The 144,179-nt window shown below is 40.1% G+C and overlaps 3 protein-coding genes, 1 long non-coding RNA gene, 1 other non-coding gene and 1 pseudogene across 9 annotated transcripts; 3 read left to right on the forward strand and 3 right to left on the reverse strand.

The window, feature by feature from the left end:
• Positions 1-17,628: 17,628 nt before the first annotated feature.
• Positions 17,629-17,733, reverse strand: LOC143853649 (U6 spliceosomal RNA). Its single transcript, XR_013237259.1, has one exon. It is a non-coding gene; the product is annotated as a U6 spliceosomal RNA (small nuclear RNA).
• A 12,720-nt stretch (positions 17,734-30,453) lies between these two features.
• On the forward strand, positions 30,454-40,671 carry SDP1 (Patatin-like phospholipase family protein). Of its 3 annotated transcripts, none has more exons than XM_077363349.1 (4): positions 30,454-30,579; positions 31,145-33,069; positions 33,407-33,550; positions 33,694-35,046. In XM_077363349.1, the coding sequence occupies exons 2-4, from the start codon at positions 31,651-31,653 to the stop codon at positions 34,741-34,743; spliced, it is 2,613 nt and encodes an 870-aa protein (XP_077219464.1). In that variant the 5' UTR covers positions 30,454-30,579; positions 31,145-31,650; the 3' UTR covers positions 34,744-35,046. The 3 variants fall into 3 exon arrangements, with proteins under 3 accessions (XP_077219464.1, XP_077219465.1, XP_077219463.1); XM_077363350.1 differs by lacking the exon at positions 30,454-30,579 and adding an exon at positions 40,156-40,671 and having other exon boundaries at positions 30,847-33,069; positions 33,694-34,576; XM_077363348.1 differs by lacking the exon at positions 30,454-30,579 and having other exon boundaries at positions 30,851-33,069.
• On the forward strand, positions 36,746-40,103 carry LOC143853540 (triacylglycerol lipase SDP1-like; annotated as a pseudogene). The gene is made up of 2 exons (XR_013237163.1): positions 36,746-39,118; positions 39,262-40,103. The product of XR_013237163.1 is annotated as a triacylglycerol lipase SDP1-like (transcript).
• Positions 40,672-65,287: 24,616 nt separating the features above from the next.
• Positions 65,288-93,936, reverse strand: HY2 (phytochromobilin:ferredoxin oxidoreductase, chloroplast / phytochromobilin synthase (HY2)). The gene is made up of 8 exons (XM_077363161.1): positions 93,591-93,936; positions 87,893-88,012; positions 75,619-75,713; positions 74,664-74,757; positions 74,424-74,555; positions 73,882-73,986; positions 65,889-65,939; positions 65,288-65,788 (listed from the first exon to the last, which is right to left on the reverse strand). Exons 1-8 carry the CDS (start codon positions 93,681-93,683, stop codon positions 65,603-65,605), a joined length of 876 nt encoding a protein of 291 aa, XP_077219276.1. The 5' UTR covers positions 93,684-93,936; the 3' UTR covers positions 65,288-65,602.
• Positions 93,937-94,530: 594 nt separating this feature from the next.
• Positions 94,531-96,784, forward strand: LOC143852807 (uncharacterized). 2 transcript variants are annotated; one of them, XR_013236865.1, is made up of 3 exons: positions 94,531-95,431; positions 96,136-96,322; positions 96,498-96,784. It is a non-coding gene; the product is annotated as an uncharacterized LOC143852807 (long non-coding RNA). The 2 variants fall into 2 exon arrangements; XR_013236864.1 differs by lacking the exon at positions 96,498-96,784 and having other exon boundaries at positions 96,136-96,469.
• Positions 96,785-108,934: 12,150 nt separating this feature from the next.
• ABA2 (NAD(P)-binding Rossmann-fold superfamily protein) lies at positions 108,935-113,708 on the reverse strand. Its single transcript, XM_077363114.1, has 2 exons — positions 113,501-113,708; positions 108,935-109,941 (listed from the first exon to the last, which is right to left on the reverse strand). Exons 1-2 carry the CDS (start codon positions 113,560-113,562, stop codon positions 109,140-109,142), a joined length of 864 nt encoding a protein of 287 aa, XP_077219229.1. The 5' UTR covers positions 113,563-113,708; the 3' UTR covers positions 108,935-109,139.
• Positions 113,709-144,179: the final 30,471 nt, after the last annotated feature.

The raw sequence follows: 144,179 nt of genomic DNA on the forward strand, positions 1-144,179 counted from the left end.
TCAAAAATCAAGAGAGAAGAAATAATCCTCTAGATATTGTATAAATAGTCTCTCCTCAAAATATGACCGTTTGGGGGTGTAGATAACAAAAATCAAATTTTAAATCAAAACCCAACGGCTCTTTTTTGAGCTGTCGCAAGGTTCTCGGAGTTCCGAGAATCATTCTCGGAGTTCCGAGAATTTTCGGAGTTCCGAGAAATATTCTCGGAGTTCCGAGACAACGGCCAGAAGAAATAAAATTTCTACTGGACCATTTCTCGGAGTTCCGAGAAATTTTCTCGGAGTTCCGAGAAAATGTCCAGACGCTACTGGACCTTTTCTCGGAGTTCCGAGCTCGGAGCTCCGAGAAAAATCTCGGAGTTCCGAGAAGCCTAAAAATCTGCAGTTTTTTATTTTTATTGCTTGTTTGATTTTTAGCTTTTGGAACTCAACTCTTATGATTATTTTGGAATGTTTATGAGGGTCCCAACATGTTGGTCCACCACATAACCATTCACTAATCCATTTTAAGTTCTTAAGTGTTCTTTGAAAAAACAATTTGAAAACACTTTGAAAACGTTTTGCCTTGACTTGAAAATCTAAAGAGAAAGGATGTACAATGATACCTATGTAGCTTTCAACTTCTCTTTAGTCTTGGTCTTCAATTGATCTTCCATCTTGTGTATGCTTGCTTGAGAGATGAGGTGAGCTTCACTTAGCTCCTTTGACTCTTGTATGGGATATCTCCAAGCATGACCATGTTGTGTGTTGGTTTCTTCAATGATCAATCCTATCTCAAACACAACACTTCAAAGCAAATTTATTAGTATTCAAAAACACAATCAATTATGTTTAGAATCATCAAAACAAGATAGGAGAGTAGACCCTTGGGCTTACAGTACCCTTATTTATCATTGCAAGGGCAATGATAGGGATACTTGGAGCCTACCTTTGTATTTAGGAGACTTGCCCAGTCTCACTAGCACCCATTTTTGGCAGCATTATTAGAGTCTTTGATTTATTTTCTCTCATTTGTGGTAGCATTATTAGAGTCTTTGATTTATTTTCTCTCATTTGTGGCAGCATTATTAGAGAGTCTTTGACTTATTAGCACCCCCTCTTAGAGTTGTTAGACATCTTTGGACCTATTTGCACCCCCTCTTTTAGAGTTACTTGTTTAGGAGTTTATCCTTAGTGTTGTAGTCACTCCCCTTTGTTGGAGACTATCTCAGTCATATTATAGCTTTGCTTACTTGGGTTCTTTTCATTTTTACCTTGGGACACTAGTTTACTCATTTTGTGATCACTTCACTTTTACTGAGTTTATTTGATTTCAGGGTTTCTCCTATAGCCCTAGTGTGTTGTTTGGCATGTTCCCTTTTTAAGGGTTAAAACATTTAAAAAATCTAAAAACACTTGAAAACTTTAAAATCCAAAAACATCAAAAATTTGAAATTTAAAAACATTGAAATTTTTTTCTAAAAGAACGAAAACATTTGAAAACATTTTGAAAACTAAAAAAAAACATTAAAAGTTGAAATTCAAACATTTTAAAAATCTAAAAAAAATCAGAAATTTGAAACTCAAAAATATTTTAAAACATTTAAAACACCAAAAATATTGAAACATGTTTAAAAGAAAAAAAACATTTGAAAACTTTAAAAAATTCAAAAGCATTTGAAAATTCAAAAAGTTTTCTGAGTGTAGTTAGGAAAGTTTGTTTCCGAAATACGTTGACTTGATCGTCTTCTACGAGGTAAGTAAGCAGCTTGGGATTCTTGTCCCAAGTCCAGTCAAATTTTATAAATAAACTGTTTAACCCTTTTAAAAATACAAAAATCTTTCATACAAAATATTTTTTGAAAAGATTTTCCTCTAAAGTTAGGAGTTTGTCCTACATAGAGTGTTTTGGTTATTGTGTATTTGTGTTAGAGTTAGGAGTTTGTCCTAGCTAGGAACGCCTTCGTCCGGTCAGTTGGCGATCCACATCGCCGACTGATGACTAGAATAAGATGCGTTAGATAGACCATTGTTTTTCTTAAGACACGCAACCTAGTTACACACAGGATATATGAACCACCTGCATTAGTTTAGGGTTAACTTGCATTTCTTTAGGGCATATAGGGTGTCTTAAAATCTACAATCCAATTGAATTTAAATAAACGTTCAAAAAGCTTTAAAAACCAGTTTGGTCTTTTAGGTCGAGTCTAGTTTAGTGGTCTAGATGTTTTAGGCATCATAGTTTAGAATAGGCGCGAAGAACTACGTTGCCTTGATTCTCGTGGAGGCGGGGATACGTAGGCGGCTTTGGATGAACATCAGACCATCCAAAGAATCGGGCAAAAAAGTTTAGAGTTTCAGGGCTTGTTATTAGTGTTTTAGGGTTTGTGCTTATTGTTATCATTATTTCTAGCTTATGGCTACAATTTTGTGTTTTTATTTCAAATTGTAGTCATCTCTTCATTTATTTACTTACATGCTTAACTGTAGCTATCACATGTTTAGATGTAACCCTTTATTGCTTACTCGTATACTATTTTCTGCTCATATGCTTAGCTGTAGTCTTTATTATTATTTATTATCATTTTGCTATCATTTACTGACTTTTGTTCCTTGCGCAGGTACATTGTGTTTAGTTTATATATATATATATATATATATATATATATATATATATATGCATGTGCTTGTTTATTGCTTTACTAGATGTGTTGGTTAGGATTAGATGGATGCTTAGAGATAGGTAACATGATTATCTGTTATCGGATTAGCCTTAGTCTTCTCTGCCTCTTTGAGAGACAGCGGATTCTATTATTCGTTTTAATAATAGATGATACTGGTACTAGTTCTTTTTAGGTATGGTTGATAGATGTGATGTATGGAGAAAGGTAGGAGGGTTATCTGATATTATATTAGCCCTAGCTTTCCCCGCCTCTTTTAGAGATGGAGAATTCTAGTGTTTTCTCTTATATCTGGTGACACTGATATCAATTCTCTGAGGACTTGGATGTTTATTTTCTTTTGCCCATCCCCGAGGTCTTGCATGTTTAGGTAGGCATCTTCTCGGGGATATTTGTTACCATTTCACATGATTTTCGCCCAAAATTCTTCAAAGTTAATAAATAAATGGCATAAGAGACCGAGTGCTTGCACTTGGCCGGATGGGGTGCTCTTCGGACCTTCCTCATTCGTAATCGGGCACGGACCCATATATATTTCTAGTTATCCATTGCACAGAGGATTTGTTTTATGGGTTCCAGGACTGACTTTCCTGGATGATGACTCTGAGTTATTTTGTAGGTACGTCTTGGTTTCGAGCCCTGGCTCCGGATCAAGAGGTATGTCATTTATACCGTCACCCGTGTTATGCTATAAGGGTGGCACCGTTTTGAGAGTTCCTTGGTAGAGCTCTCCTTCACATGTGGAGATCCAAATGACCGACAGGGGACTCCCCCCTCGCCGTCTCCTCAGGATCGGGGTCCAAACATCCCTACTTTGATGGATACACCCATCTCTTTATTCCAATAACTTAATTTTATAAGCTTGTAAAACTCCTACTCCTACTCAATGATAGACGTTTAAAGGCAAGAAAGTGGTGTATTTTTAGAGGCGTAAATACCATCAACCCCAAAAATTTTGGAGATGTAGACAACATATACAATTCAATGATAAAATAAAAAAAGCATGGATCAAAGCATCAATCAAGATATAGAGCCCGAAATTGGATTATAAAATAGAAAAAAAAATTACACACTGTTAAAATTATCTTATAAAATAAAAACAAAAAAATAATTAGTACTTTATTTACTTCCCGTCTAGTAGTGGCAACCAACCTTTCGTACAAAGTAAAATTTTCACTGTTTCAGAATTTAATGAGGCACGTGTATCCTATCCAATTCTGTTTTTTTAGCAAAGGATGACAAAGTATAACGCTATCTAACAAACCTCTTGAAATCTCCAAAATCCAAGCTTGGATGAGTAGAAGCTTCAACTTAAGAATCTAAACCAGATGAACGTTCAACTTGATCTCCAACCCCACAACCAAAAGAAGCTTCAAGTGAAGAGTCCTAATATTCTGAATAAAGTTTAAGAAGGAAATTATGGACTCTATTTTGTATACTTTAAGGTAACTACTATAGATTTTCTTATAAAAATATTCAACAATATGCATCTTATATCGAGGATCAAGAATAATTACAATTGTTAGCACCAAACTACATTCCTCCCAATATTTATCAAACTTATCTTGCGTAAAAAATGTCATCCTGTGAATGTAGTCAACATCACTCGATTGCCACTCCTTCAATATCAAACGAATTTTGGACACCTCAATGAAGTAAAAGTTGGTAGTTGGATACTTAGTACCACAAAGTCTTTTATTTACTTCATAAAAGAGTTTCAAACATTCACAGATTTTCTTTCCCATTCCTCATTCATCCTCAGTAGGTAGGAGCTTATACTCATTATCTAAGTCAGCCAGAAGTTCAAATGTCTCTTCGAGCTCCAAAACATCTCGTAGCATCTCATATGTAGAGCTCCATATTGTCTCAACATCCAAACCCACACGTTTTTTGTAGTTAACTGAGTTTGACTCAATGCAAGAGAAAATATTTTATCTCTGTACGGAGAATGATTTATATACTTGATATATTTTCGAATTCAGTCAATTAACCCATGAATGATCTACATCCCCTTCTTCACAATTAAATTTACGATATTGGCCGAACATCGAATATAGAACATGTCACCATTGTGGGCAAGAAACCCCTTACCAACCATGATCTAATACCATCCAACACCCCTGTATTCACTCTAGCATTATCCACTACAATGCTAAATAACTTCTTATCCATGTTCCATTCCAAAATTTGATTCTTCAACCAATCACACAATCACTCACCACGATGCGGATATTCAACAACATGAAAAGAAATTAATTTTTTGTGCAACTTTCATTCTTCATCAATATAGTGACAAGTGACACAAAAATACCCATGATTTTGATGTTCAGCTGTCCATCCATCAGTAGTGAGACTAACTCTGGAGGATATTTCTTCAATTTCTTTATAAATCCTTGCCTTCTCATCATTATAAACACCCACCAAATCAGTTTTAACCGTGTTTCTTGAACAAAATTAAAGAAAATTCATGTTTTGCAATCATCTTAGCATATAAAGCCCTCTCAACTGTTAGGTCAAATTTATGTATTGCTAATTTGGGAGGTGGGTCATCACTCTTACTAGTCTTTCTAAGATAATATTGGGTAAGGTCATTCGTTCGCTTCCTTTTAGGACACACATCGAGATGATTCTTCAAATGAGTTATTCCTTTTATACTTAACCCATCAAATTTTTCTTATAATGTGTGCAAGTGGCAACAATAACTCCATCACCCTTTACATGCCTAATCATTTCTGTCTGTACAACTGATTTAATCTTTCAACGCTTTGGTTCATTTTCAGGATTGGGATCGAAATCATCAATGGCAGGTGGAGGAACACTCCCACTAGGGGCATCGGAAGTTGTACCATGTACCATGATTAAAAGGTATGGTATTGGTACCCACTGAACTAGGTATCATAGCATCAACACTACTAGACATAGGATTAGCCAAATTCTGAAGTTCAAACATTGTTGTTGGTTGTAACCTAACAAATCAAGGGCTAAATAAAGAATAAAAAATGCAACTATTTAAAATAATTCTTAGAAACTCCTTGGTTCAAAACAATTCTAGAGGTTCATACATTTAAAATGATTCACAGAAACCCCTTAGTATGGGTACTGCCATGTCTTGGTAAGTACAACCCTTTTGTCCTCTCTTCTTAGAATCAACTAATCAATGTAAAAATGAGGTAGGCTAAGTGGGTACAATTAACAAAACATAGTAGTGCAAATATCAACCATCAACACTACTCTGTTTTAACAATCGCACAACACTTTTATCATTCCTTCCTCTAACGCATTACTAAAACCATTTTAATTCCTTCAAGAAACTACTCAAAATGGGAAAGAAAACCTAATTCAATGCACTGGTTAGATTGGAAAAGGCTTTAGATATTAGCACCTTTTTTGCTTTGATAATTACATCAGATTTGCTTTGCCTTTTATTATAGGATAGAAAAACTAAACCCATCAAAGACCGTTATAGGTATTTAAAAAATGACAGAAAACATGCAGATTTGATGTAATTATTTAAACTTAAGGGTGCCTATATCTGAAGTTTAAGAGAGCCAGAGATTTACCTGAGTAACTGATGAAAGCAAAGCTTAGAATAATTTGAAACTAACTCCTTGTGGATTGTGTGTGTAGTGTCCGAATCAAAGGCAATCTTCAAGCTATAAATTCTATGGGAATAGAATCCACCTAAGAAAATAGACCTATCTCGTCTCTTCTTCTTCTTGAACTATGAGAGATGAGGATCAGATTCTCCCTCCTTTGCCCTTTTCTTTTGCACCCCTCTCTCCTTCTTCTTCTTCCAAAGTCCAAACCCTAGAAACCAAGACCCCTTTTCTTTTCTTTTTTCTTTTTTTTCCTCCTTTGAATCACATCTTAAGATGAGTTCTTAACTACACCCTAAAACCCAAAAATGAAAGACCCCATTCATGTGCTTCTAAATCTCAGAATTCGAGAGAGATGTGGTAATGAAGATGAAGAAGAGATGGCTTGCGGCTGTGGTTCGGGTTGGGCAGTGGCTAAATGGTGGAGGTTAGAGTAGGTCTAATGCAGTGGCTGCAGAAGCGTCTTCGGATTCGTCGCAAGGTAATCGGATTTCCGAAGGAAATGCTCGATTCTTAATTTTCACCACGAGCGAGGGGACGCAAGGGTTAAAATCAAGGAAGAATCGTTGGGATAGGGTTCTTGCATTCAACAAGAAAAGTGAATATTTAGAAAAAAAGATTAGTACACTAATCGACAATTTCCCAAATCCTAATGAAGAACAAGGCATAAAAGAGAAGAGAAAATATCTCTCTAATTTCTCTCCAAATAACAAACTCAAGCCAAAAAACCTCCTTACAAATGAGAAGAAATGGCCTTATATAGGCAGCCCATACATGGTAAAATTCCAAAACACCCCTACTTATGCCAAAATGACTAAAGAATATAAGAAAAGTGCAAAATAACCAAACTACTCCTACATGCTAGAAATGAAGGAAATAGGCTATTCCTAGCCTAGTGAGCAATCTAGGGCTGATGTGAAGTGTCTAGGGGATGCTCCTGCATCATTCTCCCCTTCTTGAAAGAACTTGTCCTCGAGTTCCCCATCAGCCTCATCGTCGTAGTAGTCCGCCTGGGTCAAATATGTAAATGACCCACTCTCGAAGTAAGAGTAGAAATCCATCATTGTCACCCACGATAAAAATCAGCAACACAGTGCATCTCAAAAAATGCAGCAAAATGGAGCAATAGAAATCTAGCCCAATCCGATTATGTGCTGAAAATGAGAGAAGTATAGCGGCCCACCATTGCAACTAGCAATTTGCACATCAAAGATCTCATTTACAGGCAATACCATCTCAATATGAACAATGTCTACTAATGTCTCTTCTGTGACTACAGAGTCACATGCAAAATCTATATCCCCATATGTCTCATCTACATCGACAATCACTATGCTTCTGGTGTGGACCCCGATCTGAGGACGAGTGCGGCGAGGGACGCGAGGTCCCCCTGCAATTCTCAAAGATCTCCACAACGTGAATGAGAGCTCTACCAAGGAACTCTCGAAACTGTTGCCACCCTCACAGCATAGCATGAGTGGCGATATAAAAGAAAGAGATACATCCTGATCCAGAGCCAGGACTCGAAACCAAGATATATCTAAAAATAACTCAGAGTCGTCATCCATGGATACGCCATGGGAACCAAAACAAATGCTCTGTTTGCAATGGATAACCAAAGATACAAAAGGTCCGTGCCTGATGACGAATGGAGAAGGTCCGAAGAGCACCCCCAATTCGCCCGAGTGCGAACACTTGGTCTCTTATGCCATTTATTTATTAACTTCGAAGAATTTTTGGGCAAAATCATGTGAAATGGGAACAAAATATCCCCGAAAAGACGTCTACCTAATCATGCATGACCAGGAGATAAAATAATAAGCACACACAAAATAAAATAAAAGATGTGTCACCTAATGACAACTAGGTTATGAGTGTTATGCCTAATAGGTGTCTAAGTTCTGATGGGCAAACACATGCATGCTACAGCTGAAGGTATAAGTCTGTACAGGAAAGGAAATCTAAAATTAACAGTTAATCATGAATAGTAAATGAAATAAGGAATAAACAAAATGACAGGCAAATAACAGAATAATAAAATATAAAAAAACATACGGCGTGCACATAGCGCCTATCTACAATGGGGCGAATACATAGCGCCTAATATAAAATCCTAACACATCTCATCTAGAAAGCAGTAAATGACAGATAGCAATTGCAATAATAAAAACCTATGGCGTGCACATAACGCCTATCTACAATGGGGCGAATACATAGCGCCTAATATAAAAAACCTAACACATCTCATCTAGAAAGCAGTAAATGACAAATAGCAATTGTAGTAATAAAAACCTATGGTGTGCACATAGCGCCTATCTACAATGGGGCGAATACATATCGCCTAATATAAAATCCTAACATATCTCATCTAGAAAGCAGTAAATGACAGATAGCAATTGCAGTAACAAAAACCTATGGCGTTCACATAGCGCCTATCTATAATGGGGCGAATACATAGCGCCTAATATAAAATCCTAACACATCCCATCTAGAAAGCAGTAAATGACAGATAGCAATTGCAGTAATAAAAACCTATGGCGTGCACATAGCGCCTATCTACAATGGAGCGAATACATAGCGCCTAATATAAAATCCTAACACATCCCATCTAGAAAGCAGTAAATGACAGATAGAAAATGCAGTAATAAAAACCTATGGCGTGCACATAGCACCTATCTACAATGGGACGAATACATAGCGCCTAATATAAAATCCTAACACATCCCATCTAGAAAGCAGTAAATGACAGATAGAAAATGCAGTAATACCGTAAAGTGTTACAGCTAAGAAGATAAACCGCGCAATGAGCAAACGTCAGTAGATGATAGTAAAAAGATAATAATCAATAACCTAATAACGATAGAGAACTACAGCTAAGCAGGTAAGAACTATAGCTAAGCAACTAGGTAAAACACATAAACAGGTAAATGTTACAGCTAAGTATGTAAGTAAGCAAGGAAATGCACACACGCTGTCATGATCCTACACGAAAATCATCAACAAAATCAAACATAAGCCCTAAAGTGCCATCAACAAAACCTAAGACTCTAATGCTTCAGCCCGAGTCTTTAGATGATCTGATATTCATTCAAAGAAGCCTACGTATCCCCGCCTCCACGAGAATCAAGGCAACGTAGTTCTTCGCACTTATTCTAAACTATGATGCCTAAAACACCTAGCCTCTATCTTAGACTAAATCCAAAAGACCGAACTAATTCTTAAAGCTTCTTGTGCGATTATTTAAATTCCAATGGATTGTAGATTTTAGGACACCCTATATGCCCTAACTAAATGCAGGTTAGCCCTAAGCTAATGCAGGTGGTTCCTACAACCTATGTGTAATTAGGCTGTGTATCCTAAGGAAAACAATGGGATCAATAGCGCATCCTAAACCTAGTCATCAGTCGGCGATGTGAATCGCCAACTGACCGGACGGAGGCGTAACAAACCCCTAACTCTAACACAAACACAAACAAACCACACAACACATCAAAGACTAACTCCTAACTCTAAGACTCTCTATCTAGGACAAACTCCTAACTCTAGAGGAAGATCTTTTTGAAAATAAGGTTTTAAGGTTTTTGAAGGAGGTTTAAAATATTATTTATAAAAAAAAGTTTGGCTGGACTTGGGATAAAGATCCCAAGCTGCACTACGTACCTCGTGGAAAATGATCAAGCCAACGTAGTTCAAAAACGAACTCTCCTAATACGCTATAAAACTCAACACTTTAGATTTTTTAAAGGTTTTTGATATTTTCAAATGCTTTTGATGTGTTTTTTATATTTTTGGTGTTTAAAAGTGTGTTAACACCCTTTTGGCTAAAGGGGATCCGATAGAAGAGCCTCTATACCCACCATATCACGGTAGGGTATTAAAGAGGGAAACGGGATCCCTAAAGCCTTGGGGGAAATAAGACAAACGAGGGAACTAAAATTCCGATACGAGAAAAACAATCTCAAGGAGATGACCAAAAGCTGACGAGGCTTAGCCAGTCTCCGAAAGAGACGAGTTCTAACCTGCGAGGGAAAACCCTAAATAAACAAGAGATGAAAAACCTCTAAACCAAAGGGTAAACTTCTAAACAAAAGGGGACAGATAAAAAACTCTACAAGAAGATCTACTAAACGATCAGTCACTTAGGAACGGTCCTAACTGGCTAAACCTCTAAGAGGAGAGAATCCCTTAACCTGCGAAAACTCTAAGGCAGGAAGGGAAGAGATTGGCTCAAGAAACGTTCCATCGTCGCCTAAGCCCGACAAAGTGTTCCCAAAATCGAGAGAATCCCGAAAGTCGAAAAGGATCCCAAGGAACGCGCAAAGAATGATCTCGAAAGTGAAGGAACTCCTAAAACCTATAAAAAGTAATGATCTCGAAGAAGGAGAAACCTCTAAGCCCTGAAGAAAATGATGAGATAGGAAAATGGACACGAAGGGCAAAGGGGTGGCTCAAGAAACATTCCGTCATCGCCCGAACCCTACGGAAAGCTACTGAAGGCCACCTCATACTTCAATGAAGATTTTAACAACAAGAGAAAGGCTCAAAACTTGATGCGAATATCAAACACCATGACAGCCTCGAATTCTAATGAAAATCCTAAAAGCATCCGACGAAAATCTGTAAAAGAGCAATACGCCATTCTAGGATAACTTGCACTACTGCCCCACAAGACATATATGATTTCATGAAGATAGAGGAGAGGAACAATCCACAGGGTGCCAAGATATCAGCTTGATAAAACCAAAGATATTTCAGAAGCAAGACATAACATCAGGCAATTTATGCCCTTGCACCCACAACATGAGGCAAAGAAATCATTTAATCACTATTATCCATTCAGCATACATTACCCTCCAATAAAGAAATAAGAGAACAAGAATGTAACTCAACAAAGAAACTGCCAACATGTACTGGGGAGTGCCAAATTTAAGAAATCTGCAGATGCTCCAGAATCCAAGAGAACAAGCAAATCGGTTATCCATCTAGTAACACTCACAGCATGGGGTCTTCTGTGAAATCAGATGATACTTGTACCCTCGACACGGAGTAAAGTGATCATCTGATTTCCTACATCAATTAAGCATACATGTCTCCACAATCCATTCATCACGGGAAATTAAACATCATATTGCATTTAGAAATCAAATTAATAACAAACCTATGACTCAGTGCCATAATCAGAAACAAGGCAAATATCCACATGAATTTAAGCAATACCAAGGGGTGTAGATGTTCCCTGTCATTCGACCATGAGATTCTGAGATGAAATGAATTTCCAGCAAAACTCCTAATAAACCATGTATTCAAGTAACAAGCCCTCTTTCAAAGCAAATAAAAGAAACCAAATAGCCCAGCCATCTCAATCGTATCTCAAGTAATTTAAATCACCATTTCCCTAAAAATATCAAGATGATTAATCACGCTAATTCCACCAATTACAGACCACTGGCTTCTCATGAAAATATTTTCTAGAAAATATTATAGACAATGGCAATTGAACCTAATTTTCTAGCAAGAGAAATTATACTAGCAATCACACACACTTATATATATCAGAGCCAAAGGATGCCAAACAAGAGGAATTGAAGGAGTTATGACTAACCAATGAAGGGCTGGAATAATAAAAAAAACTAAGAGGCATTTTTACCTCTTTAAGATCTTCTCCTTACAGTAATTGAGCAGGCCAATGAAGTAGTTGTTCTTTTCCCCCTTCTAACATCGCAAAACACAGTAGAAATGAAATTCCAGCGATCGGATTCGGGCGAAATGGACGGAATCAATGGATCTTGCTGGGGAAAAAGAGTTGGGGTGGAAGGAGACGGTGGAAATGAAATGAGTATGAAGGTGGGTTGTAGAAACGATTGTGGAAATATTGGGCTCAGATCTGCAGAGGGAAGGATGGCCGGATTTGGATCTTGGGAGGCCGAAGTTAGAGCTCCAACAATGGCCGATTCCCTCTTTTTCTTTCTTTGCTTTCTCTGTTTTCTCCCTCTCTCTGTTAGGAGCGAAAAATGAGGTTCTCCTTCTCAAAAACCCTAACCGATTGGGTTTTGGATTTAGGGTCTTACGGATCGGAGATGGGGTTTCTCGGAAAAAAATGTAGAAAATGAGGTGGGTTTTGGTAGTGATGAGGGGAGAAATGAAAGGTGAAGAAATGGGTAGAAGAAGATGGAGATTGAGGCTGAGATGGTAGTCGGCCGGATTTGGGTGAGATGCCCGGAGAAAATGGCTGTGAAGGTGGCGAAAATGGTTGGTGGTGGTGGAAATGGGTTTTGGGGTGAAGAAATAGTCGGTGGTGGAGGTGGCTGATGGGAAGTAGAGGTGGTTTTGGACGAAGAAATAGGTGGAAATGACATGGGTTTGGGTGGAAAGGATGTTGGGTTCATGTGGTGGTTGATTTGAAGGGTGCTGATGGTGGGGTTTGAGAAAGGGGTGGTGGTGTTGGCTGGCGGCGAGGTGGAGATGGAGGTGGCGGATTGGGCGGAAATGGAAGGGGGTTTTAGTGGAAAAGGGATTCGGATCTGGGTAGAGGTGGGTTTTAATGGTGGTGGATCTCAAAAGGGGTTTGATGGTGGTTGGGAGTGAAAATGGGTTAGAGGTGGCTGGCCGGAGGAGGAGCGACCGGAGGTGGTGGCTAGGTTTGGATGGTAATGGAGGTGGGTTTGCTGGATTCCGGCAAGGACGGCCGGAGAAGATGATGAAGGTGGGTGTTAGAAAAAGGGGGTTTGGTGGAGAAGGAATGGCAGAGATGGCCTACCGAAACAGGGGTTGCTGGTGATGGTAAAGTGGAGAGGAAGATGAGGGTGGAGATGGTCACATGGAATGAGGGAGAAGGCCAGCGGTTCTCTCTTCTCTGCAATCCCTTGCGGCTGTGAAAACGAGCCTCTCCCCAAACCCTAACTCGCTGGGTATTTAAAAGGGGAAAAAGAAATTCACACCCCCCTATTCATTACCTGGACAGCCCCCCTCTCCCTTGTGTATTTATTTTTTCTCTTATTCTACAAAGGGGTGGCCCAAGTAGAAAAGGGTAATGATATATTCGCACGCTCTACTTTCCATGGACAGCCCCCTCTGGTGCAATTTTCCATTCTTGCTTACTGTATAGAGGGTGTCCCAGGTAAGAGTAGGGGTGGGATAAATGATTTCTTTTTGATATGATGTTGTCACAGCCATGCTTAGATAAGCGCGCCAACTGATCTTGCCTATTTGGTTCTAAAAGGCTTGTGAGAGCTTCTTAGGAAATGTAATGACCTTTGAAAGACAAGATGGGTTGGTGAAAATGTCATTTAGAGTTTAACGGTACAAATGGAGGAGGGCTAATGCTAAAAACTCAGGGATATTTTGTGATCTTTTGGAAACTTCAGCAACATGGGTATGGGGATCGAGGCTCACGATTCCAGGGTTCAAATATTGATTTCAGGACTCGAAATTCAGGAATTTTATTCGATTTCGAGGTTCTTAATCAATTTTGGGATTTTTTTTTGGGGGAGGGGGGGTCAAAATGGGGTGTCTACATCTGGCTCTATACTTGTGATCTCTGTAATAGGCTCTGAGTTGCTCCCAATATCGGCCATATTATCACAAACAATACACCCATCACCATCTGTGTCCGGCTCGAGAATAACAATCTCCTCTACTGCATCCTCACACTCTGATTGTCGGTCATCATCAATCTGATCTTTATCTTCTGGTACTTACAACGGCTGAGTTTGCTTAGGGCAGTCTTCCATGAAATGGCCTAAATCACCAATCTCGTAGCAACTAATAGGCGGGATAGTAATGGTAGAAGGGCTAGAAAATAGCCTAGCTGGCCGTGGAGGTGGCGGAATAGGCCTAGAGTACTCATACTCACGACGTACATATGTAACTTGCTTAAACCTGTGTCGCTTATACTTGTGCCTCTCACCTTCTTGCAACTCTAGCATATCTTTGAATTTCTTATTCATTCATTGGAATGCAACTAACAATTCATCTTGTATCTTTCTCTGCCCTTCCATAAACTGTGCAAGTTACTAGTTGTAGTTTAACCTTCATGAAGCCATATTGAAGTTCCCAAATCTGACAAAAGAGAGTAAGCTTTCAAACAGCCAGTAGATTGAATACAAAACACAATTTTCATGCAAGGGAGTTCCACCCAAATTTGAGTGAAAGAGCAGTTACTAGACAACAGATTCTGTGACTAGTTCCTCTGATGGTGATGAAGCGATTAAGCTCTACTGTTGATGATGGTTTTCTTCAATTTCAGCATAAGCAAGTCTGTAGTATGGGACAAGCGCTGCCTCTTCAATACAATTGCATAGTTAAACCAGTAAGAGGTCTAAAGCAATATTAAACTGTTAAAATGCAGAGAACTATCCTACATGCAAAAACCCTGATGCAGCGCTTGTTAAAACAGTAATTTGTTACCGCAAATCTAATTCCATTGAGAACAAAGCTAAAATAAGCTTGGAGGTTTCTATCAGTATGACTGGAGCTGCAATTACTAGTTCCACAACAAAATAGACTACTCAAATCACTGTGTTGGGTAAACCCAGCTTCCTCTCAAATATATTCTGAGTATACCCTCCAATCATTGAACAATTATCAATGCCTTGTGTGAGGAACCTCAAGGGATAAAATCCCAAGATAACAGACAGCATGCACATCCACAAGGTCAGATTGGGGCAATGGGTAATTGAGGTAAGTATGTCTTTATATGTCTGAGCTAGATCACAAATAGCAACCACTTGAAGATCTTGGAAATCTTGGCATGAAAGACTACAAGCATATTATATTAAATGCATTAGTAAGGTAAATCTATAGAAGAGCTTCTCACCCTTTCCATGTGAAAATCAGACCAAGGCTACCTTTTAGTTCAAAAGCAACTTCATGAATAGGGAATTATGGAGCTACAACATTCCATTTCAGAATGATACTCAAAGGTGCCATTGAATAATGATCCAAGTAACCTTTCTGTTCGTTGGAGTGGTTAATCAATTTCTAAACTCACGATCGAGACTTTGGGATAGGAATCAGACCGGATGTTGTCCTTTCACACAAATTTAGTCAAACACTAAGCATGCAAAATTTGTAACTACTGCCTCTCCTCTTTCACGTTGACCACTTGGCTAACACATTAAGCCCAATAGGATACAAGCTCGTGGGTTAGTCATTTTTACAAACAGAAGGAAGCGTAGTGAAAGTGTCACTTGGTGAATACATGCAAGGATCAGAACCGTGACAACAACCATTAGATAATAGAGGAGTAAGGAGGTTGTGCAAACAATTCCACAATTTAATAGGTTTAATGGCTACTACAAAATTCTGAGACTTAATCACACGAACAACCCTGCTGCCTTTGGGTCCACGTTCTCAATCAAACTGAACTTGATCGGCTATTCTTCTACTTTAGGATGGATGATTTCTACAAGAATTCTCCAATACATTGACATGCAAACATAAATAATGGGGTAGAACCATCAGATCATAAGTCTTGCTTTAGTTCTTAGGCCTGGAGTTTGCTCACAGATCAAAGTGCTTTCACAAGCAGAGATCTTGGCAGCCCTCTTTGTTGAATTCACTCAGTTTGCAAGGAATTACTCGTACAAATCGAGAGTAAATGAAGAGTAGTCGATTTACCTACAAGAATGAGGTAATCAGGGAAATTCCAGCACCACTGTTCATGAAAATATCGTTCTCTCATACAGCTTTGCAAAACCAAATAACTACAGGATGGATCTAATCGGCTGCAATTCTTGTTATTTCTTGCGGCCCTAGGTCCGATCTCTCATTTTTCTTCAGGATTTGTCTCTTGCATATGCATACACAAATAAACTAGGATTCACGAGGCCTCCTTAAAAATCAAGCAATTTGCAACTATTTCAAACCCTTGGAAAGCCGGATTTGTACATTTCAGTCGGTATGTTTTTTTTGCCCGTGGATTGCAAGAATTAAGAAATTCTAGCCAACCGGCTCTGATACCACTTTTTATGCAGAGGCTGTGGAAGCGTCTTCGGATTCGTCGCAAGGTAATCGGATTTCCGAAGGAAACGCTCGATTCTTAATTTTCACCACGAGCGAGGGGACGCAAGGGTTAAAATCAAGGAAGAATCGTCGGGATAGGTTCTTGCATTCAACAAGAAAATGGAAGATTTGGAAAAAATATTTCCCAAATCCTAAGGAAGAACAAGGGATAAAAGAGAAGAGAAAATCTCTCTCTAATTTCTCTCCAAATAACAAACTCAAGCCAAAAAACCTCCTTACAAATGAGAAGAAATGGCCTTCTATAGGCAGCCCATACATGATAAAATTCCAAAAACACCCCTACTTATGCCAAAATGACTAAAGAGGACAAGAAAAGTGCAAAATAACCAAACTACCCCTACATGCTAGAAATGAAGGAAATAGGCTATTCCTAGACTAGTGAGCAATCTAGGGCTGATGTGAAGTGTCTAGGGGATGCTCCTGCATCAAGGTCGAAGATAGTGTTTGCAATGGTGAGTAGAGCCAATGGTGATGGCGGTGCTGGTGGTGTTGGGGGTGATGGTAGTGGGGATGGTAGAAATTAGAAAGTAGTTGGGGTGGAGGTAGAAGGCAAAGGTGGTAGACATTGGTTTGAGAAACCCTAGTAAAGCTCCTCTTTTGCTAATCCTTTTTTCACATGACCAAAGCCCTTTTCAAGTTCGAGAAACCCTAGCATGCTTTGCACTCATCTAATGGGCCATCTACTTAGTTGCCCTCATTCTAAGGGCTATGATCATTTCTTCTTAGGAATCTTCTAGAAATCCTAAAAAATACACCTTTTTCGTGGTTGTGGGCCTTGTGTCATGTATGTGTTTTTGTGTTTTACTCAAATATGTTGATTTAATGGAATTGTTTTGGTCCCTCATGTGTGATGTAGATAGTTTTGCGAGATTTTATATGGTGTAACCATGTAAGCCCTTATAGTCCGGTATTTCTCTAAATGTGTTGTAAGGACGGCACCATAGGATTATCCAAACCGTCCATTTGATGGGCCATAACATAAATAGGTGTTGCCCAAAAAATTATGTGCATATGATTATTTCAACCCTCACATCTATATAGGTTTCCATAATATGCATTTCCTTTATAGATCAAAGGGCTATGATCATCCTTTGGAAATAATGTTTAGGGCACAACTTATTTACACTGTGGTCCATCAAATGGACGGTTTGATGATACAATTTTTCCTGTCATGCCCCCAAACTGAGGGCATGACATGCGTCACGTACTTGCAAAATAAAATCTCACAGGCATGCCAGGCTTTCTTATGGAACATTCATATAACACCAAGGATCCATTCACAATTTACTGGCGCAGTATTTAAAGCAACTAAAACTTCTAGAGCTTTATAGATAAATAACTACCAAAATTCTAATTTAGACCATTTCTCGATTTGTGCATGTCATCCTTGCCATGCTAATCTTCTTTGTATCCTTTCAATTTTATCAGATGTCTCCGAACCTTATGGTGTAGGCCGTATAGTACTTTTAGAAAAATACAGTATTTTTGCTAGGGAAGTGATATATTCACCCTTTTTTTACTTGGGGCAGCCCCCTCTAGTCTCGACTGTACTCATGACTACTCTTTTACACTAGAGGGGGTTGTCCTGACTTTAAAAAAAGGAGCGAATATATCATTTCCTTTTCTTCTATGAAAATCATAAATTGGGTCCAAAATCAAATGCGTTAATTTCTATTCTTAACCTAGGTAGCCACCCATAATGTAATTTCCATCAAAGTATTGTTGTAGTTTCAATGTCGATGATCAGATTGAGATCCGCGTGGAGAATCTGAGGATCGACAAACTTTTACTTCATTGTAAGCTTTTTTCTTTAGTTTAGATCAGCACTATTAATTTGCCTTTTCCTACAATGGCCATGATTGACCCCTTTTTTATGGCAAAAAATGTAAATATAATTATATTTGAGGATTTATTTGTTATTTCACTTCTTTGATGATATTTTTAATAATAAATATTAAAAATTATTTTAAAAATAATAAAACGAATCGGATATCGAATTCGAATATGAATTTGGATATACTGATACGGATGCGGATATTCGGGATAAACAGATGTACTTCTCGGATTCGGATGTTAAACGGATCGGGTGTACCGTTTATGAGATTTGCATCCGCAAAGAGCCGGATATCTCATAAACGGATTCGGATAATATCTGCTTGAAACGGATTCGGATAATATTCGCTTTAAACGGATTCGATACGGACGGTAATCGAATTTTTGAACATCCATTTATGAAAATTTGCCAATGGGGGACATCAAAATACGAGAATTGCCCACAGGGGAAACACTTTTGAAACATTGTTAAAGAAGGTTGATAACCCCCTTTTGAGAGTTTCATAACCACATTTAGAGGGTTGATAACCCCCTTTTGGAGACTTGATAACCCCCATTTCGTCTCTCCCTAACAATTTTCAAAGGTGTGCCCCCTGAATTCTCGTATTTTGATGTCCCCCATTGGCAATTTTTCCAACCATCTACACCCCTAGCGGCAACAAACTGGAAATGTAAATTGCATTAAAGGTAAAATTGCAAATGCCAAACAAGATACTTGGTAGGGCTGCAACTCGAGCCGGGTTTTACCCGACCCGCATCGACCCGACCCGAAAATAGCCTGGGTTGGGTTCAGGTTTTATGGGTTTCGGGTCGAGCCGAGTTGAGCATTCAAAAGCCCGCATGAATCTCGGGTCGAGCCGGGTTTGAAGGGGCCCGACCCGACCCGAGTTACATAAGTTATAGTATGTACATTTTTTTTCTATTGTTAGTTAAAAGTTAAAAGTGAAAACCCACGCACCCACTGTTATTGTATGTGAGTGTAATTTCTGCTTCTATGAGTTGAGTTGATTCAAGTGTTTGATTCAGCATTGTTTGATTGTAATTACAACATTGTTTGATTACAGCATTGTTTGATTCAAGTGTAATGTGAGTGTAATTTCTGCTTCTATGAGTTGAGTTGCTTTGCCAAACAAGAATTTTCCTTAAACAATTGCGTCAACGTGATAAAATCCGACCCGACCCGAGATTTATCATGGGTAGGGCCGGGTTTGGGAGTCATGGGTTTTCCGGAAAAAAAACCCGACCCGACCCGACCCGACCCGAGATATTTCTCGGGTAGGGTTGGGTTCTCCACAACCCGACCCGCCCGACCCGAGTTGCAGCCCTAATACTTGGGGTGCTTTAACCGCCGGTTAATGACAAAAGCAAATAGAAATGTGTGAGGGAATGTAAATTGACTACAAATGTTAACCCCGGGATTGTGAAATGGTATAAGGTAGAAAAATGCATTAATACAATCGTTAGATCGAGTGTTGATGGAAGGATATTGATCTTAGTGAGTGGCCCTAGTATTAGTAGACTTTCTTGGGAAATACTTCACGACATTAACTCAGCCTCTTTGTACATTGTAGGGCAGTTTCCAAAGTAGTGGTCTCATATGTTATGTTGGAGTTGGGGTGCTGCCCACTCACAGGGTAGCTCATCATTCAGAAGCATCGCTTACATGTCCTTACGATTAATTAACTCAATACTTCTCTTAATTGTGGGATCAGCCCTACACCCTACATGTGGTTCAGCCCCAACCTTCAAATAGTTGCCACCTCTAAAAGGATACCTTTTTCATCATGCTCGATCAACGATCTAGAATCATCCTATAATGGCAAAACCAAAGGCAACAACTTGCAACGTTTGATGGCCTAACTTTATTCATGGACACTATCGTTACACGTGGCAGTAATCCACCATTCAAAAAGTTTTCTTTTTTTATTTTGGTGGGCCAGCAATTAAGATGCACCATAACATTCCCACAATTTTAAAATACCTTGAGTATGGGTGGAAATATTAATTTTAGGGTCACAATTAATACTCCAACTACCTCGCTAGGCCCTTTTCACATGCATTTTTCCTCTTCTAGAAGTTGGTGACGCCATGATTGAATTTCTTAATAAACGTGCCCAGACTAAGCCTTTAATTGTACATTTAATAGTATCCCACCGACGGTCACCGTCCAAATCAATCCTGACGGATTAATTTAATGAAGATATAGATTCCGTGGACAACCACCGTCCGATTAATCTATTAATTTTTTGTTACTACCTAAGAATATCCATAATGTTTAGCAATCAAGAAAGATTTCCCCTGAATCTACTTTCTTGGAAAAGGACTTTTCCAAACTCCATAATGCCTTCTTAAAGCCCTTTTGAACAACCCCAATATTAATATGCCTTCTATTAAGGTCCTAAGGCCTTCTTTGGTATATTGCAAGAAATACATTTTCCGATGGAATTTTATTTTTTTTTGGGATTTTTTCTTTCCACGATTTAGAGGGAAATGATATGATTATGTTTAATTAAGAAGGATACCATCATAAATTGAAGGTCCCTCTAAGTAAAAATTGAGCAAGATTGGCTCATGTTATCCTTTTTTCGTGTAAAGAAGTAGAAAACTTTAGAAATGTTTTTCCTTTCCAGACTTTTCCCAATAATTCCTGCAATTCAAATAGGGCCTTGGGTAAAATTTATTTCAGCTAAAATCTTCAAGGATAAATTTTTGGAAAGTTTTAACCGAAATAATTTCAACCTAGAAAGAGATGCGGAACCTTTTAAAAAATATTTTCATGATTGCCAAACATTTCATAAGCAAAGTTGATGAATCAACGGCTAGGATCACCCCATCAAAATGGGTTAGCAATCAATAGACCCAATCAAATCAAGAAATTCAAATTCAAATTAGTTAATCATTAAAAAGGGAAATTTGGGTCTTTTAACTATGATTTGGAAATTTACTAGGCGATGACATTGATTTGAAAATTTAACCATTAAAAAGGGTAATTTGGCCATTTTAACTTTGGCTTTATTTTCAGATTTGAGCTCTCTTTTGAAAATGTTTTCCATTTTCATGATACCAATGGTGATTGTGTTCTTAGCTGGATTAATAATTAAATCTAAGTCTCTCGGGAACCCGGGCAACAACCAATAAAATTATAAATGACATGTGAAAGTCAAGCCTAACTGTTTCATTTCGTGCCCCTTAAAACTTCAAAATAGAAGCCTCATAAGCTAAAAGACTTCCCTTAGAGTTGGATACATCATTTTCAATTCAGATAGTTGCTTTCACTTACCTATTTGTGCTTCATACTGCAATTTTCTTTTGGCTCCGTTCAATTGTGTTACTGGAGTGGGAAAGGAAAAGAAATAAGGTGGCAAATGGTGACAAATGAAAGGGAAATTATGGAAAGGTGTAATAACCTTTCTCAATAATTGCCAACAACGATCAAATTTCAAATGAGACAATTCATTGAAAGTGGAAATCAATGTACGAATTATTGGGTTTCTATTTGTTAGGCCAAAAATTGGTATTAGATACGGCAGTGACGTAAGGGCTGAGATGGAGGAGCCGAAATGAAGGAGCTGAGTCCTGCGGAACTGAAGTGAGGGAACTGAGTCCTGCACAAGAGCAAACGAAGTCAGAAGACCAACCCAGAGTCGTTACTCCGGACAGGCCCTTCGACACTCAAGTCAGTATGAGCAGGAGTGCAGAGCGAGTTTTCAAGAGTTGGTTGAGAAGTTATTACCCTCAATCTGAGCTCTGGAAGGCCTTTTATAGGGAGAAACCTGGGGTGGTTGGATTACCTACCCCAGGACAGGTGTCGACCTGTTATAGGTTTAAGTTTACACCTACTCTTAGGTTATTACCAGACTACCCCTGGGCTGACGCTGGATTTGTGGTGGGCCATCCCAGGGCCACGTGTCGACAGCTAACTGGCTGCTGTTTTTTATACCCCATCAGTTGCCCCCAGTTCTCCAAGTCATTGTAGTGACTTGGGGAAGTGTGGTGAGTTATATTCCTGAACGGGTGGAGTCTCTCCGGAAAATCTGTCTGTCCGGCCTGGGAATCAGTCAGGAAAATCTGTCTGTCCGGCCAAGGAATCAGTCCGGAAATTTTGTCTGTCCGGCCTGGGAATCAGTCCGGAAAATCTGTCTGTCCGACCTGGAAATCAGTTCGGAAAATCTGTCTGTCCAGCCTGGGAATCAGTCCGGAAAATCTGTCTGTCCGGCCTGGAAATCAGTTCGGAAAATTTGTTTGTCCGGCCTGGGAATCAGTCCGGAAAATCTGTCTGTCCGGCCTGGAAATTAGTCCGGAAATTCTGTCCATCCGGCCTGGAAATCAGTCCGGAAATTCTGTCCGTCCGGCCTGAAAATCAGTCCTGAAATTCTGTCTACCCGGCTTGGAAATAAGTCCGGAAATTCTATCTGTCCGGCCTGGAAATAAGTCCGGAAATTCTGTGTGTCCGGCCTGGAAATCAGTCCGGGAATTCTGTCTGTCCTGCCTAGAAATCAGTCCGAAAATTCTGTTTGTCCGGCTTCGAAATCAGTCCGGAAATTCTGTCCGGCCCGGAAATTCTGTTCGGCCAAGCCGTCTGTCCGGCCCGGAAAATCTGTTCGGCCAAGCCATCTGTCCTGCCCGGAAAATCTGTTCGGCCAAGCCATCTATCCGGCTTGGGGAATCTGTTCGGAAAATCTGTTCGGCTAAGCCGTCTGTCCGGCCTGGGAAATCTGATTTTTGTCGTCTAGTGGACGCGTCATATTCTGTCCGGCTTCGGCCTGACTGATTTTTGTCATCTAGCGGACGCGTCATATTCTGTCCGGCCAGGAAAATCTGTCCGGCCTGGGGAATCTGATTTTTGTCATCTAGTGGACGTGTCATATTCTGTCTGGCTTGGGCCGGACTGATTTTTGTCATCTAGCGGACGCGTCATATTCTGTCCGGCTAAGCCGTCTGTCCGACCCGAAAAATCTGTTCGGCTAAGCCGTCAGTCCGGCCTGGGGAATCTGTCCGGAAATCTGTTCGGCTAAGCCGTTAGTCCGGCCTGAGAAATCTGAGTTTTGTCGTGTAGTGGATGCGTCATATTCTGTCTGGCTTGGGCCGGATTGATTTTTGTCATCTAGCGGACGCGTCATATTCTGTCCGACCAAGCCGTCTGTCCAGCCCGGAAAATCTGTTTGGCAAAGCCGTCTGTCCGGCCCGCAAAATCTGTTCTGCCAAGCCGTCTGTCCGGCCAAGCCATCTGTCCGGCCCGGAAAATCTGTTCTGCCAAGCCATCTGTCCGGCCTGGGGAATCTGTCCGGCTAAGCCGTCTGTCCGACCTAGGAAATCTGAGTTTTGTCGTGTAGTGGACGCGTCATATTCTGTTCGGCTTGGGCCGGACTGATTTTTGTCATCTAGCGGACGCGTTATATTCTGTCAGGCCCGGAAAATCTGTTCGGCCAAGCCGTCTGTTCGGCTCGGAAAATCTGTTCGGCCAAGCCGTCTGTCCGGCCCGAAAAATCTGTTTGGCTAAGCCGTCTGTCCGGCCTTGAAAATCTGTTCGGCCAAGCCATCTGTCCGGCTCGAAAAATCTATGCGGAAAATCTGTCCGTCTCGGAAAATCTGTTCGGCCAAGCCGTCTGTCCGGCCCGAAAAATCTGTTCCGCCAAGCCGTCTATCCGGCCTGGGGAATCTGATTTTTGTCGTCTAAGGGACGCGTCATATTCTGTCCGGCTTGGGTCGGACTGATTTTTGTCATCTAGCGGACGCGTCATATTCTGTCCGGCTTGGGCCGGACTGATTTTTGTCATCTAGCGGACGCGTCATATTCTGTCCAGCTTGGGCTAGACTGATTTTTGTCATCTAGCGAATCAAGCTATATCCTGGTCGGCTTGAGATGACCAGATTTTTGTCCTGTAGCGCATTGCGCTATATCCTGGTCGACTGGGGCCGGACTGAATTTTGTCTTTTAGCGAATCAAGCTATATCCTGGTCGACTTGAGATGACCAGATTTTTGTCCTGTAGCGCATTGCGCTATATCCTGGTCAGCTTGAGATGACCAGAATTTTTTCCTGTAGCGCATTGCGTTATATCATGGTCGGCTTGAGATGACCTGAATTTTGTCTTGTAGCGAATCAAGCCTAGTCCTGGTCGGCTTCAGATAACCAGATTTTTGTCCTGTAGCGCATTGCGCTATATCCTGGTCGGCTTGAGGAACGGATGAACTGGAAACTGATTCAGGTCAGCCATTTCAGGTCGTCCATATGAGGTCGGCTGAAAAACAGATGAGCTACAACTTACCCTTCTTCAGGTTAAGTTTTACCCACGTGTTATATCTAGTCTGGCTGGAGATGTTCTGAACGGCTTAGGATGACCAAGTTTTATTGAACTTGGGTTTTTGCAAGGGTTTGGTTTTCTGCCTGGGCCCGTTCGTGACTAGGAGTGCGCTTCCGGTCTTTGTGGAGACGAGCCGAGGAGAACCAAGCAGCGAGTACCCAAGTTTTAGTGAACTGGGTTTCTGAGACGGTTTGGTTTTTCTGCGCAGGCCCATTCCCGACCAGGAGTGCGCTCCCGGTCTTTGTGGAGACGAGCCGGGGCGAACCAAGCAGCGAGTACCCAAGTTTTAGTGAACTGGGTTTCTGAGATGGTTTGGTTTTTCTGCGCGGGCCCGTTCCCGACCAGGAGTGTGCTCCCGGTCTTTGTGGAGACGAGCCGGGGCAAACCAAGCAGCGAGAACCCAAGTTTTAGTGAACTGGGTTTCTGAGATGGTTTGGTTTTTCTGCTCGGGCCCGTTCCCGACCAGGAGTGTGCTCCCGGTCTTTGTGGAGACGAGCCGGGGTGAACCAAGCAGCGAGTACCCAAGTTTTAGTGAACTGGGTTTCTGAGATGGTTTGGGTTTTCTGCGCGGGCCCGTTCTCGACCAGGAGTGTGCTCCCGGTCTTTGTGGAGACGAGCCGGGGCGAACCAAGCAGCGAGTACCCAAGTTTTAATGAACTAGGTTTCTGGGATGGTTTGGTTTTTCTGCGCGGGACCGTTCCCGACCAGGAGTGTGCTCCCGGTCTTTGTGGAGACGAGCAGGGGCGAACCAAGCAGCGAGTACCCAAGTTTTAGTGAACTGGGTTTCTGAGATGGTTTGGTTTTTCTGCGCGGGCCCGTTCCCGACCAGGAGTGCGCTCCCGGTCTTTGTGGAGACGAGCCGGGGCGAACCAAGCAGCGAGTACTCAAGTTTTAGTGAACTGGGTTTCTGATATGATTTGGTTTTTCTGCGCGGGCCCGTTCCCGACCAGGAGTGTGCTCCCGGTCTTTGTGGAGACGAGCCGGGGCCAACCGAGCAGCGGCATGATCTGAGGAACTCAGAACTTTGCAAAGAAGCAGTAGCCTTTTTTCATTATCCACACAAGCGTAAATACAATGGCATCCACTTTTGTGTTGGCCGGCAGGCTATTGATAGTATTTTCTGAGGTCTTCGACGGGTTCAGTCACCTGGGCTTCGTCTCTCAGATCAAGTAGCTTAATCGGCAATGATTTCAATGCATCTTTGCCTTTTGAGTGCCATGGCATAGCACTCCCTGGATTGTGGTTGGTCTCCCCGGACTTCTCCCACGCCGTTTGGCGTTATGAATTTCATTTTCTGGTGATACGCTGAAGCGACTGCGCGGATTAAGTTCTGGCCGGGTCATCCCAAGATAGCGTTATAGGCCGAAGTGGCCCTCACTACTAGGAAGTTGACCATCGCGAAGGCTTGACAGGGCGGCTCTCCGACGAGGACTGGGAGTTCAATCTGTCCTTCCACTTTCACGACCTCCCCTGAGAAACCGAACAGATCGGAGTTTGCCGGCCTCAAACGGTCGTCACCTATCATCATTTTCTAGAAAGCATGATAGTACAGGATATCTGCCGAACTCCCATTGTCGACAAGGATTTTCTTCACTTCCCAGTTCACGACGAGCATAGTTAGGACCAGGGCGTCGTCGTGTGGCAGTTTCAAGTTGTCGAGATACGCATCTGAAAAGGAGATCTCATTCTCCGTCTTCATCTTTTTGCTGCATGTGTGCATGGCGTTGACTTGGCGTGCGTATGCTTTTCGAGCAGCAGATGATGTGCCCACAGCGGCCTGTCCGCCCATAATCGTGCTGATGACCCCCTTTGGCTGGGACCAGCGTGCCTCTGGTCGTGGACTGGATGGCGGGGGAGATTGATCCCGTGCAGGGGGCGGCTGTGTCCGTCGAGGGCTCCGGCCCTGGGGACTCTTCTCTCTGCGCTCTCTTCTGTGGCCATCACTTATGACATACTTTTTCAAGTATCCCCGGCCAATCAGCAGCTCGATTTCTTCCTTGAGCTGCTAGCACTCGTCTGTGTCATGCCCGTGGTCCCTGTAGAACCGACAGTACTTCGACTTGTCTCTCTTATTTTAATAGGCCACCTTACGAACTCTTCTCCCTCGGTTGCGGCCAGTATGCTTCTCCTAGAGGTGTTGAGGGGGGTGTAATTCTCTTCGCTCCTCTGCGGGGATCTTTCTCTTCTCGGGGCTTTATCATCCCTACACTGCTTGGTAGGGTTCTTGTCCTCAGAGGTTCTCCTCTAATTGGAGTCCAGGGCCGCCAGTGTCTCTTCCACTGCTATATATATTCTTCTGCTCCGGCCATTAGATCTGCCAGTGAGTACGGGTTTTGGCGAGCCACTAACTGGCGAAAATCATTAGATCTAGCGCATGCAAGGAGCGCGTTCATGGCGGCTGAGGGATCCAGATTCGGCACTTGGAGTGCCTCCATATTGAAACGGCTGACGAACACCTTTAGAGGCTCGTTGTCCTCCTGCCGCAAGGCCATCAAGGATGCCGTTGTTTTCCTTGGCCTCCGGCTGCTCATGAAGTGGCGGACCAGATTGTCCCCAAAGTCTTCAAAATTGCTGATGGAGTTCGGTTTGATCCTTGAGTACCAGTCCCGGGTCGCGCCAGTCAGTGTGGTCGGGAATGCTCTGCAGAGGAAGCCATCGGACGCGCCGTGGAGGAGCATCATCGTTCTGAACGTTTCCAAATGGTCCACAGGGTCAGTGGTCCCGTCATATTGCGGGACGGTTGGCATTTTAAACCCCCTGGGCGCCAGAGCATTCATAACATCGTCGGTGAACGGCGTTCTGCTTGAGAACGCCCTCTCAGCAGGCCGGCTCTTGTCTTTTGCCAGCTCTTTTATACGGTGGTCTATTTCTTCTATCCTTCGTAGCATTGGATCAGCTCTACGGTCTGGTCGGTCCAGTGACCTGTTTCTCTCTACCGATTGGCTCGCCGCGGAGCCGGACTGACTTTCCGGACTCCTACGATGAGGCCGGAATTTTTTCTACGGCGCGCGGTCTTCCTGGGCTCGATGCTTTCGTGCAGAGCGGGACCGCGACCTCCGGCGGTGGTGAGGCTCTGTATGGGCATGCCTGGCTCTGGAGTGTTGGACTTGTCTCGTGGAGTGGTGAGTCCGGTCTTCACCGTGGCGCGCTGACTCTCCCCTGTGGGCGTTTGACCTTTCCTGTACAGGTCGTGGAGCTTCTGGAGGATGTTGGGGAGGCGCTTGGATTAGCTGTTGGTATTGACCGATAAGGGCCGTCATCTGTTGAAAGAGAGCTTGAATTTGATCCGGAGTGGGTGCGGGATTGAGGTGTTCTGAACGAGCTGGGCTATGTTCTGCTGTAGCAGAAGTAGCCACCACCTGTGAGGCGATTCGTTCGCTCCGGGTCCTCCGAGGTAGCATGGCTCGGGTAATTCGTGCAGTTGGTACCCTAGCATTCCTCCGTCCTGCCATTTTGTATAGGGGATTCGAACAACTTTTAGTTCGCGGTCCCACGGATGGCGTCAATCTGTTAGGCCAAAAATTGGTAACAGATACGGCAGTGACATAAGGGCTGAGCTGGAGGACCCGAGGAGCCGAAATGAAGGAGCTGAGTCCTGCGGAACCGAAGTGAAGGAACTGAGTCCTGTACAAGAGCAAACGAGGTCAGAAGACCAACCCGGAGTCGTTACTCCGGACAGGCCCTTCGACACTCAAGTCAGTATGAGCAGGAGTGCAGAGCGAGTTTTCAAGAGTTGGTTGAGAAGTTATTACCCTCGATCTGAGCTCTGGAAGGCCTTTTATAGGGAGAAACCTGGGGTGGTTGGATTACCTACCCCAGGACAGGTGTCGACCTGTTATAGGTTTAAGTTTACCTACTCTTAGGTAATTACCAGACTACCCCTGGGCTGACGTTGGATTTGTGGTGGACCATCCCGGGGCCACGTGTCGACAGCTAACTGGCTGCTGTTTTTTATACCCCATCACTATTAATGGTAAGACGTATGAAGTAACTGGATTGAAGAGAATGCTAATATAAAATTACCATGTAAACCCATATTAGGGAGTGAATATAAGTCTATAATTGGCAATTGGTGTACTTCAATTAAGATAGAAGTAATGCTAGGGAAACCCATTTTATAACAAGCTAGGAGCAAATCAGTTTTTGCCACGGCATCATGAGAGACCAGCAACAGCTTAACTTAGAGGCGAAAGTCATTTTCTACTAAGATATGGATGGATTAGTGTCGGCCAATTAACATTAGGATAAGGTGAAAAGAAAGTACAAGAAATTACGCAATGTGAAACTGATATTTACACCCTTCTTTTGATAAATTCACCTCATTTCTTCTATTTTTGTTAATGTGAGCAAAGTTTTAAATTTTGGTTTCGGTACCAATTTCAGACCCCACCGAAATCCGAAATTTCAGACCAAATTTCCGAAATTTTGTAACAATTTTTTTTAAAAAAAATAAAATGACATAAAATCGAAATTTCAGACCGAAATTCCGGTCCAAAATTTGGTAAATGGCGAAATATGAAATTTCGGAAAATTTTGGTTTCGGTCCCACAAAAATTTTAAACCATGAATGTGAGGGCCTCATAATAATAAGTTACATAAGGAAATGAAAATAAAAAAACAGAGTAGCATTTGTCAAAATGTAAATATCATCTGATGCGGTCCCGGAAACCGGGATGAATCTCGTTGTTTGATAGCAGAAGCAAAAAGAAAAATTAAAAAGGAACCCTTCGATCACCATTGTAACGAATAAAATACTTCGATCGCCGTCGAAGGGGATGATATTTACTTCGATCCCATTGAAATCAAGTTTCTCAGAGTGAAATTGAAAAATACTCCTATAGGAGCTAACCCTAGCATCCAAAATGTTCTCAAAGCGAACTAAAGGCCTAAGAAACTAAACTCAACCATCCAAAAAATATAAATTAAATAAAGGGAAATGTTATCATCACTCCAGTATTTTGATGTTCGCACTCCTCACTTTATTAAAAAGTACGGTACAGCCCACACTATAGGATGATCCAAACCATCCATTAGATGGGCCACAACATAAATGGGTTGTGCCCCAAAATCATTTCCATAAGGTGATCCTAACCTCCCGATCTATAAAGGGACAAAATATTAGAGGATTGATCCTAATCCTCTATAGATAGAGTGTTAGGATCAACCTATGTAAATGATTTTTGGGGCACAACCTATTAGGCTGTGGCTCATCTAATGGACACTTTGGATCATCCTATGGTGTGGGTCATACCGTACTTTTTAATACAGTGAGGAGTGCAATCATCAAAATACGGGAGTGCTGATAACATTTCCCTAAATAAAACCTAAACACTTAGACTAAAATAAGCCTAAAATAGAAAATCCGGTAATAGGTCTATAACATATCCCTAAATTGCCTGTAACTTCCTCAAATCATATCCAAATCGCATGATAATCGAAAACCTTGCTAATGATACCATTTTGCCAAACGTAAATATCATCTCTCTATAGGTGATCAATGGTGCGGGGTTGCATTTTTCTTATTATGTACTTTAACTAGTAATGGCTAACACTTTTGGTGTACGTAGATTTTCTAAAACCGTAATTGTTGATACTCTGACATTTGGATACAAGGATTTTATAATCTAGGATTGTAAATTCTTGGATTTTACAAGCTAAGTGATTGGATTTTATAAGCTAAAGCCATGGCCTATAAATTACATTGCTGATGCAGAGCTTGCTGATTCAAGTTTGAGCTCTAAAATGAAAGGAGTCCCAAAGGCCCCTCAATGTAGATAGAGGAAAGGTAACAACTGGATGACCCCCGCCCATGGAGGGTACATTTTAGCTTGAAAATCCAGAGTTTTACAATCCTTTAATCCATGCATACAATCGGCTTTAGGGTTTAAAATGCCATAAACAAGAAACTTAAAATAGAGGGACTCCAATTATTGTAATAAAGAGTGCACAATAGAGGGACCCACCCTTTTTCTGAATATAGATAGTCTATTTGCCAATTTGGCGAGAAGATAGCCAATGTGTCAAATGCATGCTCTCTCTTTCCCGCTCTCTACCCTTATCTTTTTCTCAACAGTCAATGTATTTCCCTAAATCCAGAGAATTTGGGTCACAAAGATGGTGCTACTGCTGAATATCGGCGTCGAGAAAGTCTCTAAAATTTCTGGTACAATTGAATTTCCCCTCTATGACAAATCTATATTCTATAAGGCTGCTGATATTGGCACTACAATGTTTTTATAATTTCACTGGACCATCTTATCTTTTATCATTTAACCAGTTCTCCAAGGCCAAAAACCTGTCAGAAGATGACAAGGTAAGTTAGTGCAATTATCAAAACATGGTAGTGCCAGTATCCGTTACATCTATATTTTTTTGTTTCTGTTTATAGACCCGAGCTTGTCTTTTAGCGGACATACTGTCCCTTATCCTTTGCCATTTGCTGATTAGGATAGACGTCACCCTTTCAAATTCAGTTATCTCTCTATACCAACATCAAACCCACAAGCTTCAACTGAAACCCTAACCCTATTCTTCTATTTAATCATTCTCTATTACCTTTCTTCCCTCAATTTTGGTTTTTCCTTTTCTGAGGTCTGTTTTGCGTATTGGGTTTCCTACATCCTATTTTTTTCATTGGAATTGTTGAAAGGTTATGCGAATTTGAATTTGGACTGAAAACCCTAGCTAGATTTGGGGCAAAAACCTGAATTTTTTTTTTTTTTTTTCAGCTTTGGGGGAGGTTCTCTGATATCAAGGTTTGATTTTCTTCTTTTTTCTTTCATACTAAGCAATACCCATTTCTTAAATTAGCTGGACAACCCATTTTTTTCATGATGTTGTGAGATTTTATAGGCTTTAGGATTTGGGCTAAATTTCTGTATTGGATTTGGTGCAAGTAATTCTTTGGCTCTTCTTCACTTCTATTTCCTGAACTTTGGTGAAATTTGGGTTGGGGAGAAAACTCATTTTCTCTTCAAATTTGTAGAGGTATTATGTGAAATCAAGGTTCTAGGTCAAAACCCTAACCCTTTTTTGTGTTTTGACAAAATTTGTCCCTATCTTTTCCATAATCATTGAGAGGCTATTTGAATTCCCTTTCGTGGAGACAACCCATTTCCTGATTGAGGAGAAATCGATTCTCGTAGTGTTTAAATTGTAGTATTCCTCTATATATTTGTTCAGATATCTTGTAAGTTAGATCTAGGGCATAAAATTATCCCAGGCTTGTGAAGAAATGGATATTAGTAACGAAGCTAGTATCGATTCATTCCTGATTGGTCCTTCCACTATTGTGGGGCGGACGATTGCATTTAGGGTCTTATTTTGCAAGTCAATGGAGCATGTTAGGCATCAGATGTTGCATTTTCTGTGGAATTTGCTTTGTAGATCTAGGGACTACTTGATCCCATTCATTTCCTGGTTTCATCCAAGGAACCCACAAGGGATTCTAGCGATGGTAACATTGATAGCTTTCCTTTTGAAGCGATACACGAATGTGAGATTGAGGGCAGAGTCTGCCTATAGGAGGAAATTCTGGAGAAATATGATGAGGAGTGCCGTGACTTTTGAGGAGTGGTCTCATGCTGCTAAGATGCTCGATAAAGAGACTCCAAAAATGCACGAATCGGACCTTTATGATGAAGAATTAGTGAGGAATAAGCTCCAAGAGCTTAGGCACCGGCGCCAGGAAGGATCGTTGAGAGATATAGTCTTTTGTATGCGTGCTGATCTAGTTAGAAATTTGGGTAACATGTGCAACCCCGAGCTTCACAAGGGGAGGCTTCAAGTGCCCAAGCTTATAAAGGAATACATAAATGAAGTTTCGACCCAACTGAGAATGGTCTGCGATTCCGATTCCGAGGAGTTGCTTTTGGAAGAGAAACTTGTGTTTATGCACGAAACGAGGCATGCTTTTGGGAGGACGGCATTGCTGCTGAGTGGAGGTGCATCAATGGGGGCTTTTCACGTGGGTGTGGTGAAGACATTAGTAGAAAACAAGCTTCTGCCTCGGATAATTGCGGGTTCTAGCGTTGGTTCCATTATGTGTTCGGTAGTCGCCACGAGGTCCTGGCCTGAGCTTGAGAGTTTTTTTGAGGACAATTGGCATTCTTTGCAGTTTTTTGATCAGATGGGTGGGATTTTTGCCGTGGTTAAGAGGATTGTGACACAAGGGGCTGTTCATGAGATTGGGCAATTGCAGAGATTGTTGAGGAATCTCATTAGTAATTTGACATTTCAAGAGGCATATGACATGACGGGTCGGGTTCTTGGTATCACAGTTTGCTCCCCAAGGAAGCACGAACCTCCTAGATGCCTTAACTACTTGACATCGCCGCACGTTGTTATATGGAGCGCGGTCACTGCGTCTTGTGCTTTTCCTGGCCTATTCGAGGCTCAGGAGCTGATGGCTAAGGATAGAAGCGGAAAGATTGTTCCTTTTCTTGCACCTTTTCAGGTGGGTCCTGAGGAGGTGTCTGGTAGTTCGGTGCGCAGGTGGAGGGATGGTAGTTTGGAGAGTGATTTGCCCATGATGCAGCTCAAGGAGTTATTCAATGTCAATCATTTCATCGTTAGTCAGGCAAATCCTCATATAGCACCATTCTTGAGGTTGAAGGAGCTCGTTAGAGCTTATGGAGGAAACTTCGCTGCAAAGGTATGGTATTTAATTGGCTTAAGCTTTGATTTTCATGCTTTTATCATTTCTTCTGCTCCAGTTTGTCTTGTGAGATATATTCTGAGCTTTAGAAAAGTTACATTTTGTGTTAATTATCATTTTGGATATATGCCAGTCCTTGTCCTAATGTCTATAAATTCTAATGCCATGTTTAGCCATCTGTTCCCATAATCCTGTGTCTATGGAACATAATTTCTAGGATGTTTGGGTTTTAGCGCTTCCTTTTTTTTTTTGACATTTTTTTCTGAATGGCGCTTCCTTTTTTAAACATTTTTTTAACACTATGGATATGCTTGATGACTTTTAAATTCTGCAGCTTGCTCATCTTATGGAGATGGAGGTCAAACATAGATGCAATCAGATATTGGAACTCGGTTTTCCTATGGGGGGGCTTGCCAAACTGTTTGCTCAAGAATGGGAAGGTGATGTCACTGTTGTTATGCCTGCTACTCTGGCTCAGGTAGATCCCAAATCACTTTTGGTTCTATTGTATACAAACTTCTGAATTTTATATTGTCTGGCTTGGTATATTTAGGTTGATTGGAAATAATCTTTTAAGTAGGTTGACAATTTTTTTTCTTCATTTGTCTTTTCTATTGTCAGTATTCGAAGATTATACAGAATCCATCTCACGTGGAGCTTCAAAAGGCTGCAAATCAGGGTAGACGATGCACTTGGGAAAAGCTATCTGCCATAAAAGCCAACTGTGGTATCGAACTTTCCTTGGACGAGTGTGTTGCTCTTCTCAACCACATGCGTAGGCTCAAAAGGAGTGCCGAGAGGGCTGCGGCTTCACACGGACTGGCTAGCACTGTTAGGTTCAGTGCTTCTAGAAGGATCCCTTCGTGGAACTGCATTGCACGAGAAAACTCTTCAGGGTCACTTGAAGAAGATGTTACAGATATTGCAGCTTCATTTCATCAAGCAGGTGGTGGGCCACCCCCCCGTAATTTGCGGTTATACCGTAATTTACACGACGAAAGTGATAGTGAGTCGGAAAGTGTAGACCTTAATTCGTGGACTAGGTCAGGTGGCCCTTTAATGAGGACAACATCAGCAAACAAGTTTATTCATTTTGTTCAGAATTTAGATGTTGATACAGAGTTGAACAAGACATGGGCTAGGGAAGAAGTCTTGCAACATGTAAATGCAGATGAGATCGAAGTTTTAACAGTTCCTTCCAACTCTGTTGTGATTCAAATGGTTGGTAAGGAACCTTATTATAACAACTCAAGGGTAACAACCCCAGATAGAAGTTCAGAAAACACAGACTCTGAGTCACGGGATATTGATCATAAAGTTCCTGTGACAGCATCTAGCATTATGGTCTCTGAAGGTGATCTTTTGCAAGCCGAAAGGATTCATAATGGGATTGTTTTCAATGTTGTGAAGAAGGAAGATCTAACGATGTCTAATAGGGTTTCTGAGTCTGAGCAATACCATGGTTCTTCTCATTGTCCAGTCGCGGAGTGTGTGCAAGTTGAATGTCTTGGGAAGGAAATGGAAATTTACAATGCCAGTTCCTCTTCTGATTGTGGTGATGATGATGTGCCCATCTTGAATTGCTTTGAAGAGACAGCTTCCCATTGTAATACCCTAGATCATTCTGTATCAGATGATAGTAATGGTGATGGTGTCATAAGTGAAAGCTGAAAACATCTATCGAGTGATGGGGTTGATCTGAGTACTTATTGACACAAGAATGTAGTTAGAGTACCCCTCAATAAAAATACCAAAGTTAGCATAGGTCATACTATTACCAGAGACTACTTCAAATTCTCGATACTGCACACCAACAGAATGGCATGGAGAAGCTCAGCTGTGATGTTTATGTTGACACTTGTAAAGTTTCCAATTCTAAAGTGAATTTCCCCCATGCAATGGGTACTTCATGGTTGTATTAATGTCATTGTCACATTCATATTAATTACTTCAAAACTGCCTTTCTGAATTAAAGTTTCTTCATGTAACTTACGGGATTGGCTTACAGATTCTCTTCTCTTGGTATGTGTACATTTGTGATGGAGGCATTCTTGTATATGTTGTCATGATAAAGCTTTCAAGATATGCTATTACCGCATTGTTTTGTATTTCATAACTCATTTATCTATTTCTTCAAGCATGCTTCTTGTTAGGAAAGCAACAATCTTGCACATTGCAAGACCTTGGAAACTTTATATCGGGGAATGCTCTTTTCTTTAATACCAAGCCATATTTTCATACTTAAGTCTATTTTCCCATCTCTGTGTTCTAGCAGTTTCGGAATTATATAAGGGTGCCTTACTCCATTTCACTTACTGAAGTTAAAAATGTTTCATATGTTTATCACACTCCTAGCTTACACATGTTTTTGGGGTAACACGGGGATTGGTAGATTATCATGTGCTCCCTTGCATAAATATTGAAGGTAAAGCAACATAGAGGTTGAAACAAATATGATGAACTAGTACAAATTCTCAGCAACCCTCCCATGGTGGTATGCTGGCATCAAGAAGCATAACCTTAGTATTTCTGTTTCTTTCTATTAGTAAGACGGATTTCGTGTTTCTATGACATTGCACAGGAGAAATTTACTGAATCCACACTGTAACTTGCTGCATGTATAATTTGTCTTTGTAGCATCTTGTTGTAGTTGGATTCATTCTTTCCATTTAATACATTGTGAATGCATTTTTCGTTTCCATGTATAAGTAGTCTATAGAACACTTTAGGGTAAGCTCTAAAGTGATCTTGTGCACCCACATCTTTTCTGGTTTTTAAGATACCATTATTCTTCACTTGTAGAACTTAAATCATCTTCGAAGCCTGGTGGTTGTTGCTACCTATAGTGCTCTTGAATATCCTACTTGCTAAAAGCATCTTGAAATGAGGTGTCAGTTCATGTTCTATTCCTGGCGTAAGAATGGAAACGGTAATAGGTCTTTCTAGTTTATGTTTGGATGCATGTGATGCCTTCATATATCAGAAAATAGAAGAGTTGGTTCTAGCCGGCTTTGAGGGGCAGTCTTTTAAAACTAAAGAGGATGAGAAGTACTTGCTTTATGTGAGCATTCATTTCTGTTACCTCTTTGCTTTTATGTAGTCATTTCAGCTGGCTAGACACTTCTATTTGGCTCTTCCTTTCTGAGTAGAACGTTGTTAGCAGCACACAAAGAGTTATTAATGCTTAAGTATTCCTGTTTTCTTGTCCAGTTCCAAAGCATAATAACTGATGCCCAGAGATCGGATTAAGCAATTAGGTGGTTAAGAAAATCATTTTGCACTCCCAATATGCTCTAGTTCTCTGGATGGTAAGTCACATAAAAATATCTGTGATTAGTTCGCTTTCTAGTTTGCTATGACCTGCTTGAATTTCATCTGTTCTTAATTTTTTATTTTTATTTTTTTTTTGAATTTGGGACCTTTTGAAAATGTTGCAGCACAACTTGTTACCCTACGCTACCCTCCTTAAAACTGATGGTGTGTAGGCTCGAGATTTCATTATTGGGCTCTCTGATAACATAGGGCTTGAGAGCATTTGGATGCAAGAATTGTGTCTGCATCTGTTGCAGCGCACACACTTACTTATTTAGGCATTTCTGTTAAAAACCAAAGTTGTAGATAGTTGTTCCATTGGACAAGAATATGCAGGCCCTTGAAAGGTGAGGGCATCAATATGGGATGGGGAAATCAACATATCTGGGAAACCGGTAGTGGAAGCAAACTTGAAACGAGAGTGAATGAGAGTACGAGAGTTCTTCGGACAACGGGAGCCCTCACCAGGACTTATGATTCTTGGAAACTCCATATGTGAAGGGACTTGCAGATGTGGATATAGGATAGGAAGCTTAAAAGATGTCTATCTAGATATCCTTGCAGCGGGCTACTCTGTACTTGAAGCCCTCCAATCGCTAGAAATCCATCGCGATTGCTGCAGAAAAAGCCTAATCCTTCTTGGTAACGACAAAAGTTTAAGTAATTCTCCCAGGTCCTCGCCAAGAAGTTTCCGAGGGTATGACTACGGATCGGGAAATGAAGAGAAGTTCAGGCAGGAACCTCAATGGAGTCGACAACCACAGTACAAAAGAAACCGTTGGAGAGGCTCTGGACTGCAGATTTATCCTCAAGCTGAGGATTGGAAGTGCACAGCTTGCAGATATTATAACTCTGGCAGACAAAATTACTGTAGAAAATGCCAACGGAATTAAGAAGAAGAAATTGGAGGAGTAGAAACAATCCGAGAATCTAGGAGGATGGAGGAAAATAACTCAGAAAGTACCTGTGAAAGGAACTATCCGGAAATAGTAATTTCCGGAAAAGAGGTCGAGGAACACATGTGACTCCTTAAGAACTGCCTGATGGGGATCATGAAGGATAATACATGGCAGCTTGTGAAGCTGTGGCATTGGGCTAGAAGAGCATGTAATCTCCCTCAGCTTCCAAAACCTCATGTAATCAGTCAATTGGAAGTTCAATTGGAAGTTCTATTCACATTCCAATCAGAGAAACAAGCGGTAGTGGTACTTAGACGAGGAGGCGAGGCATTGGGAGGGGATATTGAATCCCTCCAAACATGGAACCCAGCCATGCACAATGGAGCTAAAACTATGTACTTAAGATTTCATGACATTCCATTACATGCGTGGACCCTATCTATGGTTGAAGCTCTGGGTAAGTTTTTTGGGCAGGTTCTGCAAGTCCAATTATCAAGGAGCCATGAACACTGCATGGCCTATGCTTTTGCCTAGGTGCTCTCAGCACAATGGAGGTTTTTATCACCTTTTATTAAAATGAGACTGAAGAATAAAATCTTCTTAATTTCTATGACAGTCATATCCATTGAGGACAACATTAATGGAGAGAACCTTAATGACCAACTGTAGTTGGGGCATGCAGCGAATGCACAAGAAGTGGAAGACCATAATTGTGAGATGCCCGAGGAAAAAATGGCCGCCGATAAGGATAAAAAAGGGAAAAAAAAGGATTTCGCAACCGGAGAGGTTTGGATTGGTGGATATTGATTTCAAATTTGAAAATAGAGAAGATGGACCGTTGGATATTGATTTCAAATTTGAAACTAGCGAAGATGAGGCAGAAACATCGCTGGCAGGCATGTTGTGGCCTAGGCAGGCGATGGCCAATGAATGTCGACTACCTGCAAAGACGTCTAATGGAGAATTTAATGCAGGGACAAATATCAACAATAGGTTTTTAGCCAGAAGGAAGGATGCGAAGAAAAAGATTATAGAAAATATAATAATCGCAAAGTCCCGGGGAAAGATAGCGTCTCCCAGTGCAAGACTCAAGATAATCACCATAAAGATTTTCGGGCAGCTGGGAAAAGACCTTTTTTTAATCGCGTAACACATGGCGGTCATGACAGGCCCACGATGAGGCATATGAAAAGCTTTCGTATCAAAAGCGCCTCGTACATGCGGCACGCATGTGGGCGTGATAAATACTCAAAGTATTTATTGGCTGCAGATAAAGAGAGGAATACCTCTATATATAAACAAAAGGAGGGAAGGAGAAGGGAGAGGCTTGAAGGTATAGAAAAAATAGAGAGACTCGCCTCTGCTATTCTTCACCTTTTACACAACTATAAGATGGCAATGGACTCTTCATCCTCCGACAGTGTGATCAGGGAAAGAGACTTTAAAAGAAAAAATAAGGTGGATACGGAAGAAGAGACGAGAGGTGTGAGCTGAAAAAACCAAGAAGAATGGGAGGAAAGGAAAGATGAAAAAGGAAAGGTCACCAGCAAGAGGGGAAATAGCATAGGCTTATTTAGACCTTCAGTGGAAATTTTATTGGAGGCGGCAAAGGGTAAAGAGGGCGAAATAGAAGCCCCTGACATGCAAAAGAAATATAACAGGTATATGTGTTCCAATGCACCATCTTCCTTTCTTCAGAAAGCAGCGAGATGGAAGTCAAACATAGATACAATCAGATATTGGAACTCGGTTTTCCCTTGGGGGGGCTTGCCAAACTGTTTGCTCAAGAATGGGAAGGTGATGTCACTGTTGTTATGCCCGCTACGCTGGCTCAGGTAGATCCTAAATCACTTTTGGTTCCATTATATACAAACTTCTAAATTTTATATTTTCTAGCTTGGTATATTTAGGTTGATCGGAAATAATCTTCAAGGTAGGTTGACAACTTTTCTTTTTCCTTCGTCTTTTCTATTGTCAGTGTTCGAAGATTATCCAGAATCCATCTCATCTGGAACTTCAAAAGGCTGCAAATCAGGGTAGGCGATGCACTTGGGAAAAGCTGTCTGCCATAAAAGCCAACTGTGGTGTCGAACTTTCCTTGGACGAGTGTGTTGCCCTTCTCAACCACATGCGCAGTCTCAATAGGAGTGCCGAGAGGGCCTCGGCTTCACAACATGGACTAGCTAGCACTGTCAGGTTCAGTGCTTCTAGAAGGATCCCTTCATGGAATTGCATTGCACGAGAAAACTCATCAGGGTCACTTGAAGAAGATGTTACAGATATTGCAGCTTCATTTCATCAAGCAGGTGGTCCCATGGGTGGGCCACCCGGCCGAAGTTTGCGGTTATACCGTAATTTACACGATGGTAGTGATAGTGAGTTGGAAAGTGTGGACCTTAATTCTTGGAAGTTGGACTAGGTCAGGTGGCCCTTTAATGAGGACAACATCGGCAAACAAGTTTATTCATTTTGTTCAGAATCTGGATGTTGATACAAAGTTGAACAAAACATGGGCTAGGGAAGAAGTCCTACAACATGCAAATGCGGATGAGATCGAAGTTTTAACAGTTCCTTCCAACTCTATTTTGATTCAAATGGTTGGGAAGGAACCTTATTATAACAATTCAAGGGTAACAACCCCAGATGGAAGTTCAGAAAACATACTCTGAGTCACGGGACATTGGTCATAAAGTTCCTGTGACAGCATCTAGCATTATGGTTTCTGAAAATTATCTTTTGCAAGCCGAAAGGATTCATAATGGGATTGTTTTCAATGTTGTGAAGAAGGAAGATCTAACGATGTCTAATAGGGTTTCTGAGTCTGAACAATATCATGGTGGTTCTCCTTGTCCAGTCGCTGAGTGCGTGCAAGTTGAATGTCTTGGGAAGGAAATGGAAACCTACAATGCCAGTTCCTCCTCTGATTGTGGTGATGATGATGGGCCCATCTTGAATTGCTTTGATGAGACAGCTTCCCATTGTAATAACCTAGATCATTCTGTGGCAGATGATAGTAATGGTGATGGTGCCATAAGTGAAAGCTGAAAACCTCTATTGTGTGAGGGTTTGATCTGAGTGCTTATTGAAACAAGAATGCAGTAAGAGTACCCTTCAATAAAAATACAAAAGTTAGCATAGGTCATACTTCAAATTCTCGACACTGCACACCCACAGAATGGCATGGAGCAGCTCAGCTGTGATGTTTAGTTTCACACTGTAAAGTTTCCAATTCTAAATTCTATACGTGGGAGCAGTTTGTTTTGGCATCAGCTTCCTGAAGTGAATTTCCCCCGTGCTATGTGTACTTCATGGTTGTATTAATATCACTGCCACATTCATATGAATTACTTAAAAAAATGCTTGTCTGGATTAAAGCTTCTTCCTGTAACATACGGGATTGGCTTACAGATCCACTTCTCATGGTATGTGTACATGTGTGATGGAGGCATTCTCTCTCTTTTTTGCATGATAAAGCTTTCAAGATATGCTATTTCCACATTGTTTTGTGTTTCATAACTCATTTATTTATGTCTTCAAGCATGCTTTTCATTAGGAAAGCAACAATCTTACACATTGCATGACCTTGGAAACTTTATATTAGGGAATGCTTTCTCTACAACCAAGCCATATTTTCTTACCGAGTTCTATTTTTCTATCTCTGTGTTCTAGCTGTTTTGGAATTATAAGGGTGCCTCACTGCATTTCACTTTTCAGTACTGTAGTTAAAAATGTTTTATATGTATATCATGCTCCTTGCTTACACATGTTTTAGAGGGTAACGTGGGGATTGGTAGACGATCAAGTGCTTCCTTGCATAAATATTGAAGATAAAGCAACATAATAGAGGTTCGGACAAATACGAAGAACTACTTCAAATTCTCAGCAATCACCATGGTGGCATGCTGGCATCAAGAAGCAGAACCTTAGTATTTCTGTCCATTAGTAGGATAAATTTCGCCTTTCTATGACATTGCACTGGAGAATTTTACTGAATCCACATTGTTAACTCGTGGCATGTATAATTTGTCTTTGTAGTAGCTTTGTTGTGCCTGGATTCATTCTTTCCATTTAATACACACATCTGAATTGTAGCAGTGTTGCTCTACTATGTATAATTATTATTATTATTATTATGTTTTTTTTTTTTTTTTGAATAGGTAAGCTGGGATTGAACCTCCGACCTCAAGGTTGAAAACCAGAGCCTTAATCAATTGAGCTAGAGGCTCAACCCCTGTAGTAGTATGTATTAGTTGCGTATGCATTTTCCGTTTCCATGTAGAAGTCGTCTATAGAACACTTTTGAGTAAGCTCTAAAGTGATCTTGTGCATCCACATCTGTTGCGGTATTGAAGATACCATTATATCTTTCAAGCATGTTGGTTGGTGCTATCTATAGTGCTTTTGAATGTCCTTCTTGCTAAAAGCATCTTGAAATGAGATGTCAGTTCATGTTCTATTCCTGGCGTAAGAATGGAAATGGTAATAGGCCATCTACTGTAAGAATGGAAATGGTAATAGGCCATCTATTTTATGTTTGGCTGCATGTGATGCCTTCATTTATCATAAAGTAGAAGAGTTGGTTCTAGCTTCTTTTGAAGCATCGTCTGTTAAAGCCATAGTTTTAAAACTCCCCTGAATCATCGTGAACTCCCTTGAGTTGAGTTTCTTTTGCCGTGGCCGTGTTCCGCATTTTGCCCTACAGAGTTAAAAACTCCTTTGACTTTCCCGACCATGTCAACTGAGTACTCAGCTGCGTCAACTGAGTACTTGACCTCATCGTACCGAGTCAACTAGGATTTTCGCGTTCCGTGCCGCATCCGTGTTGTTAAACACTGGTTAAAACTAAGGTGGACAAGAGGAGTAGTCGCTTTATGTGGGCATTCACTTCGGTAACCTCTTGCTTTTATGTAATCATTTCAGTTGGCTGGATACTTCTATTTAGCTCAAACGTTTTAAGGAGTAGAATGTTTTTAGTAGCACAGGAAGCGTTGGTAATGCTGAAGAGTTCCTGTTTTCTTGTGCAGTTCTAAAGCATAGTAAATGATGCTCAGAGATCGGATTCGCAGTTTGGTGGTTAAGAAAATCATGTTTCCCTCTCATTGTGCTCTACTTCTTTCTCTGGATCTTAACTCACATATAAATTTAAGTTACGTATTGGTGTTTAGTTGAATGCAATTACTTGTTTTAGGTGGAAAGAAAAGACTTGGTAGTTGCAATTTCATCTTAGTATTGTATAGTTAATTTGTTTAAACTGTTCAGTCATTGATACAATTACTGAATTACTTCTCTTTTGAAATGTTCAGTCATTTCATTTGGAAATCAGCTCCGTCAGATATACAAAATTTCTGGTGCGAAGGTCTCCACTGAGACAGCAATGCATATGATGCCTTTTACCGTGCGTCAGTTCTTTCTTCTGAACTCTTGCAGCAAGTATTATAATCATCCATTTCTTTGACACTGAATTTTATTGGGCGTCATAATTGCTACTTCGCTTGCTACTTCGCTATGACCTGCTTGAACTTCACCTGTTCTTAAATTTTTTCATTTTAAGTTTTGGGAGTTGGGACCTTTTGAAAATGTTGCAGCACAGTTGTTACCCTACCCCACCTTCGTTATGTTAAAATTAACGGTGCGTAGGCTTGATATTTCATTGTTGGGCTAGCCGCTAGCCCTAAACCCCAAGCCCTAAACCCCAAACCCCAAACCCTAACATAGGGCTCGAGAACATTTGGATGCAAGAATTGTGCCTGTATTTATTGCAGTACACACGCCTTCTTTAGTATTCAGACATTTCTGTTGCACACCAAAGTTGTAGGTAGTTGTTCCATTGGACTAGATTATGCAGGGCCCTTTGAAAGGTGAGGGCATCGCTATGGGATGGGGACATCAACGTATCTGGGAAAGGTATTATATGTGTTTCATTTTGTATTGACAGCAAGGTATAGATGCATTTTCAGCGAAGAACTAGTTTGGATGTTATTACAAATGTGCATTCTGATTATGCCTCAACAAATATATAAGATCGGATGTAAGACTACGTTGGTTACAGAGCGATAGAACAGCGAGAATGGGTTTCGGAGCTGAAATTGATGTTGATTTTTTCATAAATCGCAATAATTGTGGGATTTTCTTCTACTTTTCCCAATAATTATAATGTATCTTTCTTGAATATCCATGCCTTTATTTGGATGGAGTTGGGGAGATTCAAATAGCTTTTGAAGTGCTTTTTTCTACCTTCAATTCATTGATCTTTACATATTCTTTTGCTTACTTCATGTGCTTCAATGCTTTTTAGTTGGGTTTCCTTGGCGTCTTCTCTATTAACATCGATTGATTTTCTTGTGATGCATTAGTTTTTTGGGCATTGTGAAGAGCTTTGATGGGCTCCATTTTTTTTCTAGATTTTTGCATTTATTTATGACAATTTTGATGGGCTCTGCAGATAAACATTTTGGATTTTAGTCATTTGGACTTTGGAGATTGTGTTGAATGTAATATCTCTATAATCTTTGACTAAACAAACTTTAGGTGTTAAACCTTGTTCTGTAAACATAGAGATTGATGGTTTGGACTTAAAAATGGAGTAAGAAAAAAAAGAAGAGATAATCAAAACATTTCACTGAATATTTTGAATGAAATTCTCAACAATCAGTCCTAATATTTTTAGAGAATGGTTGATACAAAAGTTATATGTTCTACAAAGGATGAGATGAACATTTGAGAATTATAAATTCAGAGACATAACAACTTGCCTGCTTATGCTCCTAGCAGCTTAACCTGTTGTTAGTTCCCATGTATTCTTATGGTCGTGAGAACCAAAGTGAATATCCATTGGTGAATTACGAGCCTGTTTTGAGTGTGTATCTTGCTTGTGCATTGTATTTTTTGCCGGATCAGGTGAGAAGTTGTTGATGCAGATTTTTTTTTTTTTTTTTTTAAATTAACAATTTCAATATACACCAGAAAATGTACAATAAGGACCAGTAGTCCAAAATAAACCCATAAAGGGACATCCCAGGTAAATAAAATCACCCCAGATCCATATTATGGGAGAGATTACAGATCCACTATACTATCATCCCGGGTTACTATCATTCATATTATGGTTCTTATTGGGCGTACAATCTGCATCCCAGGTAAGTTGTTGATGCAGATTGTACGCCCAATAAGAACCATATTTGCTCATTAGGACTTTTAGGGATTTATTTCCATTTTATTTAGTTTCTAGGTTTTTTATTTCCGTGGTATCTATTTTTGCTTCAATTTGGGAGAAGGGGATAGGGTTTTGAGGTTTGAAAAGGGGGGTAAAAGGGTAAGGGTTTGTAGGGACTGGTTTAGGATAAAAGCGAGGCTCGGTTAGAGCTAGGGTTAGGGTGAAGATGAGATAGTGGGGGCTGGTTTTAGTGGGTTTTGAATTTGCAAGGGGCTGAGTTTCTCGATTAAGCAAGGTTGTGCGTTTTAGAGGTTGAAGACAACCGAGTTGACTCACCAGTCAACTCGGTAGCAAGGAGAAAAACTACGATTTCAACTGTTTTTTTGTAGATTTTCGGGGCAACACCAACGGGAATCTTCGAACCTTTTGCTCTGATACCACCATTTTGATGTAGGCTGGGAAGAGAAAATAAGAGGAAGAAGAGAGAAAGGAGGAGATGAAGAGAACTGAGAGAGAGAGAGAGAGAGAGAGAGAGAGAGAGAGAGAGAGTGTAAATCCCTGGCATGTGCCTGTGTTTTACTTTTGTTCTGCATTTTACTAAATCTGGTTTTAAAAATGCTTGTACAGATTCACATTATTGAACTGGATGGTTGTTTGAATCTGGTTTCAAAGAACTTCTAATCTCGTTGAAACAAATACTTGTACAGTTTCACATTATTGAATTGGATAGTGGGTTGAATCTAGTTTCAAAGAACTGACATTTTTTTCAGGTACTTTTGTTTTCTGCACTGTTATTTTGTTCTTCATTTGCTGAATGTGATGCTAAATGGCCATATGGATCTGTGTCCTGAATTGGGTCATTCGTTTTCTCTGTTTCATTGCATGCTTATGTTCCTTTGCTGAATCTGGGTTACAATGGTTTTCATGAATCGGGTGTATAAGGGTTCTCTGTTTTTTGTTCATAATTGGGTGAATCTGCTGCTTTAATAGTACAGGAGTTTCTTTTCTTTTGGGGTTAAGCCTCTAGCTCAAATGGTCAAGGCTTTGTTCTTCAACCTTGAGGTCGGAGGAAGTTTCTTTTCTTTTATTGCACCGGGGTGTCTTATCATCTCCATTTTCTTTCTATCTTCTTGATGTTCATTTCTCTGATTTCTTGTTCTTTGAATCTGAATCTTAGTCGATAGTACTCAAATCAGATTTGTTTTTCTCTGTTTCTTAGGGGCTGTTTGGATACGCAGATTTTAGAATCCGGGATTTCTTCAAAATTGTAGCGAAGAGAAGAGAAGAAGCGGACCAGCCATCGTTTTTCACTCATTTTTGACTTATCGGCCTTCTTTCCATCAGCAAGAGAGTAGCAGATCCTCCCATATTTCAAGGTTTTAGAAATCTCAGGATGGAGGAGTGATTTTTAAAACCTGAATTTCTAACTTAAAATTCAAGAAACGCTGCCAAGACAGCATACAACAGCTTGATCATGAACCCTCTTTTACACTGTTTTCAAACTAAAAACCTGGCTTCTAAAATCCGTGTATCCAAACGGCCAGTTATTGTTTTTATTAATCTTTGCCGAACTTGGTCACTGAAGTTTAACGAGCTGGGTGAGGCTGACTCTGTCTATGACTGAGAAACTGGCTGAGAGGTTTTGCCAAGTTTTCTTGTGGGGTTTCTTATGGGAGGATGCTCTTACCCTGGCTTCTGTTCCCTATAAACAATCTATTTGTTGGTTCTATATAATTAGTCACACCACACAATGCTGGTCAGGCGTGGTGTTGAACGAGAGATATTGGTGAAGGTAATGACTGAGGGACAAACAAAAGAAGTGTTGACACAAACAAAAGAATTAAGTGCACAAGTGCCAGTCTAATTTAAACTTTTACAATTATCTTGTCTAGTGTGATTCTTTGACACAAACAAAAGAACAAATGCAGAAGCACCATTATCTGATTTAAACTTGTACAAAAAGCTTGGCTAGTTTTTCTGCTTTTTAATAGAAAAACTGGCCATAGTAGTTTCAATCCTTGTGTTTCTGATTATTGATCATTGTGGACTGAAGATGTTTTATTATCAGGAATATGGTCTATGATGACTGGTTTTCTGTTGGTTTGTTGCCAAATTAGGTACAATTGTCTGATTGGCTTATCTGTAGCTTTTAGTCAGTGCAATGTTATTAAACTGCTCACAATTTAGAGGTTGGGTGTGTGGGGAGCATGAAAAGCCTTGAAAATATGGAAAAATAAAATCCCAGTTTTAGTGTATTTTTTTCACAGTTCCCAAGGATTCTCTTGCCCTCTCAACTACCGTTCTATCAGCTCTCTCCCTCTTGCTCTACCCATCCTTCATAGGTCCCCTACGTAAGGATTATATTGCCCCCAATTTCTATGAAATATAAGATGCTCATTGAATGATAAGAAACTAATATTCACTTCTACGACTCCAGATATTTATGGAATCTTTTTATGTTCTGTTCAAGATGAAAAAGAAGATATCAATAAACTTCTATGAAATGGTTTCACAGGATTCAACCAATTGTCTCGATCATAGAATATCATTGAGAAAAATGAATCAGTGTTATCAAAGGATTTCCTGCGATCTCGGATTGTTACGAACCCGAACGGTTTGTAATGTCATTGATCTTCTTAGAGGGAAGATCAGCCTCTTGATCCACTTCGAGGGAAGGATCGGTCATCCTTTGTGCAAAAGACATAATTTTTAAGATGCTTTCTTCCTTGATGAAATAGAAGATTACAATTTATTTATAAGCCATAGATCCTATTCAACTTTCCTACTTAATAAGAATCCTACCCAAATTTACTTCCTAATTAAACAATAGCTTTATATTCTAAGAGTAGCCAATATACTAAGAGTTATATCAAATCTCCATATCCTACTAAATATAAATACGTACTAAAAATATTACTAGCAGCCACATTAATATTAAAAGCCAATTTAGATATTGCTAAATCCTAATTTACTCAACTCTAAGTGGGACCCATCTATCTAGTCACATATCATTCCATCCCTCTTGGAACCAACCTTGTCCTAAAGGTTAAAAATTAAGCGTTGGCTCGTTGGTGAAAGATTTGCGCAAAACTGTTCAAAATTCTTCCATCTTCTTTTTCTTTTCCTTCTAGCTCTCTTTCTTCTCTTCGTCTTGCGATTGGTCATCAAGTGCTGAGGAAGCTCCATTTTCAAATTAATCTGATCGTGTTTTTCATCAAAGCTCCATCATCGTGCTTGTTTGGAACAATTGGGATTTTGACGCACGAATAATCGCGGATGAGGATCTTCTTGATGGCGTGCAGGATGAGGATCTTTTTGATGGCGTGCAGGATGAGACGAATGCCGGATTTTTGGGTGACGACTTTGTCGAGATTAACAACGCTTCTTTTTTTCTATTTGCTTTCTTTCTCCTTCCTTCTTTTTCTATTTCGCCGTCTCTTTTTCATTGTGTATCATCACATTGATTTTTTTAAAGCCTTCTACTAATTGTTGTTGCCCTTCCATCATCTTCAAAACCGGTGCTTTAATCTCCTGCAGATCTTCACCTATGGATTTCCAAAGCTCCAAAGACACGGCCATGACGAAGGATCGACCGCTCTTATACCAATTGTTACGAACCCGAACGGTTCGTAACGTGATTGATCTTCTTAGAGGGAAGATCAGCCTCTTGATCCACTTCGAGGGAAGGATCGGTCCTTCTTTATGCAAAATGCACACAATTTTTAAGATATTTTCTTCCTTGATGAAATAGAAGATTACAATTTATTTATAAGCCATAGATCCTATTCAACTTTCCTACTTAATAAGAATCCTACCCAAATCTACTTCCTAATTAAATAATAGCTTTCTATTCTAAGAGTAGTCAATATACTAAGAGTTATATCAAAATTTCATATCCTACTAAATATAAGTACTAAAAATATTACTAGCAGCCACATTAATATTAAAAGCCAATTTAGATATTGCTAAATCCTAATTTATTCAACTCTAAGTGGGACCCATCTATCTAGTCACGTATCACGGACCTATGAATGGGGATATTCCCGATACTCGTAAAGAAAAATAGGAAGTGACTTGGACAAAAAGATAAGTGGCTTGGACAAAAAGAAACGAAGCCTCACAAATATTCCATGGAATAACTTTTCATGGTCACCAAACATGCCCTTAAGGATATCTTCGTAAATTAAAGGTACCTGGAAATAAGACTTGAAAAGCTATTTTTTTCCCATGGTATTTAAACAACTACAATGTGAGGAATGCTAAACTCAGGGGCGCCCTTGCAAAAAAGAGCTGAAAGGGCGCTCCCATTGGCTGCATATGGCCAAAGTGCATTTAATAATCTTTGACTTGCAGAGATTATAAATGCACTTTGGCCATGTGCAGCCCATGGGGGTGCCCTTCTTGAGTTTAGAATACCTCTTAAAAAGTATTAAATTTTGGAAAAGTTATATTTTTCAAACTTTTAAGTGCAGTGTCTTTTTCGACCAGTGTATAGTATATCTGCCCGGCATTAGTGAACAATAGAGTTGCAAGGTCAGAGAATTCCAGCAATCCAAGCAAGGGCTAAAGAAGTTTTCAGTGGGAAATCTATCCAATAAAAAATACAACACGGATTGTTTTTTTCCAAGGGATTTTTATAAAAAAATTTACTTGGAAAAACTTTTACCTAATAAAGAGGTTTACCAAACCTGAATAAATTAGTTTTAGGACATGGAAATGTTCCATGTTTGGTAATAGTGAAAAAAAAATTTCTCTGGAATATTAGTTTAGCAAACCCCAATAGCATGGGTTGATTTTTTAAGGTTTTTTTTATGGAGAAAATTTACATGAAAAACTTTTACCTAAAAAAAGTGGTTCACCTCACCTTAATAATTTAATGGAAAAATTGTTAGGAAAATGCAAAGTTTTCATTATATTGTGAAGTAAGGGTAGAGTTGGAGAAATTGTAAAAGAGGGATTGGCAGGTACGATCAGACATTGAAATAGACGAAAATACCCCTCTTTAGTTTTTACTTTCGTTACTTTTTAACTTTTAACCCATTATTTTTAACTTTTAACTTTCCTTACTTTCTCTCTTCCCAAACGAGGTTTTCATCTCGACGGACAAACTCGCCGTCGACCTCGTCTCGTACGTCGCTCCCGAAGCCCGTTCTACTCGCCGGAAGCACGACACCCTTTATTTTTCACCGTTTCTCACTTCTACCATTCTCTCTTCCCAAACGAGGGTTTCATCTCGCCGGAGAAACTCGTCATCGACCTCGTACGTCGCTCCCGAAGCCCGTTATACTCGCCGGAAGCACGACATACTCGGCGGAAACCACCCCCTCTCGTAGGAAATCAGTTTCCTCCCCTATACGAAGGTAATTTTCAAAGATTTCATCTAGGGTTTTATTTATTTTGGGTTTTTTTCTTGAGGGGTTGGATCTCACACACTTCCAACAATGTCTGTTGCTCTCTGAACCTCTTTTAAGTGCCTCTTGACTAGTGTGTGAAACGGATTTGCATTAGTATGTATTTTTTAAGGCTTTGAAATGCTTTCGAAGGGGTTTCATTTGGATGGTTTTGGAATTTTTAGGGTTTCAATGGGCTGGAACCATTAATTGTTAGGAACAAAATATTTTGATATAGGGTTTCTAGGTTTTCAATGGTTAGGCTTTGATTTTTGGTTTGAAAGGGTTTCATTTAGGGCTTTAAATGGTTTCAATGATCTCATTTAGGGTTTCAATGGGTTTGAATGGTTTAGGGTTTGCTGTAGGGTTTTTCAATGCTTTAATTTAGGGTTTCAGTGGTTTGAATGGGTTAATTTAGGGTTTGGTTTTCAATGGTTTCAATGGTTTCAAAGGGTTTCATTTAGGGTTTCAATAGTTTTATTTAGGATTTGAAACAGCATTTTGGGATTGAAAGGGTTTCATGTAGGGTTTCATTATTTTCATTTAGGGTTTCAAAGTATTTCAATGGTTTAGGGTTTAATTTAGGGTTTATTTAGGATTTCAATAGTTCTCAATGGTTTGAGTTAGGGTTTTAGTTGGGGTTTCAATTCTTTTATTTAGGGTTTCAATGGTTGCAATGGTTTAAGAGGTTTCAGTTAGGATTTCAATGGGTTTCAATGGTTTCAAAAGGTTTCATTTAGGTTTTCAATGGTTTCGGCATATTTCATGTTGGATTTCACTCTAGTTCATAGGGTTTCATTTAAGGTTTCAAAAGGTTTCAATGGTTTATGGTTGCATTTATGGTTTCATTTAGTGTTTTATATAGGGTTTTAATGGATTTAATGGTTTAAATGATTCATTTAGGGTTTCAATGGTTGCATTGGGTTGTTAGGGTTTGAAAGGGTTTTATTTAGGGCTTAGGAAATTGAAACCAGTATTCCATGAAAGTTGGATCCATGGAACCAAATATTAGAAAGTTGGAAGCAGTATTCGATGGATCCTCTATCTAGTAATATTGCTTCCAACTGTCTAATTTAAGGTTCCCTGGATCCTCTAATCAGTAATCTTTTCCAACAGTCTAATATGTGGTTCCAACTGTCGAAATTGTTGTTCCAAAGGGTTTCATTTGACTTGGTATTTCAACATTTTTCATTTTCGGTGTGAAAGAGTTTCATTCAATGTGTTGAAGGCTTTCACTTGGGGTTTCAATGGTTTTGAGTGGTTTCAATGGTATGAATGGATCCTCTCTGCGATAAATACTAATTCCAATTTCGTAATATGTGATTCCAAATGTTGTTTTAGTGGTTCCGAGGATCTTGTGATAGTGGTTCGAAGTGGTTCGGAGTCTGTAAAGAGTGGTTTTGTTTGAAGTCTGTAAATGTTTTTAAATTCAAGTATCTATATAGTGTTCCATGTGTGTAATAGTAATTAAATGTGGTTTGAAGTGTGTTATACGGCATCGTAGTTTTGTGAATGGAATAATAGTGTGTTTGAAGTTTCTTTTCGTTCAAGTATCTTGTCCTGGTTTCTGCAGAGAAGAAGTGGAAGTGGTTCCCTTTTTCGTATTTGCAACCCCCTAAAAACCTAAGCCAAAACCCCATATAGAGATCATGCTGCGCACGAAGAACGCGAAGAAGACTGCCACTGTGCCCGAAGGCTCTTCCAGCCGCAAACGGAATGGGAAGGCTGTCCGTGAGCCCTCCCCTCCCACACCTCCCTCCGAGGAAGCCGAATATATGGGCGAAGGAGAGGAGGATGTCGAGGTCGGCTCCGTAAAGGCGGCATCCTCCGTCCGTCGTATAGAAAGGAAGGGCATATTGCGAGGTAGGAAAATCGTCTTTGAAGATCTTGCCGCATATGATGTTCGATCCCTTTTTGTGGCCTTTGGATGGGTCAATTTTCTCACAGTACACTACGATTCATACCCGACTCTTGTCAAACAATTCTATGCCAATTATAGAGTCGACGAAGATTATAAGTTCTTCCACTCCACAGTCAATAATAAAACCTTTCGCATGACCATGGAGAAGTTTTGTGAAGTCGCCTCTCTTCCCACCACAAGCGACGAGATTTTCTTCTGGCTCGGTACCATGGATGACTTTGATCGTTATATGGTTGATCCTGCCACTGCTTATGGGGACCTTGGTTGCAGACCCCCACCTAATGACGGGTCAACCAACGTCTCCTACAATTCCCTTAGCCGTAGGTGCAAAGTCCTACACGAGATTCTGATCAGCAATATCACGCCTCGCGGAGGTAATAATGACATGGTCCGGCCTTTTGAGGCGTTTATTATTTATCGACTTCTACAGGGCCAGCCCCTTCACCTTGGCTATATCATACTTAGCTTCATGGAGGACACGAGGACAAAGGCCTTGGCTAGTCTACCATTTGGGATGCTTTTGACACGTATCTTCCAACATGAAGCTGATCCAAGGTAGCGAAGAACGCGTTCGTCCTTCTAGTCCAATGAATCGTACAACTATAAAGGCAATGTGACTTGATGAGCAGAGGCCCGCTCCACCACCTCGTCCGCAGGCTCAACGTGTATCGGCAGAGGAGCTCGTTGCACATCGTCAGTACTTTGATGAGAAGTTTACTGCGCTTTCTCAGCTCCTTGCATCTCATCATGAGGACCATGTCGCGACACAGCAGGCTGTGAGCGCCCTACGCACCGAGGTCTCCACCCTCCGGCAGGAGTATGGGACATCATTCACCTCCCTCATTGAGCAGGTTTCTTCACTCAGCGAGTTGGTCCGTCGCCTGCTGCCCCCAGATCATTAGGTTGTTGCTGCCGATGAGAGCTGTACATGATCCCTATGCAATTATTTACTTTTTGGTTTAGTGTTTCTGGCATGTATATGGATGGTATGTTATTATGGTTGTTATGAAGTGATATGTTACTATGGTTGATATTATGGATGGATGGATGGTATGTTATATTTGGGTTTGATATGTTAATATGGATGGATGGATGGATGATATGTTATTATGGTTGTTCTATTTCTCTGTCTTGGATGGATGGTATGTTTCAATGGTTGTTATGAATAGCAATGGTCCTACTAATCCAATGAATGGTACAACTCTAAAGTGAGTTGGGGATATTTATGAGGCCTTTATGGATAATTTTGATTCTCTTTACCTGTGCATGAGACTAACACTGTGTTTCAAGTAGTTGTCACTGCTTTCTACAGATTGTGTTTAACTTAAGGATACAAAGGTTCCCATTTCCTTCGTTGCGGCTTCGTCATGGTGATTAACTTCTCCATTTCCATTTGCATCTCCTTAAGTTTCTACCTCAACTGTTTCCTAATAGCTTTTTTTGCAGGCCAAATATGTCTTATCTAGATGCTGTCCTTCCCGCTTCCCGCTTCCCAGAGTCCTTCAAAACGTTTCGGTTACATGATGCGAATAAGAATTTGATAAATGAGACCCCATTCAGAGATTTGCTACTACACAAGAACCTCGAGGATGTCGAGTTGCGCAAGAGGATTTTGACGACATTGGTGAGAAAGTGGGATCCGAAGCGGAACGCATTTAGATTGGGGAGCATTGTAGTTCCTTTTCTAGTTAGTGATGTAGCCAAAATATTAGGCTTAACTATGAGAGGGGAGAGGGTGCAACTAGATTGGGATAGCATCACAACGGTGGATGGTTGGAGGTTTGGGCTTCCAACAGCCACCTTCAAAGAGGTCGTAAATGTTATTCATGCGGAAATGGATTCAAATGAAGAAGAGTCGATAAAGTCGACAGTGAAACATATGATCTTGTTATTCTGCAGTACTATCGTGTTCGCACAGAGGGATCACAAGGCATGTTCTTGCCTGTTCCCTTATATTGATTTGGGGACTATAGGAGATGTTGCGTGGGCTGATCTCGTTCATGAATTCTTGGTCCTGTCCTTAAATTCACATGCTGCACTTGGTGGGAAGGGGCATATATTGGGTTGCTCTATCATTTTACAGGTAATTTTCCATTCATGCCTTATAGTTACTTGTTTCTAAATTATACGAGTGCGTAAATAATGTAACGTGATTTCAGGTATGGCTATTTGAGCATACCACGTTCTAGGTACCTGATTACCCTGATGCTTATCCACGTCTATTTAAGTGGATCGGTGAGGATACGAAGAAGACGGAGCATAGAAAGTTGATTGACCGTGTTGGTGATGGGATGGTAAAACCAACAGAGGTGAGAGATTAATGTTAATTGGTCGCTGTATGTATGTCTTGCGTGTTATTTTCTTACATTCGTATTTGTAATAAAAAAATATGACATTTATTTCAGGTGGTTCTGATGGTTCAAACTATGGCGAGAGAGGAAGCCCTACTGCTCACCCAGGTTGAGGACAACGTTGTTGGTGTTGTAGAGGATTCAGTGGGGGATTCGATTGGGGCAATTGTGCCTACAGTGGGGGATGCGATTGGGCCAATTGTGGCATGTAAGGGGAGAGAACGAAGAAGGAGAGGGATCAAAGTAAGAGAGGGACTTCTGAAAGAAGTAGAGGAATCCGCATCTCATAGTTCTTTGTTGGAGAGGATAGTGAAAGTTGAACGTGAAGTGAGGGAGCTAAAAAGTCAGTTGAATCAGTTGAAAGGGACAGATTCATTGAAGAAGAAAGGTGTACAGTTATCGGGTGAGGAGGAGAAGGTAGTGAAGGATAAAAAGAAAGATGCTCGAACAAAGAAGAAGCAAAAAAATGAAGATGAACAAATGGATAAAACATGACATATTGAAAAGAAAGATGAGGACGTTGGGATAGGGAGTGATAAGGGACGTTGGGAGGGTGGATTAGTAGAAGATCCGAAGACGATGGATATTGTAGAGTTTGGGTATGATGTTGGGAAAGATGTGGTTGTTGATCCAATAGACGAGATCTATATTAATAGTCAAATTACAGAGGATGACCGGGAGGCTGCAGCTAATATAGTTGCTATCTGCCTTGACACTCCCGAAATGAAGAGTAAACAATGGAGCATTGAAAACAATGTAAAGCAACGTCGAAGGCGAACAAGACCTAGTAGAGCAATGAGATCACCATATTACATAGGCCAGCGGAAATTCAAGGATGCTCTTGCCAAAGTCACCGGGCCTGCAGCGACTAAGGTGGATGCATTGGCAGCGTTACAACCTTGGTAAACTCCTTATAACTTAGATTGTGTTGGAAAGCTCGTTTAATTTTTTGGAACTCTATCTTGTCCGATTAAATTCATAGATAGGTTGTTTCAGTAGAATGATCTGAGCTAAGGTCCATAGAGGGAGATGACTTTTTACTCGATTTGCAGTGACAAAGTCATTCAAAGTGATGGGTACTACATGTGTAAAGAAGACTTGCTTCTACTAAGCGATCGTAGAGGGTGGTTATCATCTCCGGTAAGATTTTATGTTATTTGTTAGATATGGTTCATTGAGTAACGTAAAGAGTGAGCGCACATTTCTTATTAAGTTCCTTCTCGTTGACCAATGGTCTGTTTTGTAGATCGTTAATGTATATACCGACTACTTGAACTTGCGGGACGAATGTTTGCGAAAAGAACAAAAGGGAGCATGCATTTGCCTTACTTCCCATCTAGCTGTGAGATTAAAGTGACTTACATTACAAGTAATGATTTCTGTATTTGAAGCTGCCGGCAATTCTAACATTTGTTTTCGTGGTTGCAGCAACTTATAATAACCGATAGATGTGAAAATCCCGAAGCATGTTCCCGATTCGTAAAGCGTCTAGAGAATATTTCAGTTAAAGAGCTAAGAAAAGTACTCATTCCAATCAACATAGATTTGGTTCATTGGGTTCTTCTACTCTTGGATATGGGTCAGTGTACCTTCGCTCTTTACGACTCTCTAGTCGCTCGCACGGATCCTAGAAGGGTGCAACCCCTTGTGAGTACTACCCTAAACTTGTTTCGTAAGCCAAATATTAATTTGTGCTGACTACTGGCATAACGTACTGAATTATTGATTTGTAGGTTGATTACCTTGTTCAATGGTTCAAAATGGTGAAAGACATTGATATAAGTGCATTCCCCATTGATGAAGTCGTTGTTCGGCCCATACAAAATAACGGGTGATGTAACTTCCAATTACTTGAGTTAGAGAAACTTACGTAAATGATTAATTCTTATTGTTGCATATTCTTCATGTTTTGCAGCTACGATTGTGGGCTGTTCGTTTTGAAAGAGATGGAATACCTCAGCCGTGACGCTAGTTTGGATTTCACCCAGAAAGATATTACGGCTATGCGAACTTCTCTATTTTCTGAAATGTTAAATGGGGTGTATGGGAAAGTATCCATTTAACTTTTGGGAGGAAGTGATGCTGTAACTTTGTAATGCAGTTGTTGTTTTGTTTCGTGGGCATGATTTGTAATGTAATTGTCGTTTCAGTTATTTTGTGCTTGATACATAGCGATGCATATCGATGTCTGCAGGTTTAATTTCTGAGTTATGTAATAGAAATGGCTGGAAAAATTATATATAACCAACATTATATAACACATTTTACACAGTATTAACAAGAACACATTTTGTGGGGAAACAAATGAATTGTTTACCAAGACTTGGTAATTGAGAAACACCTAAATAGCCTCCTCATTCTGACCTTCTATGCAAAAAGCTTAAAATCACAGTCGAATCATATGGTGTACCCCCGAGCCGCCAATTGAATCTTCGGAGTTCCGAAACGGATTTCTGAACTTCTCATTCCGACTCCCGAATGATGCCCATAGGGGAACCCCCGAATATTGACAAGGACGAACCCAAAACCTAGGCATCCTTCGGGAGTCCGAGCGAATCGGATTTCCGAAGGTTTCATTCGGACTCCCGAATGAACCCCAGGGGGACCCAAACCTACTGGACATCTTTCGGGAGTCCGATTGAACATTCAGAATTCCGATTCGGAAGTTCGAAGATTCATTCGGACTCCCGAAGGATGGCCACTAGTTCTGGGTTCCAACTGGCCATCCTTCGGGAGTCCGAATGATGCTTCAGACTTCCGAATCGGACTCCCAAATGATCCCCAGGGGGGAACCCAAAACTACTGGACATCCTTCGGGAGTCCGATTGAACCTTCGGAATTCCGATTCAGAAGTCCGAAGATTCATTCGGACTCCCGAAGGATGGCCAGTTGGAACCAAAAAGAACTAGCCATCCTTCGGGAGTCCAAATGACCCTTCGGACTCCCGATGGATGGCTTGTAGGAACCCAAAACTAATGGTTCGGACTCCCGATGATGCCCAGATTGAACTAAAAATTACTTTAATGCAATCGGGAGTCCGAATGAACCTTTGGAATTCCGAAGCGGGAGTCTGAATCGCCTTTCGGATTCCCGATGATGCCCAGATTGGATGCCAATTCTACTCGCATTAATTCGGGAGTCCGAATTAATCGTCGGACTTCCGGATAAGACTTCCGAAGGTTCTTTCGGACTCCCAAATAAACCTAGATTGGAGACCAACTCTATACACAGAGAGAGAAATAGAGAGAGAGGATAGAGAGATAGAGAGAGAGAGAGTTAGAGAGAGAGAGGTCAACATAAACATGGCAATAACGAAACAAAGTGTTCAAACAGTTGTTCCAATATGAACAGGGTGTATCCAATAGCAATTAAAATTGTGGTTCGAAACAAAATTGTTCAACCAGCTGTTCCAAAATTGTGGTTCCAAAAAATGTACAGTTCCGGACAACTAGTAGGTACAACAACGTTTAATTTTTACAATTTTCGTGTGAGTAAGTATCATGTGTAGCAACAAGGTTCCCAAAATCATTGCCACTTTGTATAGAAAAACCAACAACTCCATCCCTAAGTAAAGAAAGGAGGTGCGAAGGACACTCCGGACCTACAAGAGAAAGTTGCTACAATCAATAAAATGATGGGTTTAATATGAAAATCATATCGAGTGCGTAATAATGAAACATACCTGTTCTGTGTAGGTGCGGATGGACCGATGCAAGTCATATTTAACTGACGATTTACGAGGGGAGGATTTTTACACGTTCTTTTGTTATGTCCAGGTTCTCCACATGATTTGCAGTTGTGATGTTGTCCAAATTGCAGCCCTCTCTCTATTTGTACTTTTTTGGGTCGTCCGGGCTGTCGTCTTACTTGCGGTGGCAATAGTATTAGCAAATCATAGGATGGCTCGGGCCATTGTGTTCGATCTAAAGTTGGATGAATCACCTCCTCATACGTACTCCGATATGTTGAAGCCAAAAACCAATCCTGGCAGTACTTATATCGGTCAAGCTTATTTAATCCCATAGCTGCTATAGCATGCCCACACAGCAATCCCATCGTTTGGAAAAGACCACACGTACATGTTTTCTTCTTTAAATCCACACTATCCGTATGAGTGGATGAGAGCACTTCATATTCATTCCAACTACACGTGCGGGGTAGCAACTTACTGCCAAACGAACATGATCTGTCCAACCACTTTTCTGCTCTATGAGTTAAATGCTTTTTCCATGTAGCCCCAGCTTTCCGGGGAAATTGGAAGAAGTCTTGTACTTTTCATCTAGTGTGGTCGACTAGAGCAGCAATCGGCAACTCCCTTGCGCCCTTCAATACGTTGTTGAAGCACTCTGCTGCATTAGTGGTGAGCACATTCCACCTAGCCCCTTTAAAATGTACATTAGCCCAATTTTCTTTAGGAATCTCAGATATCCATTTCTCTGCTTTTTCATTCTTTGCTTTTATAAGTTCCATCGCCTCCTTATGGTCACTCTCCCTTAAGGCATATGCCGCTCTCGAAAATAGTTTACAAAGTTTTTGACTCTTAAAGGTCTTCAACAGATTGGCATTGAGGTGACGAATACAGTAGCTATGGTATGATCCCGGTAATGCTTCAGCAACAGCTCTAACCAGACCCTTCATCCGATCGGAGGAAATCGTAAATTCATTGTTGTTTTTGTCTACTGGCATCACCCTCTGGCGGAGTAAAAGAAGAAGCCATAGCCAACTGTCAAAGTTCTCGTTCTCAACCACAGCAAAAGCTAACGGAAATAATCCACCGTCACCATCTAGAGTTGTCGCAGCCAATAAGATTCCTTTATATTTCCCTCGCAAATGTGTCCCATCAATTAGTATCAGAGGTCTAACTGTTCGACTGAACGCACGGATGCTGGGGCCGAATGACTAAAATAAACGACCAAATGTGTCATCTCCACTACCCCATAGCTGCCGGGTTTGGTATACACGCATAATGGTGCCAGGATTACATCTCTCCATCTCCTAAGCATATGCAGGAAGGATGCGGTAAGAGCCTCCGCATTTCCACACATAATTTCGTGTATAATGACCTTCGCATTGAAAGCCTTCGTATAGCTTAAGGTTATACTCCACTTATCCTGACGTATGCTCTTATCAAACTAGGTGTCACGTCTCCTGGACGGGGAAATAACCCTAGGCAGGTTTCAGCTGCCCAAAATGCTGTGGCAAGAGGATAATCATTACCACTCATCATACTTGAGCATGTATGCTCTGGCACAAACCTGTTCACTCTAACAGAATCCAGGTAATTTGTCCCACTGATTCTGAAAGGACAACTTCCATTCTTGCATCTAACAGCATACTTTGTAGGTTTTGAGTCTACTGGGACGAATACAAAACGCCTATCAATTGCATACTCTCTAACTTTGTTCTTAAATACTTTAAAATTCAGGAAGATTCCCCCCACCTTCAACTCCTCAAGTCCTATTCTCCCCCCATTTAATTCATCCACAACCATTTCATCTACTTCCATCGGCTCCCTTGTATACGTATTACCGAACGGGTCGCCGATAATGTTATGTACACCATCCTGGTCTCCGATAATGTTATGTACACTATCCTGATCATCTACACCATCCTGCTCTACACCTTGGCTGTCATCGTCCTCATCAAAGTCCTCATTACCATCCTCGCAAATGGCATCATTAACATGCATATCACTATGAAAATCCCTACTGAACCGTGCATCGTGCCTGTATGGTAAGGACTAGGTTAGAATGAAATTCAATAAGACAAAAATATAACCTCCCAACTAAATATAATTTCTATAATTTATTACATGGAAGTGGTCTTATGTTCAGTTGTATCTTCCTCTGTCTCATTAAAAATTGGATCATCATAATCTGCATCCAAGTGTACTGAATATCTGCCAACCCGATCAACATTAGAGTAACAATAATGGAATGATAAATTCATCAATGGAATCACAATTTCATACACGGATAGTACCTATTGTTGGTATGTCCTTCGCCATGTCGTATTCGTTTGCTGGGAGCTTCAGCTGGAATAGGTGTTGCTGACACAGCACGAACGGAATTATTTTTGGGACTCAAAGCAGGTTCGATTGGAGTAGAAGCTTCATAATGTTCATTTATATCAACTACATTTCTGAGCAATGAAAATTTGCACATGAGATAATATTCTAATGGAATGAGAATTTAAAGAATGCCAAAGTCCAGCTGAGTTAATATTTTACCTCTTCATGGGGATGGGTGCAGATATAATTTCTCTAACTCTGTACTCTTTAGTTATGTACAGGCTGATAGAATTAAAGAGGCTATTCTCAAAAACCATCATCACTATACCTAGCTCATCATCATTTCGAATGTCGTATAACACGATTTGATATGGATCCATGACATATCGACATTTTATAGATAATGACACGCTGATTCCTGTGGTCCCAATCCTATAGTGAATTAGAGACTGAAATTCCAAAAAATTTATATGACGATTCACAGTTAAACACATTTTCGTCCCGCCAATATATTGGAATGATACTTCATCCTTCAAGTACCCATCAACGTGTAACATAAAAAAAGCCATTTTTTCCATCATTTTTGCACACCCTGTTTCGATAAGAACCATTATTAGTACACTTATGATCACTTTTGGACCAAAACATAACTATTACACTTTTGGAACCACATTTTATAAGTCGAAACCACTAGGGAACCACATTTTCTACCGCGGAACCATTACGGAACCACATTTTATAGCTCGAAACCATTAGGGAACCACAATTTTCACCCCGGAAACACTACGGAACCACAATTTCCACCCAGAAACCACTACGGAACCACATTTTCAACACCGGAACCATTAGGGAACCACATTTTATACCTCGGAACCGCTACGGAACCACATTTTTTTATCCCGGAACCACTAGGGAACCACATTTTATAAGTCCAAACCACTACGGAACCACATTTTCTACCAAGGAACCATTAGGGAACCACATTTTATATCTCGGAACCATTAGGGAACCACAATTTTGACATCGGAACCACTACGGAACCACATTTTCAACCACGGAATCACTACGGAATAAAATTTTATACTCCGGAACCATTAGGGAACCACATTTTATACCTCGGAACCACTACGGAACCACTACGGAACCACATTTTCAACACCGGAACCATTAGGGAACCACATTTTATACATCGGAACCGCTACGGAACCACATTTTTTATCCCAGAACCACTAGGGAACCACATTTTATAAGTCCAAACCACTATGGAACCACATTTTCAACCAAGGAACCATTAGGGAACCACATTTTATATCTCGGAACCATTAGGGAACCACAATTTTGTCATCGAAACCACTACGGAACCACATTTTCAACTACGGAATCTCTACGGAATAAAATTTTACACTCCGGAACCATTAGGGAACCACATTTTATACCTCGGAACCACTACGGAACCACATTCTATACACCGGAACCACTCGGGAACAACATTCTATACCTCGGAACCACTACGGAACCACATTTTCTACCCCGGAACCAGTAGGGAACCACATTTTATAAGTCGAAACCAGTAGGGAACCACATTTTATAAGTCCAAACCACTACGGAACCACATTTTCTTCCAAGGAACCATTAGGGAACCACATTTTATATCTCGGAACCATTAGGGAACCAAAATTTTGACCCCGGAACCACTAGGGAACTACATTTTCTACCACGGAACCACTACGGAATAAAATATTATACTCCGGAACCATTAGGGAACCACATTTAATACCTCGGAACCACTACCGAACCACATTATATACACTGGAACCAGTCAGGAACAACGTTCTATACCTCGGAACCACTAGGGAACCACATTTTATACCCCGGAACCACTAGGAAACCACATTTTATACCTCGGAATCACTAGGGAACCAAATTTTCTACCCCGGAACCACTAGGGAACCACATTTTATAGCTTGAAACTACTACGGAACCACATTTTATAAATCCAAACCACTACGGAACCACATTTTCTTCCAAGGAACCATTAGGGAACCACATTTTATATCTCGGAACCATTAGGGAACCAAAATTTTCACCCCGGTACCACTAGGGAACCACATTTTTTACCGCTGAATCAATACGGAACACAATTTTATACCGCGGAAGAACTAGGGAACCACATTTTATACCTCGGAACCACTACGGAACCACATTCTATACACCGGAACAACTTGGGAACAACATTCTATACCTCGGAACCACTAGGGAACCACATTTTATACCTCGGAACCACTAGGGAACCATATTTTCTAGCCCGGAACCACTAGGGGAACCACATTTTCTACCGCGGAACCATTATGGAACCACATTTTATAGCTTGAAACCATTAGGGAACCACAATTTTCACCCCGAAACCACTACGATACCACAATTTCCACCCCGAAACCACTACGGAATAAAATTTTATACTCCGGAACCAGTAGGGAACCACATTTTATACCTCGGAACCACTACGGAACCACATTCTATACACCGGAACCACTCGGGAACAACATTCTATACCTCGGAACCACTAGGGAACTACATTTTATAAGTCGGAACCATTAGGGAACCACATTTTATACCTTGGAACCACTACGGAACAATATTTTCTACCCCGAAACCACTAGGGAACCCATTTTATAAGTCAAAACCACTAGGGAAACACATTTTATACCCCGGAACCATTACAGAACCATATTTTATACCCCGGAACCACTGCGGAACCACATTTTATACCTCAGAACCACTAGGGAACCACATTTATAGCTCGGAACCACTAGGGAACCACAATTTCCACCCCGAAACCACTAGGGAACCACATTTTCAACCCCGGAACCATTAGGAACCACATTTCATACCTCGGAACCACTAGGGAACCACATTTTATACCCCAGAACTACTAGGGAACCACATTTTATACCTCGGAACCACTAGGGAACCACATTTTCTAGCCCGGAACCACTAGGGAACCACATTTTATAAGCCGAAACTACTACGGAACCACATTTTCTACCGCGGAACCATTACAGAACCACATTTTATAGCTCGAAACCATTAGAGAACCACATTTTTCACCCCGGAACCACTAGGGAACCACATTTTCTGCCATGGAACCACTAGGGAATCACATTTTATACCTCGGAACCACTAGGGAACCATATTTTCTAGCCCGGAACCACTAGGGAACCACATTTTATAAGCCGAAACCACTACGGAACCACATTTTCTACCGCGGAACCATTACGGAACCATATTTTATAGCTCGAAACCATTACGGAACCACATTTTTCACCCCGGAACCACTAGGGAACCACATTTTCTGCCACGGAACCACTAAGGAACCACATTTTATACCTCGGACCACTATGGAACCACATTTTATACCTCGGAACCACTACGGAACCACCATTTATACCCCGGAACCACTATGGAACCACATCTTCAGCGGTAAAAAATGTCTCCGAACCACTAAATTGTGTTTTCAAGGCCTAAGTAATGGTTCCAATAGGTTTTAAACACCAATGATACGTCTATTATGATAACTTTTAAAACCACTAAAATACTGTAATAATATACCAAACACTAGTTCGACTCTTGGAACTACAATTTTGAGTCTTGGAACCACTATGTAACCTCTCAAAACCACTAAATTGTGGTTCCAAGGCCTACGTAATGGTTCCAATATGTTCCAAACACTAATGATACAGTCATGATCCCTTTCACAACCAATAAAGTAGTATTACAATATACCAACCACTTGGGAACCATAATTTACAGTAATGAAACCACTATTTAACCTCCGAGGAACCACTAAATTGTGGTTCCGAAGCCTAACTATTGGTTCCAAGAGTCCAAGTATACATACGAATCCAATCAGGCTTCTCTCTATACACACACACACACACAGAGAGAGAGAGAGAGAGAGAGAGAGAGAGAGAGCGACAGAGAGAGTTACAGAGAGAGAGGTCAAGATAAACATGGTAATATCCAAACAAATAAGCTGGTAGACCATGAAAACATGAAAACAACGCACAAATAACATGAAAAACATGAAAACTCAAGAAATCATGAAAACATGAAAAGAATATATAAACCCTATTCAAGTAGAGGAGAATGGCCATACTTGGAGCTATGTTTATCAACCAAGAAGAAACAAGTAATGGTGTTTTATTTCCAAAAGACTATTGCTGTTATTCACGTTGGATGAGCTACCAAGGTATCCAACAATGGTAGTTTTTCACGTTGGAAGTTGGTTGGGGAAGAAGAAAGAAAAAGAGAAGGTGGTAGGTGAAATAGCATAGGGAAACGAGCTTCTAAAATTGGTGGGAAAAAACCAAGGGGTATATTTGTCCTAAAGGCCTATTTTCGTACCCTGACAGCCCCTTTTTTATAATTTTGAAAAGACTACCCTTACTTCACAATATAATGAAAACTTTGCATTTTTGTAACAATTTTCCCTAATTTAATTTTAGGCCATGTTCCTTGTATCATGAGAATTTTTTCTCATGAATATTAGTTTTCCAAGCGGTGAGCATTCTACTTTCTTGGTCTGCAAGGAATTTTTCAAGTAATAGGCTTACGAGTTTTTTCCCAATTCATCTTCCCAAATTAATAGGAAAGGGAAAGTAAACAGGATATTGCTTCTACAAGGAGTGGCCCATGGAAGAAAAGGGAGTGAATATATATTTTCTCTATTTTTTCTAGAAATTTGCATTCTCCTTTCTTTTAAGCTCCATTTCTTTCGATGTAAAATGGGTATAAAAACAAAAATTTCACCCATTTTTACACTTAAAAATGAGCATAAAATTTGGTTTACGTCTATTTTTACATCGAAATAAACGCAGGGCAAGGATGGTGAGACCTCTTGAGTAAAAAATGGACACCCTCTTAATTTGTTATAGGACACCCTCTTATTTTGTCCTTACAAGGACTGTAGCCTGCCCTCTCTTTTAATATTAAAAAATGATAAACATCTAAATTTAATTTTTAGGAACATAAATATTCTCCCTATTGATTCACGAATATTTTTAAATGGGAGATAGTATCCTATTCCCTTCTTTTGGTATTGTAACTCCTCTCTTTGGCTGTTGATATCATTTTGGAAATGGTAATGAAAAAAGTGTACATAAAAACAAGTCCAAGTATAAAAAGGGCAATGATATCATCATGCACATATAAAAACTACTAGGAGGTAGAGATTATCTTCCTTTTTGTTTTGAGTCATAAAAATTCAGAACTGATCTAAGACACTATTACAATAATTCATCTAGGAAAACACATACATAGTTACCAAATTCAGATATAAGGAACAATATACACTACTAGGGAATAGAACAACATACAAGGAAAAGAAAACCAAATATCTAAATATCTAACCTGTTCTATAGACATTGAGATTAGAAAGAACACTAATAATCTAATACAGATTATAATACACTACTTGGGAAAATGATAAGATCAGTCATCTAAGAGTATTACCAATGTATTCTCCACTTGCATTCCATGGGCGAGTTCCAAAAGATTTCCCCATGATACTGCGGTTCTTGTTGATCGTTCCATCCTCACAACGATATTCGGGGAAGTAATCCAAAAATGTTTTGCTTCCAAGAGAGTGAACACCATTGAAGAGGAAGCTCTTTAGTAAATCCTAGAAATGACAAGACAAAGGAATGAAAGAAATGGAAAGAAAGTACAATGTGGCAATCATCGAAAGTTCCCATTAAAGCCTAATTATTCAAGGATCATACCTTAGCATGACTCTCTCCAATCAACTTCTTCAGAAGCGGATGACCAGGATCCTGAGTAAAACCAATCACATAGCCTGACGGGCAGGATTTAAAATGTACTCAAGTAATAAAAACAGTATTACAAGTGGATGAATACTAAATAAGGCAAGGAGCTGAACCCAAGTCAGAGATTGAGCAGAAAATAAAGAAAAGAAAAACATCTACACATAAAAGAATCTCATTGATTTGTTTTAATGACTTTCCTTGTGAGTCAAGGATACCCCCTGGGGCAAAACAAATGACCATAACTAAATGCTGCAATAATCTTACATCCAACACAATAGGGCTACAATACGAAGAATCATCTGTAGCTGTACAAAGTACATTCACAGGTTTTACCCACAAATGATGATGAAATTGGATGTAGGTAATGATTAGCCTTCCACATTCACTGGTTGTAAGAACTAAGAAGTGTTCATGATTATGTTTCTCTTTAAAAACACTTAAGATGAACCCAAAAATCAAGCAGAACATACAGAAGAGGAAGAAGATGACGTCTGAAAAAGTTCCCTTCATTCATCCATATGAAAATTATATTTGCAATCTTTTATTCAACTTTTGATCAAATGATGATATGATATGAGGTCGTTTGTAAATATTACTGTTAGAATAAGCTTATGTAGCCTGAGGGCATTATAGTCTTTTCATATTATATATATATATATATATATATATATATATATATATGTGTGTGTGTGTGTGTGTGTGTGTGTGTGTGTTAGGGCAAATACGTAACACATAACTTTTCATTCTCTAATCTCTATGTTAACATGGTATCAGGGCCCTGGGGTTCTTCGATGCCGTAGGGAACACCGTCGCTGCCGCCACCGCCACCTCCACCTTCCTTTCTGTGCCGTCCCCTCCCAGCCCTATTCCCCCTCCCCTCTTCTTCCTGCCGCCTACTCTCCCAGTCCTCACATTTGCACTCTTTTATTTAACTTTTGATCAAATGATGGTATGATATGAGGTCGTTTGTAAATATTACTGTTAGAATAAGCTTATGTAGCCTAAGGGCATTATAGTCTATTCATATTCTTTTCATTATATATATATATATATATGTGTGTGTGTGTGTGTGTGTGTGTGTGTGTGTGTGTGTGTGTTAGGGCAAATACCTAACACATAACTTTTCATTCTCTAATCTCTCAGTTAACATGGTATCAGAGCCCTAGGGTTCTTCGATGCCGTAGGGAACACCGCAGCCGCCGCCGCTGCCACCACCTTCCTTTCTGTGCTGTCCCCTCCCAGCCCTGTTCTTCCTCTCAGTCTTGATTTGCCCCCCCCCCCCCCCCCCCCACTCCGGCACCCCGCGGAAATTTTTCTGGCCGGAAATATTTTTCCTGGAATTTTGATTTGCACCTGGGAATTTTGATTTTACCAGCCCTGTTCTTCCTCTCAGTCCTGATTTGCGCCCCCCACCCCCCCAACCAATTCCTGGGTTCCAGGTAAGCCTCCACCGATTTTTTTTTCTAGATCTGTGATCTGCTCCCCCCCCCCCCCCCCCCCCCAACGTTTTTTTCCCCACGCAAGGGGATTTCCTTCCTTTCCTACCGGCCCTCATAACTTTGATTTATGCCTGATGACTTGAGCTTTGTCTCTATGGTTCGTTGTAGTTCCACAAGTATGGGGCTTCGTGCTTGTTCTTTCGGAGTCCTTCCTCGGTTGGATGTTTGTGGTTTTTCCCTCTGATTGTTTGTCTTCGTGGTGATTTGCTTGCCTATATTTGGCTACCCTTTCTTTGGGTGTCTGTGATTGTTGTGGTGTGTGTTGTTCGGTCTGCTTCACCGACATCTTTTTTTTTTTAGTTCTGGTGATAATTATGGCCTTGCCATCAGCTTTTTCCACCGGTTCAATTTCGTTCCCGGTGACCTCTATGACATCCATTAAGTTGGACGATGCTAATTACCCTGCCTGGAGTCGTTCTGTTTCTCTCTATCTGCGAGGTCAGGGCAAGTTACGTTTCATCACTACGGATCCTCCGAATTCGAAAGATGCTGGGTATGATAAGTGGAGTCAGGAGGATGCCCAGCTCCAGTCTCTTCTCTTTTAGAGTATGGAACCAAAGATTGCGAGCCACATGTTCTAACCCAATCAAAGGTGGAGGGGAGTCCATGTTTCTGCCCATTTTTTCCCTCCACAAATGGCAGGGTTAGGATGATCCTATAGGACTGATTTTTGGTACACACCCTATCCATGGAAGGGCCTTCCAAATGAATGCTTTGGATCCCCCCAAAATTGTGGGGCCACATGTGTTTGTGAGCTCCTGCTCAGATAAGCTTATCTAAGCAGCTTGTCACGGCCTTGGACCCTACCAAGCCAACCGTGCCGGCACTTAGCACTTTTCACCCCCTTGGTGATGCTAAGTCAGCCTATCAAGAGGAAGTAGGCACCGAAGTAGATGAGAGAGAATACAAGAGAAAATAGAGAAGTTGTATTGCACTAGAAGAGAGAGCTTACAAGTCTGCTTAGATGGTTTGGCCAAATGAGGCCTCATCTATTTATAGGCTTCCACCTCCTCAATGGACCGTGGAGATCAAATCTAATTAAAAGTGGGGATCGATCCTCTAGAATGTTCCCACCTCCTTTCCTTAGACATTTACAAGGAAGTTTCTAGATATGTACAAGTCTAGGAAACTCTAGGAAATTCTAGAAATCCTAGAGAACTCTTGGAAGTTCTAGAGTATTCCAGGGTCTTCTTTTAAATATCCTTTGTTTTGTAAATGGTCTATTTAATTTAGGGAGTTACACTCTCCCCCACTTATCCTAGCGACGTCATTGTCGCTTCCTTGTAGCGCCGTAGGTGGTCTTCGAATTGCCAAAGATCTTCTTGTGCTTCCTAGCTGGCCTCGCTCTCTAGCAGTCCCTTCCATCTGATCAGGTACTGTGTGGTAGGTGGTACCCCTCTTCTTCTCACAACTCGGTCTGCTAGCACCTCCTCAATCTCTTTGTCAAAAGACTTGGTCATAATCAGGGGTGCCCTCTTGGAGTTTCTCCTGTTTGGGTCTTCCTCGTCTTCATGGTAAGGCTTCAACACGCTGGCATGGAAGACCGGATGGATCTTCAAACTGGGAGGTAGGTCAAGTTTGTATGAAACCTAGCCTACCTTGCTCACAACTGGAAAAGGTCCTTCTACCTTTGTATCAACCCTTTGTGAACTTTCCTGAAGGCCTTGAACTGTTGAGGAAGAAGCTTGACCATCATCATGTCACCAACCCTGTACTCAGCTGGTCGCCTCTTCTCGTCCGCCCACTTCTTCATCCTCTTTCTAGCCTTATCAAGGTAGGAGCGTGTGATATCCGCTTGCTCTTTCCAAGACTTGGCGATATGATATGCTCCTGGGCTCACCCCTTTACAGGTAGTGGCGATCGTATGTGGTGTGAGCGGTTGTTGCCCGTGACAACTTCAAAGGGACTCGGACCCGTGGACTCACTCCTTTATAGGTTGTAGGAGAACTGCGCCACATCAAGGAATTTAGCCCAATCCCGTTGGTTGGCACTCACAAAGTACCTCAAGTAGCACTCTAACAAGGCATTCACCCTCTCGGTTTGCCCATCGGTTTGTGGGTGAAAACTTTCAGAGAAATGAAGCTCCGAACCAAGGAGTTTAAACAACTCCCTCCACCATTTTCTTGTGAAACGAGGGTCCCTATCACTAATGATTGTTCGCGGCAACCCCCAATACTTCACCACATTCTTGAAGAATAGCCTAGCTGCCTCCTCAGCTGTCCAATCTGTAGGGGGCGGTATGAATGTCGCATACTTAGAATATCTGTCTACCACCACTACCACTAAGATAGAACCAAACCCCTCAGACTTTGGAAGAGCCGAGATGAAGTCCATAGAGACGCTTTCCCAATGCAGCTCCGGTATTGGCAATGGCTCCAACAAGCCCCCAGGTTGCCGATTCTCCACTTTGTCTTGTTGGCAAACAAGACAAGTCTTGACATAGAGCTCCACTTCATCTTGCATCTGTGGCTAATAATAGGCTGCCTTACGTTGTTCCATTTAGGAACATAGATCCTTCTTCCCTTGGTGTAGAGAAGACCGTCCTCCACCCAAAATCGCTTGCTATTGCCCTCTTTAACGATCTCCATCAACTGCTTAGCCATAGGATCATGCTCCAAGCCTTCCTTGATTTGATTAATGGCATCACCCTTGGCTTTGCTGATAGCAGCCAACTCCGCATTGCGACTTAGCGCGTCCGCCAAGACATTTGGTTTCCCCGGCTTATACTGAAACTCGTAATCAAATTCCACCAAGAAATCTTGCCATCTAGCTTGCTTTGGTGTCAACTTTTTCTATGACTGAAAGTAGTTGGTGGCTACATTATCCGTTTTGATCACGAAGTGAGGCCCAGCAAATAGTGTCGCCAAGTTCGAAGGCAATGTACCACGGCTGTCATCTCTTTTTTCTGCACCGTGTATCGCCGCTCCGTGTCATTCAACTTGCGGCTCTCATAAGCAATAGGATGCCCTTCTTGCATTAGCACCCCGCCAATGGCAAAGTCCGAAGCATTCGTGTGTAACTCGAACTTCTTCGAATAGTCTGGGAGAGCTAGGACAGGTTCTTCCATTACCGCTGTCTTTAGATCTTCAAAGGCATCCTGGCACCTCTTGGACCATTCCCACGCCTTATTTTTCTTCAGAAGGTCCGTGAGTGGGGCAACTCTTGTGGAGTAGCCCTTGATAAACCGCCGATAGTAGTTCACCAACCCAAGGAAAGATCGTAGCTCAGGGACTTTAGTTGGTGGCTCCCATTCTTTGATTGCTTGTACCTTCCCTTCATCCATCATAAGGGTCCCTGCGTTGATGACATGTCCAAGGAAGTGTACCTCTTCCCTAGCAAATGAACACTTCTCCTTCTTGACGTATAGTTCGTTCTCCCTCAATACCTTGAACACAGTCTTGAGGTGTTCAACATGCTCTTCAAGTGTGTTGCTATAGATGACGATGTCGTCAAGATACACCACCACGAACCGATCAAGAAAAGGATGGAAGATCTCGTTCATGAGTGTGCAGAATGTGGCAGGAGTGTTGGTTAAGCCAAAAGGCATCACCAACCACTCAAAATATCCATATCTTGTCACGCAAGTGGTCTTGGGCCCATCGCCTTCGGCAATCCTCACTTGATAGTAGCCCGATCTTAGATCCACCTTTGTGAAGTACTTGGCTTTACCAAGCCTGTCAAACAAGTCAGCTATTAAAGGAATAGGATACTTGTTTTTATAGTTACCTTATTTAGCGCCCGGTAGTCGATGCATAATCTTAAGGATCCGTCATGCTGCTTCTGGAAAAGAATCGGGGCCCCATAAGGTGCCTTAGAAGGCCTGATCTGCCCTGCATCAAGTAAATCCTTGCGTTGTCTCCGTAGCTCCTCCAATTCTTGCAGTGCCATCCGGTAAGGTGTCATGGCTGGTGGCTTAGCTCCTGGCTCCAGCTCGATCTCGTGGTCCACTTCCCTCCTAGGTGGTAACCATTTGGGAAGTTCTGGTGGCATGATGTCCTTGTTCTCTTCAAGAACATCTTTGATTCTTTGGGGAAGGTCCTGACTCCCCTCATCGATAGGGTCATCTACCTTTAATGCTGCTAAGTAGGTGTCTTCCCCTCTTCTCAACCCTTTCTTTAGTTGCATGGCAGACAATGTCTTGGTGGCCTTGGGTGTAGACAAAGCAGGAACCATGCATGGAGACCCCTTCTCCAAGATGCACATAGTGTCATAGCATTGCATAGGAACCGCAGTCACCTTTCGTAAGAACTCCATACCAAGAACCACCTTGAAATCATCCATTGGTGACACAGAGAAATCCACCATCCCTTTCCACGTGCCAAGGCATAACTCTATCCCATGAGCTATACTGGCAAGGTGTCTAGCATTGGCGTTGACAATCTTAAGCCAACCTCCTCCAGTAGAGATCTTCAAGCCAACCCTCTTGGCTTGTTCAGGAGTAATTAAGTTGTGTGTTGCTCCCGTGTCAATCATGACTTGGGCTTGCCTCCCATTGACTGATGCTTCCACATACACAAGCCCCTTGTTTCCCATTCTCAGGGGTTTGGCCTTTTAAGGCATTTAGAAGTCGTAAGGAACCCCCCTGGCCTCTAGGCTTCTTTCAGGAGTAATAAAGTTGTGTGTTGCTCCCGTGTCAATCATGACTTGGGCTTGCCTCCCATTGACCGATGCTTCCACATACACAAGCCCCTTGTTTCCCATTGTCTGGGGTTTGGCCTTTAAGGCATTTAGAAGTCGTAAGGAACCCCCCTGGCCTGTAGCTTGGTCTTGGCTTGTCTGGGCCTCTTGCTCTTTGACAATTGAAGCTAAAGACCCAAGCTTCGGGCATTCCTTCATGAAATGTGCCCTTTTGTACACAAAGGGCTAACTTTGGGTGTAAAGGCCTTCTTCTTTTCCTCGTAATCCTTCCTTGAGGTGAACTTGTTATTACCACCCTTAGGTACTCCCGCACCTTTAGCAGTATTATTCTTAGGATTCTTGGGTTTGAAGGACTCACCTCTTTGGTACTCCGTGAGAGATTCTGCTACAGCAATGGCTTCATCAACATCCTTCATGCCACGCCGTTGTAGCTCTTGCTTAGCCCAATTTTGGAGTCCATCGATGAAGTAGAAGAGATCATCAGCGGGTAAGTTAGGAATTTGACGCATGAGCGTCGTGAATTTCTTCACATAGTCGCTGATAGTGGTCTTGTGTTTGAGCTCTCGTAGCTTCTTCCTTGCCTCGTAGACCACATTCTTTGGGAAGAACTGCCTCTTCAACTCTTTCTTGAAGTCCTCCCAAGTTCTTATGGTACACAACTCTTTGTCCATGTCCGCGTACTTTCTACACCACCATAGGATAGCATTATCGGTCAGGAAGAGGGAAGCAGTACATACCTTGGCTTGCTCATCTTTGATGTTCAAGCCTTCAAAGTATCTCTCCATTTGCCATAGGAAGTTCACCTCTTTGGCGTCCCTCACGCCCTTGAACTCCTTTGGCTTGGGCACGTCAGCCCTTGGAATGTCCTTTGTCCCACTGGTATTGCCAATGACCATTGTTCGCCCCTTCTCCTCAATGAATGCCTTAAGGGAGTCAAGTTGAGCCTGCATTGCGCTGATGACATCCATGACCCTCCTCTCCAAGCTATTCATGCGCTCAGATCGCTCCTCCTTGGCATTAAGAGAAGACTCAAGGTCGTCCTTTTACCTGGTCAAGCTGGCCTAATGCGTGAGACTCCAACATCTCGATGTTGTGCTCGACCTTCTCAAGGCGTGGTAGCATTCCCCCTAGTGTGTCCTCCATGATGCTTACCCTTCCCTCCAAGGTAGCAAACTCCTCGCCCCTTGCCTTACTAGAGGCGCGAGTAATTGTGCTCGACCTTCTTGCCGCCCTGTTGAGTTGGGTTGGGGTCCCTACCCCTTGTGGCCTCATCATGGTGTAATTGTGAATATGTTAGGTCCTATAGAATCAATATGTAACATAACCCAAACAACATAACTACCTACACTATCTATAGTGGCTTGCTCAGATAAGCTATCTGAGCGATACCTCAGAAACATTTTCCCTTATATATATATATATATATATATATATATATATATATATATATATATATAAAAGAAAATAAAGAGAACTAAAAAGTTTCAATACTCTAAACAAAGCCTAACACTTATGGACTAAAATACCCTCTAATGACTTAAAACTCCCTCCCCACTTAGAATTCCCGTAATACATGTGTGTGGCCTATTTAAAACACTCAGAACTCGAATAAAAAAAAAACTTTAAGTGATTTTGATGCGAAAAGATCGTGATATCCCTCTATAACTTAAGGGACTTAAAAAGGACACCTAAACAAACTTAAAAATTAAAATATGAGACCTAGGATGGTCCCCATCATATATGGAGGTGAACGGATGGTTTGATGAAGATGAGGGATATTGAAAGGATGGAAGAAAAAACAACTAATGAACCTTTTCTGCTCTCCAAGTCAAATATTTATGCTGTGCTTCACAATTACAAAGAATTCTAGATGCATTTGTCTCTGCTGCTGCTTGGTCCATCAATTCAAGCCATGCCTGTCACGAGCAATAAACTAGTTAAAACCCAAAGAATTTGAAGTATATTCAGTTGACATGTAAAACAAATTTACGATAATCATATTATGTTAAGATATCTCGCATAAATAACCTCAACAACTTGATTTGGGAAATATAAATTTCTGAACTTGAAAATATATTTTAACTAGTAAGATCCATTATGTATTATTGCATAACATACTACAGGAAAAAGTCACAATGAAAAGTCTCTTCATTATAGCGTGTCTACACTAATAAATTTAAAAATGTTGCCAACAAAATGTTAATCAACACAGGGCAAGTTAATTTCGTCTTCCACAATGGATCCTACACTTTTTGTACTGAGGTTTGCTGCCAGATATTATTTTTAAGTAACACAAGCCTTATAACATATATGGATTTCAAGGAACAATTCCAAAAGGTTTAGAAGTTTATACCTTAAAGTAATCCATGAATGCAGAATACAAAACATCATGTTTGTATTGGCTGGAAGCAAACTTGGTCCATATCACTATGGGTGAGAAAAATCTCAAAGATTCACTTGTTATCTTGTCTCCCCATGGTAAAAGCTGCATAAAATCTGTGTTAAATGTCCATTCCTAAACCACATTTATAAAATATACAAAAGGTACACAGGCGTGGCATACACACAATGTGGTAGTTCTAACATTTCTTACCTCAGCATACTTTTGGCCAAGAGGCACTAAGCTTTTGTAGTACTTCTCCCTGTATTCCTTTCCAATGATGACATCATGCAAAGGATTGAGATCCCTAGAAATGATGAATCAATGTGGTTAGGTATTGTCTGTTGGACAACATTATTTGGTCATGTCCAGCGTAAATTGGTCCGTATCAGGCAAGCTCGGCTCATTGACAGACGTACTATGATTCCAGACCCTAGGTTACTTGGAAGCAGAAAATTTTCTGACAAAATGAACATGGCAGTTTTGGTAAAAATTAGACTGGTGAAACCAGCATTTTCTCCAACAATAATGACCTTTTATGAAATGTAAAATTAAGACTGAATTGCTAGTTTCATATTGCAAGAAAATAACAGGGGGGGGGGGGGGGAGGGACGGGGGATGAAAAGGGAAAGGGATATTATACTTTAATTTGAAAATATGAAAAAGGAGCATCATACTTTAGTGGTCAGGAATTCAGGATAATGTCAAATTTTGCTAAGCATCCATCAATTGAATCAACTAATGTCAAATTTTCAAGGATGTTTCTATCATCGTGAAACGATCAGGGTGTTTACAGATGCTCATTGGAAAATAGGGAGATCATAGATATCATTCAGATATGCATCACTAGGAGCTACAAAGGAATGCAGCAATTCAAAATGTGCCTTTCTGACTTTCAATGGAAGAAGAATAAAACAACAAAGAACAATCAAAGAGTCAAACTTATTTATCTCTACCCAATACCTTGCATGGCAACTATTAAAGGTTCTAAGTGTTAAATGAGAATTAAAGACAACAAAATATCTCTGGAGGTTCATTGAGTTGAATTTGCTAACTAAAATGAGGTAGCTGTTCAAAGACTTGGTCAAGCCAGTCAAAAGGAAAATCAGCAACTTGTACAAAAGCAAATAATTCTTGAGAAAATTGGCTCTACAAGTCAGTAACTCACAAGACAACTATATTCGTGGTAGCACCAGTAAAGAAGTTTGCACAAAATATTGGTAGATCGAATTCTGGTTCAGGGAATGCAGCAAAATCCAAAACCTGCAGAAGGAAGGTAGGGAAGAGATAATTCAGATAGAAGAAACCTACACTTAAGATCGAACTTTCTTGGGTACCAATTATATAGAAAATAACCTGCTCTAACACCAATTAGAGTGCCGCAAAAATAAAATAGCTATCACAATTTTCAAGTTAAATTCATCCCTGAAAGGAAACCAAGCACATATCTCAATAAAAGACAGGATATAGAGCAGTATATGATGTTATTTCAAAGAGAAACAAATTAATGCGGGTGCTTAAGAGGGAAGAAGAAGAAAAATAGAAATCAAGAACATAACAAGAGAAGAAGAAGAAAATGGGAGCAATGCTCAACCTAATTGATATTCCATCAATTACATAAGTTTATCAACATCAAAAATCCCCTCTCAAGATAGTTTCTAACTCTTTAAATAAAAGAAAACCAAAGCAAATTCGTTGAAGCTCCTCCACTAGCTAGCTTAGGGACTAACATAACATTAATTGCATAGGAACTCACTAACTTTGATTGTTTTGGGAACCCACAGACACAGTTCACAAAAACTGCCATAACTTTCTACCCTCTTGTCCAATTTTCAAGCACAAATACTTGTTGGAAAGATCTCAAAGAGACCTACAACTTTGTAGTCTACCACTTTCCATAATTCTAGCATTTAGAGGTCCAAAAAAAGAGATTCAAAAACGGGCCAGCAACATTACTACAGGATTGCACCTTGGAACTCCACCAAAAACACCTAGGCTTGACATGGCTGCCATGTTGGCACTACATCATCATCTCCGGGTGAGAAAGAACTCGCCCACGAGTTCTCATCAAGCTCTCCATGATAACTTGTCAAGTCTTTGACATTGAAAGTTGGATGAGTATTGATATTTGGAGGGAGCTCAATCTTGTATGCGTTGTTGTTGATTTTCTTGAGAATTTGACATGGACCAATCTTCTTCTCCTTGAGCTTGTTATAGGATCCGGCTGGAAATCGTTCCTTCTTCAAATAAACCCACACAAGATGGCCTTCATTGAAGATTTTGATTCGGCGATGAGTATTGGCCGCTTGCTTGTACTTCTCGGTATTTTCTTCAAGATTCTTCTCCACTTCTTCATGAATCTATGTCATGGTAGTAGCAAAATCTTTCGCCTTCTTGTTGGACAACGATGGATCGGGAATGGGTGCAAGATTAAGATAGTGTTTTTGAGTTTTTCCATAAATCACTTCAAATGGGCTCTTACCGGTAGAACGATTCACAACATAATTATAAGAAAACTCCGCTTGAGGGAGCACCATATCCCATTGCTTGGGCCTCTTTGCCCCCAAACTCCTAAGCAAGTTTCCCAAAGTTCGATTCACCACCTCGGTTTGTCCATCGGTTTGAGGGTGATAGGTGCTACTATAGAGCAAAAGAGTACCGATTCTTTTCCATAAGCATCTCTAAAAATGACTAAGGAATTTAGTATCCCTATCCGAAACAATGGACTTCGGAACACCATGATGCTTAACTACCTCATTGAAATAAAGATTAGCAACATAAGAAGCATCCATAGTCTTCTTGCAAGGAATGAAATTGACCATTTTAGAGAAGCGATCAACAACTACGAAGATGGAATCATTACCTCTTTGAGTTCTCGGCAAGCCAACCACAAAATCCATACTAACATCTTCCCATGGAGCATTAGGAAGTGGAAGTGGAGTGTAGGTACCGGTGTTTTGAGTTTGTCCCTTACATGTTTGGCATATTCGGCATCTCTTCACATAACGCATCACATCTCGGTAAATGGTCGGCCAAAAATACTTTTCTTTCACTAGCAAAATAGTTTTGTCTCTTCCAAAATGTTCTCCCAAACCTCCCGAATGTAGTTCTTTTATAACATACTCTCTAAGGGAGCATTTTGGAATGCATCAGCGACTCCCCTTAAAGAGAAAATCATCTTGAAGAAGATAATCTGCATGCTTCCCTTCTTTGCAAAGCTTCCAAATTTCACCAAAGTCTTCATCATTTGCATACGTGTCTCTAATGGTATCAAACCCTTCAAGTTGCATACTCACGGAATTAAGAAGAGCCACTCTTCTACTAAGAGCATCCGCCGCTTGATTGCACTTTCCGCTCTTATGCTTTAAGCCTTTAACACAAAAGTATATTTTTGTAAGAAAGAAACCCACTTTGCATGTCTTTGATTTAGGCTTCCTTGATTGTTGATGTGCTTGAGAGCTTCATGATCGGAATTCAAAACAAACTCCCTTTGAACAAGATACGATCGCCAATGCCGAAGTGCTTGAACAATGGCATAAAATTCCACATCATAGGTAGAGTACTTCTTCTTTGCTTCATTGAGTTTTTCACTAAAGAAGGCAATGGGATGACCTTCTTGGCTAAGTACTCCGCCAATGCCAACATGAGAGGCATCACAATCAACCTCGAACATCGTCTCAAAGTCCGGCAAAGCAAGCACAGGAGCACTAGACAACTTGCCCTTTATAAGTTGAAAACTCTTTTCGGCTTCCATAGTCCACCTGAACCCATCTTTCTTCATGCAATCTGTCAAGGGGGCTGATATAGTGCTGAAATTTCTTATGAATCGGCGATAAAATGAGGCCAATCCATGGAAACTCCTCACTTCTTGCAAGCTCTTTGGAGTAGACCATTCTTGGACAACTTTGATCTTCTCATCATCCACTCTAATCCCTGTTGAAGTCAAAACAAAGCCTAGGAAAGCTAGGCTAGTTGTCATGAAAGAACACTTTTTGAGGTTTACATAGAGTTTTTCACCTCTCAAAGTGGTTAGAATAACCTTCAAATGTTCTACATGCTCACTTTTATCATGACTATAAATAAGAATGTCATCAAAATAAACAACAACAAACTTTCCAATGAAAGGGCGAATGACTTGATTCATTACCCGCATGAAGGTACTTGGAGCATTGGAGCGACTAAATGGCATAACAAGCCACTTATACAAGCCTTCACATGTCTTGAAAGCGGTCTTTCATTCATCACTCGGCTTGCTTCAAATTTGATAGTAGCCGCTTCTAAGATCAATCTTGGAAAATATCTTTGCACCGGCAAACATGTCAAACATATCATCAATTCTTGGAATGGGAAACCGGTATTTGATAGTGATCCGGTTTATGGCACGACTATTCACACACATATGTCATGTTCCATCTTTCTTTGGAATAAGTAATGCCGGCACCGCACAAGGACTCATGCTTTCTTTGACGTAACCTTTCTTCAACAACTCCATGACTTTCTTATTCAACTCTTCATGCTCTTTAGGACTCATACGGTAGTGAGCCTTGTTGGGAAGATTAGAACCGGGAATCAAATCAATTTGATGTTGAATGTCTCTTAAAGGAGGGAGTCCATTGGGCAACTCATCGGGTGTGACATCCTTAAATTCCTCCAAGAGAGGTTCTAATTCACTAGGCATATTAAAGGACATTCCCAAATCTTTCGCCACTAGCATGTAAATGACACCACTACTCTCACTTTTTCTTGCAAACATTGATGAAGTAAGAAAATTACTACCCTATTTTTGTAAAGATTTGGGTGTCTTTTCCTCCTTACTAGGCAAAAGAACAATCTCCACTTTTCCCATTCGAAAGGTATATGTATTTTTACGACCATCATGGGTAACATTTCTATCATATTGCCATGGCCTTCCTAAGAGTATGTGACACACACCCATAGGGACAACATCACACCAAACTTGATCATGGTAATTCTTACCCATAGAAAATGAAACTAAACATCGTTTAGTAACTTTTACCTCATTACCCTTAAACCATGCAATCTGATAGGGCTTTGGATGTGGTTCGGTTTTGAGCTTGAGCTTGTTCACCATGTCATGAGATACGATGTTCTCACAACTCCCACCATCGATCACAATGGTGCAAACCTTGTCATGAGATTTGCATCGAGTCTTGAAAATATTGGAACAGAGCCAATCATCATCGGATTCAACCTTTGGTGTAGCAAGTGTTCATTGGATCACCAAGCTTTCTCCTTCTTCGGGTTCGATTTCTTCATATTGTATGTCATTTTCCTCATCATATATGGGCTGATTTGAATCTTCAACAAAATTATCACCATTTTCTTCATCACCGAAGGCCACTACTTGCCTCTTTGGATAATCTTTGAAACGATGGCCAACTTGACCACACTTGAAACAAGCATTTGAATTGTTGGGGCGATTGGGCTGATTTCCAACTTGATGTGTAGGGGCTGATTTTGTAGAATTTTTGTTGAAATAGTCGGACCTTGACTTTGTACCTCCAACATGTGAAGATTCACCTTTAGAAGAAGGATAGAGACTACGAACATCCACATACTTTTTAGCACCACGACGAGAAAGCTTAGCCTCCACCTTCAAGGCTAGTTGATAAGCATCATTGACGCTCAATGATCAGTGCATTTCCACCTCATCACGAATGGAAAACTTCAAACCATCAACATACCTTGCCACAAGTTGATCTTCACCCTCTTGAATATCATTACGAGCCATGAGTTTGTAGAATTCTTTGGTGTAGTCCAACACACTCTTGGATTCTCAGCGTAGGTTGTTGAATTGAGAAAAGATAATTTGGGAAAAATCCAACGGAAGAAATTTCTCCTTAAGCCTTGACTTCATTTTCTCCCAAGAAGAGATCTTACGCTTTCCTTTGCGGATTCTCATCTCTTGAACCTTATCCCACCATGTTGAAGCGTAGCTACAAGCTTCACACGTTGGCTTTCGGGTGTCTCCTTGTAATCAAAGAACTTCTCAATGGCACTAAGCCATTCAAGAAACTCTTCGGGTTGTAGACGACCATAGAACTCCGGCAAGTCAATCTTGACGGTGTCAAAATCACGATAGAACCTTCCCAACCTAGCCTCTTCACGAGTATTGGCGAAGGGATTCACATCGGATTCATCACTAGAACCTCCACGGCTTGATCTACCATGCTCACTACGAGCCTCTTGGCGTTCAAGTCACATGGTAAATTGCTCAACTTGTCTTCGAAGTGCTTGAAGTTCATCATCTCTTTCATTTCTCAAATCTTCCATCATTTGGTTACCACGCCTTCCTCTACCTCTTCGTGCCGCCATGAAAATTAAATCGAAGCTAGCCCAAGAGAGTAACGTTGGCTCTGATACCAGATAATGCGGGTGCTTAAGAGGGAAGAAGAAGAAAAATAGAAATCAAGAACACAACAAGAGAAGAAGAAGAAAATGGGAGCAATGCTCAACCCAAATGATATTCCATCAATTACATAAGTTTATAAACATCAAAAATCCCCTCTCAAGATAGTTTCTAACTCTTTAAATAAAAGAAAACCAAAGCAAATTCGTTCAAGCTCCTCCACTAGCTAGCTTAGGGACTAACATAACATTAATTGCATAGGAACTCACTAACTTTGACTGTTTTGGGAACCCACAGACACAGTCCACAAAAACTGCCATAACTTTCTACCCTCTTGTCCAATTTTCAAGCACAAATACTTGTTGGAAAGATCTCAAAGAGACCTACAACTTTGTAGTCTACCACTTTCCATAATTCTAACATTTAGAGGTCCAAAAAAATAGATTAAAAAACGGGCCAGCAACATTACTGCAGGATTGCACCTTGGAACTCCACCAAAAACACCTAGGCTTGACATGGCTGCCATGTTGGCACTACATCACAAATAGATAAAAAATAAAATTAACTTGAAAAAACTTCAAGCCCGTAATTAATAAGATCCCAAAAATATTGTCTAACATCGTATACAAAAGCTGCCTTTCAGTGCCAAAATCCATTCCCTCGCACAGAAAAACACTAGACCTTTCCTAAAGACTTTAAAAAGCTTCTAAACAGTCCCCATTTATTTTTATTTTTTTTAAAGTTAGCTTCTAAACAGTCCTAAACAAGCTAGAATTCATAAACCAATTTATTGTAACATAGAAAGATATAGCGTCAAATTTACCATCCAAATTTTCAAATGAGATGCAACTTAAAACCAAGATTTTAAATTTCGGTTCCGGTCGCCATGGAAATGGAATCATTTCAGCTCCGGTTGGAAATTTCGGTGGAAATCCTATAAAGCCACGAAAACACATGCAAATTATAGAATTTAAAAAATGAAACTTCATAAAATGCTAGAATAAGCACAAATACACAATCATCACATAAGCAAGACAACCATCCATAATGGTTTAAAAACATCGAACACCTAGTGATATGCACTGTCGTGCATCTCTGATAATTTAGTATATCCCAAATTTCACATGTAATTCAAATAAATAGTTATACATAATACATGCACCACATTTCGCATACAAATACACACACACACACACACACACACACACACACACACACACACACACACACACACTGATATAGTATGCCACTATTACACTTACGACTTTGGTTTATGCAATTCAATAGTTCCGGTTTCGGTTTTGGTGGGGATGGAAACGGAAATATTTAGGTCATTTCTTGTCAGTTTCGGTGGAAATTTAAAACCATGCTTAAAACCCAGCTAAACTAACCCTAAAAAACAATTAAGACTCATCATAAAGACCTGCAAATAAGAATAATAAACCCTGAAAATTAAGACCAAAAGGATCCCTCTAGAACCCTATCATGTTCAATTTCATAGTTGAAGAACCTAGGGCTTGCACTGTACAAAGAAACTAACGATGGGGAGGAAGACGAACAAGGTCATCTTGATGCAAATGGACAATGTATACCCATATAGAAGGGTAAAGTTTGTAGGCTTAAGAAAGTTATTTATGTCCTCAAGCAATCTTCTCGGGCCTTGTTTGACATATTTAGTTCAGCAATGACTTTCATAAGGTTCAAAGAAGCTATGTTAATAACTATAAAAAGAGATGAGGAGCAGTATAATACTAGTGGTGTGTGTGGAAGATATTGTGATAATGGTGATAATGCTTAGGCTATTCTGGAGTTGAAATATCATCATGGAAGAGTCTTTACATCAAAGACACTGGTCCAATCAAGTATTTATTGGGGATTGAGGTAGCTAGATCAAAATGTAGGATTTTTACAAATCAACGTACGTATGTTCCCGCTTGTTAAAAGACATAGGTAAACCAGGAGCAAAGCCACTTGTGACTCCTATATGACATAATCATAAGCTTCATGACTAGCAAGGGGAGTTGGCGAGTGGTTGGGGATTCTATAAAAAACACGTAGGAAAGGTGATTTATCTCACCAGTACTCGTCCAGATATTGGGTATGCTCTGAGTGTGCTTAGTCAATTCACACATGCACCTCATATTGATCATCTTGATGTTGTTAACAAGATTTTGAGGTATCCAAAAAGAGCTCTAGGAAAAGAAATTCTATATAAAAATTATGATCATATGGATGTAGAGGGATACTCTAATGTTGATTGGTCTGATTCTCACACGGAACGATATCTGCAGGTGGATATGCACATTTATTTGAATAATGTGCCACCAAGAAGAGTAAGAACTAAGAAGCAATGAAGCTGTCATTAGAACAAGTGATGATGTTGAATACAGAGCTATAACCCATAACACTTGTCAAATTATGTAGCTTCAAACTCTTCTTAAAGAATTGCAGATAGAAATTAACACTCCTGTTAGATTAAATTGTAACAACCAAGCAGCAACCCATATCACCTTCAACCTACTGTTTTAAGAGAGAACCTAGCACATGGAAGCATACTTTCAAAACTTCCCCGTTTCATCATTGACTCGACCAAGTCGACTCCTTTTAACCTTGGCCACATTCTTCTCCAAGTCCGCATTTTGTCCTTCATGTCAATCAAAACTCTGACTCTCCTGAATACTCGATCGCAGCAACCAAGTACTCGACCGAGCTAACCAATTTTTTGGCCGCTTCAACCCAGTACTTAGTCACGTAGCGCCGAGTCAACTAGGATTTCTTTAGCCGCATTTTGACTCACATCCGCGTTTTGAAACATTGCATGTGTTAGACATTTAGGCGTATTACTGTCATTTATATATTCCTATTCATATAAATATAATATACTGTGGAGGGAGGGGCAACTCTCTCTTCTCAATCTCCATCTCCACCCATCTCTATGTAAATCTAACATGGTATCAGAGCCATGTAGATTAATCTACACCTTCCTCATCCTCAAAACCCTAACCCTAACCCTAACCTATCTCAATCCTAACCCTAACTACCATCCACTCAACCACAACCCTAACTCAACCCTAACCCTCAGCCCAACTGGTTTATCGTAACCTAGTTTGCGCTCAGCCACACTATTTTGCTGGGAGGTATGAGCGCAGGAAGATTGGTGCATAATACCACAACTGGATAAGAATTCCTAGAACCCAGTAGAGAAGTATTCCCTAGCATTGTCAGTGTGCAAACATTTAATACTACACTTGTATTGATTAGCAATTTCAGCATAAAAGGTGTGAAAAACATGAAAAACTTGAGAACGATCTTTAAGTAAATACGACCAAGTAACCCGAGAATAGTCATCCACAAACACAATAAATTATATGTAACCAGAATTTGACATAATCTGTGAAGGACCCCATACAACTGAATGAACTAAATCAAAAGGAATCATAACACGAATAAAGAACTCTAGAGGGAAAAGAGACACGACGGTGCTTCCCGAGTTCACAAGACTCGCAATCAAAAGACTGAATAGTAGAAGAAACAACGGACAACTGACGTAGCTTCTGCATAGAGGGCTGGCCCAAGCGACAATGCCACACGTAGGAATCAACAGAACTGTGCAAAATATGATGAGGCGAGCTACTATCTAACCGGTAGAGTCCATCATGCTCACGACCCGAGCCAATCGTCCTCCTAGTCGAGAGATCCTAAAAGACACAATAAGATGGAAAGAATGAGACAGACCAGTTTAAATGTTTTATAATTTGACTAATAAAAATAAGATTAAAAGGAGATTTAGAACACATAAAACAGAAGACAAAGTAAGCCCAGAAGGGGGTGAAAGAGTTTCAATACCCGAGATCAACGTGGACGTCCCATCGGCTAGAGTTATCGAGTGGGATTCAGATGGAAAAGGACGAAAAGAACTACGAGAAGAGGAATTACCTGTGAAATGGTTTGAAGCCCCAAAATCAATGATCTAGAGCTTGAGGTACTAAGTAGAGATGCCTGAGAACTACCTGGATGGGCAAGACTCGCAGTGGCTGAGCAGCTACTCAACCGAAGATGCTGAAACTCATCATAATCAGCCCGTGAAATGTTAAGAGAATATGTAGTAGGGACAGGCGTCGAGTCAGCTGGGACAGAAGTATCAGGCAGATTGGCAGCAGTAATGTGGGCCGAACGAGACGGCCGAAACTCGGGATGCAGCTGAAAACAAATATCAATATGGTGGCCTCTCGCTGACAATGAGTGCAAAAAAGAGCGGCCACTGCCGCCACAAAGGCGACCACCACCACGGCTTCGTCCACGACCAAAGGAGGCATCACCACGGCTCGAACGATTACTGCTATCATATACTGTGAGATCTGAGCCATCAACAGAAACAACTACCGAGGAGTCACCAGTAGAGCACTGTTGAACACGGGAACAAACCTCCATAAGTGACAGAATAGATCTAGATCCAATAATCTGCTAACGAAGATATTTGTACTAGGGACCCAAACTCTCAAGGTAATGAACGACACGCATCTGGCCCCTCTGGCGAGCAACAACAATAAGATCAGATGTGAGAGGCACACATGCATTAAGCTGGCAGAGGGCTACGAACTGACTGTAGTGTGGGCAGCAGTAGATATATCTCTACGGAGAAATCGTATCCACTCATAGTGCGTGGAGCATATATGACTGATGTTGGCCACACCAGAATAAAGAAAGGGACCTGCTTCGATGTAGGAAGAAGCATCAAGGGACCAGCAATATGAGAGGCCATACTCTGCCAAAGTAGTGTACGGACTAGGGCATCCCCCTGTTCCCACCTATCATAGGTAGGATCAGTAGTGGAAAGAGGATCACGACAAATGATGTGGGCCTTTCCACGAGCAATGAGATAATTTTCAACTGCAACCTTCCAAGTCATAGAGTTTGTCCCGTCAAATTTGACAGTGGTCATCTGTGGGAATGAACCATCCATAGAGACAGAAGAAGAAGCCGAAGGAGAGGGTGTCGCACGGACCCCATGGATCACACCGGTAGATGGATTCTCAATAACATGATCCATAATGACAAACTAGGAGAGATCAATGATAACCCTAACTATGGGCTCAGAAAACAAAGATAAATAAAAAGAGGGACAAAGTAAATGAGGAAGAACACACTAAACGCGGCTCCAACGAGAACAAACACATGAAGTAAAGCACAATAAGGCATCCATAGGGAACAAATACGAAGCCGCGAACGAGAGGAAAGGAAAAAGGGATGATAGAATGGCAATCTAATGCATTAGGGCACTAGGAAAAATTTAAAAAGCTGCGAAGGAATAGAAAATAGCAAATTTAAATGATGGTTAGGCTTAGGGTTTTAAGAACAAGGAAGTAGAATAAGGTGGGGCAGGGTTTTAGAACATGTGTTGGGGGAGTATAGAGGGTGCGGTATTGATTTGGGTAAGGGAGAGGGCATGCAACACTGATTTGGGGTTGGAGGGGGCGGCACTATTCACAGGTATTCTCACAACACTGTTCACAACACTGTTCACGGGTACTGTTTTAGGGTTAGGGTTAGGGTTTGGAAAGGATGGATTGATGGATTTGGGGTTAGGTTAGGGCTAGGGTTAGAGTTAGGGTTAGGGCTTTGGAGTGGAATTGTCGATCTTTAATCCGGAGCTTCGCTCAGTTTTGTGAAAGAGACGGGGATGGGTTTGTCCGAGAGAGAGAGAGAGAGAGAGAGAGAGAGAGAGGCAGAGGCAAGGCGAGGCGAGGTGAGGCGGGCATGGTCCCTAGGGCATCGTAACCCTAGGGCTCTGATACCATGTTAGAGTGGAAATGAGAGAATGAGAAGACTTAGAGACTAGCTCCCCTCTCTATCATATTTATATATTAGGATTATGTACAATGACTAAATTGGCCTCAGGCTTATTACATATGTCTAACATGAGTAATCTGGATTTTTTTCTGGAATTGTATTTATTTTCATGAGGAATTATTCCTGTAACTTCTCTGGTTTGTGTTTAAATGAAAAAATTGGTAGAGAAAGGTGGATTCCATTGCTTGTTAAAGAATTGATGATTCATTTTTACTGCATCAAAACATCCATGTATTGAAAAGTAGCTCCACCAATCCCATTTCTCAAATAAATACAAAAGCATCTCCATACTCAACAAGGTCCTGAAAAGCATCTAGAAATGGCCCAAGTGCCACTGGAAAATTTCTCTAACCGATTGGAGTCCCTCCCATAAGGCTCCATCATCATTTTCTCAACAAGGGTGGCAAAGTCTGCACATTGTAGCATAAACTACAAAATCTGAACAGTCAAAAGGATCACCAAAATTGGGTGGTTAATTTACAAAAACGTGGCGTCCACATTATGGCATCTCACATTGTCCATTTGCATCGTCTGTCTCATTTACTAAGAACAAAGAAGGAAAAATGATATAGCTTCCATCCCAATAATCCTGAATCAAAATCTTCAACAAGATTCAATTTTCTTTCCCATATAAGCATGACGCCTAGCTTGTTGAAACCAAATCACATCCTCAACTAAAATTTTGTGTCGGGACCATTCAAACCCCTTATTGTTCCAAAAGATTATCTTGTTTGAAGATACTAAGGGGGCAACCATAAGAACCCGCACCCCCCTTCCATGCCAAAAGATTGGTTAATAGCCTTAAAACCTTCACCATAGTTCATATACACCGCGAACTTTACTTCTTTGAAAATAGAGTACATCCATATCCCATGTGATGGGGAAAAGGAAAAATAAAAATCCCAATGGCAATGTTCTAGTAGAACTAATATAACATCTTCTAGCCTCAATGCTTCTATGAAAATGCATCATATTCTTTAAAATTATGAGCAACGAATCTATTAAAGGAAACAAATGTTATATGATTCACAAAACTGCACTAATATTTAAAGTCCAAGATTCAGATATTTCAGTGTAAAAGGAGGAAATTTTTAAATTCCAACAAGCACATAGAATAATTATAAGGCTTCTCAGATCATAATGATGAAATTGCGTTTAACAGTAGCATGCAAAATATTACTAGGAAAACCATAACAATAGCAAATTCACAAGTAAAAGTGACCTGCATTGACTGTCCCCCTTCAATGGTCAAACTGCGGAGGAGTCTGATCTTGGGGGCTCGAAATGAGAGTGTTTTAATCTCTGTTTTCCCATCCATGGCCTTCATGCATTTGTATTGATCCTGATAAAACAACAAATAAATTTATTATTACCAATATAAAGTGAGCTCTCAAACCAGTGGTCAATGAAACAAGCTTATGAATTCATGATGCGGAAAAGGTAATGACTTGATATCAAATTGCACTATTTACAAGTAGAAAATAAAATGAAAAACCTATAGAAAAAAAAACACATAGGAAGGTTTCTGCAATGTAAAATGTACAAAAATCGTTCATGTTTGGTACGCAATTAAAGTCTGGGAATGGGAGCAGCTAGAAGGTTCTACGTAAAATGATACTATAAATACAAAAAGTGTAAATTTTCAACAAAATTCAGAAGACAAAGATCTTAGCTGATTGTTTACAGAACAACTTAGTTTTTTTTTAATAATTTCCAGATTCCATAAACAACAAACAACAATTAGTACAAAATGTTGGTGGATTTTAGGTGTTTTATATTGATATGGTAGCGGTAACCAGTGGTGGGAGGAACAAGAAGTTCCAAAATGGGAGTGGGAGTTATAGCATAATCTAAAGAGGAAAGGCCGAGGCACCTTGAGTAAGAGGATTTCTGGCAATATGCTTACTAAAAAAACAATATCTAAAGTAAAGCAATCCAAAACATCAAATCACACTATAGGATGGGAAAAATAGTCAAACCATACATTTTAAGTTAGAATATTAAAGATTAAAGAAATGGCTACGGTTCAATAATAAATGTTACAAGGCATGCCTAATAACAATAGCTAGATATTTGGATGGAAAAAATAGCTTCAATATAGTTTGCATCTGAAAGATCATATAAAATCCTAAGCTCTTAATAAGAAAGGAGTAATGGGTATAGCAGCAAAAGTAGCAAAGAGTACCAGTGTCAGATAATAGGTTGATTTACAGGCAGGTATCCATCTAAAATAAATTAATACCATAAAACTTACTAACTAACTAATACAAATTAGTTTATTTTTGGAATCAAATTTTCCATACTATAGAACCAAAGGCAGGGCTATGTGATGCAAGAGCACATGTGTAAGTGCTTACGTGCTGACACATGGTTGCCATGGATTGATCATCCCAAAAGAGGGCCCACAATTAGTTTCGCATACAACCAAGCAACCTTTCATATTTAGCATGCAATCTCTAATATTTAGTACACTTTTCACTTTAATAGTATGTTGTATCTGTGTGAAAGGAATATGAAGATATTGACTAAATCTCAATTGGATGATTTTGGACATTTTGCTATCCTGCAATAGCACGTGTAGAAGCCTCTGACAAGTTTCTATTTAACTTTTCACACGTTATTGAATTAGGAATTTCCTTTTATGAAGTCATTCTTAATTTGTAGGTTGTTGCTTTTATTAGAATGTTGTGACAAAGGCAACATAATAAAGCCACACGGTTTTAGCTATAGTTTATAGGCTAGTTTCTATATTTTGCTTTTTCTTGCTTGTTTTGTAAGAAGACATGTTATCTTTTATGAACTGTAAGAGGGATGGTGGGGAGGTGAATGAAAATTTTGAAAGAAGTTTCCTTTGAGCAGTTCTCTTGTGTACTATTGGAGTTTGCTCCAAAACGTGGGCGGCTTTCGAGCACCACGAATTTTTCTTTTCATCTTTCTTTGCATGAATGTCTTATTTGTTAGTTGTACGTGGTTCCGACGTTAGTTGGTATCAGAGCTAAGGATGCCACCGCGGCGCCGTACACGACGTTTGGAGGAGATCGCCACCTCTCCAGGATCTCAACCTGATCTAGCTATGGAGAACGATCAACTTCGCCGACAAGTAGAAGATTTGACGCAAAGGATTATGCTACTAGAAGCCCGCATCCAAAAGGACGATGCCTCTGGATCCGAGGGTGTCTTCGAGAATCCACTTCATGACTGAGGTCCGCGCAGACGATCACAGTCACAAGATGAAGATAGGCGTATGGATTATCGCCGATGGGAGATGGGTTTCAAGATTGAAATGCCTGAATTCTATGGTGGCATTCAACCTGAAGATTTCATCGATTGGTTGCAAACCGTAGAGCGGATCTTTGATTTAAAAGATGTTCCAGAAGATCGAAAGGTGAAACTAGTCGCAATCAAATTGCGTGGTTGAGCATCTTCCTGGTGGGAACAACTCAAGGTGAATCGCGACTCAAGGTGAATCGCGAACGACGAGGAAAGCCCAAAATTGCTGAGTGGGAGAAGATGAAGAAGGCGATGAAGGAGACATTCCTTCCCTTCAACTACATGCAGACAATCTACGATAGCCTTCGGACTTTGAAACAAGGGAGCCATTCCGTGGTGGATTATATGAATGAGTTCTATCAACTCATCACTAGGGCTGATTTGATGGAGACTGAAGAACAACAAGCCTCACACTACATTGGCGGCTTGTGGCAAAACATCCAAGACTTGCTTGCCCTCCATTCACTTTGGACCGTCGAGGAAGCATATCCGCGGGCTATTGCAGCAGAAAAGAAATTAGCCAGAAGAGTAATCGGGTTTGGGGGATCATTGAACAGTAAACGGCGATCACCCCCGAGAGGTGATCTCATTCAATCTGCAGCCTGACCGGCGAATGGTGACATGAGACAACAAACTGCACGCCCCTCCCAAGTCGATACGACCGATTCTGGAAGTAGGTGGAACAATTTTGGCCCAAGCAATCGTGGCCAAACGGCGAGATCGGGTCGTTGTTTTCGATGTAATGAGCCAGGCCATCATGCATCGGAATGTCGCGCCAAAGCCAAACAATTAATGATTGAGGACGTGGGAGATGCTGAATTCGATGACGTTGGCGATGCTATTTATGACGAAGAAGGAGATGATCCTAATGAAGATGAGCTTGTCTATGGAGATACGGGAGAGGGCTTGATGATTCGAAAGACCCTCTTGGTGCCTAAACACGAAAGCGATGAAGATTGGCTCCGTAGCAACATATTTCGCACAACTTGTACTATTGGTGGAAAGGTGTGCAAGTTGATCATTGACGGAGGGTGCAGTGAGAATATTATCTCACAAAAGGCAATAACAAAGTTAAAGCTCAAGCCGGAACAACACCCCATGCCCTACAAGCTTTCTTGGGTTAAGAAAAGGAATGAGGTAGCTGTATCCACTCGTTGCTTGGTCTCTTTTTCAATTGGAAAACAATACTTCGATAACATTTGGTGTGATGTAGTTGCCATGAATGCATGTCATCTTTTATTTGGTAGACCGTGGCAGTTTGATCGTAGTGTTACCCACGACTTGAGGAAAAATACGAACACCTTTCATAAAGATAATGTGAAGATTACTCTAGTTCCTATGGGAGAGAGCAACCCGATCAAACCCGCAATGAGGGAGGCTAGCAACTTGCTCTCCATTAATAATTCCATGGGGGAAGTAGATGAGAAGGGAGAGGTGTATACATTGATTAGTAAGGAGGAGCCCTTGGCCCAACCAAAACTGAGCTTAGAAATGGAGCCAGCATTGCAAGAGCTTCAGTGGAAGTTCGGGACCACGACAGAACTCTTAACTAATGAACGAAAGTTGGAGAATTATGAAGACGAGAAGATCTATTACTTGAAGGATAAAGATTGACCCCACCTCGATGATTGTCCCACGATTAATTTGGAGATTAATGAAGGCTTCTTTCTACCTCAACTCCTCAAATTCAATGAGTATATTGAAGACTTACTTTACATTCAAATTGTATCCCTATGCGTGCCAAAAAGTGCTAGGTTACTAGCCCGATGGAAGTACCTGATGAATTGGAAAGGACTTCAGTTCAAACTCGGAGCGAGACATAAATCGGTCGCACCCGCCTTGATCCTTACTCCCCAAATAGTCAACAACATTGACCAAACTCGAGGTCGAGTTTTCTTCTAGAGGGGGCGACTGATTCAGGAGCACATGCTTATGTGCTTACATGCGGACACATTGTTGGCGTGGATTGATCATCCCAAAAGAGGGCCCACAATTAGATCTCATACAACCAAGCAACCTTTCATATTTAGCATGCAATCTCTCATATTTAGTACACTTTTCAATTTAATAGTATGTTGTATCTGTGTGAAAGGAATATGAAGATATTGACTAAACTCAGTTGGATGATTTTGGACATTTTGCTATCCTGCAATAGCACGTGTACAAGCCTCTGACAAGTTTCTATTTAGCTTTTCACAGGTTATTGAATTAGGAATCTCCTTTTATGAAGTCATTCTTAATTTGTAGGTTGTTGCTTTTATTAGATTGTTGTGACAAAGGCAACATAACAAAGCCACATGGTTTTTAGCTTTAGTTTATAGGCTAGTTTCTATATTTTGCTTTTTCTTGCTTGTTTTGTAAGAAGACATGTTATCTTTTATGAACTGTAAGAGGGATGGTGGGGAGGTGAATGAAAATTTTGAAAGAAGTTTCTTTTGAGCAGAGATTTTGTTCTCTCGTGTACTATTGGAGTTTGCTCCAAAACGTGGGCAGCTTTCGAGCACCATGAATTTTTCTTTTCATCTTTCTTTGCATGAATCTCTTATTTGTTAGTTGTACGCAGTTCTGACGTTACATGGAACTTGACTAAAGGAACCTGCTCTGTAAAAAAAAAAGTGTGACAATGTGGGAAATGTGACAACTCAATAAACAGATGACAAGATATGACAACATATCTGATGCCTAAATTGTAAATTCCCCAAAGAAGCTTTACCCTGTTTGATCCTAACCTTGAATCATCTACCATCCTCATAGGCTTTGTTTCTTTCAACGTAAATATTGAAGTATAAATGATTAAATAACACCAACTCTAACAGCTTAAGCTTTTGGAGTAATTGGTTGTTTCACAGGAAAATGGGTGTAAAACAAATTTTATCCCATATAAGTGGGAAAAAAGGTGTAAACTTTTTTTAATCCCCATTTTACGTCAAAAGAAACAGAACCTTAACAATAAATTTGCTCTCAACCAACGAACCAATCAAGAAAACAAAATAAGAAGCATTTCAATGTGTTTCCTAATAGAATTCAAGAAGGGAACAAAGTCTATAAAATTAAGCTAAAATATGTCATATTCCGAGTAAAGAAAAACAAATTGCTGACTTCCCAAGTACAAAATTGCAAGTCTAAAATCAACCATCAGTACAAATTGCAAACAACATTGTGGCAACGGGTTCAATATCTCCCAAAGAGAAGAAAAAATAGACATAAAGAACAAACATTATGCGTTAGTGAGACAGTGAAATGTGAGATTTTCGACCCAAATAACACCTAGGCTCATTTTTACAACTTGGGTCATCCCAAAATTACAACAAAACACACCCATTACCTAGGCTCATTTTTAGAAGTTGGGTCATCCCGATATTACAACAAAGGCCACCCAATATCTAGGCTCGTTTTTTACAATCATCTGTACAAATTGCAATCAACATTGTGGCAGCGGATTCAATATCTCCCAAACAGAAGAAAAAACAGAAATAAAAACCAAATATTATGCATGAGTGAGATAGTGAAATGTGAGATTTTTAACCCAAATCACATCTAGGCTGATTTTCACAACTTGGGTCATCCCAAAAAAAAAAAAAAAACACAGGAAATAAATGCATTTGATGCATCATCTATAAGAACCCAAATAGGAAAGGGTCCCAAATCACCTGCAAATGTAGAGGAATCAAATCCGTGCGACGCTGGGTTTCTTCCAGCGCAAAACGAACGAACTTGTGGTAAGAGAAAGCAGAGGTTTCCATGGAAAGCCTATCTCTCCCTCTCCCTTCTTCCTCTTCAGTGGAGTGGAATATAATGAAATATGTCTTCCATGGCTAGTTTGTTTGCTTACAAACAGACCCTTAAAACGATTAGTTTCAACAAGAGGAGATTATATGAGACTGAACCTCGGACTACCAAGATTCCTCAATCTTCCTTTCAGAAGAAAGTTAAAAGGTTTTTCTCTTAAAATTTCTCATAGCTGCTGAAGGAGTTTTGACTTAAAGAAAGTATATTCTGAAATAATCACTAGAATGAATTATCTTAAAATAATCTATTATACGTTTCAAATGATGGCACGTAACAAGTTTTTGGGATGCCACGTGGTCCAGGGGTTTGGACCAGACATCCCATGTTTGGTTGCTTTCCTAAAGAGGTGAATTGGGGCCGAGGGAACCCGACATAATGTAAATGTAAAGAAATGAAAACAAAGTGAAGTGGGGTGGAAAAAAGGATGTTTGGTTGTAAAAATGAAGGAACGTGAAGTGGGTGTCATTCTCAAAATAGGTTGTTGAATGGGCCCACTGTCAAAAGAAGGTTTGTGAAAGGGTGCCATTATCAAAACAAGAGTATAATAGTAAGGCACTATTAAAGAAAGAGGGGCTTCGTCCCTATACTTCCATACTATTCTAAAAGCCTAAACCATTGAAATTTCATCAACCAACTTTTGCTAAAATTCCATACTCCTGTGTTGCTAAATCTTCCTCTTATGTCCTTTTTCTAGTGTCATTTTCGACATTTCAGTTCCTATTCTACCCCAGCCTCTTTTGGTCTTTTCAGCTTATGAATACTCCTGCACAAGCGTAAGTCGTCATCTCTCTCTCTCTCTCTCTCTCTCTCTCTCCACGCCTAATCACTACCTTCATCTCCCAACAGTTGTTCCTCAAATGACACCACGTATGGTCGAAATGTCACCACCTATCGCCGGAAATCTATCCTTCTCTCTGGAAATGGTATTTAGAAATCCCGATTTTCGTGCATCCAAAGAAAAAAGGGAACAAAGCAGAGAAATGATATCTCCCCTCTTTTTCTTTGTCTCTTCTGGAGCTTATATATACCCTAATCAAGTGATAGTATGCCTTCTGCTTCTCTGTCTCTTTGTAACCATGATCTCCACCACCAGCAAGATCAAATCTGTTGATTTGTATAGGTTCGATTTCTCATTTTCTCCAACTTCATATCCTATTTTGGAAATTATACTTTATTCGTCCTATTTCTGAGCAAAGCACGCGTGTAATTCCTTGAGTGCGTTGTTTGCGCCACCTGTCTGCTCTTCTTCCTCGTCTAAAGACTACTTCGTGTCATCCAAATCCCATTTTAGCATCGTATTTTCCTCCATCTGCCTGCTTTGCAATTGAAATGGGAACTAGAGATTTTTCTCCCTTTGGTTAGGATTCCAAACATCGAAAGAAAAAAATATGTTTTGTTTTGAAATTTTTTGCAAGTACGTAGCTTAGGGTTTCTGTTGATGCGTTTTTTGCAGGCGCCCTTTCTCTTCTCTGTTGCATGCCTCAAGGAGGAGTTTTTATTTCTTTCTTTTCTAATTAATTTAACATTTTCTTGCCTCTCTCCTCTTCTTCCTTTACAGGTCTTTCCACCGAACAGTAATCTTTTTTTAATCTATCATGGCCTCTGGTGGTTTCATCTGCCCTTCTTCCGTAACCTGATTTCAGTCCCTCTTATTTATTAGTTTTTCTCTGGTTCTGGCAGTTGCATTTTCTACTCTGACAAGGTAGAAAACCTCTGAAATCTCATATCATGTTTAATTTATTGTTTTTTTTTTCTGAATCTTCATGTGCATAATTCCAAAACCCAAATATTGGTATTGGTAATTTGTGCTTTTGTGAGTCCTTTGATGCCTAATTACAAATATGTGTTTGTTTGATTTCTCCTTGGAGTAACACTTGTATGGACTTGTTTGATGCAATTTTACATTTTTTATGGGTCGTCCCAAACAAAAATTTCTTTAGTTGATATTTGTTTTTAATTACATTGTGTTTTTTATGGATTCTTCTCTTTTGCTCTTGAATTGCTGATTTTGTTTAATGTCTTGCCATTTTTGTTGTCGACCTCCTCCTATTGGTGCTTTCTTCGTTTTCTGGATTCCCTTTTTTGCTACTTTTAGGAATATCCTTTTGAGAAATTCAAAGTTGTATAACCTTTTTTTTCATCATTTAAAATCATGATTCTTATCCTTGGCTTGATAGAGGATTGGGTGAGGGTTATGTTTTCTGAATCCTAATTGATCTTGCTTTTGTTTCACTTGAGAAGGGATAAGGGAATGGGATGGAAGAGGAGGTTCGCGGGAGGGGAGCTTTGCTGTTGTACATATGAATGCACTTTTTTATCCTTTTAAATCTTGAACTTTAATTTCCTAATTTGTATGTCTATCTAGGATTTGTTGTTGTTTTTTTTTTTTATTGTGTTTGACTTCAGAGTGGAGTTAACAAGGGATCAAATTGTGGTCATCATCGGATTGAGCACCCAACACAATGGTGAGGCTTTGCTCTTCAACACGTAGGTTGGAGGTTCGATCCCTGCTTACCTGCCCGAAAAAAATGATTTAGCCTCTAGCTCAATGGTCAAGGCTTTGTTTTTCAACTTGGAATAATATCATGCGAAGGTTTATTTTCTTTTCTGTGTGTATTTTTTTGGATGTTGGGATGCTTTTCACTTATGTTATTTGTTCCATTATTTAATGGCCGATAGTCGAAGATTGTTACATTCTTAAATTTTTTATAAAGTATGAAATATAATTATCTTTTTTTTATTTAGGTGTTCTTTTTTTTTTATTCCAGGGTCGAACTCCATAGTCATCACCATCATGGAGGAAGGCATGATGTCCATGAACTTTCAGCGCTAGTCCATTGCCTCCAAAAAGTGTCATTTCTTTGAAATTTGTCCTTGTCGTGTGTGTAATCACTCTCTTGTCCAAGTATTTTGTGTTTGCTCGCCTTTCCTATGGTGAGTCAGCATTCAACCCATTGTTATGTCTGATGTAAAGCCCAATGTTGCGGTCGAGTATCATCCATGTACATAAACTTCTCAATGAAATGAACATGTGTTTTCAATGTCCAATTTTCTTCTGTGTTTCATCTTGGATCTAATGTTAAACAAACTAAGACACCCTTCTCGGAAGAGGATGCAGACGAAATTTCCCTCGAGATCTGAAAGATGGTCAAACGAGAGGAAGAGCGTCGAGCAAAGCCACTTGAAGATGAAATCGAAACTGTGGATAGTGATATTGAAATCCAAGACTCGGGAAATACGGATTGGCAAAACTTTATCTCTCGAAGAGCGCGAAGAATCGATAAGCCTACTAAGAGCGTTCAAAGTAGTTCTGCTTGGCCATATGAGGATAAACCGGGAGCATGCCCTAGTGCTGTTCAATGTAAGTCTCCCTCAACTTTAGACATCAGGTCGGAGAAGCGAAATTTCAAAGGAAGAGCATTAGACATCAAGTGAAGATAATGAAAAGATTGAGAGAAAACTCTCGGACAACAAAGTCACAATCATAGAACATGAGCCTCAAAAGAACACTTGGGCAATACATTGCGATGTAATTTCAAGTTAAAGCATTCAAGGTGTAGGAGCATTCCCCGAGCATTCCCCGCATCCAAGCAAAAAAAAAAAAAGATAAAAAAAACAGAAGAAAAAGAACATCCAAAAGAAGGAGAATCTAGAATATAAAAAAATATATGAAGGGAACCTGCCCCTACGTCAAATCCTTACAACTGTCAGAATCCCAAAAATTGGAGTTGATAAAATTAAAAGAGATTTCAAAATCGTTTTCAGCATACCGAGAGGACCCAGAGTCACAGAATCTCGAGTACCAGTTCAAGATCCCAAAGACAAAGTGGGAATTCAACCAGTCAAGCTTGCGAAGTGCAGATGAAGTCTTGCCAGGAAATGCCGCCAGACTCCTCGAAAAAAAAAAAAGAAAGAAAAATTCAAAAGTTGTTGAACCTCAATTATTTGAGAAAATTTCATGCCAGAACACCAGAAGGCCATCCTTGGCCATTTGAACCTTCAAAATCAAAAATCCCAAGTTCGGAAAATCCTTTTGCAAACACCTTTGAGCCCCAACAAAATCAAATATTCTTTCAACCGCCCGACAAACCAGGGGCATTTTTTTTCTAAACTACGCAGACCTGATCCCCAGTTCTTCGGGGGTACGTAGGCAGCCTGGTCTTCCAGGTTCAGTCAACCTTTGAGCTAAAAGCTAAATCATTCCTTTCCAAACCCTCAAGCAAACTACGCGGACCTGATCCTCCATTTTTGGGGGTATGTAAGCAATCTGGTTAGACCAAATTCGGTCGAAATCGTTTAAACCAAAGAAATATCCAACCCTTTTGAACCCACGCCCACCTAGAAAGTCCTTCTGGTGAACAACGAAAGGTTCGAGGCAAAAGCAGAAAGAAAAGAGAAAAACGATGGAGTCTGAAGACCCGCTAGGCTGAAAACCCGAGTGGGCGGCCTAGGCAAAAGTTAGGGTCATTCACCCGCTAAGTTGACAACTAAAAAGTCGGCTTAGGCAAAAGTCAGGGTACTCAAGCCCGTTGGACCGAAAACCCGAAAGGGCGATCCAAGCAAAAGATAGGGCGAGCGGTCCGCCAGATTGAAAACCTGGAAAGGCAATCTGGTCAATGGCAGTGACTTCTCATAAGAAGCGAATCAATGAGGTGAAGAGAGAACCTTCAACCGGAGCAAAATCTCAGTCTAAGGAGTGCCAACAAGCTTATTTTGACGCTCCTCTAAACTAGGGCATCGAAAACGAGCAATCCGAAAGGAGATATTAACCATGATGGAAATACCGAAAGAGAAAATTAATGCCTCTTGACACGGTATTCGAAATACTCTAAGAGTGGCTAGGCCATACCCTTAATAAATAACACATTATATCCAAAAGTCAGCCCTCAGTGAGTTGAGTCCTTGGAGTTATAGTCGTCTTTGGATGAGTCCATTCAAATCCATTCCTACTTTTCCATTCATTTTCTCTTCCCTTTGAAGTCAAGGTCACTGGCGTTGAAAGAACTGCAGCACGCCCTCCAAATGATGAAAAAAAAAATTCAGAATAAATCCTGGTTTAGGCATCAGAAGGGGCAAGAGTCATCCTATTCCAACCTACCAGAGACCTTAAGCCTCCAAGAGTGAGCAATGTAAGAAAGAGATCCTCAGACTCAGCCATCATGGTGATAGTCCTGCTCTCTCCATCCGAAAAAAAGGAGAAAAGAAAACCCATGCAACCTCAAGCCTTCATGAAGCAAAGCATCTTTTCTTCGACCATCATTATTCCGCCTCCTTAAAACCCTTGTCATGGAAGTACAATACACTAGGGGCATCTTTTATGACTTGCGTCATAAAATATGTCAAGAACAATCAGAATAAACCAATGTCTCCAGCAAGTTGAGATGAGAGAAGCTCGAGCACATCTCGAGTCAAACCTCCAAATTCCTCAGCTAAGCCTACTCCATAGTCAGTTCATCAGCAAAGCTAATCCCCAATGGAGTCTGACATCTATTTCCTAGAGATTCCGCTGGCAATCGCTCAAAGCGTTCAATTCCTAGCAAAAATCTAATTCATTCAAACATGGGTCAGTACCCAAAATCCCAGCAGATCATGTGAGTCTGGTCCTCAGCAAAGAACTCGCACTCCCATTTTCTCGGCAAGAGACAAAGCAATTTTCAAAGGAATCAATCTGAATCAATAAATCAATCAATCAAAATCAAAAGATTATCAATCTCTTCAAAAAAAATTCACTCAATTAAGTTTCCTGTTAGTTAGCGTGTGAAGGTTCCACCTAGCTAATTTTCCCCTTTAATTAGCGCGTGAAGGTTTCGCCTAATTAAAATCCAAGCCCGTTCCTACATGGCATCAAAGCCCGTTTCTACACAGCATCCACGTCAGTTTCTACACAGCTTCCGCCTTCCACAGCACCTCGCCTTCTGCGGCATTCTGCCATTCTCAGTATCCCTTCTTTCTAAAGACCCCTGAGGCATCCCATCCGAGTGAGACCCCTGAGGCATCCCATCTGTGTAAGACCCCTGAGGCATCCCATCCGTGTAAGACCCCTGAGGCATCCCATCCGTGTGCATCCCATCCGTGTAAGACCCCTGAGGCATTCCTTCTGTGTAAGACCCCTGAGGCATCCCTTCTGAATAAGACCCCTGAGGCATCCCATCTGTGTAAGACCCCCGACGCATCCCTTCTGTGTAAGACCCCTGAGGCATCCCATCTGTGTAAGACCCCTGAGGCATCCCATCCGTGTAAGACCCCTGAGGCATCCCTTCTGTGTAAGACCCCTGAGGCATCCCATCTGTGTAAGACCCCTGAGGCATCCCTTCTGTGTAAGACCCCTGAGGCATCCCATCTGTGTAAGACCCCTGAGGCATCCCATCCGTGTAAGACCCCTGAGGCATTTCTTCTGTGTAAGACCCCTGAGGCATTCCTTCTATGTAAGACCCCTGAGGCATCCCATCCGTGTAAGACCCCTGAGGCATCCCATCTGTGTAAGACCCCTGAGGCATCATCTGTGTAAGACCCCTGAGGCATCCCATCTGTGTAAGACCCCTGAGGCATCCCATCCGTGTAAGACCCCTGAGGCATTCCTTCTGTGTAAGACCCCTGAGGCATCCCTTCTGTGTAAGACCCCTGAGGCATCCCATCCGTGTAAGAACCCTGAGGCATCCCATATGTGTAAGACCCCTGAGGCATCATCTGTGTAAGACCCCTGAGGCATCCCATCTGTGTAAGACCCCTGAGGCATCCCTTCTGTGTAAGACCCCTGAGGCATCCCATCTGTGTAAGACCCCTGAGGCATCCCATCCGTGTAAGTCCCCTGTGGCATCCTTTCCAAAGTCCCCTGCGGCATTCTTTCCAAAGTCCCCTGAGGAATCCTTTCTAAAGACCCCCGAGGCATCCCTTCTTTCTAAAGACCCCCGAGGCATCCATCCTTTCCAAAGTCCCCCGAGGCATCCCTCCTTTCTAAAGACCCCCGAGGCATCCATCCTTTCCAAAGTCCCCCGAGGCATCCCATTTGTGTAAGACCCCATAGGCATCTTATCCTTCCCAGAGTTCAATCTTCACAAAATCATTTTCTTTATGTTTTCCTTTAACCAAGTTTTCGGGCCAGGTCAAAATGCTTCGTCCTTTTGGCTTTGGCATTCGTGCGACGAGCACCCTCTGCCAAAGAGGGGCATCTGTAGACACCCCATTTTGACCTGACCCAATTTTCGAAATCGAATAAATTCCCGAAAGCCGAGTACAGAAATTTTTGAAGAACCGAGCCCTGAATGCGAAGAAACCCCAAAATTTTATTGACCCACAGTGTTCACTAATTGATACAAATTTTCCCAAGATGGTTAACCTCTCCGAGAGCGTCCCTACAAATTTTAGAAGAATTGGACGAGCAATGGACATAGGCCATAAGATCAAAAGGAGAATGGATGGCTGAGATTAGGAGGAGGGTTTTAACCCTGGCTATAAATAAATAAATAAATAAAAACAGAGGGGGGCTGGGCAGCCAAAACGCTCTTCCTTGCCTGGTACCACCACGATCCTCAACCTTCTCCACCAACAGCAACAGCAACCACAATCTCCTCCACCCCACCTCCAACTTCTTCTTCTGCATTCATTTTTAAAAGAAAGGAAAATAGACAGAACAAAAAAAAATCCAGAGGGAGAGGAGAGAGGGAGCCGAGGCACCACCACCGTCATCCACCACCACCCTTCACCACCATCTACCCCCTCTCTTCACCTCCACCTCCACTAGCCGCCTCCCTCTCCTCAAGCCACCATCCAAATCCACGGCCATCATCTATTTCCCATTTCTTCAAACCCCCTTCTTCTCCCTTCACCCTCCTCCATTTTAATCCCATCCCCACCTTCATCTCTGCGAATCCGACCCTAACCGATTTCATTTTCCCACCATCTCCCTCTCATCACTTTTATTTTCCGAAGCTCTAAATCATCGGCTTATTTTTTAAAAAAAAAAAGAAAATCCGTTCAATAGTGGTTTGAAAGTGATAAGGTAAAGAGATCTGGCCGCATCTCTGCAGATCCGACACTCTTTCCATCTTCTCTGGTGAATTCTTTCACCTCGCGATGACCCCGGATTTGGGCCCCAATCTCGTTCGGTTCTAGCAATGTTTGCAATTCACGATCACCATTTCTGAGGTTTGTGATATTACAACCATCAAATTTGTCGAGAACCCCCATTGCACAGACCTCACCTGACCTTGTTGACAACTCCAGGTAACTCTCTCTCTCTCTCTATGCCATTCATGGTTGAGTGAGAATTCTGTTTATCGTGGTGATGCTAGGCTTCCAATTCATTCTAATGCTCTCAATTTGGGTTTCTACATTTCTAATTTGAGGTGTAGATTTTCTCTGTGTTTGCTGTCATTAAAACTCTAGTTTTAGTTTTGTGATTGCTTTTGAGAGTATACATGAGTAGAGGTTTCATAATCTACTGGAAGGACAAACTCTATCTTCTACCTCTCGGGTTCACTCTCCTCACGTTCCTTGGGATTCTCTTTGCATTTCAGGATCCCCATCGATTTCGGAAACATTGTCGGGTTTAGGCGACGACGGACGGCAACCTCCTGAGCCAAAACCCCCTTCAATCAAAAGGGATAAAAATACAAAAAACAACAAAAACATCAAAAAACACTCGAAACGTATTTCGAAAAGCTTTCGAACTACGTTGGCTTGATCCCTTTCTACAGGGTACGTAGGCAGCTTGGGATCGTCATCCCAAGTTCAGTCAAACTTTTTCAATAAAATCATTTAAATCCTTCAAAAAATCATTTCAGCATCTAAAAATATCTTTCAAGCTTTTCTCAAAAATACAAAAACCAAAATCGGCAAGGATGGTGATTGCCAGGTCACTCGGAGCCTTCTTTTCATTTCATTTCCGATTTTGATCGTGGTTTGCCGGTGTTATCGGTTTTCCGACATTTTATCGGGTTTTGGGACGGGCGATGACGTAGCGTGGCCCCTTCACAGGGACTGTCCTCGCTGAGCCCAACGATAGGCTATGACGATCGTGAGACTTATCCGATCTCAGCGGATCAGGATCGCTGAGCTTGATTCATCAGAATCGCTCCCTGAGCCTATCGTACGCTCCCTGAGCCTATCGTACGCTCCCTTTTCTTTTCCCTGGCATTCTCGTTCCTCATGTACCGTTGATTTTCCGATTCATTTATTTCCCTATATCTTTTAGCTCATTGTGTGTTTATCTTTGACTTCTTATGTGCTACTGTTAGCTTGCTTACTTTCCTAGCATGAGATTGATTATTATTTTCTTAGCATTATCTCTTACATAGGCTCGCATGATAGTGTGTTTATTCTATTGCTTTGGTAGTTTACTGCTGTACTTATCTGTCCTCTCACCTGCTTAGTTGTAGCATTTATTTATCTTATCTTGATTATCTGCTTAGCTGTAGCTGTGTGTGTGGATGTTACTGCTTTTCTAGATGTGATGGGTTAGGATTAGATGCGGTGAGTTAGGATTTGGATATTTATTTTCTTTTGCCCATCCCCGGGTCATGCATGCTTAGATAGACGTTTTCTCGGGGATACTCGTTCCCATTTCACATGATTTTAGCCCAAAACTCTTCAAAATTAATTAAAAATGGCATAAGAGACCAGGTGCTCGCACTTGGGCGAATTGGGGGCGCTTAACACCTTCCCCATTCGTCATCAGGCACGGACTTTTGTATCTCTGGTTATCCGTTGCAACAGAGTATTTCATGGGATCCAAGGCCTACTTCCTTGGATGGCGACTCTTCTTTGTTATAGGTACATCTTGGTTCCGGACTAGTCCTTGAATCGAGAGGTATCTCATTTATATCGCCACCCATGCTGTGAGTGGCACCATTTCGAGAGTTCCTTGGTAGAGCTCTCCTTCACATTGTGGAGATCTTGGAGGATCGGCGTGGGATCTCGCGTCCCTCGCCCATTCGTCCTCGGGATCGGGGTACACAAAGAAATGCCATTTTTTGTGAATGGCCATCATTGTATTTGTATAATTAGAACCAATTCTTCCTGGGTCCGCAACAAAGGTTTTTGGAGAAAAAATATTTTTTAAACAAAGCTATAAGATCCCTATAATCAGGTCCTACGAAGAGTGATCCTTGTGAATGGCCATCATATTGAGTTGTCAGAGTTTACACGACATAAAACTCTTCTATTTTTGGTCTGCCTCCAATAAATCTTTCATATTTTCACTTTAATGGAATTCCATTCCTCAGATATCTCCTTGTTGATTGTGTGCAAATAAAAGGTTTTGCGCAATCATTTTCTTTTTATGAGATGAGACTTTTCCAAGAGACTTGTGAGACATCATGCTTAGGTTAATTGCATGATATTAGTATGATTGGAGTGGTTAAAATTGTGAGCTCTACCATGAAGATGAAAGAGCACATAAATGACACTCATCTGATGATCCATACCAAACTGATCAAGGACATGAAGTGCAAATGTGCTGCAAAATATCTTTTATTGTATTGGCTTCCCTCTCTATTATTATGGGCAATTGTCTGAGCCTATGAACTAACTCAAGCATTACATGCTTGAGAAAGAAAGCCCACGTTGAGCATTGGATTCCAGGCAAATCCAAGTTCTACTAGGAATTTTTTCATTAAGACACATAGACGTTGAATAGGATGGGTTTTTTTTTTCCTTCTTCGACATAGCTTTAGTTCGTCGTCTTGGTTGGTTGGAATTTGATTTAGATGATGTTTTAATGGTAGCATGACTTCTCATTCATCTTTTGTGGCTTTTCATTTGGGGAAGTTTGCATGTTTTCTGAAAAATGATGAGAGAATTTATATGATGGCCGACCGTCAAACAACAAGGGCAGAGAGAGAAAAAACTCTCCCCCTTGATGTTTGATCCAGGTCAAACTCCTTTTTTTGACTTTTCCCTTGATAAAAAATCAAGGGTGTTGATATTTTCTCTCTTCGCCCTTTATATGTAAAGGCCGGCCACCATATAATTTCTCAAATGATGAATAGCAGTTTGTCATGTAAAATACCTTAGTCCCATGTGCAACGCATATGCACTTTTACTAGTTCTATATAAATTGCTCAGGAGGGTTGAAAAGTACAAAAAGGTGATTTTTAGGGAAAAACTCGCTGATGTAAATGTCAAAAAGTTAGTATTTTGTAATAAAAATCTTTACTAATTGATTGATTTCATAACATTTATTATGTAAATTGAAAGAAATGTGTGTTGGCCTTGGTCGTTGGGCGACTGCCTTGGTCGGTCAGTGCGACTAGTGTGTGTGGTCCATGATTAATGCACAGGGGTGCAAATTTGATTTGTATGTCCAAAATTCAATTCTAAGAGTACACGACTGATTTTTCAAATTCTATGATTGGATTTCAGAGAATGAAAAGAAGAGGGGACTGTCACTTCTTTCTTGGGCTCAAATGCCTTTTCCAAACAAAAAGAACTTTTCTAATAAGATACAGGCCAAAGCGATGGCTCTGAATGTCGATACACTGAGTTTGAACATGTCGACATGCGCAGAATGTGAACGACTCACATTGAACGTTGATGCACGTAGAACACAAACAACAATGTAGATGCACGGAGAATGCAAACGACACAGGGTCAACATGTACCTATTTAACTCTTTAACAAAAAACAATACAAACAGACATCAGTGTGAGGGATACAAAATTAAAGAGAAATGCTCACCTGAGACGATGATTCAATTTTGTCGTGTCTTTAATTCTTGAGGTAAACTACAACTACTGAAAAGTAAAGGTATGATGCTGAAAATTAAAGATAAATGCTAAGACATGTTTAATGTGTTGGTTCTGCAACCTCTTCTTTTGATGCATCCATTCCTTTCCTTTTTATAGCTCTTATCCAAAACCGGTCACTACTATCCCACGTTCTTTTGCACGGGAACTTACGATAATAGCCCACTTCTGTTCTAGATTTTACGTACATGTTCCCCCTTCACTCCTCATCCAAGACCACAACCCACCGAACAAAATGGCTAGTCAAGGGAAAGTCATTAAACTCTTCTAGACGAACTCTTCAAAAAAGGGTCTGGCCAACTCAAGACAGCTGGCCCTAGGAGAGATGATGAAGAGAACTCCAGTTTGACCTCAAGTCACGTGGACTGAGCTACTTGACTAACTGATCTAAACACCATGGTCCGACCTGATTTGACTTTGGTGAACAATCTTAAACCAAGCTAGGCAGAGAATTGTCTAGAGGACGAACCTCAGAGACCGACCTCAAGATAATTGAACTCACTGCAAAGGCAAATGCCAATCACGGTTGATGAGCCGAGGTCAGAGATGTCAACCTAGCAAGCCCAAGAAAGCCGATGGGAAAGACTACTTCATCCGCCTAAAGCGACCCAAGGTAGTTGGGGCAATATATTGGGGTAAAAATAAGCATCAGTCGAGGCCGGACACGTGATGAGGCGCATGAACGTCATTTCACACCTCTGCTAGAAATCGAAAATTTTGTTGGCAGAGATAAACTTGGAAATTGACATCCTTGGAAGTTTGGTCAATCACAAGAGACTCTAAGAAAGGTAAGTTTCCTAAACTGTTGTGGACTCTTAAGTCTATAAAAGGGGATCAAACTCCAAGGTACGCAAGATTATAACATCGGCTTTATGGGTTCGGATCCACCTCTCAAAGCTCCTATGAAGCTACTTTCACATGTATGATTAGTTCGTGGTACATTTATGGTTTTATCAAAGTTAACTTTTGGGAAATGAAATACCACCATTGTGTTTTTTGTTAAGTTTTAAAGGCATAGAAAAACGTTAAAGGGGGTGAATTTATCCTCAAGCAATGAACCATTCTCATGAAAAATGTGAGAGGTCTTCCTCTTTTTTTTCCTTTTGGGGGGGGGGGGGGATATCATTTCCCTAATTTTTGTGTGATTTTCCATTGATGACGACGCTCTTTATCTTTCTATTCTCCTAAGGCTCTGTTCACTTGCGTTCCCTGGAAAGCAAATCCCTGGAAAACAGCCTTTTTTTTCCTTGACAAGACAGAATTCTGGTGTTCACTTGCTTTCCAGTGAAAATAGAATTACACATGTGGGATTTCTGCAATAAGTCAAAAAATGACATGGAAAAGCCCATCCACCCCCCCCCCCCTTCTTTAGGGATTTCATTTCCGACAAAAAACACACAGATTTCGTTTTCCTGGGAAACTAGTGCAAAAAGAAGGGCAAGCAGTTTCCCTGGAAACATTTTCCTGCGCAAATGACCAGTCTAGAAACAGTCCATGGAAACCTTTTCCTGCACAGATTCCCTAGATTTCTTTTCCTAATGCCACGTCAGATTCCCGGAAAACATTTTCTTTTCCTTTCCTGGGAAAACAAGTGAACAGAGCCTAAGGGAAATGTTATCAGCACTACTGTATTTTGATGAGGGCACTCCTAACTTTATTAAAAGTATGGTATGGCCCACACCATAGGATGATCCAAACCGTCCATTAGATGGGCCACACCCTAAATAGGTTGTGCCTCAAAAATCATTTCCATAGGTTGATCCTAACCCTCCGATCTGAATGCTAGAGGGTTGATCCTCTATAGATCGGAGGGTTAGGATCAACCTATGGAAATAACTTTTGGGGCACAACCTATTTAGGCTGTGGCCCATCTAATGGATGGTTTGAATCATCTTATGGTGCCGGCCATACCGTACTTTTAATAAAATGAGGAGTGCCGTCATCAAAATACAATAGCGCTGATAACATTTCCCTCTCCTAATCTTTCTCCAATTCATCTTGATTGGTGGTCCTCAAACATTTGAATAAACCCGAATGCTGCCAGGAACTCTATTGTCCCGTTGGGTGGGCACCTGTCAACCAAACCATGTTGGACGTCAATTTGAGACCTTTCAACTCTTGAATTGCTACCATACACGACGAGCCATGGTTCAATGACTGTTGCTTTAGCGTGTATAAGTGTCTTTGGCGATGGTGCCCTTCTTTATTGGCATTGTTGACTTTGTCTGATTGGGTAGATTAGAGGATGGAAGCTAGCCTAATATGGTGGTTTCTTCTAGAATTTTTATAAAATGGGCATAAAATTTGTTTTATGTGCATTTTACTTCAAAAGGAACAGAGACTTTGTTGCAATTTGCAAATGAGGTAAGGCCACGTTTGGATACCCATAAGATTTAGATCTGGATTTAGTTGATATTTTGAACTGATCAAATCCTTAGATTTCCAAATCAGCTACAGCAGTGCAAAAAAATTCCGATTTTCAAATTTGTTCTGCAAGACATTATTTGGAAATCAATATTTGTGGCAACTTCCTTCACCGTCGCTGCTCCTTGACATTGCTCCGGCAGCAGCGAGACACTCCTGTCTCCCTCTCTCTCTTTCTCTACTCTTAAAACACTATCATGAAGACGCTTGATGTATTTTGTATCCAAAACTCAAATCCAAATGAAAATACAAATGCATATGGTATCCAAACGGGCCCTAAAGGGAAAAGACAGACGCAAATCCTAAGATTCACGGTGCTTGATAAAGACTAACGTGTCCTAATGAAATTTTGGAGCCACTCCTTGGCTTGAGGGTCCCATGGAATCACCTATTTTCACCTTTAATTCTCACTTTGATGTGCTCTGCGATATTTGTGCCATTGCAGACCCCTGTTTTGATTGCAAGAAAAACATTTTTGATCAAATATTGTTCTTAAAAGAAAATTTTCTTTTTACAATTTAGAGGGATATTATCCTAAATTAAAGGTTCCTCCAACTAAAAAATGAATAGGGTTGATTCAAGTAATTTTTCTTTTGTGTATAAAGAAGTAAATATAGAAATATTTTTCCTTTTCGCACATTTCCAAAAAATCCATGCAATCCAAACTGGGCCTAATTTCCTCTACTTTACCATGCATGTAGGCCATGTCTGGCAGCCTGAAACTTTTTTTCATGATAAGGTGCCTCCAAGTGGTGAGAGAGGGGTAGAGTAGTGGGAGAAGGATAGAGATTTGAAAGGGCACGATTAAGATGAGGGTGAGAAGCGGCTAAAAATCAAGAAAAAGTCAATCTTATTTTGACTGGAGTTTTTTGTTTACTGATTTTTTCCCATTTCTCCTCACTCGGAGACAATAGTTTACTGTTTTCTGTTTCCTGATTTTTAGCCACTTCACCGCTTCTCCACTCGGAGACACCAGCTTATCATGAACATGACATTATCAACATCTAATAATTTAAATGTTTAATAAAGAAGAGTAGTGCCAAAATGATGGAACATGGATAACATTTACCTTAATTAAGATAATAGCACAAAGATATAGACTGGAACTAAAAAAGAGAGAAATTTTAACATTCACATGAAAACTAACTTATTTCTAAATAATATAAACCATCCCCATCCTTTCAAACACGAAGACGAATAGAAAAAGATACTTATACAAACACAAACAAAGACACAGCCTAATCATCTGAACGCTTGAAGAGAGTGATTCACACAAGTGAAACCACCATCTACCATGAGGTTGAGCCCACTAATGTAGCGCGCCTCATCACTTACCAAGTAGACCACAGCCTCTGCCACATCATCTGGTGTTAACACCACACCCTTGAGGTTAGCATTCTTCCCCACAAATGCGTAAAACCCCTCCAACGCATCCTCAGTCCTCCCCCCCTCCGGCAAGTGGGGCATTGCTAGACTCGTCGCCACCGCATAGGGCGACACACAATTCACACGTATTCCATGCCCCCCCAATTCTGCAGCCACCCCCTTTGTGAGCCCCACCACAGCATGCTTCGATGCAGTGTAAGCTTGCGGGCCCACCCCACCCACAATGCTAGCCACACTAGCAAGTGACACTATCGAACCCTTGATGCCTCGTGGGATCATCACACGTGCGGCGTGTTTCATCCCGTGAAAGACTCCCTTCACGTTCACGTCGAACACTCGTTGGAATTCGCCGAGGTCGACATCTCGGATGTCTCCTGCCGGGGACCCTGAGGTGCCAGCGTTGTTAACCATGACATCGAGAGTTCCGAATTTTTCGATGACAAAGTCGATTGCACCGCTTACGTGGTCCTCGAGGGTGACATCGCAATGGAAGAAGCATGCGTAGGGATCCCCACCAAGGGCCTCACAAACTTGTTGGCCAAGGTCGTCTTGCACATCTACAACACATACTTTTGCGCCATATCGTCGGAAGAGCCTTGCAATGCTCTCACCAATGCCGGTGGCACCACCAGTTATAAGTGCCACCTTTCCTTCCAAGCTGAAAGTAGTATCATCTCAATTACAAGAGGAATTGAATGCATGATGGTGGCGTTCAACCAATGGGGGCGCCCTTTCCTCGGGTTTTTTGCGAGGGCACCCCTCTAATTACAAATACTAATAATAATAATAAGAGGAATGCTAAATTGAAAGGCACCATGGCTAAAATCAGCTACAAGGGTGGCCTCATTGGACCATCTCACCAAAGCGCAATTATTATTCATTTGATTTTTGAAAGGAAATGTTATCAGCACTACTGTATTTTGATGAGGGCACTCCTCAATTTATTAAAAGTACGGTATTGGCCCTAGGATGATCCAGACCGTCCATTAGATTGGCCACAACCTAAATAGGTTGTGCCCCAACAATTATTTCTCTAGGATCGGAGGGTTATGATCAAGCTATAGATCGGAGGGTTAGGATCATGGTTTTAAATTTCGACTATTTCGGATTTCGATGGGGACAGAAACCGAAATTTTCCGAAATTACATTTTTCGCCATTTACCAAATTTCGGTTTGAAATTTCAATTAAATGGCATAATTTTTTTTAAAAAAAAAAAGTGTTACAAATTTCGGCCGAAATTTCGGAATTTTGAACCAAATTACCAAATTTCGGAACAAAATTTTGGATTTCGGCGAAATTTTGGTTTTCAGTGGGGTCCGAAACGGTTACCGAAACCGAAATTTTAAACCATGGTTAGGATCAACCTATGGAAATGATTTTTGGGGTATAACCTATTTAGGCTGTGGCCCATCTAATGGACTGTTTGGATCATCCTATGGTACGGGCCATACCGTACTTCTAATAAAGTGAGGAGTGCCCTCATCAAAATGCACTTTGGAGAGAGAGAGAGAGAGTCCAATGTGCGTTTTTTTTTTTTTTTTTTGGGGGGGGGGGGCGCTTAGCCTTTATTTTGCAGATGAGCCCTTCAGTTTAGCATTCCTCCGAGTGAAGGGTGCTCCCATTGGAATCACATAATCAAAGTGCACTAATTATTCATTTACTATTGCATTTTTTTATAACAATATGGATTTGGGAAGGTCATTGGATTTTGAGAATAGATTGTGAGTCTAAAATTGATTGCTGGACTCAAAATGAAAGAAAATCCAAAACAAACCCGCCCAAGCAATTTTGCATAAAGCCATTAAACGGCTTACTTTTTGGGGAGAGAACAACCCCCCATGAATAAGACAAAATCTGCTAGGAGGTGGTTGTCCTCTCCTCAAAAAGTGCACCCGAACTCTTTTTTTTTTTTTTTTTTAATGTACTCATCAGGGAAAAAAAGAAAAAAGTGAGCCCTAATGCTCTGTTTGGTTACGTTTTTTTGAGTAAAATAGCAGGGAATGTAATTTTCCTAATTACCCGAGGGGTGTTTGGTAGGGATTTAGCAAAAATTAGAATTTTGACCGCCGGTTATGTCGGGCGCTTGTCGGGTGACGTGGAACCCTCGAATTTCGCCGGACGAATTTCTCCAAATCGAAGGGAAAATGGGAGAATTTCTCAGGGAAATTCTTTTTCACCGTAATTGTCATAACTTTCTACTTTTGCTTGTAGTTTTTTCCGTAATAGTCATATGTTACTACATTTTGTTTGTATTTTTTTCGTAATTTTCAAACTTTATAACCATTTCTAGGTAATTTTTTATTTAAAACTTTATAACTTCTGCTATTTTACTTTTTTTTTTTGTAATGATTACTTTTTTTGCTTATTTTGGCTTTTGCTATTAGCAACCGTTGCCCATGTGCGCATCTTTGAACCAAAGATGGCCACATGCCGAGAAGTGGTATAGGAGAAGTTTGCTAGCAAATTCCTATAAAAAAGAAGAAGAAGGAAATGTTATCAACACTACTGTTTTCTTATGAGGACACTCTCACTTTATTAAAAGTACGGTATGGCCCACACCGTAGGATGATCCAAACCGTCCATTAGATGGGTCATAGCCTCAATAGGTTATGCTCCAAAAATCATTTCCATAGGATGATCCTAACCCTCCAATCTGAATGTTAGAGGGTTGATCCTAACCCTCTATAGATCGGAGGGTTAGAATCAACCAATGGAAATAATTTTGGGGCATAACCTATTTAGGCTATGGCCCATCTAATGGACGGTTTGGATAATCCTATGGTGCGGGCCATACCGTATTTTTTATAAAGTGAGGAGTGCCCTCATCAAAAAACAGTAGTACTGATAACATTCCCCCAAAAAATCTTAAAAAATACGGTAAAAAAACTCCTGCATATCTCCTACCTCCAACCAAACAACGTCGGGGAGATTTGCTCACAATCTCCCCGTTGACTGATTTCCTTTGACTTCTTCTTCTCTAAATCCCCCCAACATCTACCAGCATCCAAACAGAGCATAAGTGCCTATAAGGGGTTTTTAAAAAGAAGTCTTTTATTTGCAAGTAACGCCGGGAAACTGAGAGTAGGACCAGAAAGGGGACCGAACAAATTGTTTCACGCCACAACATCACTAGTGACGTGAGAAATTCCGTAAGTTTGGGAAATCATCAAAATGTAATTTTTTCTTTGACCATATTCTCATTGCAAGTCCCATTTTAGATGGTACTCTAAGTCTCCATATCATTTTCTTTGGCAAAAAGAGTCTTTTAGTTTGCCAATTTGCAAAGGGAAATGATTTTGGCACTAAACTCTTTTGATATGTGGCGAAAGCTTCTTGTCTTTTAGTGTTTAAAGGGCTGTAAAAGGTTATTTAAAGTTCCTCAAAAGCTCTTGCAATGTCAATTAAAAGCAAAATGACAGGAAGCTTTCACGACATATCAGATTTCCAAATATGCTGTGAAAATAAGTAATTGAAAATTTACACATATGGGAGTTTCCTTCACCCTCTTTGCTCCTCAACCTCTCCCCTCCAGTAGGAAGTACCCCCTTCCTTCTCTCTCTCCCCCTCAACATGAGCTAGCAGATCTATTCATTTTGTATTCAAAACTCAATTCCAAATCCAAATACAAAATATGAGGTATCCAAACGGCCCTTAATTTATTTTCATTCATATGAGGTGTCTGCTCTCACATGCAACAACTCATCTGCGAAATGCCTTCTAGGATGGTACCTAGCAGATCCCTAACAATAGTTGGGATGGTTGCTAACATGCGCCGGAAAGTTATTTAGCTTAACTTGCGCCGCTTGTTATAAGCAATCGTTAAGGATGACAGCTGTACCCCTTGTTTTGATATCGACACTCCTCTAATAACGAAATTGTAAATTAAGGATAGAACCATAGTAGATGAAGGTCAATATCAAACTACTGAGTAGAAGCCACATCACCCAGGAAGAACTTATCAAAGAAATTGATGGGATAGAAAAAGTGGGTGCTCAATCAAGTGCCCCCACTAGTGTTCCTAACATGCGCCCCTAGTTACCCAATAGTTAAATCTTACTAGTTATAAACATGGGTGTTGGATTTTGATCGAGAAGATAATCCTTGATGGAGAAACATATATACAAAAAAAAAAAACCATGACAGAAAAATAATCACATATGGAGAAAAGATGTTGATCTTGGCCAAAGAAAAATGAGAGGGATTATGCTTTATTTACCGTTGTGGTGAAAGAGGAAGACTCCTGTTGGTTGTGATATCTCCCAAATTGCTGGTGGACATGGCTACTCCCTCTCTCTCTCTCTCTTCTGGTTTTTCTCTTCTCTATATTTTTCTCTCTCTATTTTTTCTAGTTCTTTTCTATGGAGGTGGGAGAAAGATTCTCTTTGTGGTAGGAAGATTTTTTAGCCCAATGTCCAAACGGCCTATTTTAACTTGCCGCGTGTCCTCGTTATATTTTAAGTATCCCCAAAGGAAAGGGCAATGATATATTCATCCCCCCTTTCTTCCCAAGGCAAACCCCCTTTAGCGTAAAGAGACGGGGTGCAACTGGGCAACTCGGGTTGGGGTTCAACCCGAAGAAAAGTCAAGACGAGTTGGGTTAAGTTCGGATCGAGTTCGCTTTTCCCAACCCGGGTCGGGTTCAGGTTTGGGCAACCCGACCTGAGTGGAGCCCGACATTTATTTTTAATTTTTTTTGTAGGCTTAAAAACTAGGGTTGGGTCGGGTTGAACTCGGGTCGGGTTCGGGTTAGAAAAAAAGAGGTTCCTTGAACCTCGTCGGGTTAGAAATCGGGTCGGGTTTGGGCTGGAAAAAAGGGTTCCTTGGATTGGCCTGAACCCGACCAAACCCAACCCTGCTCTGTTTGGTTGCCAGTTAAATTTTTCTCCTAGTGAGTTTTTAATCCAAACAGTGAAGTCAACGGTATTTGCTAGATTTTTTTTCCCCTACAATTTCAAAATTCCCGCCAACATTTAGAGATGCCATTACCAAATATGGGAAGGAAGGAGAGAGGGAAGACATATAAAGAGAGAGGACATCATTCTCTAGGAAAGAAAAAGAAGGGACAAGAAGTCAATGTCACCACATAAGCAATCATTACAAGTGTGGGATTAAAAAAATTCTAGTGCTAAAAGGCAACCAAACATGGGATGGGACGAAAATTTTACTTGATTATTCCTAGGACGAATATTTTACTGGCAACCAAACGGAGTAGGATTAGTCATAAACAGACCAGAGTGAGTGGCCTGGGGAATACAAGGGGATAAATATATTACTTCAGAAATGAATCCACTTTTTTGAAAACGACAATGAAAACACTAAAAATGACCAAAAGACTTATGTTTTAGGGTTAAATTTGATATATTCTTCCCCCTTTCTTCCCAAGGCAACCCCATTTAGTGTAAAACAGAGTGGTCATAAACACGCTAGAGTGGGTGGCCCGGGAAAGAAAAGGAGACAAATATATTACTTCACAAATGAAAACTCTGTTTCTTTTTTGAGAACGACAATGAAGACACTTTGAAACTAACCAAAAGAATTATGTCTTAGGGTTAAATTTGCCACTGAATACGATAGTTCTAGCTTGATTCCGTATCTTAGATAGAAATAAGAAAATCCGTCCCATGACAGAGGACGAGGTCTCTTGGGCTCGAGGTAGGGGTGCAACTTGGGTAGGGTCTGGTTGAGTTTTTTATAAAAAAACAATGAAGGGGAGTGGTATATTCACTCCCTTTTCTTCCCTGAGCCAGCTCCTCTAGTATATTTATGACTACTTTTACACTAAAAGGGATGACCCAAGCAAGAAAAAGGGGCAAATATATCAATTAACGGTATGAATTGGAATCATTCGAACCAAGACACAATTAAATTTAGGGATTTGGTAGCGTCCATCGCAGAAGGCATTTCACAGATGAGCTGTTGCATGTGAGTGCAGCCACATAATGAATGAAAACAATATCTGCTGAAAAGTGAACCGGTGTGGCTGCTCTCACATGCACAAGCCCATCTACAAAATGCCATATGCGATGGATGCTAGCAAATCTCTTAATTCAATGGTTAAAGCACAACCCAAATTCCCCAAAATGGGACTGTGTTGCACCCCGTAGTCCAAGCTGCCCCTATACCAGGACCATGGTATTCAGTCAAAATGCATGTAGACTAAGTCATGATCTTTAACACAATAGATCTAATCAAAACACTATAGATCTATACATTTATTAATCTAAGGATCTAATCATCCAAATAACTAGAATACCAAAAAAAAAAACAAAAAAAAACTGAAAACTCATCTCAATCAGAGGCAATCAATCAGGCTGGATCTTTTACTACCTTTCTGGTTTGCCCGATTTCTGGTACAAGGGATATCTTTTGGTCAGGTTAGATAGTAGCAGAGACCAACCCCATACTTATAGGAAAGGCCTGCTAGAGTTCCACCTATAATAGAACTCCATTTGGCGTAATCTATTTAACAAACTACACTATCCAGACTTAACTGATGTAGTTGAATTGGGCTTTGTTTTCCATCATTTCCCTTCAATGCCTTAGTCAGTCCTTGTTGAAGTAGGATTTCCTTCACCCTTATCTATGATAGGGTGAAACTTTCTTTTCCTTCAAATCTCTCGATGTTGAACTATGCAGAACTCGATTTTACCGTCATCTCAAACCACTCTCGCTGCGAAGCTGCACCTTGAACGAGAATTTCTCGAACTATCTTTCTGCTTCAGACGATCATTCTAATCATGATCCAACAATGATACCCACGATTGTTCTAATCGCAACACAATGACGATCGCTCCAACCTTATCTCTGATACCACTTGTTGAAGAATTTGTCGGGTAAAACCAATATGATTGTGCAAAGTAAACGGAAAAGTAAAAGTGAACACAAGACTCAAGATGAACACTGAGATTTTACATGATTAGACCAAGATGCCTACATCCATTGGTAAACACGATCTTCCACTATGATAAAACAAAATTACAAGGATTATAATGGATTGACCCAAACACACAAACCTGCAATTCTTTCCCTTGCTTCTCAACTAAGATCATACACAAGAGAACCCCCAAGAAAAAATCCCACTAGAAAACCTGAGAAGAAAATCCTTGAAAAAACCCTTATCTCTACCTTTCTCTGTTTCTGCCTCCCTCTCTTGTTTGCCGCCACCCACGAAGAGAGAAAACACTCTCTTTATACTAGGTTTTCTAAAAAACCGTAACAGCAAAAGCTTTCTCGTTTTGCCTTCCCACTACAACCTCATTCCTAATTAAATTAGGAAGCATGTGCTAGGACAACTTTCTCAACAACTACTCATTTTACACTAAGGGGTAGCTCGGGAAATAAAAAAGGACAAATATATCATTTCCTTTCGTAATTTTGCTGTATTATTGAGAACCATACTAGGCAAGGGCGGACGGAAGAGAGGGGAGGGGGGGGGGCAATTGACCCCCTAAAAAATCTCATTGTTTTTAATAACTACTAGAATTCCAAATATACCCTTTGCCCCCCTCAATTTCCCAATTTTCCTGAACTGGGGGCAAATGTCCTTCACCCAATTTGTTTGCCCATTTTCGTCCTGAATTTTAAGATTGGAAAGTGAGCACGAGTCTATATTTTATGGATTCTAACGTTTTCAAGATTAGAAAGTGAGCACGATTCTTTATTTTAGGAATTTTCCTTCCAGTTTCTCACGAAAAAAATGATTCATGATTTTAGAGTTTTATCTTCTTTCATGTTGTTTCTCGCAAAGAAGGATTCACGATTTTTGTGTGTGTAAGCCAATGTGATCCCATGGGTTCAATTATTCACCTTTTCCTTCTTGTTTTGATGCTACCAAACCCAAATTGAATAGTCTTTATGGACTAATGTGTTGCTTTGAAGTGTTGTGCCTTATACAAGAATTTCACATGTCATATCGCCATTACACAACTCATCACAACACATGGCTTGCGAATCAAGATGCAAATGAACCAAAGAGCTTGCACATACAGTGAAGACATCAATCTTTGGAAGATGATTCAAGTCAAGAGCTAAAGATGAAGATCTCACAAGCATGCCTAGTAAGTGCCAGTAGAAGCTTGGAGTTGAACAAGCATTGGTGACACCTCATGTATCACTCAACATGATTTGAAGAATGGAGGATGTCACAAGAGCCAAATCAAGTCGGAGAGTTCACTCACAAGTTCAAGATGTCCAAGAAAGTGCGAAGGAGCCAAGCAATCCGAGAAGATTTAAGATTTTATCTTTTTAGATTGTATTTGGAGTCCTCTTGTTTTAAATGTATTTGCACTTTCAAAGCTTTCCAACGTGGTTTCTTAAAATAAATTTGATATCTTTAGAAACCATCCACACTCCCCAAAATATCTTCGAAAACCTTGGACAAAAGCCCAAAGACCATGGCCCAAGTCCCTGAGATTTTTAACTTTAAAATGGATTTTCAAACAAGGCCGGTCGACCGGGGTTCCCCGGGCGACAACGGTAAGGTGGCTGGAAATCCAGCACCTACTGGAAATTAGCGGGCCGGTCGACCGGGGCCTCCCGGGCGACCGTAGATGTGTTTCTGGAAATCCAGAAACAATCTAGCTTGGTCGGGCCGGTCGATCGCCATATGGCCGGCCAATCGCGGAAAGGGATCTGGACAAAAATAAAAAAATCCAGGTTGCTCTCGGAGGACGACCGCGATAGACCCGGTCGACCGCGACGATAAGAATTTGAAAATAAAAAAGAGAGTGCCCGATAGGGCGGCCGACCGCGACACCTAGGTCGACTGCGACAGTCTCGAAAAGTAGCCGGCCCAGTTTTTACGGTTTTACCCCCAAACAGTCATATTTTCAACTGAGCTATTTATACCTTATCCTAGACCAACTAAATAACCTTTTGCAAGATTATTTGACATCTTTTAGAGCTTAAACTTGAAAATCCAAGGTTGTTTAAAAAATCCTCTTCTATACTTTGATTTGTGGATTTACATTCAACAAGAGGATCTCCATAGGACTTTTATTGGTGTAATCTTTTGGAGAGAGTGTGAGCTTTTGATTATATGTGTTAGCCTATCAAGAGGCATTGAGTGAGCTTCATCTTCTTCATTTCATTGCCATCGGGGTCTACGATTCGGCCCAACAACAAAAGTGAATCTAGTTCGTGAAGAGGAGAGATTCTCTTGGAGACGGTGTGCTAAGAGGGTTAATCTCCTTGGAGGCGGTTAGCGAAGAAAAGTTGTACCCTTTGAGGTGGTGGACGATTAGGGTTGGCTTCTTGGAGGCGGTTGTGCGAAGAGGGTTTATTCTCTTGGAGGCGGTGTTCATTGTAAAAGCTTGGGGATTCGACATTTGAAGAATCCCATCATAGTGAAGGTAAATCCCAAGGAAAGACCAAGTACTTGGGTAGTGGAGTAGGTCCGTTTGTGACCGAACCACTATAAATCTTTGTGTGGTCTCCTTGCTTTCCTTCTTGCCTCCTTTGGGTGCTTGGTTAACTTCTAACCTTTCTTTATGTTTATAATTATTTAAAAAATGGTTAGATTTAGACTTGTGTTGACTTTAAAATCCTATTGAACTTATAATTGCTAATTGTTAAAATTGGTTTTAACATTACACTTAATTAGGGCAAAAATTTTAATAACCCAATTCACCCCCTCTTGTGTTGCCTATTGGGATTTCAGTGTGGTCTGTCCATCTCCATCTCGATTGCGATCTCCATCTCCATCTTTTGGTTTCTCGATCTCCATTCTCATAAGAATGGCACTCTCTCTCTCTCTCTCCTTTTCTTTTGTGTTATTTTAATTGATGAGATGATATATATTTTTTGGAATTAAATGCTCTTTATATATATGTTGATTTTTGCGGCGGAATTTAGGATCATAATTTTGGAAATTTATTCCATTTCTTCAGATTTTGGGATGGAATATGTTTGCATTTATGGTTTTATTGAATGATTCAGGTATATATTTCGTTTTTTTAATGAATTTCCATGGGAGTTTTTTTTCTTGCTGATACTTTACGATCTAATTGACGATTTTGGAATTCTATTAATCATGGGTTTTATTCGTCTCCGGTAATTTGAATGGGTGCTATTTAAAGTACCCAAATTACCTATGTTAATCACATTTGAGGATGTATTGGATGGCTCTGAACAATTGAGTGGAAAACCCCTAATAGCCTCTAAGATTACTGTGCCTAAATGCATGACTGAATTGCCATTTAACATTCAATTTGGGTGGGATGGAATTCTCTTGAAGGCTTAACGCATACAATCCAAATACAATAATTTTTTCGATTGAGTCTGATTAATCTAATGTTATGTTAGCATATGGTTGTTCTCGTTTATACCTGGATAGACACTACTGTTAATTCCCACACATGTGGTTTGTGCATCTTCCTTGTTGGGTTGAAATAAGAAAGATTGAGGGTTCAAGGCATGTTCAAAGTCCAGCTTGTTGATGCCATTTACAATGTGGGGTTTGTCATACAATTCTTCTGTGTTTGAAAGTTAGACCTGGAAATGAATCTTGTGCCCTCTATCTGCTTGTGGAAATGAACACAATATTCTTAAGCCAGTGAACCAATTGCATATCTGTCATGGATTTTAATTTCTAGCCTTTTACTGCATACATGTGGTTTTTTGTTTTTGCCGCTCACACGATTATGTGCTTAAGATTGGAGCATCTTCCCCAATGTGTTTAACACACAAGCTTATTATGTGAAGGCCTACATTCTGCATTCAACGTATGGGAAGACAGGTTCCGCTTGGATTTATGTTCTGCTTTTCTTCTTTGTGCAGCTAAACACGAGGCATTTGGAATGCCACACTATTAGCTTCTCAACACTCTTGGACTAAAAAAATAAGGAATTCATTAGTGACTTTCCCAATAGACATGCTAATTAGCCTAACGTCATGGTCCCTTTTTCTTGTTGGGTGAAGTTACATAGAAGCCATGTTTTACAATTCTTGTGTTAAGAAGCATATGAAATTTCATAAACGGTAATTGTTAATAGCAGATTCAAGGAATTATACCTTTTTATTCATTCTTGACCCTTCCTCCAATTTAGAAACATCTTAGTTAAGTAAACCCTTCACATTATTGCCTTCTGTAATTATATATAATGATTTTCAAATCTGAAGAGCGTCGCATGGCATTCACAGTACCTTCTTACAGGACATTATTTCTTTTTTAATAGATACAAGCCTAGTTGTTACTCGAAGCTATGGAGAACCCTAATCAAAATCAAGACTTCACCGAAGATGTAGCACAATCTTCCACAAAGCGAGCTCTTGTGGAGGTTGATATAGCAAATCTCCCTCCGGATCCAGGATTAAAAATTTCAAATTTCTAGTTATCATCCTAATGAAAGGGATCAAATTCGGAGAACATATTTGTAAAAAGGCCCTTGTCAACCTATGAATCATAATTTTCCTTACACAAAATTTGTAACAGTCTCGCATCGTTTCAACTTTGCTTGGTTTAATGAGTATGCTGGTTAGTTAGAGTAGGGGTGGACATGGTTCGGTTCGGTTCGGTTTTGGGGTATACCCAGAACCGAACCATATATAATCGGTTCCTTGAAATTGGAACCAGAACCGAACCATATATGTTTGGAACTGAACCGAACTAGAACCATATATAATCGGTTCGGTTCTGGGTTTACCCAACCTTCACCAAATGTAGATATTTTGCCTAATCGTATTTATAATCGGTTCGGTCCTGTTTATATATGAACTACAAAGACTAACATGCACGAATTTGGAATAATCAGGCACAAATTTGCACAAATTTGGACAATGCAAAAATTATATATGACCTACAAACATGCACAAATTTGGAATAATCAAGCACAAATTTGGGGGGTGAATTAAAATTTTAAAGGCAAAGCAACACGTTAAAGAGGGGTGAATTAAAAGGGGGTGGGGTGATTTTATCAAGCGCTGAGGCATTGGGTTTTAAGGTGAGGGTCGGTTCTCGGTTCGGTTTTCGGTTCCGGGATCTCAAACCCAGAACTGAACCGAATTTCCATCGGTTCCAGGATATCAGAACCGGAACCGAACCATATAAATATGGAACCGAACCGAACCGAACCATATGTGCCGGTTCGGTTCGGTTCCTCGGTTCGAACCGGAACCATGTCCACCCCTAGGTTAGAGTATTGCATAGAAAAAGATGGTGCATTTTGTTTATATTCCTATCTTTTTAGAGTGGAAATTGGAGATCGAGGAGGAGATGCTTTTATTATTGAAGGATTTAAAAATTGGAAAAAGAAGGAGAAATTAGAAACTGACGTTGGTGGTCATAATAGTACGCACAACCAAGCTCGGCGTAATTGTGAAGATTTGAAGAAACAAAACCAAAGCATTCAAATGATGATGCATAAGCATTCAGATTGTGATTGAGATGAATACCGAACTCGTTTGAATACATCAGTTGATTGTATTCGGTTTATTAGCTTTTTGAGGTTATGATGAGTCTGATAACTCTGGTAATCAAGGAAATTTTTTAGAATTATTACGGTTTCTTACTGAGCATAATCAAGATATTAATCGTGTGGTGTTACGAGATACATTATTTGCTATTTTAGTTGATGAGTCACGTGATATATCAACAAAGGAGTAAGTGGTTGTAGTTTTGTATTATGTGGATCAACGCGGACGTGTTATTGAATCTTTTCAAGCATGACTCATGTTGATGATACGACTGCCATAACACTCAAAGTGACAATCAAGTCAATATTAACTAAACACAGATTAAGTATGGTAAGATTGCACAGACAAGGATATGATGGAGCTAGTAATATGCGTGGTGAGCTTAACAGTTTGAAAACACTGATTATGTAACAGAATAAATCTGCTTATTATATTAATTGCTTTGCCCATCAACTTTAGCTAACTGTAGTTGTAGTTACAAAAAATAATATTGAAATTGCAACCTTTTTTAACTTGGTTGCAAATGTTTTCAATTTTGTTGGAGCATAGTGCAAGTGCCGTTATATTCTTCGTGAAAAAAGAATTGCAGAAACAATTGAAGCACTTAAAAATAGTGAACTTTCTAGTGGTCATGGTTTGAACCAAGAGACTAGTCTTAGACGACCGGTGATATACGCTAGAGTTCCCATTGTGAATTGCTTATCAGTTTAACCATCTTGTTTTCATCTGTAATTGATGTGATTGAAATTGCTATGGAACATGGTTCAAATTTAGAACAGAAAGCAGAAGCACGCGTGTTGTTAAATTCCCTTCAGAGATTTGATTTCGTATTTGGTCTGTATAATTTGTTGAAACTTTGTTGGGGATTACAATGAATTGTCTCAATCACTGCAGCAAAAACATCAAGATATCATCAGTGCAATGAGATTAATAAATATTTCTAAGCAGCAACTACAAGATATGAGAGAAAAATGGGTTGGATTCCCTTTTAAAAGAAGTTTCTATATTTTGTGATAAGCATGATATTGGAATTCTTAAAATGGATGATATATTTTTTCCTCCATGTCGTTCATAGCGAAAAGATCAACAAGTGACAAATCAACACCATTATCGCGTGAAAGTTCATTGTTTAGTTATAGACATGCTACTTCAAGAGCTTAACAACAGATTTGATGAAACAATTACAGAATTGCTGCTTTACATTTCATGTTTGAATCCAAGTAATTCATTCGCTGCTTTTGATAAGAAAAAGCTGATTCGTCTTGCTCAATTTTATCCATATGATTTTTCAAAAGAACAACTAATTATTCTTGATAATAAACTCGAGACGTTTATTTTCGACATGGGCTCTGATGATGACTTTTCATCATTAGAGAACCCAATTCGAGTATTAGGGGAACTTTCACATGTAGTTGCTCTGGTTTCTTAACTTAAGAAATGAGATTGTGCAACTTGCTGAAAAGTTGGTTGAAACAAAAAGAACATCCTGTATCCATTAGTCTACACGTTGGTGACTTTGCGGTACCCCTACCAGTTGCAACTGCTGCAGTTGAAAGAGCATTTTTTGCAATGAATATTGTAAAAAATTGACTACGTAACATGATGGGAGATCAATGGATGAATGATAATTTGGTTACATTTATTGAGAAGGACGTGTTCAAGACAGTTAACAATGGGCAATCATGAATCCGTTTCAAAATGTGAAAACCCGCATATGACAGTTGAGTAAACTTTCTACCAACAAATAAGTCTAAATGTTTTTTTTAAAATTAAAAGTAGGTAGTCTTTTTTTGTAATTACTTTTTGGGATATAGAGGTAAGGTGAAATGTCCCCCCCTCTGTACTCTTTCCTTTATATAAATAAAATTTAAGGTGCCAGCTGTAGACATACCATTTTGACCGAACCCTAAACCCTTATGTTTGAATAAAATACTTTCAAATCAGTGAATTAGTGTCATAAATTTCACCTTTGAGTAGTTTAGGATCCCAGTAGGCTCCCTGCAAAATTTCACTGATATCAGACCAATATTACCTAAAAGGACAAGCCTAATTTGAATTGTAGTTTGAAAATGAGAGTAAATAATCCAAGAAGAGGTGGCCCAGGAAGGAAAAATTGTTGTTTAAAAAGGCCAAAAGAGGAGTGAATTAAAACAATACGAGGTGTGAAGTGGAATTTTAGGAAGACAAATTTTTTTAAAGTATTCCCTTAGTTATTTTTACCTAAGTCACCCCTATTCAACAAAGTCAAAGCAAAATACACTATATAAGGGGTGTCCAATGGAGAAATAAGGGGGTTAAATATATCAAAGGTCTTTATAATGACCAAATGAGGGCTCGAGAGAAAAAAAGGGCGAGGGTTTTCATTTTTATTTCTTTCACACCCTAAGACAGATATAGCTAGAGAGGGAGAGAGAGTGAGAATGAGAGGAGATCCGGCCATCTTCTCCGGCCATATTGCCGGAATCCGGTATCCTCAGCATCATAGTTGTTATCGTTATCCTTTTCTGGTTAGATCTATTACGTCAATACCTTGATTTCTTATCTTCTTCATCAAACCTATTTCCAAACCTTCTAAACCCTAGATCAACTCATTTTCGTTAGATCCAGACGTACTCTCCATTATTTCTATTGACCAGAGCATCAGATTTGTAAATCTAAATATTCAAACTTAGTTCTAACGAATCTGCTTGTTTAAGGAGAACCAGAAGTTTAGGATCTGTTTGTTTCTTGGAGGATGCAGAAAAAATGGAGCTTTTGTGTTAGAATTTGCAAAGGAAGAGAAGAAATTAAAGAAAAGAGAATCTGGCCTTAATTTCTGCTCTTCCAGCAACAATTCCCCTCCTATTTCATTTATTCCAATGGGATATCCTTAGATCTGATCTATCTTTGGCCAAATCTGACTATTGCTTTCTTTGATTTGGGCAACTTGGAGAAAAATGTAAACCCATGTCGATCTTGGAAACTTAATCTCTGCAAATTTCACTACCAATTTCACTGATTTGAGTGAAAATTAAGACAAAAGAGATCAATTGGGGCTGACTTGCAAAGAACAAAAGGAAGGATTCGTGAAACCATCTATTTTGAGCTTCATCAGCGTAGCCTCACCGAAGTGCAACTCCGTCAATGAATTATTGAAGGACATTCCCCAATTCAGGTAACATTTTTTTTTAATTCGTAGTCAGAATACGAATTATGGCATTACGCAAGCTGAATTACTGCATTTTCTTTTATCTTCTTTGCCAAATGTTTGAATTCCTTTTCCACCTCTTCATATTGCATTAAGTTATCATGTTTGCCTTATGATATTTTTTATGAAATCACGCGAGCATTCAATTGCTTTCATGTGGAAGAAGACCAGATAATTTAATGTAAATGTAAAAATCATGCTTAGTGTTTTTCTTTAGTGAAACTGAATGATTGATGACCACACTCACCTGTTTTATAGCATTTTGAAATTTTTATATCTTTTGACTCTGTGATTGTGTGTTCTCTGATAGAAAGAATTCGCAAGGTATTCTTCAATTTGGTACATCCTCCGATTTGGGGTAGAATTTTAAGGTTTCCATTCGATTTTTTTTAGAGAGAATCATCTGTTGCACACCCCCTGTTTGGTGGAATGGGAGTAAGGAATCATTGCACAGGGCTGTTACCAGAGAGGTCTGCTGCTATGTTTTCTTTGTAAGAAAAAAAATAGGTTCTTACCTTAGGCATTTGCATGTTTGATAACACCCTTGGAAAGCTATGCTTTGAAATTAGGGCCATCGTTTTACATGACCTTAAGTTAGTGAGGCCCATCCCATCAAAGGACTTTAGGAAATTTTGCTTGGAAAGTGATTCTCTGTAGTTTTCATTGTGTTGATATATGATTTAGGATCTGCCAAGTGACCTTCAGTGGAACTGTTGTAGCTCATCTATTGGTCTTTCATTGTGTTTGTCCATCAAGAGATTTCTGTTGAGACTTTCAGCTCACCTAATGGTTTTCATTAGAAGTTCCAAAGTTTTCTCATTAAATGATTTCTTTAATAGCATCTCTGACTTGAAGTTGTCAAAACTCATAATGTTTTGGGCTTGTCTTGTTTCACGTGGATCACTTATCAAATGAATCTTGATCGATATACTTTCATTGTGATCTTTTTAGTACAAAATAATAATAATAATAAAATAGAATAAAAAATGAATCTAGTATAAGAAGTAAGTCAGTGCTTGGGGATAAGTATCTTTATTGGTTGATTCCTTGCCTTTCTTCATATAGATATGTTTGCAACAGAAGTCTTCTATTCTATTACGTGTTGAAAGAGTCCTCTAATTGATAATTTGCAGACATAGACCATAAGTCCGGGTGAATTCTATAAATAAGATCATTTTATCAGTTTGTGACCCAAAATAACTATAGAAGAATTTCTTTGATTGATTAGAATATACTGAAATACCTTTATATTTGAGAATAAAATTCCCTTTGGCAAGAGACCAAAATGCTTTTGGATGCTAAAATATGTTCAGCCATTGAGATGATTTGGATTTAGAGTATAAGAACATATGGGTACTATTTTTCTTGCCCATCATTGTAGAATGGTGGGTCATACTATCTCACAATATACCATTGAGCATCATGGGCATTCTGTCCTGTTACAAAGTAATCTTCCATCCCATTACATTGGAAAGTACTTTGGTCTTTTCCAAACTGAAAACAACTTATTATGGGTATTTTGATTTCTCCTGTGTCATTTTAACGCTTATACCAATGAGGATGTTTCAGGTCATATATAAATAGTGTGATGGTGTTTATGAAAATTCCCTTTGACTTGATGATTGTTGGCAAAATGTTAAGTTTGAGGATTCTCTTTGTAAATGAAAGTTGTTTTGAATTTTTAATTTATCTCAGTTTTAATGGTAGCCCAAACTAAATTTATGAGATCAATCAACATCTCCATTCTATGTCATTTTCTTGGGTCTTGTTAGTTTCACAGGATGTGCTAACTAGTTTGCACTGCTCCACAAAGTTGGTCCTTACTTTTTATCTAGTATTCGATTTTCAACATCACATGTGTAGTTATCACCTGTTAATTTAGGTTGAGTCCTTCTTTGGTTGGCTTCTAATGAGACCAAGATGGTCTCCTAGAAGGGTATTTTTCTAATGAGTCAAAGCTCGTCTCCTAAAGGGTGACTTTTCTAATGAGACAAAGCTTGTCTCCTAAAATGGTGACTTTTCTAATGAAACAAAGCTTGTCTCCTAAAAGGGTAGGCTCCGGCCTCTATCTACTCTGAATCAATAATCAAAGATCAAGTTTCAATTTCAAATGATATCAAGCCCAAAGCCCTACCATATCTCTAGATGAATATATCAAGAGCAAAAGTCATCATGAAAAGAAGCCTAAAGAAAACCTGACTGAATATTTAAATCATCCATATGCGCATCTTAAAGGTCCTGATAAATAAAAACATAAAACTCCCTTTACATGCTTCAATGAAAACAGTAACCCTCGGTCCTACATAATCATGACAGCCGCATAACCAGTGGTGTAGTCATTTGAACCTCTTAACTCATTTATCATCCTAATAGGTGCAGCATGAATTTTGCAATCTCCAAATAACTCTCCCTAATTGATGAAGTGATGAAGGAAAGACATTTGAGTTTATGAAACTATTGTAACATGGGAAGTAACTAATTATGTAGAATGTACAAACCGAACATATATAATTATAGAAGCATGATAATGCCAATATCCTCGACCAATGGTACAAACATGGGCACTACTTTGTCGTGATATTTATACCTGACTAGTTTTGCCTTTCTCCAAGGAAAGAAATTATCAGAACTCTCTTTGGTAAGACACCCTTGGGAGGTTTGCCTAGCCTCATCCATGGAACATTTCCTCCTCCTAATTAGGGACTGTCTCAGTCATTTAGTACCCCCTATTTATCATTGTAGGAGCAATGATAGAGCTATCCAGAACCTTCCCTTTAGGAGACACGCTTTGTCTCATTAGGTAGTTGTAGATACCCCATTTTGACCGTACCTTAAACCAGCAAAACCTAATCAAACCAATGAGTTAGCGTCCCAAATTTCACCCTAAGCTAGGTTAGGGTCCCAACAAGGTCCCTACGAAATTTCATCGAAATTCGAGTGTGTTTGCCTAGGAAACGAACCGAAGAAGTGTCTGTAGTGTAAACCAGACAGGGGGGTGAATTATCCTAGAAGGGACGAATCTGGGGGGAGAAAAGACACGGTGGAACCGCGCGCCTTATCAACTTTTCGCGCAACTGCGAGCTCATCAAAATTAGTGGTGTCAATATCAACACCCAAAATTCCATATAAATAGCATTTAACCCTCTTAAAAAAAAAGAGATCTCATTTTCTAACAAAAAAATTGCAGAGAAAGAGAACGAGAGGAGTTTTTCCTAATTCATCGAAACTCTAACCTCTCTGCAAGTCTCCTTCTCCGGCAAGGCTTGCCGTTGCTCTGGTCAAGCTTCGATCGATACTTTTCTTGCTCATCTTACCTCTCAGCTTTCATTTTTCCTTTTGCTCCCTTACATGAAACCTTAGATTTAGTATTTTTAAGTTTTCAAACCCTAAGTTTGCATCCTTGAAACTCTAATCTCATGAGTTCGAACCCTAAACCCTAGATCAACATTATTTTTGTTGTGCAAATCTTGGATTTGAACTATTTTCTTCATTTCGGTTTCACAAATCTTGGATCTGTTGTGTTTCTGAGAAGATCAAGCTCAACTCTTCTTTTCCTTGTTTCGGTTAAGCTCTGATAGCATTCTGGCTTCAGATTTGATCATTCAAAAGTTAGATCAGGTGTTTTCTAAAAAGAAATTGAAGGCTGGATGATTTATTATCATCATTTGGAGAGGTTCCTTAGTTTTGAATATTTTCTCTTCGATCTGAAGCATTGAAAGCAAGCTGAGAAAGATCAGGAGCTTAAGAATAAAGATTTGGAGATATTTTACCGCAATTTTGAAGGCAGAATAGGTATTTTCCTTTTCAATCTCTTGATTTTGATTATTTTTGGTAGAAATGTGTGTTTGAAGCTAATAACTTGATTCTTCTATTTCATTCTTAGAATTTTAATTTGTAATTAGGCATGCTTATGAGTATTTGAATCTTTCATTTTTTTATCCTTCGGATGGACTAGTAGTTTTTATCTGTGAATGGATATGTTAATGTTAGTGGATCTTAATTTCTGAATCAATTTGTGACTAGTAAGCATGATTAGATTCTATGTTATTGAATAATTTTATTTCAATTTTTTTTTATCTTATTGAATAATTTTATTTCAAAATTTTGGTTTTTTGCTAATTTTGGTCTTGACCGAGCATTTGTAAAATATTTCAAAAGTCTTATTCATTTTATTTATTTATTTTACCATCAGTGAAAAATGTTCATCATAGAATGTGTTTTAGAGTGTGAAAATTGAAAACCCCTCTTAATAGCTCAACAGTTGATTGGTTTAAAATGGTTCAATTAGCAAGTTAATGTGTGAGTGGATGTCTTTGTGGTTGATTAAATCTTGTTGATTCCCTTTGGATTCATAGTTTTTTTTTTTAAAAAAAGAGAAGAGGAAAGGATTAGAGGCTGATTTGGGAAATTGCTTTGGATCTCTACCATAACATCCCATCTTCTTCACCTGCAAATTATCCTTATCACCATTTTTACCTCTATCCATCAACAGACACCTTCTCCATCAATCCAAACCCATTTCATTTTCCATCTCCACTATTAATTTCGGTGATCCCATCTTAAGCCACCACAGGAACCTATCTCCATTTTCTATCATCATCTTTCTCTACCTCTCCTTTTCTCTCTGATTTTGATATTTGTAGAGCTATTATTTTGAGGATAAATTCTCATGAATAACATCTCATTTCAGTCGATTATGTCTCTATTGTCTTGTGTGTGTTCAGCTTGATCTCATTTCAATCAGTTATGTCTCTTTCATCATGCTTATGTTCAGCTTGACCTTATGCTAGTTCAGCTATGTTTTTATCATCGTATATATGTTCAGTTGAGCCATATTTCATGTCAATTGTATCTCTTTATTTGAATAAATATTCAGTTCATGCTTTGTATGTAGCAAAGTTCAGCTTATCCATATGTAGTTCAACCCATGTCTTAAGTCTTTATGAAATCAGATTGTCCATTTATAGTTCAGTTCATGTAATGTGCCTTAGCTTCAAAGAAGAGACGGAGTTTCTCTAGTTGATTTACTTTGTGTTCATAATTCAGAAACTCAGAAACTCAGAACAGAGTGATTACAGTCTCGGACATTTCATTATTTTAGTTGTTACATTACTTTGAGACATTTCATCCGCTCCTTCATAACCTGTTTCTGCCAAATACCATTGTAAAGAGATTTGACCAGTTTTACCTCTTTAGCAGGCTTAATGATTTCTTTTGAAATTATAGTGGAATATGCTGCTGAGTGTTTTCAGGAAATTTTGTATGTTTATAAATTAATTAGAACTCTCTGTTTGATATGCCTGAACGTATAAATTAATGAGTTTATTTTTGTAAGCTTCAGCATGTTCAATTTGCTTTAAGTATAGATGAAATAGTTGAGTTTTCTGTTTCTATACATATATTATATGCCAGTCAGAGAGCATGTTATGGTTTTTTTTTTGTGCTTATAAAAATCATTTGGTTGAATCAGTGAAATTCTCCCAACTAGCATAGTTAAAAATCATGTCAGTTAAAGCATGTTCTTTTATTAGAATTGATTTCCGAATGATGATGTCCTTGAAATTAAGCAATACTTATAGTCCGTGTCTGTAAAGTTTAGTATTCGTATAGGTCAATGCAGTCATAATTGAAGTTCTTTATAGACCTTGTCTTTGAATATGAGTTGTAGCATGTGTATAAGTCAACAGGAAGAATTTTTCACTGTATGTTTGGATATGTAGTCTTATAGTTATTCCTTCAATAGTATATGTAAATTCAGTTTGCCTAGGCTCATTTGTGTGTTCGGATGGCACTTCAGGGATCATTTCTTCTGTGGAATGTTTATGTTCAAATCTGTTGGGGTGGTAAGTTATAAATAATTATGATAATTTCCTTTTTATTTTTCTGTTATGTAGTATAAAAGATATTTTATGGTCCTTTAGTATTGTTCTCATTCCTTTGCAACATGAGGTAATGACCATAGCAGTCCACACACAAGTTTTGTTAGCATATCCATGTTGACTCCTTTTAACATTTCTTGGTCTTCACAGTTAACCAAATAGTAGAACAACAAGGTGATGTTATAATCAGCTTTTTAATGAATGCTCTCTTTATTTTCCTTTATTGAGAGTATATTTTAATATTTAAGGATTTTAATCTACTAGTAAAATTTGTTTACAATCTTTATCAGGTCAAATTGTTAAACGGTTTAGCATGTACGGGATTTTTATTTGCACAAAGATGCTCACTTTGCTGTGTATATTGAACCAGTATTATGTTTTTAAATTTTAAGTAAACCAAAGGGTGCTTTGGGCATTGTCTATACTTGCTTTTACTCCTGTTTTGGCTCTGCTTTAGCTTAAAATAATACGAGATTAAATATTAGTAGTAGTTCAAGGTAACTTTGAAAATTAGTCATTTGGCTCCAAAAATTAATGTGGTTTGAGTGTTTAGAGTTTAGATAAGTGACTGGATTTTGGAAATTCGAATTCAAACAAAATTTGGTTATTGGTTGTTACTTTATAGTTGCAAGTATTACTTTGGCTATTGGTTCATTGAAATTGTGTATTATAGTGAGAATATTTTCTTTAGAGAACAGAGATATATCTTATATATCATGCATTTTATTGTTTAAAGACAATTGTAATTATTTTCCAACTTTCCAGTGTCCTTTTCCTGTCATTGTAAAAGGGGCGATAATAGCGCTAGCTGGAACCTACCCTCTTAGGAGAAAAGTTATGTCTTGTGTAGAAATGTCCTACCCCTTTTAGGAGACAAGCCATATCTCAATAGAAAAGCCTATCCTTAGGGGACTTGCTTAGTCCGAGTAACACTCCCCTCTTTAGTGACTAGTCCAGTTTTTTTTAGAAACCTTTTAGATATGTAACTTTAAACCATAGACCTTAGCCTCTCTTTCATAGCAAGGGCAATGAAAGAGTCATCTAGAGCCTTATTTTAGGAGACAAGTTATGTCTCATGTATAAAAGTCATACCATTTGGAGATAGGCTTTGTCTCACTAGTGAGTCAACCCATAGAAGACTACCCAAGTCTCATTATTAGCACACCTTCATTAGAAGACCAACTTGGTCAGTTACTTGCTTAGACCCCTTTTCTATCTATCATTGCAGGGGCAATTATAAGGTTACTTGGAGCCCTCCATAGGAGACATTCAGTGTCTCACTAGAGTTAGTTGTTTCTCTCTTAGGAGACAAGCTTTGTCTCTTTTCCTCTACTCATCACATCTTTTTAGGGAGACTCGCCCAGTCTCATCTTTTTCATTTAGGGAGACTCGATTAGTCTCATCCTTTTTCTTTTAGGAGACTCGTCCAGTCTCATTCTCTTGTCGATTCTTCTCTTTTAGGAGACAGGCCATGTTTTATGGATCCTAATGGTCATTTTCATTTGAGAGACAGGCCATGTCTCATCTGCACATTCTTTCAAAGAAGAGCAGTGTAAGACTTCATTTTGATTTAGTTCTTCTCCTTTCTCTTAGGGTCTAACTCAGTCTTCTTAGGTTTTCACACCTTCTTGGGATTCCTTCCATTCTATCATCTATTTGAGACACATATTTACTTGTTTAGGACAACCCTTAGGCTAAAATGGTTCCATCTTTTCATCTGACACTTCTCCAGGCTATGGATCACAGGAGTGTTCTTTTCTTTCTGATTGTCTCTTTGTTTCCCCTTTGGCTAGAAGGGAGAATCCTTTAAAAATTCAAAAACATTGAAAGCATTTCAAACAATAAAAAACATCTAAAAATCCAAAAATCTCAAAAATCTTGAGTCATTGTGAGAGTAGTTAGGAAAGTCTGTTCGAACTACGTTGGCTTGATCCCTTTCTACATGGTACGTAGTTCAGCTTGGGATCCATATCCCAAGTCCAGCCAAACCTTTAAAAAATAAACATTTCAAACTTAAAAAAAATACAAATCTTGCAAACCTTTTCGAAAAAAGATCTTCCCCTAGGGTTACGAGTCTGTCCTAAATGTTTGGGGTGTCTTAGAGTTAGGAGTCTATCCTAGTTATGTTGATGCTTTGTGTGTCTTGTTGTGTGAGTGTCCCTAGAGTTGGGAGGCCTTAAGTCGTGGTCGGTTAGACACTTAGTCGAGCCGATGGCTAGACTAGGAAACACTTAGTTAGCCCATGGTTTTCCTTAGGACACACAGCCTAGTTACACATAGGATATAAGAACCACCTGCATTAGCTTAAGGCTAACCAACTTGCATTAGTTGGGGCATATAGGGAGTCCTAAAAATTACAATTCACTTGAACTTAAGCAATCGCATAAGAAGGTTTAAAAACTAGTCAGGTCTAGTTGATCGAGTCTAGGATAGCAGTTTTAGATGGTTAGGCATCGTAGTTTAGAATAGGTCACCGAACTACGTCGACTCTGATTCTTTTCGAGGCCGAGATATGAAGAGCAGCCGGGATGGATGGCCATCTTGGTCAGAGTCAAGTACCACATTAGAGTCTAGGGTTCGCCATGTCGTGTCGTGTGTGAAGTCGAGTTGTGCTGTGTGTTTTGTTGTATTTTCTTACTTTCATGTACAGATTTTATACCTTTAGCTGTAACATGCATGTGTTTGCCCATCAGAACTTAGACACCAATTAGGCATGAAACTCAAATCTAGCTACTCTTATGTAACACTTCTTTCATTTATTTTGGGTGTGCTTATTATTCATCTCCGAGACATGCATGATTAGGTAGACGTCTTCTTGGAGATATGTGTTCTCATTTCACATGACTTTCGCCCAAAATTCTTCAAAATTAATAAATAAATGGCATAAGAGACCAAGTGCTTGCACTTGGGCGGACGAGGTGCTCTTCGGACCTTTAAAATTTGTAACCAGGCACGAATATCTCTAGTTATCCATTGCAACAGAGCATTGTATGGGATCCAGGTGTAGACACCCCATTTTGACCGTGCCCTAATCCTTCCGATTTTGTGCAAAAACCCCATCAAATGAATGAATTAGGATCCCAAACTTCCCCCCAAGCTAGCTTAGGGTCCCACTAAGGTCTCTGCAAAATTTCGTCGAAATCCGAGCGCGTTTGCCTAGCGAACGATTCAAGCAAAGTCGTAGTGCAAGTTCGCAGAAGGGGGTGAATTATCTTGGAACGGTACCAAGCGGCTTCCGAATAGGACACGATTCAATCGTGCGCCTATCAATTTCCGCGCAACCGCGCGCTCATCAAATCTGGGGGTGCCAATATCCGCACTCATTTTCTCTTATAAATATCTGGTTTTTCTCTTATTTAAAAAAAAAAAAAATCTTCGTCTGCAGAGAGAGAAAGAGCGAGAGAAAAGAGAATTTTAGAGAGAAAGAATAGATCTGATCTCCTCCGATCGTCTTCTCCGGCAGATCTTCGACCGGTATTCTTTCTCTTTTGTCCTTTTTCATTTCTTTTCTTTATCCTCTCGTAAGAAAACCGTAGCCTAAAGTCCTTCAAACCTCAGATCCCTTTTTGTCTAGATCCTAAACTAAAAACCTTAGATCTATCCCTCAAAATCTAGGATCTGTTCTTCAAAACATTAGATCTGTTCACTAAACTTTTCGATCTATGTATTTGATTCATTCAAAAGTTCGTTGAGTGTAAAAAGAAGGAAGATCTACAAGTTCTGTTCTAATCTGATTTTCTCAATAAAGATTCAAGATCATTTTCTCCAATCGAATTCTCGCCAGATTCCGATCAATTCTTCAAATATTTCTTGCAGATCTAATCCCCTGTAGTTTTAGATTGAACACTTCAAAGACTCTGACTATTTTATTATCTCTTGTAATACTGATCAAGATCTCGTTGAAATTCCGTTCTTTGTAAAAATCCAAAGAGAGTTGAATCAGGAGAGATTCAAATTTGATTTGAGGCGTTTTATCTCCGACCGATCGAAGGAGAGGAGTAATTTTCTTCTACAAATCTCCGGCCGGGAGCTAAAAGAAGAAAAGACCGAAGAGGGAGTTTCCTTTATTCTACCAGAGAGGAAGATGCAGAGATCCGTTGCAAGCATTATCATTTTGTTGTAGATTCGGAAATTACATTTTCAAAGTCCTGAGGTCTGTTCATCTTCATCAAAAGCCTTGGTTATCTTCAATCGAAATCAGAAAGATTTTTATCGCAATTGAATAGGAAGTCGAAAAGAGGTAAATGTTCTTTTCTTAAGCCCTATTTACTTTGTAATTTTTTATGGTTGACTAATTATTTAATAGTAACTAATGATAATTATGTATTAATTTTTATTCATGATTTATGATTAAAAGAAGTATCTATTTCATAACTTGAAATGATATTTGGAGAAAATTTTAACTAAGGATTTTAGCTGTGTTGACGATTCTAACGATTGACTGTAATTTGTAATGATTATTTCTTCAATACTATTTGTTTGAACATGGTTTGCTTCAAACTCAGAGTGAATTTGTTGCCGGAAATTAACATGATTAGAATGCGATTGAGTGATTTGCAAGGGCTGTGTATGCTACAAATTGAAATTGTTACGAATATTATTGTGATTTTCTTTTGCCTGCACACTAGTCTATTCATGAACTGATTCAGGCTAAAAGATTACCATTTGTTAGCTTTGATTTGTTCGTATTAGAATTTAGTAATTGAAGGATAAAATATATTAGTGTATAGATAATATTCGTTTTATCCCTTTGATTAGTTTAATCACATTGTGATAGCTGTACAATTTAATTTGTTAATTTAGGCAAAATTTTGTGATTTTTCAGTCTTCTCTTATGTTCTGCTGAATAATAGCATAAGTAGAAGTTACCATTTTATTTCAATAGCATTGAGATGAGTTAAGTTCAATCATTTCATAGGATGATAAGTGTATGGATGTTCCTTATGTTACTATTGCTCTGTTTTGAGGCTTATATTAAGCCAATTTATTCTAAAATTCAACCTTCATGTTTAAGAGTAAAAAGATATTTTTTTAGGTAATATAAGAATTTTTATAAAAATAGAATAAAGCAGCAGATCCTTTGAAAGTGGTCATGATTTCAATATGTATTATGAATGATGATAGGCTAGGGGTTTTATGGAAACATTAAAACATGATTGAGCTAATAACATTTTCTAGTTAGCCTAATCATGTTCTGATATGGTTAAATCGGTCATGGTTTATAATTTTTTTTATTTTTATGAAAAGATATGATCATCGTATTGAAGTTCTTAAAAAGATAGCTTATGTGAAATGTCTTCCACCTATTCAATTGATTCCCACGTTCTAACATGAACTGTAAGATTTGCCGCCCTATTTGGTGTATTTCTCGCAATCATTTATTAGAGCTAAAAGTTTCTGTCGCATTGAATCACCTTGCCTGTCATAAATTCTCTCACAACTGATAAAGGGCCATAAGAAACTCAAGGATACTAATTAGAGAATGATAATGGTCTGAAAGATTTTTCTCTTGTTTATTAGAATGGTTAATGATAATAACCCAGCCATATCTTGATAAATGCTCAATTTTGCCCTATTTCCTTTCAATGGTGATTTAAAAATTTGATATGTTTATCATATAACCTTATTTGTCCTCATGAATCCAGATGGAATTGTGATAAATGAAATAACCAGGAGTTTATGTATAATGTCTATGGTTGTGGCTACAAATTGTTATATGATATAACTATAGTCTCTGTTTATGGCTAAATAATCTGTGATTCGTGTGCGTGTGGATGTGTCATGCAAGGTTAAAAACATCATTTTGTCTCGATGAAATGTAGAATGTTGTATATTTTTCCATAGATCCTGTTCAATATTTTGGTGTGATGATGGTTATTTATTGGGGAAAAGATGTGTAATTATCATGTTGTGATAACATGCATGAAAATATGATTTTCTTAAATATTTGTGTTTTACTTTGTTTTACCTTTGAAATTTTCATTTTCAACTTGACGTCAAAACTTTGTTTCAGATTTCTATTAGTATCCCTCTTTCTTTTGTCTTTTATAAAGACAGCCTCAAGTCATTAGATCTTTTCTAGATCCTTCCATTCATTGCAAGGGCGATGAAGGCGTTAGCCCAAGCCCATCCTTTGGGGACTTGCTCGGTCCAGGTAGCACTCCCCTCTTCTATTTAGAAGACTTTCATAATCTTTTTAGACAGCCCTTAGTCATCATATCCCTTCTCATCGTAAGGGCGATGAAGGCGATAGCCCAAGCCCATCCATAGGGGACTCACTTAGTCCAAGTAGCACTCCCCTCATTTATTTTTAAGACTTGCCCAGTCTTTTGTATCCCTTAAAGCCTAAAAGTCCTTCTCATTGCAAGGGCAATGAAGGATTCATCTAGAGCATTCTTTTAGGAGACAAGCTGTGTCTCAGAAAAATCAAGCCTCTTTTAGGAGACAAGCTGTGTCTCGAAGAAAATCAAACCCCTTTAAGGAGACAAGCTATGTCTCAGCAGATAGTCAATACTCTTTAGGGAGACAAACTATGTCTCAATAGATAGTTCTATCTTTTAGAGACAAGCTTTGTCTCATTAGTGAGTCCATCCCTAGGAGACATGCCATGTCTCATTAGCACCTCTATTAGAGTCATTTGTTTGAGAGTCAGTCATTTAGCATAGGAGTCTGTCTTTAGTTAGAGAGTCAATCTTTCAGGAGTCTGTCCTATCATCATAGGAGTTAGGGTTCTGTCAAACCTCTAATCAAATCATGTGTTTTTATCCACTCTTGCAAGGTATAGGATGTTGTCCAACCCTTGAAGAGCTGTGTCTCTGTTCTTTTCCCCCGCAAAGCATAGGATGCTGTCCAACCTTTGCGGGATATCAGGAGTCTGTCCTCCCCTTATGATGATAGGATTCTGTCCTCTTGTGTCCAAAATAATAAAAACATTACAAAAACACTTGAAAATTCAAAAACATCTAAAAACCAAAAATCTCAAAAATCCTAAGTCATTAGGAGCGTACTAGGAATTCTGTTTCCGAACTACGTTGGCTTGATCCCTTTCAACAGGGTACGTAGTGCAGCTTGGGATCCACATCCTAGGTCCAGCCAAACCTTTAAAAATAAACATTTCAAACTTTCAAAAAATATAAAATTCTTCAAAACCTTTTCAAAAAGATCTTCCCCTAGAGTTAGGAGTCTGTCGTAGCTGTTTGGGGTGTTTTAGAGTTAGGAGTCTGTCCTGATTTGTTGATATGATGTGTCCTGTCGTGTGAGTGTCCCTAGAGTTAGGAGGCCTCAAGTCGATCGGTTAGACATTCAGTCGAACTGATAGCTAGACTAGGAAGCATATAGTCAGCCCATAGTTTTCCTTAGGTTGCACAGCCTAGTTACACATAGGATATAGTGCCCACCTGCATTAGCTTAAGGCTAATCAACTTGCATTAGTTAGGGCATATAGAGAGTCCTAAAAATTACAATTCACATGAATTTAAGCAATTGTACAAAAAAGCTTTAAAAATCAGTCGAGTCTAGTGGATCGAGTCTAGGATAGCGGTTCTAGATGGTTAGGCATAGTAGTTTAGAATAGGGCATCAAACTACGTTGACTCCGATTCTTCCCGAGGCCGGGATACGTAGAGCAGCTGGGATGGATGGCCATCTTGGTCCGAGTCAGGTCGCATTAGAGTTATGACTCATTTTTGTCCAGTCATGTATAGAATTGAATTGTGTTGTGTGTTTTGCTGTGTTTTCTTACTTTCATGTACAGATCCTATACTTTTAGCTGTAGCATGCATGTGTTTGCACACCAGAACTCAGACACCAATTAGGTATGACACTCATAACCTAGTTATTCTTAGGCGACACTTCTTTCATTTCTTTTATGTGTGCTTATTATTCATCTCCGAGACATGCATGATTAGATAGACGTCTTCTCGGAGATATTCGTTCCCATTTCATATGACTTTCGCCCAAAACTCTTCAAAATTATTAAATAAATGGCATAAGAGACCAGGTGTTTGCACTTGGGCGGATGAGGTGCTCTTTAGACCTTCCGAATTCGTAACCAGGCACGAACCCTCTTTTTATAATCTCTAGTTATCCGTTGCAACAGAGCATAGTATAGGATCCTTGGCCCACTTCCTTGGATGACGACTCTTCTTTGTTTAAGGTACGCCTCGAATCTGGGCTAGTCCCCGAATCGAGAGGTATCTCACCTTTGTATCGCCACTCATGCTGTGAGGGGCACTTCTTTCGAGAGTTCCTTGGTAGAGCTCTCCATTCACGTGGATGATCATGAGACTGTTAGTGCGTGGGGCACGTCCCCCGCCGCCTCTCTCGGATCGGGGTCCACACCAGGGCCCACTTCCTTGGATGTCAACTCTTCTTTGTTTAAGGTACGTTTCGAATCTCGGCTAGTCCCCGAATCGAGAGGTATATTACTTTACATCGCCACTCATGCTGTGAGGAGCACTCTTTCGAGAGTTCCTTGGTAGAGCTCTCCTTCACGTGGATGATCTAGAGACTTTCTGGGGGCTCGTCCCACCGCCTCTCTCGGATCGGGGTCCACAGTAGTTTCCCCTTTTGGAGACCATCTTGGTCTCAGTAGAGAGTCACCCCTAGAAACCTTTCCAAGTGTCATAAAGTAAGATACCCCCTATAAGTTAAAGACTAACTTAGTCTTTTAGATACCTTATTCTATTTATCATTGCAGGGGCAATGATAAAGTTACTTGGAGCCCATCTCAGTGTCTAGGAGACTTGTCCAGTCTCACTAGCACCCCAGTTGTCTCCTATTCTTCTAGGATACTCTCTTAGTTTATATAGTACTTCCTCTTAGGGTTACTAGTTTAGGAGTCAGTCCTCTAGTTAGGAGTCAATCCTGTAGTTAGGAGTCTGTGCTTTAACTTAGATACCATTGTTTTCCCTTTCATAGAGACTAGCTCAGTCTTATTAGATATATCTTCTTGGGATCATTATCATTACCTTGGAACACTAGTTCACTTGTTTAGGGATTACCCTTAGGCTCCTTAGTATTGACACTCCGCCAGGCTGTGGATCACGGAGTGTGGTCTTATAGGTTCCCTTTAGCTAAAATGGTGAAAACATATTAAAAACAACAAAAATATCAGAAATCTAAAAATACCAAAGACACCAGAAAAAACTTAAAACACAAAAACATCAGATAAGTTAAAAGCCACAAAAGCTAAAAATTATTTTGGAAAAACTATTTCCGAACTTGGTTGGCTTGATCCTCTTCCACGGGGTACGTAGGCAGCTTGGGACCGTCATCCCAAGTCCAATCAAACCTTTTTAAACAAAACTTTGCAAACTTTTCAAAAATATTGTCAAACAACTTCAAAGTAAAAAGAGAAACTTCTTTTTACAGTAGGAATCTGTCCTAGATGTATAGGAGAGTCCTAGTGTTAGGAGTGCCTCTGTCAGGTCAGTTGTACACATCGTTAACTGATGGCTAGAATATGGGTCACTTAGGTAGCCCATCTTTTTCTACTTTAGGGTAAAGCCTAGTCGCACATAGGATGTATGGTCCACCTGCATTAGTCTAGGGCTAAACTTGCATCTAGCTAGAAGCATTTAGGAAGTCCTAAAATCCACAATCAACTTTAACTTAACTAATCATCTTCAATAAGCTTTAAACACTAGTCTAGTCTAGTTGGCCGAGTCTAGTTTAGCATAGAATAGCGCCACCGAACTACGTTGATCTTGATTCCAAAAGAGACTTTGATATGTAGGTGTAAACACCCCCATTTTGCTACGCCTTAACCGTCAACATTCCGCGAATGGTTCAGGAAAACTCAAAATGCGGCATTTGATAACTTAAGTGTACCAAATCATGTGAGAGACCCTCGAATATGGTTTCGAACAATTCGGGTCATTAAAAATCTAACTGTACCAATCTTCTAGCGGGTCAAAATAATCCAGGGTAACTTTTTGACCGCACAACCGATAACCTACGAAAGTCTAGTTTTGGGAGGACCCTAAATCAAAGGTCAAGGATTTTTTGTGGATACCCTTTGTTGTTAGGACAATACCAAGGCACCTAGGTTCAAGGTTGTGTCCATATTATAGACTAGTACAGTAAAATCGGTAAAATCTTGTCGATAGTCGATGGATCACTCATCGATCGATCTAAGCTGTCAGAATACAAAGACAATGGTTCATGATGGAAATGAGCAATTTGGGATGTTGGAGCTAGTGTAGTGGTCCTCATCACCAGTCGGAACAATGTCAGGGTAGCAGGTACGAACATCGGCTTGTCAAAATTAATAGGGTATTGGCACTAATATGCGGGCCTACTTACATTGGCAGTACAATCTTTGATAATTGCACTAAATTGTCTTGTCTTTTAAACTTTCAAAAGCCAATTCAGTACCCAAAAGGCTCCAAGAGCTAATTAAAAAGGAAACACAAGCTGTGTTGGTGCAATCATTAAACATTGCAATGTTGATATTAGTAGCCTTGATATAAGCACCCGTTTTTCTTCCTTGGGCCTTCCCCCTTCAAAGTGCAAAACGTAGTCATAAATATTCTTGGGGGGGGGGGGGGGGGGGGGGGGGGTGGGGGGTGGGGGGCGGCTGACTTAGGAAAGAAAAGGGAGCATGACCTATTTATGTGGCAACCCATGCCGGATCATCCTATGAAAAATGATCCAGGAGGCGCAGCCAATTTGCATAGCCGCCCTCCAAACGGACAGTTAGCATCATCTAATGGAAATGATTTTGGGAGCTACAACCCTCTCACGCTGTGCCCATCAATTGGGCGATTTGGATCATCTTATGGAACTGATTTTGCGGGGTACAGCCAAATTACATTGTGACCCATCAATTGGGAGATTCACATCAACCTATGAAAGCGATGTTGGAGGAGCAACAAATTTGCGTCATGGCCCGTCAATTGGACGGTCTGGACCATCCTATGGAAATGATTTGGGGGCACGACTAATTGATGTTGTCGCTCATCAATTTGATAGTTTGGATCATCCCATGGAATTGGTTTAAGAGGTGCAACTAATTTACATTTCAGCCCCATTAGATGGACAATCCGGATTATCCAATGGAAGTAATTTGTGGGGAGAAACCCATTCACACTGTGATTCGTCAATTGGACCGTTTGAATCACACTATGGGAATGATTTAAGGGGTGCGGCCAATTGGACTGTTTTGATCATCCTATGAAAGTAATTTGGGTGCACAACCCATCTGCGCCATAGCCCATCAATTGTACGGTCTGGATCATACTAGGGAGGCGATTTGCTGGGCAAGGCTAATTTATATTATCTCCCATCATTTGGACGGTCTAGATCATCCTATAGACATGACCCACGTGAGCAGCAGGATTCACAATTCGGACTTCAAGCTTTATAATATTCCCGCCACTTTTCTTTTTATTAAGCCTATCCTTTGACCAAAAAGAGTCCAACGTGGGTATGGTGGATGAATACAAAAGCTAGAATATGGGGATTTTAAAACCTCTCTCTGTGTCTCGTTCTCTCTCTCTTTCCCTCCAACAAACATGTTCCTTCTTCTTATCCTAAACCACCTAACCTCTTACCCATGCCACCCCAACCTCTCTTCTTATCCCAACTCAGCAGCCAACGAATGGGAGGAGGGTTTTGGTTGGCAAAGATCTTCTCCCAAAGAGTCTGAACGTGGATAGGAGTGTGTGGATATTTCTATAAATAGAGCTCCCTCCCCACCAGAAAGAAAGAAGAAGAAGAAAACCTCCATTTCCTTAGCCAATTCACCATTCTCCCCATGGTAAAGAAGAAGAAGAATACGACTCCCCCACTCGCTTATAGCAGTCCAACTATCTCCATTTTCCACCTCCATTACAGCCACACTCCACCACCACCATCTTCTTCTTCTCATTTGCAGCCACACCATCACCATTTTCCTCCTCCATTTACACCCACACTCCACCATCACCATCTTCTTCTTCTCATTTGCAGCCACGCCACCACCATTTTCCTCCATTTACTGAAGAATTTTAGAGAATTTCTATTATTCTTGAATATCTTGGATAAATTACAAAGACAATTGATGGTGCTTATAAAGAGCACTTATATGATAAACAAAGAAATAAATCAAGACAACTATGGAAAGAGATAACACTAGAATATTCTAATCTAACCTAATCAAATCTACTTTCCTAATCTCTCTTGCTTGCCTCTTCTAATCCATTTGGCTAATTTATCTAGTTGCTTCATTGAGCCAACTTACCCAATCTACCTCCAAGATGATCCAACGGTGAGATCTTAACCCAATCGAATCGTTAGATCCCACATATTCTAACATGCCCCCTCAAACGTATATGGATTGAAAATTGATATACGTTTGAAAATAATGAAAACATTCCCAATATAATAGAATTCCTCAAATTACAAATGTAATCAAAATCAACTGATTTGATGCACACTTCCAGAAATCGATGACGAAATCCTTTGATGATCGAAGACTGATGTTGCTGCCAATGATCATTGACGATGGTTGCCGAAGAAGATGTCGCTTGACTTTTTGTCACGAAGAGGGCTTAAAAGCCAATAGATCATAGCCTCGATAGGGCTAGATAATACTCAAGCCTTGATGGGTGAGTAAATATATGGGTCACTATGGACCAATGCCGGAATGAGCAAGGATTGGGTCACAATGGACGAATGCCGGAATGGGCAAGAAATGAGCCTCATGGGCGAGAAAGGGCCACGATGGGTAAGAAATAATGGGTCGGCAAGTACCGATCCTCTTAGAATTTGACTCTCAAGCACGAACCTCAAATAATCGAGGTCCTTCAACTGAGTAGAGAAATCAATTTCAGGCACCCACCTCAAAGAGGTACCTCAACTGAAATATGATAAGGAAAAGTGATGGAAAAGAAAAAAAAGAAGAAGCGACAACAAGCGACTACTATAATGATGGCAACAACACAAAACTTTGAAAAAGTCGAGAAAAGGAGTGTGCACAAATCAAATATGGGGGTCAGCATTTTTCAACGAGGATGAATGTAAGATGATTTGAAGGAAAGCTATGGGCATCTAATCTCCAAAAGAGAAACACTTAGGAATTTGGAATGAATAGTGGTGCCTATAACAATTTTGGGATGAGTGTTTTGAAAAGGACAAAAGGATGCATTTGGTAAGAGGGTGGTGTCGAATGGGAAGATGAGAGAAATTTTCTCTCAAATGAGAGCACTCAGCAAAATAAGACTTGTCATAAGGCTTGGAAAAGGGGGAATGCTATGACTCGGATGGATATTGATGATTTGCCTGACAACCTTTTTATTGCTTATCATTTCTCTTCATAGAAACTGAGAAGGCCATGTGGCATGCAAGAAATTACAGATGGCTTTAGGACAAAAGTTGCAGCCCACATGTGTTAAAGCCAAGAAGAAATTCTAGACAGAGCATTAAGGAGTCGTGCAA

This window comes from Tasmannia lanceolata, unplaced genomic scaffold, assembly GCF_043159265.1.
Source record: "Tasmannia lanceolata isolate RefF3 unplaced genomic scaffold, GAP_Taslan_0.1 ptg000019l, whole genome shotgun sequence".
Taxonomy (NCBI): domain Eukaryota; kingdom Viridiplantae; phylum Streptophyta; class Magnoliopsida; order Canellales; family Winteraceae; genus Tasmannia; species Tasmannia lanceolata.

What these genes read in the sequence shown, in the direction of transcription:
- SDP1 (XM_077363350.1), top strand. Translation starts at nt 31,651, where the DNA reads ATGGATATTAGTAACGAAGCTAGTATCGATTCATTCCTGATTGGTCCT. An exon ending in GAGGAAACTTCGCTGCAAAG is followed by an intron (nt 33,070 to 33,406) that starts GTATGGTATTTA and finishes TAAATTCTGCAG; the next exon opens with CTTGCTCATCTTATGGAGAT. An exon ending in TGCCTGCTACTCTGGCTCAG is followed by an intron (nt 33,551 to 33,693) that starts GTAGATCCCAAA and finishes TTCTATTGTCAG; the next exon opens with TATTCGAAGATTATACAGAA.
- ABA2 (XM_077363114.1), bottom strand. Translation starts at nt 113,562, where the DNA reads ATGTCCACCAGCAATTTGGGAGATATCACAACCAACAGGAGTCTTCCT. An exon ending in CTTCCTCTTTCACCACAACG is followed by an intron (nt 109,942 to 113,500) that starts GTAAATAAAGCA and finishes TACTACTTTCAG; the next exon opens with CTTGGAAGGAAAGGTGGCAC.
- HY2 (XM_077363161.1), bottom strand. Translation starts at nt 93,683, where the DNA reads ATGGAAACCTCTGCTTTCTCTTACCACAAGTTCGTTCGTTTTGCGCTG. An exon ending in TTGGCCAAAAGTATGCTGAG is followed by an intron (nt 74,556 to 74,663) that starts GTAAGAAATGTT and finishes GATTTTATGCAG; the next exon opens with CTTTTACCATGGGGAGACAA. An exon ending in TGACTTGGAGAGCAGAAAAG is followed by an intron (nt 65,940 to 73,881) that starts GTTCATTAGTTG and finishes GGTTTTACTCAG; the next exon opens with GATCCTGGTCATCCGCTTCT.